The 144,179-nt window shown below is 38.5% G+C and overlaps 1 protein-coding gene across 1 annotated transcript; it reads left to right on the forward strand.

Moving 5' to 3' along the window:
* Positions 1–36,389: 36,389 nt before the first annotated feature.
* Positions 36,390–70,461, forward strand: MYLIP (myosin regulatory light chain interacting protein). The gene is made up of 7 exons (XM_053714764.1): positions 36,390–36,695; positions 40,811–41,001; positions 61,516–61,701; positions 62,684–62,881; positions 65,997–66,161; positions 66,883–67,303; positions 68,204–70,461. Exons 1-7 carry the CDS (start codon positions 36,609–36,611, stop codon positions 68,291–68,293), a joined length of 1,338 nt encoding a protein of 445 aa, XP_053570739.1. The 5' UTR covers positions 36,390–36,608; the 3' UTR covers positions 68,294–70,461.
* The last annotated feature ends 73,718 nt before the right edge of the window (positions 70,462–144,179 follow it).

The following is a 144,179-nucleotide window of genomic DNA, read 5'->3' on the forward strand; positions in this document are numbered from 1 at the left end:
CTGGTACCTACACAGCACTCATCACCAATTCTAATATGAGATTTTATATCCATAATATACGCCGTCACATAGCTTTATTTATAGATCAACAGCATCCTCTCACAACCCTTGCTTTTAGCATATAACCTAAACTGACATATATAACGGACCTTTCACACCTATTAAGGTTAAGTTACAGTTCTTTTGAATTAAACCCCTTACAGTGTTTAAAGGGGCACTGAACCCAAATATTTTCTTTCATGATTCAGATACAGCATGCAATTTTAAGCAACTTTCTAATTTATTCCTATTATCAATTTTTCTTCGTTCTTTTTTTTCTTCTTTTGCTATCTTTATTTGAAAAAGAAGGCATCTAAGCTATTTTTTTTGTTCAGTACGCTGCACAGTACTTGTTTATTGGTGGGTGAATTTATCCACCAATCACCAAAAATAGGCCGGCATCTAAACTTACATTCTTGCTTTTCAAATAAAGATACCTAGATAATGAAGAAAATTTGATAATAGGAGTAAATTAGAAAGTTGCTTAAAATTGCATGCTCTATCTGAATCACGAAATAAATTTTTTTTGGGTTCAGTGTCCCTTTAAGGGAAATAATAATTTACATGTGTGAGATTAACCTATTGTAATCCGAAACCAACCTGGTCACTCATAAACAACATGAATGTTATTTGCACAGAGGCGTGATGGGTATACTGGGCTTGTTTGCTCCTTTATTATATTGACACGTTTTAGATTTTAAAAGTATTTCATTATTTCCAATTATTGATTGATAAACTACTGTTTTCCGGTTTGGTGACATAATCATTTGAATCAAGAAGAAAATTACGGGTTTGCATTGAAGGAAGTGGCCACAATTTTTCTCAATTTCTAAAGCAGGATTTAAACAGTTCTTACACTGTAAACCACAAAATTGCTCAAATTGCAAAAATATAGCTGCAAAAATGACAGGCTTTGAAACAGCATTGCACCTTTGTGACTAGAATTAAAATAATGTAGTTGCAAAATCTGGCAAACCGCACTGTCATGGACAAGTTTTATTTTTGCAGTTACAAAGTAGCAACCCCATTTAAAAGCCCAATCACAAAATAGTGGTTCCTTTTTAAAATCACGGTCACAAGGAGGCAAACCCATTTGAAAGCCCTGTCTAAAAGGCACAAGCCTGTTTATGAAGATGACTATACTGAAACTAGTAATCATAACAATGAGAGTGTGAATTAGAAACAAAAATGAACAGAATGTGATTGCTACACGCCATTGCTAGATGTTGGGGTCCTAATTTCCGTTGTCTCATATTTCCTGAAGATCCTCTTAAAGGGACACTGAAGTCAAAATTAAACTTTCATGATTCAGATAGAGCATGCACTTTTTTTATTTTAAATTTTATTTTTATTGAGGCAATGAAATAAGTAAGGTTACATTCACAGTTGCAAGGACAATATCTCAATCAATATTATATGACAATAATTCCTGCAATCAAACATAGGTACACTTAGCTATTTTGGGAACATGGTATTGCCCTTAATAATGCCTCTTTTCTTATAATAAATTAACATAACATGCAAGCGTCAACAGTGTAACTTAGGGCCACTTATGGGCCCTGCAATCTGGTACTTATTAGGAGACAGAAACTCTCTGGATCAAGGGTTCGCAGTATAGGTCTAGCAGAGAAGAAAGAAAGTTTTGAATAGTTGTCAACATCTTAAGACAATCACTGAGGTATTTGTTAGGTTCTGAAGGGGGGAACATCTGGAGGTCAACTCATGAATACTGTGAAGGGGTATTTCCCCGAGAACCATGGTCAAGATGAGGGGGAAGGGTAAGGTAAGAAAAGGGAGAAGGGAGAGAGAGAAAAGAGAAAAAAAAAAAAAAAAAAAAAAGGGGGGGGGGAGAGGGGGGAGAACGGAGGATCACTGAAAAGTGGAGGAGTAGCCAGGCCGCCAATGCCAGGGTTAAAGTTGTCCCACTATCTGGTCATCTCCCAGAGTGTCGGCATTGCCAGGTCTCCTAAACTCTTCCCATGTCAACCATATAGAGCAATAGAAGTCGTAGCGACCTTCAACCCTTAACGCGTATTCTTCCATGTTTTGGATGTAGTCCAAAGACTCAAGGACTGGGGTAAGTGTCACCGGGGTTTGTTTCATCCATTGCCTAGCTTCAGGGCTTTTCCCAGGTTTGGGTATAGTTATGATTGATGCCTCTAGAAATTCCCGGGGGAAGCTACCGGCATCCATGGCCTCACCAAACACTCGAGCAAGAAGAGGACACAATGGGATAATTAATTTTTTATAGAACATGGCATCAAAGCCATCCGGCCCAGGAGATTTATGTGCCTTAAGACTTTTGATCGTCTTCTCGATCTCCTCCACCGTGATAGGGGCAGTGAGAAGATCTCTCATATCGTCCGGAACCTGCGGCAGTTGGAGTTCACATAGAAACTTAGGGATAGCGTGTGCCGGCCTATACTGGGAATAGGGATCAGCAGAGATCTGGTATAAACCGCTGTAATAGTCTGCAAAGACATCTCCAATATCACTAGGAGAGTAAAATTTTTTGTTATCTCTTTTGATGTAAGCTATCTTGTTCAATAAGGTTTTCTGTTGAAGTTTGTGGGCCAGGAGCCGGTCCGCCCTGTCTCCTTTGTGGTAATATCTCTGCTTCAGGAGATAAAGTCCTCTCTGGACCCTCTCCAATTCATAATTTTCAATATGTTTTTTGAGACTCTGAACCTTCCTGACCAAGGAGTCTGTTCTGGTTTTTCTGAGTTGTGTCCTAGAGGTAGTATAGTCATGATACAGTTGGGCCAGGCTGGCTCCTCTGTGTCGTCTAATCTCTGAGGACTTCTGCATGAAGAGCCCGCGGAGATAAGCCTTAAGCGTCGCCCACAGGGTTAGCGCAGATGTGGTTCCCGTATCATTTATTTTCAAAAACTCCTCTATTTCCCGTATCCAAAGCGGGATTTGTGGGTCCGCGAGGAGGCGTTCTGATAGACGCCAAGAGTGGCCAACCTCCCCAGAGGGAGAGAAAGTGATATCTACAACTACTGCATCATGATCTGACCAAACGCAAGGTACAATCCTAGCTGCCGCAACTGTCTGTAATGTCCATGAGTGACAAAAAAAATAATCAAGCCGAGAAAAAGACTGGAAGGAGGTCGAATAACAAGTGTAGTCATCGACATCAGGATGCAGGGCCCTCCAGACATCGTGGTATGAGTGTTGTGAGACAACATTCCTGAAGAGGTGAGAATAATGTTCTTCTCCTCGGTGCGGGGGTCCCTTTCTTTGGGATTTTCTATCCCTTCGCGGATCCCACACCAGGTTACAATCACCCCCCACAATAGCATGGCCCTGTTTAAGTCGGCTTACTTTACCCAACAGGTTGCCAAGGAAGCGAGTCTGGTTGACATTGGGGGAATACAGAGCGACTAACGTGACCAGATTATTATCCAAGCGGCATACACATATTATGTAACGGCCAGATGGGTCCGTTTCAAGGTATATAGCCTCGTAGGAGACATGTCTACCAATTAGGACAGTGACTCCCCTGGCTTTTTTATGAAACGTGGAGGATAAGCGAATCGGGAAATCCCTGGGGTGGAACATGGCGGCCCGAGACTCCGTCCAGTGAGTCTCCTGTATATATACAACGTCCAGACGTTGGGTTTTCAAAAACTTGAGGAGTAAACTTCTTTTAGTGGGGGAGTTCATACCTCTAACGTTCAGCGTGCCCACATTCATTTTGAGCGGGAAAAAAGAGAAAAAAAAAAAAAAAGGGGGGGGAAATAAGGGTGAAAGGCAAAAGGTATGGGAGATAAGGAAGGGTACGCGCTGGATTCTACCAGGTTCTCGGGGTTGGGCAGAGACTACTACACTCTGCCAAATAGGGAGTGCGGAGGATAAAATAAATAATCCCTAACCGCACCAAAAATACAGCCCCCGTAAGGGGGAGGGGGGAAAAGGTAGTGTTAGAGGAGAGAGCTTGGAGGCTCCCCTCCACTACCGGTGTGTGTTATATGTCACTTAATCGTCTTGCATAGGAACCTATGGCCAGGTAGTCTTAAGGGCGTGGTGGAAAAAGGAAAAGAAGAGTAGGAAAATGCTAGGGAGAGGAAAGATAGAGAGAAGGTATCAGAGAGTCCAGTCAGGTTAGGAAAGTGCAATGTGCTTATGCTATATATCGGAGTACAAGTCAATGTATGGGGTGGAGAGTCTAAAGGGTGCTAAAAGTCTACATCAGGGGTCAGATAAGTCACAAAGTATGGGTAGGTACGAGTAAGCATATGGTAGCTGTCCTTTTAGAAGGTCAGTGAGGGGGGGCAGGGTATAGGGAGGGGGATAAGAAGTGGGGGAGGTGGAAAGATAGAAAGAGATGGGAGAGGAAGACATAGCCATCAAAACACCTTTATGTAGAACATTAATCTGAAATCATCAATGAAGTACTATGCAAGATCAACAGTGTAAGTCAAACTAGTGTAGACCTAAGATACAGCTGCTTTAGTAAGATGAGTGAGTACAGAGAAAAAGGAATTGCAGAGGGAAAGGTGGTGGATATGAGAAGAGGTAGTAAGAGAAATACCAACAGTAGAAGACACCAATTTGTAAAACATCATCAGTGGAGCATTATATAAAATAACAGTGCAAATTAAACCCATAGAGATTTTAAATACAATCTGTGTTCAGCTTTCAGCAATGTCTATAAAACAAATCCCTACCTCGTCACTCCCATAGGGACAGTCCTCTCTCAGATCCAGAGGAAGTGATAATAGATTAAGCAGTATCATTGGCGAGTATGGAAAAGTTGAGTGATAGAAGGCTAAGGGAAAGTGAGGAGGGAAGGGAGGGCGGAAAGAGGTGGAAGGAGAGGGGTAGGATAGGCGGGTAGTAGGCCATCAGCAATCCGAGGAAGGGAGAGAAGGGAGAAAGAGGGGAATATGGTAGTAAGAGGGTATTAGAGCTGAGGAAGTTAGTGAGGGAGCAGGGTATAGGGAGGGGGCAAGAAATAGGAGAGGTGGAAAGAGAGAAAGAGATGGAAGAGGAAGACATAACTATCAAAACATCTTTATGTAGAACATTAATCTGAAATCATCAATGAAGCACTATGCACGATCAACAGTGTAAGTCAAACTAATATAGATCTCAAATACAGCTGCTTTTGGCAATTAATAATGTCAATATACCATACCAGTTTCCCAGTATTTCCCCTCAGGGCAGTGGTTTCCCATGTCTAAAGGAAGCGGTAGTAGGTTGGACAAACAACCTTGGCGAAGTGTGAGTTGAGAGAAAAGGATTCAGGCAAGGGAGGAGAGAAGGCGAAAAGGAAAGAGGAGATGGCCTAGTCGGATTAGAGAGGTAGGAAGGGCAGAGGGGTAAGTAGTGGATGAATGCGGTTGGTTGGGGGTACCAACAGTCCAGGCGGAAAGGAAGGACATTTAGGGAAAAGTGGGACTAGGATAGTAAGGGAGGTAATAGAGTCAGGAGGGTTGTGATTAGAGCAGGGTATGGGGAAAGAGGGATAAGGGAGAGATGATAGAGAGGAGGAGAGACAGGGGAAAGTGACACAACCATCTGAGGTACCTTTATGTAAACATTGATTTGGCATCATAGCTGAGACATCAAATACAACAAACATTGCAACTTTAACTTATATGAACAGTAAACATTTAAACTTGAGCTAGATGATCTTTCACATGTACTTTACTAGTTCCCTAGCCACCTCCAGGTCTCGGTAGCATTAACAGTTCTCTTGAAGGAATGAACTAACACATGTGTTCCATAACTCAGTCTACTGGAGGTGAGGGAACAAGTCAAGCAGAGCTCTAGTAACTTGGGATGGGGAAAGGAAGGGAGTAGGGAGTAATATACAAGAGCGTCAATCCCCTGTACATTACCAATTCTTCAGCACCACTATGGCGCCAGTAGATGACTCAATCCTTTCGGGATTTAGGTAATAATGGGGAATCTTCACAACACCCCCTTAGGGGTAGATAGGCAATCATGGGGTTACTTCTGATGGTGTAGGAAGGTAGGGATCATCGGCCAGGATCTTGTCGGGGTGCCTCTTGTCTTTCCGGGTTCCATGCTTGGGCTCCCACTCTCAGTAGGGGTCCTGCTCTCTGTGGTCGTGGAGGGTCCTCAATTCCATTTACAGGAGGTAAGTTCCAGACTCTTAGCAGGTCCTGCGCCTGACGTGGAGTAAGAGCAGTGTGCTGGGAACCATCTTTAGTGATAATTAATTTAGTAGGGAATCCCCATCTGTATCGAATTTGGTGGGCCCTCAGCGTTCTAGTGGTTTCGTTGAAACTTCTTCTTTGTTGAAGCGTGAATGAGGACAGATCGGGGTATAGTGAGATGTCCTTAAACTGATCCGGGAGCTGGGGTTGCCTCAGGGTGACTTTCAAGAGTCTGTCCTTGAAGGAGAAATAGTGCAACCTAGCTATGGTATCTCTGGGTTTATCCATAGGGAGGTTTTGCGGCCTAGCAGCCCTGTGTATTCTGTCAATTCTTGCATCTTTTTCCCCTGATGGACCTATGATAGATCTAAATAGTGCTTGAGCAAATTTTTCTAGCTCCTGGGGCCCTACAGACTCCGGAATTCCCCTGATTCTAACATTGTTCCGCCTGGAACGGTCCTCCAGGTCCGCTAATTTCGCCTCTAAAGAGGACACCTGATCCGCTAGATTTTGTGTATAACTGACCCAGTTTGTGTGGTCCACTAACAGGTCTTCCTGTTTGCGTTCTATTATGTCTGTTCGTTCATTAACTGTAACAATGTCTTTTCTGAGGTCGTCAAAGGACCTTTCCAATTTGTCAAATCTTTTCGTGAATGACTGAGTCTGTTGCTCTAGTAGTAGTTTCATGGAATCCATGGTGATCATTTCAGATTGCCTGAGAGAGGGTGGTGAGCTCCTCACACTAGCTCTCCCCTCTGATAAAGGAGGTGAGACAGATCTATCATCATCTGATATGTCTGGTAGTGGGTCCCTGATAGGTTGGAAATGGTCCCGAACTGTATGTTTTGAAGGGTTTAGTCCTTTTGTCTTCTTCTTGGCTTGCTGTGACATTGTATACCAGATGTTGTAACAGATAGTGGCGGAATGTCAATAGGTAGTTGCAGGGAAAGAGTAAAACCTGGCGGGTTCAGTTGGGATACACCGGTAGGGAGGGGCGCCACAGGATTTAGCAAACCATGGCTAAGTTGCTTATGCCAGGTAGTTAAGAGAAATAATTATTATAGAAGCTGCTGTATTGTAGAGGTCTGGTGGTTTCTGTGGGCAGGGGGCTTTGATAGAGTGTGGCTCTACTCAGGGGAACTGCCACCACTGGGCACAGCCGGGAAAAGGATGCAGGTTATGACCCGCTCTGGGGAGCAGAGCGGGAAAGGTGGAGGAGAGTCACTATAGAGCAGTGGCAATCTGGGATGTATAGAGGGATCTTGGTTTTTAGATTGTGGTAAGCCAGGAAGTTCAAAGTGCTTTGGGATGTTGTATTAAGTCTCTGAGTCCACGGGCTATTGTGGGTATAAATAGAGGACTTCTATGTCTGAGTGGAGGGGGTGACCACAGGGAGTGCAACAATTTTGGAAGATAGTGCCTCAGTATCTGCCGTTGCTTGAATAGGGAACTCCGCTGCAGGGTGCGCGTGGTAACACAAGGCACACAGTGGTGTTTCTGATTTAGAGTAAGAGGCAAGTGGCTTCCACTGTTATCAGGGTGTTGCTGCCACTCAGGCTAATAGCAATAAATAGGCTGGGAGTGCTTGAGAAAATTCTATCCTGCTTCTCTTAGTAAACCTCTCAGTTTTGAGTGGATAAGTACCTCCAGGTAGAGTAGCTGGGTATAGTATCTAGGGCAGCAGGAGTTAAGTTTTAGGCCCAAAGCGTCTTCTTGTAAGAAATGCAGCCAAGTTTCAGATGGGGCTTAACACTTTGGTTGTGAATCAAGCGCTGCAAAAGTTAAGGCGGCAGTAGAGCCGGGTGCTCATAAGTAAGGGTTTGTGTTATTCTCCGTAGCTGTGATCTAAGCTATGGCTGCGGCAGGTTTAGCAGGGCAGTCCGGTGGGTACCTCCAATGTACAGGGAGGTTGTAATGGTCTCAAAGTGTGGATGTCACGTGGGTGAGCATTCCGGAGCGGAGCCCCGACCCTCCGGAACACAGTGTGCTAAAGTCACTCACCCTTCCTGGTCTTCTTATTCTGTCACTGTGGCCTCCAACCCTCCCAGCAGCGTCTCAGCAGAAGAGCCTCCACTTATGTCTCAGACTGCAGCACCGCTTCCACTTCACAAGTCGGCTGTCTCCGTCTTCCCCGCAGCTTTCTGGTGACGTCACTCCGTAATGGCGACTTTCGCGCCTTTCTGCTTCTAAGTCCCCACAGATGTGTAGGTAGTATGGGACCAATAACCACACACCGCCAGGTATGTATGGAAACCGAGTGCCTTCCTCAGCAATCGGAACACCTTGGATGGGGTGTGCTAGTCCTTGTGATGCGGTAGTTTCCCGGGCGACAGGTACTTCTCCTGGGGTCTCTGATGTAGAATGTCAGCTAGCGTCTTTGGTTCCTATCAGATATTTTCCCGCAACAACCAACAGCAGGCTAGTCTCATCAGCTAGTTAGTACTTTAGGTAGTCTGAGAGACAAGTAGTAAAATAATAAAAAAGGGTTTAAATCTAAGGTTTATTGTAAGAATGCAGGAGCTCAATGAAAACACGTCTGCTCTGGTCTCAGGCTAGCTCCGCCCCCCAGAGCATGCACTTTTAAACAACTTTGTGCACAGTCTTTTTATATTTACACTTTTTGAGTCATCAGATACATATATACTTATATACATTTGTCATTGGCTGATTGCTGTCACATGATACAGTGGAAATAGACATAACTTTGAAAGTTGTCAAAAAACAATCTACTACTCATTTGAAGTTCAGACTAAATGCTTTTGCATTGTCCTTTTATTATGCATTTATTGATTATGCAAATCTACTGTATTTACTGGTCTTTAACTGTATGGGCTATCATGTATTAAATACATATTCATATGGAAATTTACATATACATATGTGTGCCCTGCTCGATGCAGATGGTCAATAGCAATGAATTTAGACCATGAGGCCCATTTATCAAGCTCCGTATGGAGCTTGTGGGCCCGTGTTTCTGGCGAGTCTTTAGACTCGCCAGAAACAGCAGTTATGAAGCAGCGGTCTAAAGACCGCTGCTCCATAAACCTGTCCACCTGCTCTGAGCAGGCGGACAGGAATCGCCACAATTCAACCCAATCGAGTATGATCGGGTTGATTGACACCTCCCTGCTGGCGGACCATTGGCCGCGAGTCTGCAGGGGGCGGTGTTGCACCAGCAGCTCTTGTGAGCTGCTGGTGCAATGCTGAATATGGAGAGCGTATTGCTCTACGCATTCAGCGAGGTCTTGCGGACCTGATCCGCACTGTCGGATCAGGTCCGCAAGACCTTTGATACATAGGCCCCCATATATGCAAATACACTTCTAAAATGTTGTCTGTGGCCAGTTCAGAGTGCCTTGCACATGTACAGCATAATATAATTATTCTAAATTGTCTTGTATATTTGCAAACACAGCTATGTCAAAAAGGCCAGTTCAGGACTTTATCGTGTGCCTTTAGGTGTTAAATTTGAAAAGTGTAAAATTGTCTTGAAAACCTGTTGAAAAGTATCGAGAAAATGGATTGTAATCAACGCTTTTTGGCTCCATTCTAAAAAAGAGCTTTTCCAGCCCTGTGAAACACACAAAAACCAGCTATTGTGATGGCGTAGAAACATAAATTGCAATTTTCCGGCAAAAAACTTGCAGAAAACATATCAACCAATAGATTGGAATCAACCCCTTAGTTCTAAATATATACGTCAAAAACAGAATAATAAATGTGCATAGATGCTTGGATATCTTAAAATACTAAAACATGTTTTTATTTATTTATCCATTATCTATCAGTAAAAGTCTTTACAGATTATAAAAAGGATCATAATGCCTACAGCATACTGTTTTTTACTTCCATGTGTTTTATGAGATACATTTCTGTGGAATAAAAGATAGTTATGCATAGCACACTCTGACTTTTCACTGGCTTTAGGCAAATGTAAGGCCTCTGTGGAATGCAGCAGGCATGCCTGGAAATTTTTATTCTGTCGTTTTGTAGTTTAACAAGATGCAAGTTTTTTTCACCAAAACACAGCAACAACCATTTTTCCTGAAGAATGACTTAAGCTTACAAACAGCGTGCAGTCTCTTTTGGAAGCAAAGGGACAGCTGGAGGGCTACTATCCCACAAACAAGAGAGAAAAAAAGAATAAATACAGACCTTGGCTCCTGCACACAGCATTAAAGAGAGAGGTTAAATAACTAAAAGCTGGTGCCCCCATTCAGTACCTCAGAGACTTGTGTGCAGCATGACGTTTGGCATTTATGATTACAACTTTATGTTAAAGATTTATACTAAGCATTAACCCCTTGGCTGCTACACAAAGTATTGCAGGCCTTTCTGTTAACTAAGGAATTAAAAGGACAGTGACCTTGGAAATCTGGTGCCAAATAAGCCTGTCTGTGTTTTCAGAGAAACAGTCATTTGTTTATGGGTGTTTACTGGAAATGACAATGTTATGTGTACTTCTTTTCATCTATTTTTATAAATAAGAAGCATAAAACCTGAGGCCAGTAAAAGAAAGAAATGCTGTGTGTGCAGGGAATTTTCAAATATGTGGAGATGGAAAGTTCTGTAATGCCTGTGCAGTTTACATAAGTGGTGTAAAAGTATGGAGTGGATTGTTTAGTGCAGTTTTCTGGAGCAGTTATGGACAAATGTTGGCCCTGGGGATGTATGTGGCCCTCGGAGACTTCCAGTGTGGTCTTATCTTCTCTCTGGAGCAAGATAAAAATGTCATGTTTTAATGTGCAGAAACAAATACCTTTTTTTACATTAAAAACACCGGCACCCCTCCTTCATTTCCGTTTACCTATATTAATTAATTTTCTTTCACATACACAGGCTGGAATTAACTGCATACGGGGTCCCATTTATTATGTGCCGGACAGAAGAGGTTCACTATCATGATCCTCATCTGTGTGGCCTTGCAGCAAGCATCTGTCTCTGCTTGGGCAATGTCGCCCCTGCTAGCGAGGCCAATTGAATCAGATCAGGAAATTTCCTACACTTAACGTGGTGGAGAGGTAGAGACCCCAGCTACTTAACTAGTGTTTAACTAGTGGTTAACTATCATTACAGACTAAAACACTGGGGCCCCAAAGCTGCTTTCAAGCTTCATAAATGGGGTCATTGGTGTCAATCTAATATGAAGGTTGTACGAAATGCACAGCCCTTCTGAGGATGTTGAGCCACAGGCCCTTTGAATGATGTTGATCGCCCATCACTTTTGAGGCTAAAGGATAATTCAGGTGTAATAAAGCTAATAATTTATATATTTAAAAATAATATGCTGCAAAAACGTACTGGCCTAGATGACCGGGCCTGCGCTCAGATTAGCGCAGAATCTGGTAGAACAAATGAATTGTAAAACAGAATTACCAGAGAATGTTTAGCGCAGACAACATCTCTTTAGCCCACCATATACTTTATATATATATATATATATATATATATATATATATATATATTTATACAGTATATATATATATATATACAGTATATAATTATTTTAAACTAAATGTATAAAAAGTGTTTTAAAATGATATGATATAACAAGGTATTGGACTGGGAAGGAAAGGCAAGTTATGGGACTGAGAAGGGCTCAAATGTGTGTATATTTGTGTGTATTTGCATGCGTGTAACTATATATGCATATGTATGTGCATGCATGTGTGCATATGTATAGTTTAAATAGTTTTGTTCTTCACTTCATCCTATATTATAAAAGGCCAGGTATGTTTGTCTGATGCAGTCATGCGCAGTAGAGACTGCAGCGCGAGACAAACATACCGTAAGGAAGGATCAGTCAAGGCCTTGAGGATCAGACAACAGAGACGTTTCATCAAGTCAGTCAACAAGATGTTGCTAAAGTTACTGAGAAGGGCCTCATCCTAAGATAATGACCTAGATTCAATAAAACTGGTTTGTGACAAATCTGTCCGAAAAAAATTGAATCCACATCACTAAATTCAGAGAGATTAGTAACCTCCCGTCATCATGATCATGAGTTGCAAGATCTATCCTGCAACTGTAAACTTCTCACAATATATAACAAGCTTCTCTGTTAAGGATACCAGCATCACACATTCAAAACCTTACAAAACAAAGAAGTGGAAAATGTGACGGACCCCGGCTACCCCGACTGGGTAGCTCTGCCAAGCGTCAAAGTGATTATAGCAGGTAGCCCACCCTAATAACCAGACAAGACCAGTATTATGGTGAAACATGAACAGACTTTATTGTGAAAAACATTCAGCTTATATACACATTTACATCTTGATAAGAGCCTTATCTGATCCCGTGCTTCCCGCCCCTCCAGACAGGCTGGTGCCTCTATAGGAGCCATAGTCACATAGAGACCCCAAAATAGCAAGGCTGCAGTTTCGGGGTGATCCTGGAGGAGCGGCAGCCTTCCTAGTGTGTCGTTAGAGAGCTCCTGGTCCCCAGATGCCACAATCCAAAAAAGCGACATGATCCGTTACTGGGTACTCAGGAACAGCCTATGGTGCGGGGTGTCCAAAACCCCCAGTTACCAAGTGAGCTATCCCTCAGCACTCACCCCAACCCCTGTCCACCAAAGGCATAACAAATCCCCAAAAGAGCGGAGCTCTGGGGCAAAGGGCCTCTGGAGCGACCTAGGTTAAAGTTCAGCAGCGACCTCTAGCAAGCCCAGCCGATGAGTGGTTCCATAAGCCTGGCAACTTATGAAGGGGCCAAGCGGGCAGAAATCAGCTCTTTCTGTGACAATGTGCAATCAGGGTAACAATAAAAGGGAAGCTGGTGGGGACACAATAATCCACAATATGGGAGGTAGCCTTGGCAGCCTGGTATACGTGACAGTGCTCCCCCCTTCAAAGTCCGGCAGACCCGGCTAGATCCTGACAGGTCGCTTGGGGCTGTCCGGTGGTGCTATTCCAATTCAGTTCGCCGGGAGTGGTCATCTGCATTGACGTTACTCCTTCCCGGCCAATACTAAATTGTAAAGTTAAAGGGCTGCAAGGCTAAGATCCACTGCAACAGACGTCTATTGTATCTGGAAAGCCGGTTAAGCCATACCAGTGGGTTGTGGTCGGTGAGTTCTGTGATGGACCTTTCGTATAGGTATGGCTGCAGTTTCTTGAGAGCCCACACCAGTGTCAAACATTCTCCACTGCCGCATAGCCTACTTCCCAAGGTAGTAATTTTATGCTGATGTAGGGGTGTTTACGGCCCTCCTCAACTACCTGCATCAGCACTGCTCCCAACCCAAACATGGAGGCATCTGTATGAACACAAACGCATTTGGATGGGTTAGGAGCGGCCAGGATAGGGGCAAAGACTAGTGCTGTCTTCAGTCGCTGGAAGGCAGCCTTGCACTCGGAGGACCACAGGACTTGCCGGGGTAAGTGTTTTCGGGTCAGGACAGTCAGGGGTTTGGCCAGGGTGCTATACTTGGGGACAAACTTACGATAATACCCTGCTGTACGAAGAAAGGCTAAAACATGGGTTTTGGTCTTAGGGGTCGGCCCGTTAGCAAATGCCTCAATCTTGGCCGGCTTAGACCTCTGCTTCCCACAGCCCACTCAGTGCCCAAGGTACTGGACCTCTGAGCGCCCTACTGTACACTTGTCTTGCATCAAAGTCAGCCCTGCAGACTTGATGCGGTCCAAAATGGAGCCTAGGTGGACTAAGTGTTCCTCCTAGGTATCACTGTAAGTCGCGATCCCTCCATGCATAATCCTAGAGACCGTCTAGGAGGCAATCTACCATCCTCTGGAACATCGCCGGAGCACTCTTCATCCTAAACAGCATGACCTTAAACTGGTACAGGCCAAATGTGGTGATGAATGCCGACTTCGGAATGGATTAAAGGTCCAGGGGAAGCTGCCAATAACCCTTGCAGAGGTCTAACATTGTTAGAAAGTTACCCTGGGCGATGCGGTCTAATAGTTCATCTATCCGGGGCATGGGATAGGCGTCCGTCGTGGTCTGGTCATTAAGCCTATGGTAATCTACACAGAAGCAGGTCATGTCGTCCTGCTTGGGCACAAGCATGACCGGGATGCACAGGGGCTGTTAGATGGCTCGATAACTAATTTTGCGGCGCATGCCTTCCCTAACCGCCTCATGGACCCAGTACGTCGGCTGCCGCAAGTGATACCTGTCACGGGGTCTCCACCCGGTGAACCGCTACTTTGGTGTACTCAGGGTCCGTGGAGAACATGTCCTGCCGTCTCTCTAGCACCTGTTTAACTTGCTCTCACTGCACCTTCCCTAGCCGCTCATCTAGCCTTATGTCTCCTACGCCTGCTGGTGCCCTACTCTGCCCGGGTCTCAGTCCTCCATGGCTGGAGTGCATATGGCAGCTACATCCTCTGGCCTCTCCTAGTAGGCCTTCAGCATGTTCTCATGAAAGGTCTGGTGGACTCCTTCATCTAAACATCTGGTGACCAGGCAGGTAGTATTACAAAGCTGCTCTATCGATCAGTAGGGTCCCTGCCAAGTAGCCTGCAGCTTGTCTGTCTTGGACAGTTTTAGGGCCAGAACCTAATGCCCCACTTCTAGGGTGTGGTTACGAGCATTCCGGTCGTACCACCGCTTCCGCCTAGCTTGGGCAATCTGAAGGTTCTCTTGCCCTCTGGTGGCAAGGTCCTTCAGTCGGTCCCTAAACACCAGGACATACCCTACAATGGAGGGTCCCTCCTCCCCAACTGATCCATTCCAGTGGGCTCTGATTAGGTCTAGGGGCCCCCTCACCCTCCAGCCATACACTAACTCAAAGTGGGAGAACCAGTTAGATTCCTGTAAGCAAACAGGAGGTGTGGCAGGTATCTCTTCTCTCGCACAACCTGTTGGCCTGGGGGTGGTATGAAGAGCTTGGCAGGGGTCTTACCCCACAAAGCCTTCATAGCTGCTGGATGAGCTCAGCAGTAAACAGAGTCCCTTGGTCCAAGATAATTTACCGGGGGAAACCCACTCTGGCAAAGATTCGGAGCAGAGCATTGGCTATGGTCTCTGCCTGGATGTTGGCCAGGGGGATTGCCTCTGGGTACCATAGTCCATCACCATCAGTATATATCTCTTTCCCGAGGAACTGGGATGGGGCAATGGGCTGACGATGTCAACAGTTATCCTGCTGAATGGTTCGTTGATGATACATAGGGGATGCAGGGAGACTTTAGAGTGGTCACCGGTCTTCCCTACTCTCTGACAAATGTTGCAGGTACTGCAGTACTGCCTAACGTTTCCAGTAATCCCGGGCCAGAAGATCTGGGTCAGGTCCTAGTAATCCCTAGATGTCCTGCCAGGGGAATGTCATGCCCAATGAGGTCGTACTAATTTTTGCGGTACCACCAAATGTTGCTTGGGCATCTGCTTGCTCCCACCACCCTTGGTAACCTGGTACAGAAGTCCTCTGTCCCACTCAAAGCGGTCCCCTCCTAACCCTCCTGGGTCGGTCCCGCCCGGGCTCGGTAGGGAGCTAATGTCAGGTCACTTAATGTCTCCTGGGCAAAGTCAGAGGGAGAAGTCCAGGAGACAGGATGGTCGGTCGGGGGTGTAGTCAGGTGGAGGTAGCTTACCTGGGTCGCAGGGTCAAGTGCAGCAGCTTGGAGCCTGGCTTGTTCGTGGGTGGTGACTGAGCAAGTATCCATAGAGCCATCCATAACGAAGGAGGATGCAAGATGCCCCAAGTCATTTCCCAACAAGACTTCCGCCGGCAAGTGGGCCATGACTCCCACTTCGACAGCACAGGAGCTGGCACCCCAAATTTAGGTGAACCCATGCTGTAGAGATTCGGAGCACCCTACCCCCAGCCACACAAACTGTAATGGATTTCCTCACCTGGTCCGAACTGGTGATCAAGTGTGGCTGGACAAGAATAATGGCGGCTCCGCTAGAATAATGGCGGCTCCACTGTCCCATAGTCCTTGGGCCTGACGGCCATTGATCCATACCAGCTGGCGATGGTGCAGCCGATTGTCAACAGCTGCCGCCTGCACCGGGTCTACCTCATGCAGAACCACAAATTCTTCTTCGGCCCAAGTGGCGGTGTCCGCTGGGCTCCCTGACTCAAAGCAGTGAGCCGCTCCTCTGAGAATCCCAGTTGGTGCTCTGGTCCAATTGGGGTGGGGCGGATTCTTTGGACAATTGGACTGTACATGGCCCAGTTGATCACACCCGTAGCACTGGATTCCTGTCTTTCGGGGCGGACTGGGCCCAGAAGAGCTGAGTGGAGCAGGGGGTGCCGGTGGGTCACTGGAGGCAGAGGAGGTACAGGAGTGGAGCGGCTGTTGGACAGGGTTCGGGTCGAACCGTGCGTCAGGCATTCAAGAATTGTTCTGCCAGGATGGCAGCTTGATCCACTCAGGTTTCTGATCCCTGACCCATTCTCGTACCTCCGGCGGGGAGTAGTCATAAAAATGTTCCATATTACCCAAAAACCAATAGTCCAGGGAGCGGGTGAACTGGTGGGTCCACTCTGTAAAGGGCTGTCCCTCTCTCCTCCTCAGGCTCTGGGACTTCAGACAGTGAGCCTCAGGGGTGATGGCATACCTAGCCAACATGCGCTCCTTCACCCGATCATAGTTCCCTTTTTCTTCTAAGGGAATCGCCTTGGTATCCAAGGCCCTCCCCGACAGCTTCCCAATCAGGAGGGTAACCCGGTTGGCATCAGCGTTGCCGTGCAGCTTGCACTGAGTCTCGAATACCTGCAGGTATCAATCGATTTCCTCCTCTCCATCTTTAAAGGCAAGGAAAGCCTCATGGGGTAACTTCTTCCGAAGGGAAGCAGGTCACAGGTCACAGGTGTGGCTCCCCCCATAGCTTTCTGGACCTCTAGCATTTTGTGGTGTGTAGTGTCCACAATAATCGTGATGATCTCCTGGGGTGGGGTGGTTCCATAGAGTACCAGCCACCATTGGATCTCCCTCTGGACCTCGGACATCTCAGTCCCCCCAGTTGAGGGCTCGCTGGCCCAGACACTGCCCCAGCTGCTGCCGGGTTCACTGGCCTGAATCGCCTTCCATAAGCTCGCCGATGATCACTGCCTTTGATTTGTTGCTGGCCACTTGTCCACGAACTTCCAGCAAGTTTTTAAGGATACTTATTTTAAGCCCAGAGAACCGCTTCTCCATCCGAAGTGGGCCTGGTGGTAGTTTGGATGTTCCAGGTAGAAGGAAGCATCCCACCACTGCCAACCAGTTGTGACGGACTCCGGTTACCCCGACTGGGTAGCTCCGCCAAGAGGGTCTTTCTTGTACCTGGAACCTGTAGCTGTAGAGCACCAAAGTGATTATAGCAAGTAGCCCACCCTAATAACCAGACAAGACCAGTATTAAGGTGAAACACAAACATACTTTATTGTGAAAAACACACAGCTTATATACACATTCCCATCTTGATATAAGCCTTATCTGATCTCGCTCTTCCCGTCCCTCCATAGGAGCCATAGTCACATAGAGGCCCCACAATAGCTAGGTCACGGTTTTGGGGTAATCCTGGGGGAACGGCGGCTATCCCAGGGTGTTGTTACAGAGCTCCTGGTCCCCAGATGCCATAGCCCAAAAAGCAAAATGATCCGTTACTAGGGACCAGAGCGGCAGCCTGGCAAAGGTACTCAGGAACAGCCTAAGGTGGGGGGTGTCCAAAACCCCCAGTTACCAAGTGAGCTCCCCCTCAGCACTCACCCTAACCCCTGTCCACCAAAGGCATAACAAATCCCCAAAAGAGCAGAGCTCTGCGGCAAAGGGCCTCTGGAGTGACCTAGGTTAAAGTTCAGCGGGGAACTCTAGCAAGCCCAGCCGGCGAGTGGTTCCATAAGCCTGGCAAGTTATAAAGGGGCCAAGCGGGCAGAGATCAGCTCTTTCTTTGATAATCTGCAATCAGTGTAACAATAAAAGGGAAGCTGGAGGGGACACAATAATCCACAATATGGCAGGAGGCAGCCTTGGCAGCCTGGTATCTGTGACAGAAAATAAAACTCCCTCTATAAAACAGTCCACACTAACATATGCACAAAAGAAAAAAAAAAAAAAAAAAAAAAAACAAGACAAACTCATCGGCTTTAAAATAGCAAGACAATCACAGGAGCAATATAGTCTTTATACATTCCACATAATTGTACAAGCTTAAAGTGAAAAATCCTGACTGTGCCCATTTAACACCCACAGCAAGCCCCTGTTGGAATCTACAAGGTTTCTGAAATGCCTCTTTTTCTATCAAGTGAGATAAATCTACCCTAATACAACTAGCATGCGAAAAATTACAATTAAATTAAAAACTATATATATTAATGGCAGGAATGCCCATTACAAAATTGCTGGAAAATATAGGTGAAGCGAGACTTAAAGTAAATGTAAATTTTAATGAATAAGTGCCAGGTTTTAAAAAATACTATTACTTTACATTGAAGCATTTTTTTTTTTAATTGTTGCATGCACCCCAAGGTGTCCAGCTCATGAGGCCATGCAACGATTGGAGGAAGCCGGATTCGTCATCGATATGCTAAGTACAGCAGGAGAGGCAGTCGGAGGATTGCCGGTCTGCTTTCATAAAGAAAAAGGTATTTTAAAAAACATAAATTATGCTTACCTGATCATTTCCTTTTCTTCTGATGGAAAGAGTCCACAGCTGCATTCATTACTTTTGGGAAATAAGACACCCCAGTCAAAGACACCCCAGCAAAAGGCTTAAATACTCCTCCCACTCTCCTCATCTCCCAGTCATTCTGCCAAGGAACAAGTAGAAGAAATATCAGAGTGAAAGGTGCCAGAAGAATAATAAGGACGCCCCAAATAAAATTACGGGTGGGAAGCTGTGGACTCTTTCTATCAGAAGAAAAGGAAATGATCAGGTAAGCATAATTTAAGTTTTTCTTCTTAAATGAAAAGAGTCCACAGCTGCATTCATTACTTTTGGGAAAACAATACCCAAGCAATAGAGGACACTGAATGCCAAGACAGGAGGGTATAATAGGCAGCCCATACTGAGGGCACCAGGCCTGAACCTCTACCCAATAAAAAACTGTGCTTCGTCCGAAGCAGAGAAAAAAGATTTAAAGGAAAAATCCCAAGGACACTGACCCTCCAAGAGACACCGTCGCCCAACAGATGGTCCCCCAACGCTCAGTAATAAATACTCCGAAAACCTGGCCAACCATGACCAGGTCAGGCAGATGGGATAAGGACATAGTCCAAATTCCCACTACTGTAGAACATCCCGACCAGCCATGAGATCCAAGATTCCAAAACAACCCAAGACTGGGTCAGGAAGCTTCAGCAACCGGAAGTCTCAGGGTGAAAGGCAGGTCCGGGTACCTAATAGTTCAGGCAAACCTTACCCTAGAACTAAACACCCCGACTGGCCAAAAGGCCAAACACAAGGGAAATGGATGCATATCCAGAGAATCCGGATAGCGAGAAGAACTTGAGAGCCCCGAGTCCAACGTTCCAAGGAGCAAGGCTAGAAGTCGTATGAAGAGACTTCTCAGAGCCTCAGGACAACCAAGGGAGACCTTGAGGTCAAAAAACCCTACTAGCGGGGCTAGACTCCCCATCACCTCCGCGTAAGCAGAGGACACAAGGAAGATAAAGGCACTAAACCCTGAGCTAAATCAAGTCCCCACAGGGAGCAACCATCTTTCGGAAACACAGATCCCAAAAAGGAGATCCAACTTACCCGGAGACAATGGACGAAGAAGCAAAGGTCTCTTAAAACTCAGACAGACAGTACATGTCCAAGAGTAGGAGCTGCATCTAGCTATACTACGAACAGCATACGCATACACCTGCAAAGTGTCAAGAGCTGCAACAGGTTGTAAACTGCAAACCTTCCGCATGCTAAACAGCTATTTTGTACAAGCTGTTGGATTGAGCCCAAAAGGACAAATCCAGAGGCCTAAAACGGAAGGCCAAACCACTCAACTGCAGTAAAGGGGTGCTAAGCCCTCCATGTCTCCACCACCTGGGGGAGCTCTAGGTTCTGATGGAATCAGATATCCCATAGAGTGACGCAGCGGAACACTTACCTGCTCGGTCATCTATGACTGAAGGCTGTAAGGACTGAAACAATCCTTCCCAGCTCACCAACCCACAGGTCCTCTCATGTGCTTAGTTGAACATGAAAAACAAAGATAACCGGAGCACTCAGCGCTTCTACCGAACTAGCCGAGCAGAACAGCGCCACGTGTCTGAACAGCCGCAAGACCAAATGAACCCGACAGGACCAGACTGCCCCAAGGGCCCTAACCAGCAAGCTGCATAAATTCTCCTTCATAGGTGAAAAAAAAAGACCAGAGATTACAAAGTAGAGGTTAGGTAGAAGTAATGTTAAAAAAGAGGTAGATCAACTACAAAGAGAGGAACTTTTACAGTACAAAAATATAAAGAGGATACAAACAAATGTGGGGAATAAAATTATTTTCAGTACCCCATATAGTTTAGAGTTTAACAAGGTTTTTAACATTATTAAATGAAATCTCCCTATCTTGGCTGGTGATCCATGCTTGGAAGGTCTAGCCTCAGGAGGTCTAAAATGTGTAGCGAAAAAAGGAAAAACTTTGGGGAATCTGGAAGCTCCCTCAGATTTAAAGAGCAAAATGATTAAAACATGGCTCCCTAATAGATTAGGTTTTTATAAATGTAGGGCCACACGCTGTAAGGCTTGTAGTTTTGTGAATGAGGGGACGCATTTTCTCTCCACCATAACAAACAAATCCAATGAAATCAGGCATAATTTGAATTGTGAATCCACACATGTAGTTTATTTGTTGACCTGAAGGGGGTGCCAAATCCAGTATGTTGGTAAAACCAAACGTTTTCTTAAGGACAGGGCCCTTGAACATGTCAGGGATATAGAGGATCCAGAGATATTTACTCCTGTTGCCAGACATTTTAAAAGTATGCATGCAGGAGATGCCTAATTACTCTCCGTGCAGGCAATTGACCATGTTCCAGCTAATAAGAGAGGAGGGGACAGGGAATATCGCCTAAACTATAGTGAATCTAAATGGATATTCTATTTGAATACTAGGCATCCATGGGGAATAAATATGGAAAGCAATGTCAATTTATTTATCTGATGTGATATGTAGTTATTTTATAGTAACTGTCCCCTGCAGTCATTTGATCTTTGTGGTATTACCACTGTTTTGTAATTACATATAGATGAAACTATCACACCTATGTCTACAGGTGAAATCATGAGATTTATATGAATATAATGATTTTTTTTGTAATTTAATAAGTAATGTAGCTAATTTTATTGGAACTGTTAGTATGAATTTATTTGCCAGTCACCTAAGCACACATTAAATGTAGTGGTTATTAACTTTTAGGTAGATAAGAGTTAACTTTTCAATTAAGTATGTCTCATGTTGATGCACAATTAACTAATTAATTAATTTTCTGTCTCTTTAAATAGAGCTCTTAGTGGAGATACCGGTAAGCAGTGAGCAAGTGTGGTAGCCCCACACGAAACATGTCTGCTCGTTTGTATCTCCACTAGAACCCTTTTATGTACCTTATGGGCTGTGAGCCCTATTTGTTTTTAACTGTCTCACTGAATAAAGGAACTTTTTTATGGAACAACACCTGCATCTATCTTTTTTGTGATCATCCATGTGATGCCCGGCTTTGTTTGCATCTCCTACCCGTTACGTGTGACGTCGTGACATTGACGTCTGAAGGCCTGAGGCTCCTGGGAAGTGAGCAGGAGGATTACGCAGAGAGGACGGACCTGTGTTCCGCCGAAGACACGCTGCCCTGAAGACAGCTCTCCTGGAGGCTGGTAAGCGCCACGGTGGATGTGTGTTGTATCATTGAAAAAAAAAAGAAACAGACATTCTTAACATAGGACTAACATGTCCAAAACAACTTCCGAAGAAGTAATAAAGAGTATTAATCCCAGACGGTTCCCTGAGGAAACAAAAACAAATAAAGACATCCCATCGGATACAAATAAAATATAAGGCAACCCAGAGGTTAACGCCCAAAAAGACACATGCCTACCCGCAGGACCAGCCAAATGGAGCCCTATCTTTCAAAAACTGGGAAAGAGCTAAAAAAAATGACAATCAGGAGATTACCTCATCCCCACATGTCTAATGAGGTGAACCATTCGAATTAGCAGATTGAAAATCCCCATATCTGGTAACGATAAGGTCATTCAATAACTGGAAAACATGTCTGAGCAATACGCAAAGGCATGCAATCCTATAACAAAAGGCACAACACTCAGGGACAGTTACACCCGCGGGGAACTGTAAAGGTCCTCCCCAAGGTGGAAGGCCGGGACAATAGGGCATGAGCACATTCTCAAATAAACGTCTGGACTCTGCAGACGAACATTTGCCAACATCATGTGGAAGCCAAAACATGCTGCAAACTCCGGGAGGGAACACGCCACCTCGCATGGAGGAATCATAAACTGGGTTACCCGCATGAGTAGAAGTATGATTTGGTAGGGCTCGCCTCTCGGAGGACAGGGCCCCCAGAGGTGGATGGCTCAGCAGTCCCTTGATTCCCCGAGCCCGAGGAACAAGGTGCTCTCATAGGTAATGGAAGACACTTTTGCTCAAGAAATATCTATCTATCTATAGACTTCAGAGGTGCTGACTGTACATAAGAATTCAGAGGACAAAAACATTTTCAGCCGAAGAGGTCAGTAAAGTTATATGTCAGGGTGTAAAGTAAAATCTGAAAGAGATAACAGTAAATGATAAAGAGCAGAATACTTAAAAGATTAAAGTACCATTTCTCTCATCAATAGTGGTTCTTGAGTATTTTAAAAGAGCGTCTTATACTGATCCCTAAATATTGAACCATTAATAAACATGCAACAAATTGTATTTGTAAAAAAAAAATGCCACCACTGATATTTGTCACTCTAGGGAACTTTGCCTTACATTGCCAGCTGTCTTCTGAAATTACCTTGTGCTATGATTCTTAAACTCTGTTCTGTGTGTGCTGAAAGCAATCCGCTAGTGAACCATTGATCACATAAAGTTTTTTTTTTTCTATCATCACTTCTTAGTGAATAGATTCACCTGGGGATAGTTTTTGGCTTTCTGCCAATTTTGAACTCTTATTTCCCTTTCACTCTATATATTAAAGGCTTTTGTTACTTTGTCAATGTTGTGCCACCTACATAAAACAAGGAATTTACATAAATGGCTGATTTTCTTTCAAGTATTATAATTAGTTTAATTTTTGGACAACAAATGTTTTTGAAATTAGTAACTAGTTAATGGAAGCTAAGTTTTGGAAATGTGTGTATTATGAATGACACTACCATGAATCCTCTAAACTGTATTACCTTTAACTCTTTAAAAGAATCACAGTATAATGGTTAGAAATCAAGATATGACAAAATAGAGATTTTAGGGAGGGGAGATCTGAGAGTTATTACTGATGTAAAGAAAGTAGAGTTCTCATATATTCTGGTTTTCCTAATAACTTTTCCTAAGTGAAGTTAAATATGGCATTTTGTAATTAAAATGGGAGGAGACATTAAAACATTCTATAAGTGCATATTTGAAATTACTTAGTGGTTTATGTCATTGGGTAATTACTCTACCTATATTGTGTAATATACATATGCGTAACTGTCTCTTGGCAAATAAATGTGTACCAGCCAAAGCAATTATTAAACTAATCAGTGAAATCTCTTTCAGCTTTACAATAAATTATCTAGAAATATGATTAATATACACATTTTTTTTCACATTAACTGTCTGGAACTATATTTAGATTTCAACTTTACATTTTTACTTTACTTTGCCTTCAACATCTATATGTGCATACGTTTCCCAATACATGATATCTCACACATCAAACGAGAACCTGTAGCAACATGGAAAAACAATAATTATAACCTCAAAACTTCAGAAACATGATAGCAAAACAGCTTATGTAAATATTAATAATTGTACAAAATTCTCAAGTTTGTTTTGTTATGGTAGTCTCCCTGGAGAGAATGAGGGGTTGGCCTTGGGCATTCTGGAGCTTTCTAGAAGTGTGGTCAGGATTCTTCACTTAAACCTTGACCCCACATGCAGAATACAGACTCTACAGTCTCACAGTGAAGTCTCACAGTTAAGTCTTAGGGGGTAGATTTATCAAGCAGCGGGTGTTGTATCGATACTTTATCGTTTCTAGTCCACCAGAAACGGAAGTTAAAAAGCAGTGTCATGTAAAAATATTTAACCTGCTTATATAGTGCTCATTCAAGTGCATAATATTTTGTGTTTAAAGGTCCATAATGGTAAAAAAAAAAAAATCACATGCTCTAATTCGTTAGATCATGTAATTGTAACACTATTGACCCTAGACTACTGTGTGTCTAACCCCTGCAAAGCAGGGCACTGCTGGTCCTGGAACCAGCAGTGATCTGTTTGTCCAAAACGGTACTTCTACTGGGTGTTTACTCACTTTGCGGGACTTAAAAACATAATAGTGTAGGATTGATAATCTTAAAATGACATGCTCTAACAAATAAGAGCAAGTAATTATTTGATTATCATGGACCTTTTATTGGTTATAGTGATTTGTATCAAAAATCTATATAAAATATAAGATGTATTTGTTATGGTAATTATCAGTATAAATGATAAGGCAGACAGGTTTCTTGCAAAATGGCACCAGCCTGACTGAGAGGAAACCAGATACTCTGGCTTGCCAGACTACATTCCTCTCAAACCTAATTGATGCCAAGAGGGATACTTATGGACAATTGCAGGGCTGCTCTCTGGGGATGGAGTCTTCAGTCCCAACTCAGTTTTGCAATATGTATTATTCATATAATTCACTACACTGGTGGTTATAGCCATACAGTGATCAAACAGGCCTTGTTAACTGAATGCCTTCTTTTTCCAGGAGTATATTCACAGATAAAAGGCAAACCTGTCTTAACTAAAACCCATAAACAGGACAAGAAACATTAAAAACATTATTTTATATTTTTTTATATTTTTTATTTAAATAGAGGATTTTCCATGCACCTGAAATATTAATTTAACTCGTATACTAATTCATTCATATTCAGTGCTTAGTTTATGCATGTAATACTGAACACGTGTTCTAAACACAAACTACAAGAAAACATACAAATTACTGGAGGGAAAAAAAGTTTATGATGATTATGGCCCTTTCACTCTAAAGGTTTTTAAATGGTCTATTGTAAGGCTACTATTTATGATCATTGGGACAGTAAAGTTATTTTTTATATATGCAGAGTATATATCAGTAGTTTAGAGCTTGGCATACCAGGTGATTTCCTGGTGGGCCGCAGCAGATGGGGCTGGCAGCTACAATTTAAGAGTGTGGTGCTTCTGGTGAGGTGATGGAACTGTATTACCTTTTCTCTTCTCTTCTGAGCACAAGGTATTTCCTTGTAAGTGTTATTTCCTAGACCATGTACCATGTTAGTAGCCCTCCTTTGAATGGTTCCTATTGTCTACACAAGTCACACTGTGACAGAGTGATGCACTGTTTTGAGTGTTTTCTCCAGATTACACTATAGATTATAATTTTCACACAGTGAAAGGGAGTCAAAATAAATTGGGTTGCAGGGTGCCTATATAACAATATTTTGTTTTGTTTTTTATTATAAATAAATATAATTGAACTCTTAACAAAAGAATATTGGAGAAAGGAGTACCCCAATAATCGCCTTGAGAGAAATGAGACATGCTCATTCTACAGACAATGGAAAATAGGGCTGGTCTTCAAATTTTTCCAGGGCTGCTGGTTACTATACTGATCCAACAATCAAAGTGACAGACTCAAATTTAAGAACTGTCTGGAATGACAGTGGATCGACTGAATAGGAGAGAATCAGACTGTTGACAGATTTGCTTATCGAAACCAAAACCAACATGATATTCAGTGCACGGTTTTATTATATAAAGTTAAAGGGATAGTAAAGTTCAAATTAAGATTTCATGATTCAGATAGGGCATGTCATTTTCAACAACTTTCTAATCTACTTTTATTTATGTTCTCTTGTTATTCTTAGTTGAAGGCTAAAACTAGGTAGGCTCATATGCTAATTTCTAAGCCCTTGAAGGCCGCCTCTTATATGAATGCATTTGATAGTTTTTCACAGCTAGAGGGTGTTAGTTAATGTGTTTCATATAGATAACGTGCTCATGCATGTGAAGTTATTAAAGAATCAGCGTGAAATGCAAGTCTGTCAAAAGATCTGAGATAACGAGGCTGTCAGCAGAAGCTTAGATACAAGGTAATCACAGAGGTAAAAAGTATATTTCTATAACAGTGTTGGTTATGCAAAACTGGGGAATGGGTAATAAAGGGATTATCTATCTTTTTAAACAATAAGATTTTTGTTGTTTACTATCCCTTTAAAGGACCATCAAAGTAAAAAAGTTACATGCTCTAATCAGTTAGACTCTAACTGATTAGAGCATGTAACTTTTTTTACTTTGATGGTTAGACTGTTAGAGTATATAATTTTATTACTATTGGCCCCAAACTACTGTATGTTTAACCCCCGCAGTGGATCAGCAGTGTTTTCCATTCAGGACCAGCAGTGCTCTGTGAGTCCCAAGCAGTATTTCTACTGTGTTTAACCCCTTTGCAGGGGGTTAAAAACACAGTAGTCTATGGTCGTTAATCTTAAAAATGACATGCTCTAACGAATTAGAGCATGTAATTTTTTGGTTATTATGGCTCATTTATTTGTTATAGTGATTCTTTTAAAAAATAAATATAAAACATATGGTGTGTTTAATGCTAATTCTAAGTAACGGATTAGAGCAGTGATGGCTAACCTTGGCACCACAGATGTTTTGAAACTACATTTCCAATTATGCTTAAAGGAACATTAAACCCAAATTTTTTCTTTCATGATTCAGATAGAGAATACCATTTTAAACAACTTTCTAATTTACTCCTATTATCTAATTTGCGTCATTCTCTTGATATTCTTTCCTGAAAAGCATATCTAGATAGGCTCAGTAGCTTCTGATTGGTGGCTGCACATAGATGCCTCCTGTGATTGGCTCTCCCGTGCGCATTGCTATTTCTTTAACAAAGCATATCTAAAGAATGAAGCAAATTAGATAATAGAAGTAAATTGGAATGTTGTTTAAAGGGCCATAATACCCAAATGTTTAAACACTTGAAAGTGATGCAGCATAGCTGTAAAAAGCTGACTAGAAAATATCCCCTGAACATCTCTATGTAAAAAAGAAAGATATTTTACCTCAAAAGTTCCTCAGTAGCCACCTCCCATTGTAAAGGATTTCTAAGCAGCATATTAGTATGTCTGTCCCGGGACAACTGAAAGGATGAGCTTCGTGCACTCTCATATTATTTCACCAATCAGGTAAAGGAAGCTTACTATGAAATCTCATGAGAGTTAAGTCAAATCTCATGAGATCACAGTAAGAGTTGATGACCTCAGCACTGCTGATGCTGATTGGCTGCTGTTCATTTCTTCATTTTTTTTAAATTTTTTACCTGCAGCTGGGAGCAGCTGAGTATAACTTTTTACACAGAACTTACTCTGGTGAGTTGAGGAAATTGTGAGGTAAAATATCTTCCTTTTTTACATAGAGAAGCTCAGGTGATATTTTCCTGTCAGCTTTTTACAGTTATACTGCATCAGTTTCAAGTGATTTAGCATATGAGTATTATGTCCCTTTAAAATTGTATTTTCTGTCTGAATTATGAAAGAAAAAATGTGGGTTTAATGTCCCTTTAACTAGACTGCAGAGTGCCTAAGCATTATGGGAAATGTAGTTTCAAAACATCTGGGGTGCCAAGGTTAGCCATTACCGGTTTATAGCATGTTATTTTTGACTATAATAACCCTATAAAATTAAGCCATCTTTTCTATGCATGCAATTTATATTGAAACATTAAGGCAGGCAGAGAATCCAATCTGTCAACAGTTAGCATTTGTATATAACTGTACAATTAATAGATTTAATTTACCTTTTTAAATTGTTTGTCTTCCCACGCCCTTCCCTTTAATGTAGTAAGCGTTTTTATTCTGTATACTGGTATGCTGGCTGTTTGTTTCTTATACTTTTGGGTAGTGCATTTATAGAACTGGTGACTGACTCCTTCATAGATACCAGTTATAAGGACATGTTACTCATAAGCTAAATGACTTAAAGGGATATGAAACCCAAAAATGGTCTTTTGTGATTCAGACAGAGCACACACTTTAAAAAGTTTCCAATGTACTTTTATTATCAAATTTGCTTAGTTCCCATGGTATGTTTTGTTGAAGAGATACCTAGGTAGGTGTCTAGAGCACTACATGGCAGGAAATAGTGCTGCCATCTAGTGATCTTGCCATATAGTGCTCCAGACATGTATATGCTCCTGAGCTTTCAACCCTGCTTTTAAACAAAAGATACCAAGAGAATGAAGAAAATTTAATAATAGAAGTAAATTAGAAAGTTGTTAAAAAATAAAAAAGCTCTATCTGAATCATGAAAGAACAATTTGGAGTTTCATGTCCATTTAAAAATGATGCAGCATATCTATAAAAAAACAGATTAGAATCTATCACACAATCATCTCTATGTAAAAAAAGGAATGTATTTTACCTCAAAAGAAATGTATTTTACCTCAAAATCTTCTCAGTAGCCACATCCAATTGTAAAAAGAAAGTCTGCCAGTACTAAATAAAAGGAGTTTTTTTCATTTTATTTTTTAAAAATATTTATTCAGCTGTGTCCAACTTTTAATAGGCCTTATACAAGTAACTTTTCATGTCTGTGGGAAGAAAAAACGTTTTTTTTTTCCTTCAGACACTGGGCTAGATTACAAAGAGTGTGTATTAGAAGTTGAAAGTAATTGTGACCGCATGATCGCAAACTAAATTTGTGCTCTTTGGGTTAGCTCGTCTGAAGGCATAAATGGTTAGGGCTAAAAAAAAAAGTTGTATTAAACACAACATAAATACATTAACATAAAGTGTTACACTCATATATACACTATATAATAAAACATGATTCATAGAAATATTTTAAAAAGTTATAAAGGTTTAAAGGTATATGGTATATGACAAGGTATTTGAATGGAAAGGGCTATAATGTATAAGCTTACATATAAATGTCTAAATATGTGTATGTTTACATATGGATATATGTTTATACATGTGTATTTTTGTTTATATGTGTACAGTATATACATAAATATATATACACATATAAACAAGTGTATACACACACACACACATATATATATATATATATATATATATATATATATATATATATATATATATATACAGTATCTCACAAAAGTGAGTACACCCCTCACATTTTTGTAAATATTTTATTATATATTTTCATGTGACAACACTGAAGAAATTACACTTTGCTACAATGTAAAGTAGTGAGTGCACAACCTGTATAACAGCCATTAATGTCTAAACCATTGGCAACAAAAGTGAGTACACCCCTAAGTGGAAATGTTCAAATTGGGTCCAAAGTGTCAATATTTTGTGTGGCCACCATTATTTTCTAGCACTGCCTTAACCCTCTTTTGCGTGGAGTTCACCAGAGCTTAACAGGTTGCCACTGGAGTCCTCTTCCTCTCCTCCATGACGACATCATGGAGCTGGTGGATGTTAGAGACCTTGCGCTCCCTCACCTTCCATTTGAGGATGCCCCACAGATGCTCAATAGGGTTTAGGTCTGGAGACATGCTTGACCAGTCCATTACCTTTACCCTCAGCTTCTTTAGCAAGGCAGTGGTCGTCTTGGAGGTGTGTTTGGGGTCGTTATCATGTTGGAATACTGCCCTGCGGCCTAGTCTCTGCTTCAGTATGTCACAGTACATGTTGGCATTCATGGTTCCCTCAATGAACTGTAGCTCCCCAGTGCCGGCAGCACTCATGCAGGCCCAGACCATCACACTCCCACCACCATGCTTGACTGTAGGCAAAACACACTTGTCCTAGTACTCCTCACCTGGTTGCCACCACACACGTTTGACACTATCTGGACCAAATTAGTTTACCTTGGTCTTATTGGACCACAGGACATGGTTCCAGTAATCCATGTCCTTAGTCTGTTTGTCTTCAGCAAACTGTTTGCGGGCTTTCTTGTGTATCATCTTTAGAAGAGTCTTCCTTCTGGGACGACAGCCATGCAGACCAATTTGATGCAGTGTGTGGCGTATGGTCTGAGCACTGACAGGTTGACCCCCCACCCCTTCAACCTCTGCAGCAATGCTGGCAGCACTCATATGTCTATTTCCCAAAGACAACCTCTGGATGTGACGCTGAGCATGTGCACTCAACTTCTTTGGTCGACCATGGCGAGGCCTGTTCTGAGTGGAACCTGTCCTGTGAAACCGCTGTATGGTCTTGCCCACGTGCTGCAGCTCAGTTTCAGGGTCTTGGCAATTTTCTTATAGCCTAAGCCATCTTTATGTAGAGCAACAATTCTTTTTTTCAGATCCTCAGAGAGTTCTTTGCCATGAGGTGCCATGTTGAACTTCCAGTGACCAGTATGAGAGAGTGTGAGAGCGATAAAACACCAAATTTAACACACTTGCTCCCCATTCACACATGAGACCTTGTAACACTAATGATTCACATGACACCGTGGAGGGAAAATGGCTAATTGGGCCCAATTTGGACATTTCCACTTAGGGGTGTACTCACTTTTGTTGCCAACGGTTTAGACTTTATTGGCTGTGTATTGAGTTATTTTGAGGGGACAGCAAATTTACACTGTTATACAGGTTGTACACTCACTACTTTACATTGTAGCAAAGGGTTATTTCTTCAGTGTTGTCACATGAAAAGATATAATAAAATATTTACAAAAATGTGAGAGGTGTACTCACTTTTGTGAGATACTGTATATATACATTGAAGCCTTTTCTACTCAAATACCTGGAAAAAAAGAAAAATAATTTTCATTTTTAATAATGTGTTTTACTGTGTATGAACTGTAAATATTTTACATTCCAATATTACATTCCTATATTTTACATTCCAATTCTTCACATAGGTGAAAATGTTCTATGCATTTTTAAATAGATATTCATATATATATATATATATATATATATATGTATATACCTTTTATATATATATATATATATATATATATATATATATATATATATATATATATATATATATATATATATAAAAAGAAGTCCTGACTGACTGACGTATCAACATCCAGCTCAGACCGTTTAACCTAGGAAGTGACATTTGGAAGGTACGTTGTTTTTATGACGTAGGCACCCACTAAGGAAAGATTTTTGTAAATTACGTCCCTAAGGATGTGAAAAAGAGGGGGTGAACTTTTTTATGAGAATACCTATATCTCAAAAACCGACAATGTTACAGACGTGAAGATTGGTATTTAAATTCTCCTTAAAAAATAAAGAAACACGTGTTTTACCATTTCCCTGAAATCCACTTAAAGGGCCATAATACCCAAATTTTTAAACACTTGAAAGTGATGCAGCATAGCTGTAAAAAGCTGACTAGAAAATATCTCCTCAACATCTCTATGTAAAAAAGAAAGATATTTTACCTCAAAAGCTCCTCAGTAGCCACCTCCCATTGTAAAGGATTTCTAAGCAGCATTTTAGTGTGTCTGTCCTGGGACAGCTGAAAGGATGAGCATCGTGAACTCTCATATTATTTCACCAATCAGGTAAAGGAAGCTTACTATGAAATCTCATGAGAGTTAAGTCAAATCTCATGAGATCACAGTAAGAGTTGATGACCTCAGCACTGCTGATGCTGATTGGCTGCTGTTCATTTCTTCATTTTTTTTTTTAATTTTTACCTGCAGCTGGGAGCAGCTGAGTATAACTTTTTACACAGAACTTACTCTGCTGAGCTGAGGAAATTGTGAGGTAAAATATCTTCCTTTTTTACATAGAGATGCTCAGGTGATTTTTTCCTGTCAGCTTTTTACAGTTATACTGCATCAGTTTCAAATGATTTAGCATGAGTATTATGTCCCTTTAAGGGGGTAAAAAGAGGGGGGGTGATTTATGAGGATACCTATATTTTAAAAAACGACAATGTTACAGACGTTAAAATTGGTATTTAGATTCTCCTTGGAAAATAAAGAAACACATGTTTTACAATTTCCCTGAAATCCACTTAAGTGGGTCAAAAGAGGGGGAGCTGATTTATGAGGATACCTATATCTCAAAATCTGACGATATTACCGACTTAAAAATTGGTATTTAGATCAAAGGGGGGGGGGGCTGATTTATGAGGATACCTTTATTTTATAAACCAATGATGTTACAGATGAGAAAAACGGTATTTAGATTTTCTTTGAAAAATATGAAACATGTGTTTTACCATTTCCCCAGAATCCACTTAAGGGGGGTCAAAAGAGGGGGGCTGATTTATGAGGATACCTATATCTCAAAAACCGACAATTTTACTGACGTAAAATTGGTATTTATATTCTCCTTGAAAAATAACAAAACACGTGTTTTACCATTTCCCCAGAATCCACTTAAGGGGGGTCAAAAGAGGGGGTGCTGATTTAAGAGGATACCTATATCTCAAAAACCGACAAAGTTACAGACGTGAAAATTGGTATTTAGATTCTCCTTGAATAATAAAGAAACATGTGTTTTACCATTTCCCCAAAATCCACTTAAGGGGGTTCAAAAGAGGGGGGGCTGATTTATGAGGAAACACGTGTTTTAACATTTTCCCAAGATCTACTTAAGGAGGGGGGCTGATTTATGAGGAAACCTATATCTGAAAAACCAAAGATGTTACAGATGTGAAACTTGGTATCTAGATTCTTCTTTAAAAATATGATTTTTGAGAATACCTATACATGATGTTGCAAGTGGTCAGGTTTTTCACTATTTTTTACAAATCACAAAATCCACGTGAGCGAAGCCGCAGGCAATAGCTAGTATATATATATATATATATATATATGTATAGATATATATTTTACAAAACATACATTGGATATACATATAAAATCATATATTTAAAAATAGAACATTTTCTTCTATGTGAAGAACATTTGAATGTAAAATATTCATAACTACATTTGGGTTAGCATTGTAGGTTTAACTCCTGTCAGGTTAGCGTGCGAGCGATAAGTGTTCTCCATTGAAGTGCGCTCTCCATTGAAGTCTATGTGGAGAAGTTAGCACGGTTGGGATATCATAAGTTCTGAAGTTAGCGCATGTTTGCTTTCACACGTATGCAAACAGTTTACTTTCAATTTGTAATATGTGTGGTAACTAGGGTTGCCAGGTGTCCGGTATCTGACCGGACAGTCCGTTTTTTTCCACCAGCTGTCAGATAAAAATTGTATAAAAAAACGGACACAACCTGAGAACTGCTTATATATATATATATATATATATATATATATATATATATATTTGTGTGTGTGTGTGTGTGTATATATATATATATATATATATATACACACACAGTGTGTGTATATATATATATATATATATATATATATATATATATGTGTGTGTGTGTGTATGTATATGTGTATATATATATATACAGGTGGCCCTCGTTTTACAATGGTTCAATTTACACCGTTTCAGAATAACAACCTTTTTTTTCCAGTCATGTGACTGCTATCGAAAAGCATTGAAAAGCAGTGCATTTATTAAAATAGCCAGTAGGTGGAGCTGTCTGCTTGTGCTGTAGCAAAGCCAAGCAAGCTGAAATTAATCAGTTTAACCAGACCTGAGCTATCGAGAAGATTTCAAAGGAACAAGATCTTCCTGTCTATAAATCAGTCCAGATTGGAAGGCATAGAAATAACTGTTTGCAGAAAATGCAAGCGAAGTCTTTGTTGTGTGATTATTTTATTTGGTTTATAATGCTGTTTAGCAAATTTTTTTGTTCATTTAACTTAGTTTAATTAAATATTCTATGTTGTGTGATTATTTTATTAGGTTTATAATGCTGTTTAGCATTTAAAGTCTTCATTTCAAATCTTTCAAAATAATGTATTAGGTGTTACTTATGACAATTTTGAGAGGGGCCTGGAACCTAACTCCCTCACTTCCCATTGACTTACATTATAAACTGGGTTTCAATTTACAATGGTTTCGATTTACAACCATTCCTTCTGGAACCTAACCCCGGCGTAAATTGAGGGCTACCTGTATATATATATATATATATATATATATATATATATATATATATATATACACACACAGTGTGTATATATATATATATATCCCACTATATTAAACAAAGTCCAAAATAATTCCAGCATGCAATAGGATTTGTAAACAGTGTAAACGATCTGCCTGGTTGACAAAGGACAGGAACAGTAAATACAGTAGATTTGCATAATCAACAAACGCATGATAAAAAAAAGACAATGCAATAGCACTTAGGGCAAGATTTATCAAAGTGAGAATAAGAAAATTCTCACATTTGTCGTCAAAAAAATCCTCAAAAATTATATCACCATATTTATGAAAGGTTATGCGCCAATAAAGTCGCAACTTTTCATATGTGCGAACAAATTGACTCATAACATTCGCAAGTCTTAAGTATATGTGAATAAGTTGTCTGGAAATGCCTAATTCTTGTATTAATCTCTATTGGCATTTTAAAATGCCCGTATATATTCGCAGTTCTCATATATTTATGAAAAGTGGTGCATGTAATATTCACTGCTTTTAATCTCGCCAATTTGTAGGTTGTAAGGAGTGAAAAATAAAGAGCAATATTGTTGTTTGTCTGGAGGGAAAATGGAAATATGTCTTTTACTTGCTTTATCTAGGGTTAGAAATTGCCCACAACAAGGCGCAGATCCTGAATAATAATAAATATATTATAAAAAAGTAAAATAATTTAAGTGCAATTGAAATAATTGTATTAAAAAGAACGAAGATGAGCTCCAAAAAACGGGCAACCTTCCTTAATGAAAGAGAGCCAAAGAAGGGGCAAAATAAAACTAACTTTAATATATATAAGAAATAACATTCTTTTAAACAATCACTTGATTAAAACAATAAACCATTTATTGGTGTCTAAAATTAAGAATGATAAATAAAGTGAAAATGACATTTTCGCAAGAAAACTAGGATCAGCCATTCGCTTGACATCGCAAAAAAGTTTTGCCACAAAAATGTCTCTGGAATTTTGATAAATACTGGCGACATTTTTGAATTCACACATTGCGAACTATTGCGAAAATAATCGCGACTTTTTAGGCGCATTTTTTCGGGGCTTGATAAATTTTGCCCTTAGTCTAATCTTCAAATGAGTTTTAGATTGACACATTTCAGTTATTTCTTTCCTCTCCCCCTGTATCATGTGACATTCATCAGCCAATCACTATTATGCATATAGGTATATTCTGGGAATTCTTGCACATGCTTACTAGCAAATTGTGACTCGAAATTTGTAAATATAGAAAGACTGCACTTTTTGAAAATTGGAGAGTTGTTTAAAATTGCTTGCTGTATCCGAATCACGTCCCTTTAAATCCTCAGACTCCTCACAGTTCACCCCACTCCATTTGACAGTAATAGGCCAAGAAAGTCTCTTGTATAAAAGTTTAGCGATATGGTGGTCTTTAAAGGAAGTCAGGGATTAAAGACCACTGTATATCTACAAATTCCCCACCCAGGCCGACCTCGGGGAATCTTTCAGCATTTATGACCACATTATGCCCCTCATCTACATTCGCGCTAACGCTGCTTTGTGTGAATAGGTCTTCACTTCTTAGAGTTTGTTTATTTAGTCTCTGGATAGTACATTTTTAATAAAGTTGTATGTGTCGTGTGTCTTTTCTCACGGGTTGCAGACAGCATGAGTAAGCAAATGGGACAGCTATACCTTTATCAACGCCGTCTTCAGCCCATCTGAGGGCAGTTTTTTTGGAAGGCTATATATTTTTTTAGTTTTAGAGATTCATGCTTTGCAATATTATTTTTTTATTTAATCATATCGTCTTTTTAGATATTAACACAAAAAAATCCAGGTATAAATAGATCTAATACAGGCTTCATCATAGCGTTGCATATTGCGTCAATGATAGAATATAACAACCTGTTTTTTATTACAAATATGACTAAATCGTGCCACCTCCTGTTTTCACAAAAACCTTTATTGCCTGTTGGACAAGCGGGGGCAGGCTGTTGACATCTGGGAGGTACTGGCGGGCTTCGTTGTTTGTTACTTTGGTAAAAGTGAGCCAATAGGGCCTCTGTGGGAGTGCATTTCCCGATTCGGAAGGAGGGATTATTAGCCTAGCAGGCAGCCACCGTCTCAGCAGACACTTTCATTCCCTAACGCAGAGGCTCCGGAAAATAGGCGCCCTTATCTACTCTGTCTCTTAATGACTAAATATCCAGGCTCTGCACTGACGGTGCTGTCAGATTGTGAGACTAATAGCCGTGACAGTTTGTCAAGCTGCTGTATACTTTAGCCACAGCGGACAGAGAGGGCAGAACACCCCGCAGTGCTGTTACCATGCTGTGCTATGTGACGAGGCCGGATGCAGTGGTTATGGAGGTGGAGGTGGATGCTAAGGCTAACGGGGAAGACTGCCTGAATCAGGTAATATTGCCTTGGACAGTAATATATCGGATACTTTGTTATTCTACGTATGTTTTATTATTAATTACTATCACTTTCAGCTCAGTTTGATTCATCTTTTTCTATTGCTTTTGCAATCTTTCTATTTTTTTATTTATATTTCCTATTTATAGTGTAGGTTCTGTTGTCGTTAATTAAAAAAAAAATAATCCTGTTTTTTCCTTTTAAACTCTATAATCACATTTTCCTTATTGCTGGGTTTTTTTTCTTTTCTTTTAGAAGCAGTGTTGGGTTAGGTGTTTTTTTTCTTAACAAGAATATAATATGTCTGATCATCATAGATCTGTTTCACATACTAGTCTGTATCTCACCTGAGTACTTGTTTTTATGGAGAGAGGTTGGCTGGATCAATTATGCTATGATCTGTTCTTACTGTGTTGTTTGGCTTTCCAGAACCTAAAGTGAAAATAACTTTTGTTAAAATGAAAGAAATTCTACCATATAAATACTTCTGACTTCGGCAACATATATATGGTTCTAGACATTCTTGTTTTTTCCCCTGTATCTTTAAAGTCTTTGCTCATGCTAGAAAAGTACGAACTATATTCTATCAGACAGACAAGATATCATGTGATCATTTCTATTTTTGTGCATTGAAATCTGGCTGGTACAGTATGTAGTGATATTCAATCTGCATTAAACGTGTGGATATGTTTGTGGTATTTTCAGATTGTGTTTACACTTTTTAATTCTATTACATATTTTTATATTTATTTTTAAAAATCCCTTTTGGTAATGAGGTTGACAGCTTGACATGCAGTTATGTTTCTGCTTTATTGATCCCTTTTTTTATTTTAAATACATTGTTTCAACTTATTCTCCATATTAAAGTGATGGTAAACTCTCCCCTTTTAAAAATCAGATCTGGAATGTAAGCGCTATTTTAGATGGGGGTTTATTCATCATGTGCAATGAAGATGCTCTATAACTTAGTTATTAATATAGATATGAAATTCAAATACCCCACGTTACACCACCCACTTCAAAAGTCAATTTTCCTGTCAGCTAAATGATTGACTTACTCTCCAATCAATGCTCTAGCTACAACAAAAGTGCCAGATGGGGAGAGCGCTGATTGGACAACAATTCAATCTGTTAGCTCACAGAAAAGTTTACTTTTGAAGTGGGCGGAGGAGCATGCAGTATTTGAATTTCATATCTATATTAATAACTAAGTTATACTGCATCTTCATTACAGCTAATGAATTAAACTTCATCTAAAATAGCACTTACATTCCAGATCTGATTTTATAAAGGGGAGAGTTTACCATCACTTTAACTATTACGGATTGCCATTTTGTTTGATGTAATGTCTTAACTACAAGATATATCAAGTTTTTATATATATTTTACATGGTTTCAGTTATCCATAGTTTACTGCAGTCTGAAAATAGACTAATTCTCATTGTCCTCTGTATCTACACTCGCCAGCTTTACTGGCATCCAGTTACCCTCGGCACCTGGGTTGTTCTTGCTGATTGGTGGATAAATTCATCCACCAATAAAAAAGTGTTGTCCAGGGTCTGAACCAAAAAAAGTGGATGCCTTTTTCAAATAAAGATAGCCAGAGAACGAAGAAAAATTGATAATAGGAGTAAATTTAGAAAGTTGCTTAAAATTGCATGCTCTATCTGAATCGCAAAAGAAAAACATTGGGTTCAGTGTCCCTTTTAGGCAAATGCCCCTGACATAAAGGAATTGTTCCCAGTTGCTGGAAGAGAAACAAAACAATTGTTCTAACCGTACATATATCACTGCAGAAACAAAATCTATTATATCAATGTTTATTTTAGTTTACAATATTAATGGACTTATGTCACATTAAAATCTTTATTTTTTGTATTTACTTATACAGTATATATTTTCTTTTGAATAGAGGACAGGGTCATTCTACATACTAAACTTTATTAGCCAGTGCACATTGATTATAGAGGCAGCAACTTCTGTAGCTCTGTTGGGGTAGAAAAACAAGCCTCCACAACCCTGACACGAAAAAGTTAGTTTACTTAGCAAAGGAAAATCTGTGGGATTTTGCATTTTTTTAATACTAATGTGTTAAAATGCCCCCTTTTGTAGGGCAAAGAAAAATATTGGGTGCAATGTTGCTTTCAATTATAAGACAGGATTGGCATTTCTGCTTCAGGGGTTTTGGATAAAGGCTGGATTGATATATGATGTCTTTTTTACACAGTTCACTAAAGATACCAAAAGTTCCTATTCTAATGCTTTTATATGGCTATAGCTTGGAAATCTTCGCTACAGTGTGCATTTGGCACAGGCTGACAAAATGTCTCAATAGGTAAACACTTGATTCATTCTCTGGGAATGAGATTTGTGGAAACGTATTCAAGATACAGTTGTTTAAAGATGCTTATTCGCTTTGTTACTATTTGTCATGGATTTGATTAGTTTCAAGAGGGTCATGTGCCACTTTACAATAAAGCCATGCTCCCCCTTGCCAATGAATCTAGATGAGCATTCTTAGACCGTGTTAATGAAGGTCAATGTGAATTCCTTGTCTTTCTATATAGGACTAGAAGTGCCAAGGTAGCGAAGGACATCAACAATGTGACAAAGCTGTCCTTTTCCCTCACTTTCATCTCAGTAGAGTAATATTAATCCATTTTAGAAAGGTGGTTGTTGTTGTTGTTGTTTCATTAAATTCAGACCAGATCTCTTTTTTCTTTAATATAAAATCTATTAAAAGCAGTTTGAAGTTTTGTACAATGTATTTAGAATTGAAGCCTCTCCAATGAATGCATATGTAGATTTTTTTTGGTTACTTGTAATATGTATTTTGTGCTGTGAAGGGAAAGTAGGGCTATTATAGAAAGCACTTCTACTGTGGATAAATACAGACCATCTTTCTAAAGATTTATCAGACCAAAAAATGCTGATAAACACTCCAATATACAATTGTATTTCTGTCCTGTAAAATTTAGTTTGTGCCTTGAAGGAAAAATTCAATTCACTATCAATCTGGAATGTGAACCCATATTTGGCAAGTCTGTGCAATGAGTTATTTAATATGGACTATAACTCTTCAGGCTTAAAGGGACATATCAGTTAGTAAAATGCTTGGCCTCTATCTCCAGCATATATATTACTGTTTAACAGTAACAAAATAAATAAAAAAAGATGGATAGGTTATGGGGTTTTGATGATGATGATTATTATTATTATTATTATTATTACCGGTATATTTATTTATTTTTTCTTCTCATCTCTCCCCTCATTTATTTATTTTAACATACTTTATATTGCCTTGCCCCAGCATAGTACCGATTTCCATGTCCAATTTTAAAGGGATGTTAAAGTATATAAAAATAAGTCATGGTTACTCTCTCACTATACACATTCCCATGCAATTCTTGAGCAGAATACATTAGCCACCAATCAGCAAGCGCTACCCAGGTGCTGAAACAAATAGATAAGCCTGCTTTTTCAAATAAAGATACTAAGATAACAAAGATATTTAAAAAAAAAAAAGATAATAGGAGTAATATAGAAAGTTGCTTAAAGTCAAGGTCAATTTCGATGAATTAGTGCCCAGTTTTTAATAATCCTATTAAAAACAAGAGCACTTTACTTCATCAAAATTGACATTTCACTCGTTTTCTTCAAAAACGTACCTTTTTAATCCTGACAGTCGCTCCAGTGATTCCCTCGGCCATCGGAAGCCTCTTCATACGTCAGAAATGACGAATCTGGCTTCCTCCAATCACGGCTCTCCCCCCCCCCCCCCCCCCCGGGGAATCATGGCCTGAGGCAACGCCGTGATTGGAGGAAGCTGAATTTGTCATATTGGACCCACGAAGAGGACTTGCGGAGGAAGTGCTGCAGCGGCTGTCAGGATTAAAAGGTAAGTTTTTGAAGAAAACGAGTGAAATGTCAATTTTGATTAATTAAAGTGCTCTTGTTTTTAATTGGATTATTAAAAAACCAGGCACTAATTCATCGAAATTGACCTTCACTTTAAAATTGCATGCCCTATCTGATAGAGATAGATCTATGTATCTATATCTCTATTTTTTCCATAAAAATCTATAGTTTTTATTTGTTTTTTATCTTTATAGGTATGCAGGCGGTTGGGAATTATAGAGGTAGATTATTTTGGTCTCCAATTCACTGGAAACAAAGGGGAAAATTTATGGTTGAATCTAAGAAACCGAATATCACAGCAGATGGATGGCCTTGCTCCTTTCAGGATGAAGCTGAGAGTTAAGTTCTTTGTGGAACCGCACCTTATCCTACAGGAGCAGACCAGGTAAGACAAAATCTATGTTTAGAAATATTTGACCTGTACGTAGTCTATTTACTGATTTTGAATATGGTTGCTGTCTTTAATTTTGAGTTACTGTAGGACAACTAGTACCGTGCCAACCGTTCAGTATGATAAAGTCAAATGTTAAATAGAATTCCAGGATTCTTGGCAGAATTGATCGCTTCATTTTCTAGATCCGTACAAAAGAAACACTACGTATTTAAGATACTACCAGATAATAATAAAAAGCTTTTTGCTCAACTTTTATTTCTTTATTAAAGACTACATTCAGTGAGACTGTTAATTTGAGAATCTATTTAATGGGATATCATTTTGCATTCTTCTCCTTCTTGGTTTTTTGTTTCCTCTTATAGCAGTTTGTCCTATAGTAACCTCATATCCTAGACTGTGTTATTACAGGTCATTCAAAACCACTAGTACAGCAGAGCAGGAAGTTTCCTCCCACTGTAACTGTCTCAGCCTTTTTTTCCAGCTCTAGGTGCCAGATTACAATGTTTTTCAGCTAGTACATATTTAAAGCTCTGCAGAAATGTTTCTCGCCTTCTGTAACGATTGGCAGACCCTCCCTGGTAGAGTAGATCTGTAAGCGCATAATTCACCCTAGTTTTGTTTGACGTGTAAGTTCTATGGAGTCTACACTTCTTTTTTTTATTTATCTCCATTTATACCACTGTTCTCATCATGGGGAAATGCTTAAGAGCAGTGAATTGTCTATATTTTGCAAGGCAGATAAATCGGTATGTGCGTATAATGTAGCACAAGTTGTAAAACCTTGTAAATCGGGGAAGTATTAAATTCCATGTGCTTTTTATTGTATAAACATGTCTTTGTTAGTAATGGGTGTGACACAATGTTAAGCTATATCATCTGTCTATTGAAATGGCTTTAAAGGGACATTGTAATGTAAAATTAGTTTCCCTTGAAAGGGACAGTATACACCAATTTTCTTGTAACTGTGTGTAATAAACGCTATTATAAAGAATATGCACAGATTGATATAAACATCCGGTATAAAAGCTTACTTAGAAGCTCCCAATTTGATGAGCTTAGGTTGGGATTTCCAGCGAAAGGAACTGAGAGCAGACCATCCCCTGCATATGAAAAAAACCATTACACACAAACCGGAGCAAGCTGGGATCTTTGGGGCTTGGTTAGGAGTCTGAAAATCAGCACAATGTTATTTAAAAAAAAAAAAAGCAAAACTATATATTTTTACAAAAACACCTCCAGATTAGCTTTATAAATGGATCATCTAAAAAAAACATTTATGCAAAGAAAAATATTTTGTGCAATGTCCCTTTAATGCATTCCTAATGACTTGTTGTTTTGCTTATTTTAGCCTTAATCCTTTCTTTTCAGGAACATAGCCATATTCATGGACGAAGCCTGCAGAAATAGCAGACATCTTAATCTTATCTCTCACTGTACACTTTAGAGCCTCCTTATCGTAACTCTGTCTATGCACAATGGCCAATACTTAGAATTTAAAAATGAAATATTTATTGCCCATCTCTTTCCCCCCTCCACTCACTGGGAACTTGATTGCATCTTGTTTACATAGTTTTTTTTTTTTTAATAGAGAATACTAAAGTTTTTCATATTTTTAATATAAGTGGGGATACAATAGGCAAAACCTGTTTTTTTTTTAAATTGCAAAATAAAGGTACATTAGCTTTTTCTAAATAATAGATACACTCCAGCATGTAAACCAGATCATTGGGAATACATTTAATTATGTATTTAATAATGCAAAGTTGTCCACAGAAATTCTATATTTTAACATTTTATGTTCTTTATAATGTGCATTATTATTATCTAATTTTAGCTTAAAGGGACAATCTACACCATAATAGTTATTGTTTAAAAAGATAGACAACGCCTTTACTACCCATTCCACAGCTTTGCACAACCAACATTGTTATATTAATATACTTTATAACATTTAAACCTCTAAATGTCGGCCTGTTTCTAAGCCACTACAGACAGCCTCTTATCACATGCTTTTTTATTAGCTTTTCACAACAGGAGACTGCTAGTTCATGTGGGCCATATAGATTACATTGTGATCATGCCCGAGGAGTTATTTGAGTTGGCACAACACAGTACTAAATGCAAGTCAATAGATAATAATAATAATTAAAAAGTCATGTGATAAGGTGGCTCAGGCTGACGGAAGATGTCCCTTTTAATTAGTAAACATCCATAATCCTGTAAACATTTTGTTTTTATTGCATAGAAAGCTTACATTTTTATATTTTACATTTATCATTCATGGAAGTTTGGCCACTAAGTTGAACCTGCGGGAATTAAATAGCTGCAGTGTATAAGCCAAATGAAAATGAGAGCTTTTCATAGAATTAACAAAAAGTATGCTGTTTAAACTTGAATATCTGATCCTACAATAAGCTTTTTGTCTGAACTGTAATAAGGATCTGACATCTCAATTTTACAGAATAAAAGGTCTGGGAGCAGCTAGTTACAAGTGTATTTATTTTAGGCAAAGCAAGGAGAATAAGGATTCTTTATATTTATGGCCAGATAGATTAGATTAGCAAAAGGGCAATATTTTAAATGAATTTGAGAATCTCAATGTAGATGATCATGTATTTACTGTTTCTTCTTCTATTAATCATTGTTAGAGCTTTATTTTTCAAATGTTTGTGTAAACCAGTGATGGCCAACTTGCTAACACATTGGAGCCAACGTTTTAGAGGCATCAATGGCCACAAATATTTTCGATAGTCCCGCTCCCCCCTACAGAGGGCTTTTGAGTTTTTGGCCACCACAAATCAAAAATGTAGTTCTACTTTTTCTTGGGGGCCACAAAACTAGTGCAGAGGGCCGCATATTGGCTACAGTATCTCTGGTGCAAACCATTCCTCTAGACTTGTACCACATGGAAGTAATGTACATGGTGTTGTTGTCCTACCAACTTGTGTTTTTAGTTAATTTGTACTTCTAAACATAGTAATCATTGTTGTATATGTATAGCATATTACTGACACGTAAAAGCTTACTACAGTGGGCATAACCATAATAGACCCAAGCTAAGCACACAATTATTTCTAAGTATGGTGGTGTTAATAAATAATAAAAACAAATAATGGTGTGGGGTTTTTTTTTGTCTGAAGTGTGTTTGTCGGATGCACAAAATAATCAATACAAAGTTATTTTATTAGTGCGTACCTAATAGAAACATATTTAATGAATACAAAAAAAGTACTGTATGTTAATGAGTTTGACAAGATACAAATTTCTGCTTTTTTTATTTTATTTTTTTATTATTACTATTTTATTTGTGAAGCACCAACATTTTATTCAGTACTAAAGTAATGAGACATGCTAAGTAACTGTGATATTCCAAATAAACAGATGCCCATTTAATAGGAACAGTCATTGCACTTCCATATAAACTTATTCTTGATTTTTGTTTTTAGAAACTTGTAGCCAAAAAAAAAAAAAATCTTGTTATGCACAATTTTCTATTGTTTCTAACTGCTCCCCCCCCCCCCCAGGCTGCACAGCATAATTTGTTTACTGAGCAGCGTTTTCCTTTTAAGTCTGTGAAGTAAGTCATAAGACTTCTTTATATACGATGACATTGTGTAACAATAGGTCAGTGACTTGGAATAACCTCTTGCTAATAGCTGCTTGCTGGGTTGTGGTGTATAGATAAGTGTTACAGAGTTCTCACTCGGGATTGGCTAGCTGCTTTTGTCGCTATGCAGAAAAGTTCTGCTTTAGTTAGCAGTGTCACACTTCCCTAGTTAAATGTAGCAGACTTTGCATGTGTCAATTGTACAACCGAAAAATAATTATAACTTGTTACTGAGAAAGGGGAAGTAGAAGACTTTATATTTAAGTTTTTATTTTGTCAAAATGTTTTATTATAAATGGCTTAATGTATCGTGTGCCCTACAGCAGTTTTGGGGAATTTCTCTGCAGCTTTAATCTCTTCCTGTAGAATAGTCTCCTCTATTTTTATAATGATAGAAAGAAAAACAAACGCACACAAAATTTACTCCACTTGCATGTCCCCTTAAAGGGACACTGAACCCAAATTTATTCTTTCATGATTCAGATAGAGCATGCAGTTTTAAGCAACTTTCTAATTTACTCCTATTAATTTTTCTTTGTTCTCTTGCTATCTTTATTTGAAAAAGAAGGCATCTAAGCTAAGGAGCCAGCCAATTTTTGGTTCAGGACCTTGGAAAGCACTTGTTTATTTGTGGATTAATTTGTCCTCCAATCGGCAAGCACAATCCAGGTTGTTCACCAAAAATGGGCCGGCATCTAAACTTACATTCTTGCTTTTCAAATAAAGATACCAAGAGAATGAAGAACATTTGATAATAGGAGTAAATTAGAAAGTTGCTTAAATTGCATGCATTGGGTATAATGTGTGTCACTACCTTACAATATGTCCATGTATGTGTGTACAAAAAGTGTTAAATATCTGACAGTGTGCCATCACATTCGGTAAACACTTGCAACTTCCACTCCTAATCAACACGCTAGGGAATAAAATAGCAGCCAATGCTACAATAATAATGTATTAGAGTAGTGGGTTGGTTAAAGTGACACTGTACCCAAAAATTTAATTTCGTGATTCAGATTGAGCATGAAATTTTATTCAAATTTCGAATTTACTCCTATTATCAAATTTTCTTTATTCTCTTGGTATCTTTATTTGAAATGCAAGAATGTAAGTTTAGATGCTGGCCCATTTTTGGTGAACAACCTGGGTTGTCCTTGTTGATTGGTGGATAAATTCATCCACCAATAAAAAAAGTGCTGTCCAGAGTACTGAAACCAAAAAAAAGCTTAGATGCCTTCTTTATCAAAAAATGATAGCAAGAGAACGAAGAAAAATTGATAATAGGAGTAAATTAGAAAGTTGCTTCAAATTGCATGCTGTTTCTGAATTACAAATGAACAAATTTGGGTTCAGTGTCCCTTTTTTAAACTGGTTGGCTTCATACATTTAAAAATCATTTTATAGATATGTTGTAACTCCACTCTGTTTCATAGAACACGTACGGTACGAACACATCCTATAATCAAACGAACACTTTAAAAAAACAAACAAAACAAAAAACAGAAAATCTCCTTTCATTATAGGGGTATATGTAATTTTCCTAATGCATGCAACAACAGATTTTTAAACTGGTACATATGAGAGCACTCTAAAACGATGTCTCTCATATCTAAGCCTTTACGTCCATATCCCCATGTGACACCATATTGTAAAGGGTACCAGATAGTCGGTATAAGAATGCAAAGTCTTAACTCATTATATACTATCTAAATAGTGATAACGGTGGGGGGAGATATATTATATTATATTATATTATATTATATTATATTATAATATATGTGTAATTAGAGCTGCAACAACTAATCAATATAATCAATTATGAAAATAGTTGCCAACGAATCTCATAATCGATTAGTTGGTCTGTGCACAACACCAACTGCTTCACTCCACTGAGTTTCTGCACATGGTATTGTGTTTTATGGTTATGCCATTAGCCTAAAGGACATCTACAGACACTTACTTTTCCCTATTTCAGGATAGTATAAGTTTACAACTACCCCTGGCTTATGTGCAACCCAGAAATAATAGGAGTCATCATTTGTATTGTTTATATTAAATCAGGTGATTTGGGGATATGCTTTGCATGATATAGTGCTGAGCTTGTTATTTATACCTAGCCCTAGATTGATGGGATTTGTTATTTGAATTGATGTGCACTTTTATCTGTTTGCACAATTATTAGCGGATTGCTCACTATTGCTTATTATATGTACTCTATAGATAAATGTGTAAGGCTTTGTACTGTTATTGATATATAGTCCTTAGAGCTTTTGACTTTTTTATTTTTATATTTTTATTCATTGTAATATGTACCAAATTCAACCTCTAAGTATATATCTGTTATTTTTAGAGCGGACTAGACCTTTTTTTCCCTAGCCTTATAGCTGGTTATTTGCCAGTGCATATAGATATTCAAGATATTTTTATGTTAGAATGAAGTCCAGGCTTACTTTTAAGTGGCCCCTTGCATTGGTGGAGAGTTAACAAATATAAATATCCCACCTTTGTGAAATTGGCAGAACCCTACTTATGCATCTCAGGCACCTTAACACCATCTGAGTACCTCTTCTCTGCTGCAGGCAAAATAGCTTGCAAAAAGGGAGCCAGCCAGGAGCATGTGGACATGTTGACATTTTTGCATTTTAATGCAAAGTTTCTGAAAGAGTGGTATTTGTGATGGTCTACCTTCTACCTCTTTTGGAACCGTTTATGGCTTAGTTTTGCTTATTTATAAAAAATTGTCTGCATTTTAAAAATTGGACAAACAGTTGTGTAAATGTAAAGCTCTAAAGTTTTAGTCTGAAGTTTCTATTTGTAACACTCAGTATGTGGATTGTATATTAAATATGGGGGGATTGTTCCGATCGGCCAATTAATAGATTATGAAAAAAATGGTTAGTTGCTGTGTATGTACACTGTGTGCAGAATTATTAGGCAAATGAGTATTTTGACCACATCATCCTCTTTATGCATGTTGTCTTACTCCAAACTGTATAGGCTCGAAAGCCTACTACCAATTAAGCATATTAGGTGATGTGCATCTCTGTAATGAGAAGGGGTGTGGTCTAATGACATCAACACCCTATATCAGGTGTGCATAATTATTAGGTAACTTCCTTTCCTTTGGCAAAATGGGTCAAAAGAAGGACTGGACAGGCTCAGAAAAGTCAAAAATAGTGAGAGATCTTGCAGAGGGATGCAGCACTCTTAAAATTGCAAAGCTTCTGAAGCGTGATCATCGAACAATCAAGCGTTTCATTCAAAATAGTCAACGGGGTCGCAAGAAGCGTGTGGAAAAACCAAGGCGCAAAATAACTGCCCATGAACTGAGAAAAGTCAAGCGTGCAGCTGCCAAGATGCCACTTGCCACCAGTTTGGCCATATTTCAGAGCTGCAACATCACTGGAGTGCCCAAAAGCACAAGGTGTGCAATACTCAGAGACATGGCCAAGGTAAGAAAGGCTGAAAGACGACCACCACTGAACAAGACACACAAGCTGAAACGTCAAGACTGGGCCAAGAAATATCTCAAGACTGATTTTTCTAAGGTTTTATGGACTGATGAAATGAGAGTGAGTCTTGATGGGCCAGATGGATGGGCCCGTGGCTGGATTGGTAAAGGGCAGAGAGCTCCAGTCCGACTCAGACGCCAGCAAGGTGGAGGTGGAGTACTGGTTTGGGCTGGTATCATCAAAGATGAGCTTGTGGGGCCTTTTCGGGTTGAGGATGGAGTCAAGCTCAACTCCCAGTCCTACTGCCAGTTTCTGGAAGACACCTTCTTCAAGCAGTGGTACAGGAAGAAGTCTGCATCCTTCAAGAAAAACATGATTTTCATGCAGGACAATGCTCCATCACACGCGTCCAAGTACTCCACAGCGTGGCTGGCAAGAAAGGGTATAAAAGAAGAAAATCTAATGACATGGCCTCCTTGTTCACCTGATCTGAACCCCATTGAGAACCTGTGGTCCATCATCAAATGTGAGATTTACAAGGAGGGAAAACAGTACACCTCTCTGAACAGTGTCTGGGAGGCTGTGGTTGCTGCTGCACGCAATGTTGATGGTGAACAGATCAAAACACTTACAGAATCCATGGATGGCAGGCTTTTGAGTGTCCTTGCAAAGAAAGGTGGCTATATTGGTCACTGATTTGTTTTTTGTTTTTGAATGTCAGAAATGTATATTTGTGAATGTTGAGATGTTATATTGGTTTCACTAGTAAAAATAAATAATTGAAATGGGTATATATTTGTTTTTTGTTAAGTTGCCTAATAATTATGCACAGTAATAGTCACCTGCACACACAGATATCCCCCTAAAATAGCTATAACTAAAAACTACTTCCAAAACTATTCAGCTTTGATATTAATGAGTATTTTGGGTTCATTGAGAACATGGTTGTTGTTCAATAATAAAATTAATCCTCAAAAATACAACTTGCCTAATAATTCTGCACTCCCTGTATGTATGTGCGTCTATCTATATCTATAAGACCATTTAAGAGGTGTCCATTCTCTTTCAAGCGAGTGAAGAGGTAACCTGTCCCTCTTTGTTGCACAATGACTAAACTCACTCAATAATTTTATCTTTATAGATAAGTTAACAGAAATAAAACTCTGAGGGCAGTCATAATAAGAATTGGAAGTTCTTATATAGAACTATGGGTCACATGACGACATTCTAGATAATACATTGCTGATGAAAGATCCATGTAGACACCTATGGTGGTACTGGCAGGAAAGGAAATAAATCCTGATTCATTTAATATTTTTGTCTCTAGATTATGCTTTTTAAAAAAGGCAAACATACGAATATTTGAGATTTTAAGGCAATTTTTATTTAATGTCTTTAACCTTGAGTAATTGCAGCAAATCCATTTTTTTTTATTTTAAATTAAATTCCTTTTGTAGGATAAGATTGCTATACCTCTGTAAATAATATAAAATGGCTTTTAATTTTTCATGTACGATGTGCTCTGGGATTCAGTAAATGTAGGAATTTTAACTCTTATTTAAAGTAAACATACCCAAGACATTACACCGCTTCACAGTGTACAAACAAACTTCAATGGCGAGCCATTTATATTTCACGTGCATGAAACTGTTGTCACCTTTGGTCAGTTTTGTAAAACTAGGTGAAAGGTGCATATAATAGCTGTAATTGAAGAACACCAGGTGCAAAGAGCCGTTATCTCCTTTTCCTATTGCAGCTGCAGCCGGTCAGTACATTTGCTCTAAGAGTACAGTGTTTACTCTGTTTTTGTATTGCAGTTTCATAAATCGCCCACATGCTCCTTCTTTGCCAATGGAAAGGTGTACCATTTGTAACTATCAACTTCCCACCCTGGTGAGGAACTGGGGTTAGCAATTGCATCCTTAAAGGGACATCAATCTTATGGCATTGCAAAAAAAAACTATTACAAATAATTGAACACTGTCATCCTGCTATTTTTTTTATTATTAAATGGAGAGTGATTCAGAAATCCATTTTACTTATTACACCATATTTTAAATATGATCGAGACACCCTAACCTTTCTGGAAGGAAAAGAAACAAGCTCCCATTTCAGATTTGTTTTATAGCAAAATCGGGCAATCAAGGGAGGTTAAATGTTGAGTATACTGTCCCTTTTTAATAGTCAAGTTACTATAAATTGCTGACTGGAAGTCCCAGAATCCCTTGTGTGGGGGGGGGGGTCTCTTGTTCATGCTTCCCGTGTGTGATATATATATATATATATATATATATATATATATATATATATATATATATATATAATATATATATACACACACAAACATTTCAAGTGCCTCAGGGGAGCTGAGCTCGTTATAAAAGTTTCCCAGGTAACCTGATTACACAATGGGGACCCACACACACACGTCCTGAAAGAACAGTCCTACTTGAAGACCAACAAATCGGGTTTGGAAGTATAGTTGTTTGCCTGGTTTTGATAGTCTTATGGCAGTAGTTCTTTTCTCCTACATTGGTGTGTCCGGTCCACGGCTTCATCCTTACTTGTGGGATATTCTCATTCCCTACAGGAAATGGCCAAGAGAGCACACAGCAAAGCTGTCCATATAGCCCCCCCTCTGGCTCCGCCCCCCAGTCATTCTCTTTGCCGCTCTGAACAAGTAGCATCTCCACGGGGATGGTAAAGAGTATGTGGTGTTAGTTGTAGTTTTATTTGTTCTATCAAGAGTTTATTTTAAAATAGTGCCAGTTTGTACTATTTACTCTACAACAGAAAGTGATGAAGATTTCTGTTAAAAGAGGAGTATGATTTTAGCACCAGTAACTAAAATCCATTGCTGTTCCCATGCAGGACTGTTGAAACCAGAGAACTTTAGTTGGGGGGAACAGTTTGCAGGCTTATCTGCTTCAGGTATCAGTCACTTTTCTAACAAGACACAGTACTGCTAGAAGACGGTCAGTTTTCCCTTAGGGGATAGGTAAGCCATTTTCTTAAGACTCAGTTACAGAATTAAGGCTTATATCTTGGGCTCTATGCTGGTTGACACTATTGTGGGCTAAATTGATTTTTATCATATTTAGATTGACATTGGAGTCTAAACTTAGTTCTTTTAGTTCTTCAAGGGGTTCCGTTTGAACCTTTGCATTCCATAGATATTGTTACTATCTTGGAAAGTTCTGTTTTTGGTTGCTATTTCTTCTGCTAGAAGAGTTTCTGAATTGTCTGCTTTGCAGTGTACTCCACCCTATCTGGTGTTTCATACGGATAAGGTAGTTTTACGTACCAAGCCTGGTTTTCTTCAAAAGGTGGTTTCCAACAGGAATATTAACCAGGAAATAGTTGTTCCTTCTCTGTGTCCGAATCCAGTTTCGAAGAAGGAACGTTTGTTACATAACATGGATGTAGTTCGTGCTTTAAAATTCTATTTAGAAGCAACAAAGGATTTCAGACAGACATCTTCTTTGTTTGTCGTCTATTCTGGTAAGAGGAGAGGTCAGAAAGCTACGGCTACCTCTTTCCTTTTGGCTAAAAAGCATCATCCTATTAGCTTATGAGACTGCCGGCCGGCAGCCTCCTGAACGAATTACAGCTCACTCTACTAGAGCTGTGGCTTCCACATGGGCCTTCAAGAATGAGGCTTCTGTTGAACAGATCTGTAAGGCAGCGACTTGGTCTTCTCTGCATACTTTTGCCAAATTTTACAAATTTGATACTTTATGCTTCTTCGGAGGCTATTTTTGGGAGAATGGTTTTGCAAGCTGTGGTGCCTTCCGTTTAGGTTACCTGACTTGTTCCCTCCCTTCATCCGTGTCCTAAAGCTTTGGTATTGGTTCCCACAAGTAAGGATGAAGCCGTGGACCGGACACACCAATGTAGGAGAAAACAGAATTTATGTTTACCTGATAAATTTCTTTCTCCTACGGTGTGTCCGGTCCACGGCCCGCCCGGGCTTTTAGTCAGGTTTAAAAATTTTATTTTCTGTACACTACAGTCACCACGGCACCTTATGGTTTCTCCTTTTTCTCCTAACAGTCGGTCGAATGACTGGGGGGCGGAGCCAGAGGGGGGGCTATATGGACAGCTTTGCTGTGTGCTCTCTTTGCCATTTCCTGTAGGGAATGAGAATATCCCACAAGTAAGGATGAAGCCGTGGACCGGACACACCGTAGGAGAAAGAAATTTATCAGGTAAACACAAATTCTGTTTTTAATTGAGGACTTGGAAACTGTTGGGTACGGCAGTGTTTTGCAGCCCTTTTTAGCAGACGGTTGAATACTTTCTTTTTTTCTTAACTGATATTCGTAAACTGCCTCATTCTATTTCTTCAGATAAGTTAAAGCTTGACCCAATGATACAATAGCTACTGATTTCAGACCCTGTCTCACTGCAGTTCATGGGCCTGATTAGTGTGTGATTAATGCTGCGTGGCTGCCTGTAGATTTCTTACTATAGAAAGACTGCATAACTTGCTTCCCAGCAGTAGGAGGAACTATTACAGAACGCTTCATTATCTCCCTGCTGCTCTCTAGGTATGCTTTGCCCAGACAAGTCTGCTGGATCTCCTGTATAAAACTGTCAGGAATGCAGAGTTCCCCTGCAGGCAAAGGGGTTGTCATGTATTCTCTGCAGAATTAGATTTGCATCTTCACCTGCCTTATTTATTAGTTGCACCAAATGGAATATTTATTTTTTTACAGCATCAAATTGTTTGACCATACGCTTTAGAAATCTGTAGCATCACATTTTTTTATTGTGTATTAATAAAAGCCTTACTTTCCTTACTGACACAGTCTATACTTGTGCTGAAAGTTGAGAGAATATAGCTCAGTAGATAAACTAGCAACTATCTGTACCTATGTTACATGAGTTAACAAATTTTAAATGAACTGCTTAGTCTGTTCTGAAGACAAAATGTGGAAAGTTTATAAAATAAATAAATATCCAACCACACTATGCACAATAATATCATTCCTGGAATGCTTCAAGCGGCATATAAATGCTAGACAGAATGATCTTATCAAATAAAAAAATGATCCTGAGAATACTATGCAGATGTAATTTTAAATGTTAGTTAAACAAAACTGTAAAGTTAGTCTCCATAAAGCAGAGGGTGCTGCCATGTTGTAACCTAGGTTTTCTTCTCTGTTGATACCAATTAGGGAATGCTATTAATGGGTCCCTGGACTACTGGAATATAGCAGTGTTGTCTGGAATCTGCACTTAAACGTCTAGCAGCAATTGGAAAGCCCATAAGTTTCAGAATTAAATTACAGGAAAGGGGCCTCAAAATAATATTGCAAAGGTGTTTTTTGTTTAATTTATTGTTTTTAGCCTACATATAACTGAACATTTTATAATAGTCTGTGTTTAAAGGGGCAGTTTACCTTTACATTTTCTCCCTTTTTATTTTCTTCCCAATGATCCATTTTACCTGCAAGAGTGTATAAAATAGTTTACTCCTTTTATATTTGCATTTAAAATAGCTGATTTTCCCTGGGGTATCCCTGCCTATACGGAAAGTTTATGTAGTTAATGGGACGGTATACTGTGAAAAAAAAAAAAAAAATCACTTTAATGTATTTTCAATGATGTTATACCTGCTGCAGAGTAAAATGTATGAGAAATTGCATTTTCAGGTTTATTTGTGTATATGAATTAGTTGGTTTTGTTCTGATTTTCACCATTTTAATAGGTTTTAAAAGATCTAATTGTTATCACTTTGTGTACACAGGCTTCCTTATCTCATTTGTCTGTAAACCAAATCTCAATGTTTAGAGAGAGAAATGGAAAATTAGCATTTTATTACTCCACTACCCTGCACCCCACTGGGAGTGTAATTTCTTCTGCTGTCTGTTAACTTAAAGGGACACTAAACCCAATTTATTTAATGAATCAAAGCATGCAACTTTCTAATTTACTCCTATTATCAATCTTTGTTCGTTCTCTTGCTATCTTTAAAGGGACAGCCTACAATAGAATTTGTATTGATTAAAAAGATAGCTAATCCCTTTATTACCCATTCCCCAGTTTTGCATAACCAACAGTTATATTAATATACTTTTTACCTCTGATTACCTTGTATCTAAGCATCTTCTGACAGCCCCCTGATCACATGACTGCGACTATTTATTATCTATTAACTTGCATTTAGTATATTGTTGTGCTATAAATCTTAAACTTTTGAGGCGTTAACACATTATCTATATGGCCCACATGAACTATCAGTCACCTGTTGTGAAAAGCAAATACAAAAACGGGATTTAGAGGTTTAAATGTTATAAAGTATATTAATATTACAATGTTGGTTGTGCAAAGGGTAGTAAAGGCATTATCTATATTTTTAAATAACTATTTTAGTGTAGATTGTCCCTTTAAAGGAACACTGAACCCAATTTTTTTTTTCTTTTGTGATTCAGATAGAGCATACACCTTTCTAATTTACTCCTATTATCAATTTGTGTTCGTTCTCTTGCTATCTTTATTTGGAAAAGAAGGCATCTAAGCTTTTTTCTTAGTTCAGCACTCTGGACAGCACTTTTTTTTTTTTATTGGTGGATGAATGTATCCACCAATCAGCAAGGACAACCCAGGTTGTTCACCAAAAATGGGCGGCATCTAAACTTACATTCTTGCATTTCAAATAAAGATACCAAGAGAATAAAGAAAATTTGATAATAGGCGTAAATTAGAAAGTTGCTTAAAATTTCATGGTCTATCTGAATCACGAAAGGAAAAATTTTGGGTTCAGTGTCCCTTTAACTAAAAAAACAGGAATGTGAAGTTTAAGAGCCGGCCCATTTTTGGTTGAAAACCTGGGTTATGCTTGATTATTGGTTTGCTAAATGTAGCCAGGGATAAGCGCTATCCAGTGTTCTGAACCTAAAATGGGCTGACTCCTACGCTTTAAATTCCTTATTTTAAAATAAAGATAGCAAGAGAATGAAGAAAAATTGATGATAGGATTAAATTAGAAAGTTGCTTAAAATTGCATGCTCTATCTGAATCGTGAAAGAAAAAAATTTGGGTTTACTATCCCTTCTTTTTTTTTATAGGGACACTCAAGTCAAAATAAACTTTGATTCAAAAGATCATGTAGTTTTAAGACATTATCCCGTTTTTCACATTCCTTTTTCTAGTCATACTTTCTGGGGAACAAAATCCTACTGAGCATTTGCACAAGCTCACAGGGTATACGTATACTAGTCTGTGATTGGCTGATGTCTGTCACATGATAGGGGGCCGGAAAATGGGAGAAAAAATTGATTTGTCAAAAAAATAAAATCTACTGCTTATTTTAAATTGAGTAGGTGTTAAATTATTTGTCTTTTTATTATACACTTGTTAATGCAGTTCTACTGCATTGAGAGGTCCTTTTTTAAAGGGATAGGAACGTCAAAATTAAACTTGCCCGATTCATATAGCATGTAATTTTAAGACACTTTTTTAAATTACTTCTATTTTCAAATGTGCTTTGTTCTCTTAGCATCCCTTGTTGAAAAAGAATACACGCATATCATACAGCAGTGGGAGCTGCTGCTAATTGGTGCCTGCACACATTTGTCTCTTGTGATTGGCTAACTAGATGTGTTCAGCTAGCTGCCAGTAGTGCAATGATGTTCCTTCAGCAATGGATAACAAGAAAATTAAGTAAATTGGAAAATTGTTTAAAATTGTATGTTCTATCTGAATCGTAAAATAACATTTTGGGGTTTACTATCCCTTTAAGCTTGTCAGTAGCCTGAACTTAAAGGGACATTCCGGTCAAAATTTAAATACACATAGATGAATTACATATTTTTTTTTATTATTTTTTTTTAAAATTTCAAATGAGCTTTATTGATACAGAAATATTCAAACATAACACGTAGTAAAGAACATTTACATTGAGATGAGATCACACATTGACACGTTATCATAAACGTTCCATGACCTATAGCTAGAATTCTTCATAAATAAACTAAAGAGTCCATTTAAATTTAAGACTGAGCGTCAAACCAATAGCCATTGACGACTAACTAATGTCCATTGTGTATGTTACCAATAATTTTAACGCTAATTCGTAATTATAACATAGAATTTTTAGAAGGAAAAAAAAAAAGGGATAAGACCATTGGGCATTTAGTACAGTATAGTTATTTAAATCTACAACTTACATATATCACACAGCTGAGAATACATGAGAGCCCGAATTGGGCATGTCTGCAATTGTAAGGAGAAGAAGCAAAGAAAATGGTGAAAGAAGTAGTAAAAAGGAGTGGGGTATGAGGGGGGGGGGGGACAGGCGAATCATCTGGAATAGAGCCAAGAATTACGGGAGTCTCAAAGTCCCCGTCCCTCCCAGGTCAGGACCATCATTTTGTGCGTACCTAGTTTACCAATTTTCAGGTAATGATATCTCTCAAGTCTCTATTCATTTATCTTGGCCTTCCTTTCCAAAATACTTAGGGTGTTTTTGTTTTTTCCAATGCAGTGGGATCAAGCTCTCTGCACCATTCAGCATCAGCAGGAGAAGCAGATACCTATCCTCCCCAATTATCTTGGGTAGTTGATGGTAAATTAGCTCGGATTGGGAGGAATAATGACCCCTAGGATCCTACTCATTTCACCCAATATCTTGTCCCAATAAGATCGAATATGTGGACAGGACCACCAAATGTGCAAAAGGGTACCCTCCTCTCCACATCCCCTCCAGCATCCCCCACTTGTGTGTGGATATATTCTTTTCAGTCTCTGGGGGGTCAAGTGCCACCTACTCAAAAATTTATAGTGCATCTCTCTTGAACTCTAGCTGATACCGACGTTTTCCTTGCCCTTTCAAATATTTTAAGCCATTCCTTATGTTCTATATTCTGACCAGGTCATCCTGCCAGGCCTGTGTGTAGGTTGGGAGGGAATAAACCCCTCCCAACACTATAAGCTTATACAGCTGTGAGATTAAATGAGTTGGGTTTTGAGACATTGTGCAGAGGGCCTCGAAGGGCATTCTGCGTCTCGTCGGGTCAGACCTCCTTTTTTGTGGGTATTGAAATAGTGCACCATTTGTGCCATTCTGAACCAAGAAGAAAAGATGTCACTGTCCCAATCAGCCAGTTCGGTCAGAGTTTTCAGCTTATTTTGATGCAATATATTGAACATTGCACAGTCTGTGAGACGATAGGCTCTGTCTGGGGCATATGGCCCCAAAACAAAACCCAGATCGGAGGAGAGTCAAAGGTAGAGATGTAAGGATCTTTTTTGATTGTTTTGTCCTACCCTGCAAAGACCTCCTCATATAATGGGTAATGCTTGATCGTAGTTGGCATGTGGTTAGGAGAAATCCAAGCCAGGGCACCAACATTTCCCCTCTTCAGGATTGTATTATCAATTTGAATCCATGCCTTATGGGGAGAGTTTTGACACCACTTCACCAATCTCTGTAGGAATATTGCCTTTTGGTATTTCCTCATATCAGGAACCTCTGCCCCCCCCCCCATCCCTAGGCAAATAAATGGTTTTCTTTCTGATTCTGGGCTTAAGCCCATTCCAAATGTAGGCCTCTATGGCTGACTGTATTTGATGGATGTAGTGTGAGGCCGAGGACAGAGGAACCGCCTGTAAGACATAAAGAACCCTTGGCAACACATTTATTTTCACCACGCCCACTCGGCCAAGCCACGAGATGGTTTTATTCTTCCTGAATTACATATTTTTAAAAGAAACATTTGCAATATACTTCCATTGGCAAAAAGGGAGGTAGAAGAGAAAAGCAATAAAATGTTAATTTTCAATTGTTCTTACTAAGTATTAAACTTCTAAATAAAACCTCAAATATATAACTAAATAAAAAATTATCTATAGCTCCAAGAAAGCTATGCCTGTCTGGAAATAATTATAAACGGCAAAGCTTTAGATTTAAAAAGACAGTAAAGTAAAAATGTGTAACTGAAATGATTCAGATAGATCATGCAGTTTTAAACAACTTTCCAAGTTACTTTTATCAAATTTTCTTTGTTCTCTTGATGACTTTTATTGAAGAGGCTAACTGGTGCACATGCATTCTATGGCACCAATGTGTGAAACCATGTAAAACAGGGCTCCTAGAATTGTACCCCTGGCTCCTAAGTATTTGTGTTATTCTCCATATATCTACTGTATATACAAATCCAACTGTCTGGCTTCTAAAAATATTAAACAGATTTGTCAAGCACTGATTATTGTAGAACATCGCTATAAACGCTTCTGAACTCACCTAGGTTTACTCGTTGACGAACAAAAACAAGTGAATTAAGCAATTATTAATAGAAGTAGATTTGGGGGGGGGGGTGTAAATTTGCAAAAAAAATATATTCTTAATAAACCAGTGATGCTTATTTTTATTTTTTAGCAGTTTGGGATAATAGAAAATAACTACTAGATGTAACTTTAATGATATTAAGCTATGTTTTCACTTTTCATTTTAGATACACTTCTTAATTTAACCAAAAGTGTTTTGGTTTTTTGGGGGTTTTTTTTTTGGCTTTTTTTAACTCAAATTTTTTTCTAATTTTTATTTATTTTGTGGTGATTCATGTAAAGTGGCTAGGTAATGAACAGTGGCGAATCATATAATGAACATTAGTAGCTACAAGAAGATCTTATTTAATGGGACAAAAGAACGTAAAACAAATGTCACCATTCAAAATATAGCTAACACATCTTTTAACCACCTACTGTACATAATTTAAGCATCTGTCAGCGTCTGTGAAGATAATAACAAAATGATCACTAGTTCTTTAGTTGGTTGACTAACTTCTTATCGTATTTTGTAATTCTATAATGACTGCTTTGTCAATACAATTATCTGCCTGTAATAGTTTTTATTTTTTCTTTCTAAATAACTATGGAATTGCATACTGTAGCACAGCCTGAATGTGTATTACACATTTTCTAGGAACAGGACAAGTTTATTTCTAGTGTGAAGGAAAGAAAAACATTACATTTCACTACATAATAAATAAAAAAAAATTAAAAAGTCAATATAACTGTCCCTTTAATGGCTACTTTAACATTTAGATGTTGATTTTCAGAAAATCTGTAATTGATATGTTTTAATTAAAGGGACAGTCTGCTCCAGAATGTTTTATTGTTTAGAAAGCTAGATGATCCCTTTATGCTTATATTATTTTTATTAAAGGGACATAATACTCCTATGCTAAATCACTTGAAACTGATGCAGTATAACTGTAAAAAGCTGACAGGAAAAGATCACCTGAGAATCTATGTAAAAAAGAAAGATATTTTACCCCACAATCTCCTCGGCTCTGCAGAGTAAGTTCTGTAAAAAGTTATACTCAGCTGCAGGTAATAAAAAATGAATAAATGAACAGCAGCCAATCGGCATCACCAGTGCTGAGGTCATGAACTCTTTTACTGTGATCTCATGAGATTTCATTGTAAACTTCCTTACACTGAATAGGGATATAAGATGAGCACGAAAGCTCGCTCCTTCTGCTGTCCTGGGACAGACATACTGATTTGCTGCTTAGAAGTCCTTTACAATGGGATGTGGCTACTGAGAAACTTTTGAGGTAAAATATATTTCTTTTTTACATAGAGATGTTCAGGTGATATTTTCTAGTCTGCTTTTTACAGCTATACTGCATCACTTTCAAGTGTTTAAACATATAAATAGTATGGCCCTTTAAGTTATGTGTGTGTCATTTTTACAATAACTGGTGAATAGAATACAAATCATTTAAGTAATTTCCAAGTATAATATAAAGTCATTGTCAGTAGGAGTCTTATTTCTAACATTGCATTCTTACCTCTTTATCTTGGAGAGAGAGAGAGAGGTTATCAGTTATATCTAGCTCCAATTCTTATAATAGCAAAATTAAATTGTATGATTGTAGACAATGTCTAGAACGTGATGCATGTCAACACACATTTAACAAAAGTAAAGAGGAGAAATAAGAACTAAGAGAGAGGAAAAGAGGGAAGGGGGAGGACGTTGTCTCTCCGGATGATCAGGTTATCTTAACAGGGGGTATATGTTTGCCGAAGTCTCATGGTTATCTTTATGTACAAAAATCATATGTTGTCTGCTATATGGAAAGTCTAATGAAGAGGGTGGGAAAGTTTCTTTATTTAGAGCTATATAATATATTGTCAATTGTTATCATGTAGCATCCAATAAAACCATGTCTACTGAAAGATGTCTGTGGTGTTAGATGATCCCTTTATTACCCATTCCCCAGTTTTTTGCATAACCAACATGGTTATATTAATCTACATTTTACCTCTGTGATTACCTTGTATCTAATCCCCTGCAGACGTTCCCCTTATTTCAGTTATTTAGCCAATCTGTGCTGACTTATAAATAACTCCACAGGAGTGAGCACATTGTTCTCTATATAGCACACATAAACTAGTGCTGTCTAGCAGTGAAAAACTGTCAAAATGCAAAATTATAAGAAGAGGTGGCCTTCAAGGGCTTAAAAATTAGCATATAGTTTAGCTTTCAACAAAATACCAAGAGAACTAAGCACATTTGATGATAAAAGTAAATTGGAAAGTTGTATGCCCTATCTGAATCAGGAAAGTTTAATTTTGACTAGACTGTCCCTTTTAACTGAATGTTACATTTTAATAAAAAGAGACAATTAAATTGTACAATCGATGTTTTGGTGAACATTTTTTTCATCATACTTAAATGTAAAAAAAAAAAAATTACCAATCCCTACAGGTGGAAGTTTGATAGCTAACATTGCATTCATACTGGGAAGAAGCGTCATCTCTTTCCCTAATGGGCTGAAGCTTTAGCTCCCAAAAGTGATTGCCTGCTATAGCAGCTGGCAAGCAAGACAATCTAAGTGCTGACAATTGTATATCTTGCACTTCATTTCAGCTTAAAACAAAAGGTCCTTAGGGTGTGACACCAGTCATTCTATTTTGAGTCATCATAAAAAAGGAGTATGAAAACACATTTTTATATATTATTTAGATTTTTTTTTTTTTTTTTAAAACTACATCTTCCAGCTATTTACTTTGTAGATTTTTTTTATATTTTGTTAATGGCTACATTAGTTACATTTGCCTTATGAAAAACAACAATAGAACTATATGACTTCCTTTTGGAACAGTAGTGATGGTTACATTTCCATTCAGGTTTTATTGTAGCCCCTCAAACCCCAAAAGGGCTGCCACATTTTGTTAATCCATATGTTGAACCATAAACCTGTTAATTATACAATGTTTAAGGTAAGTCGTGTGAGCTATAAATGGTGGTTGAGAAATAGAGAACTAATTCAGTTTTATTTTCTAATAGCTTTATTATTTAAAAACTTGATATTTCAAGTACATTTCATTTTCCAGAACTGTGTGCTATTACGTTTTTTTTTTTTTGTTTTTTTGTTATGGACCTGGTTTTGCTAAATGGGTTCTCCCCCCCCCTTTTTTTGTTTTTAGACACATGTTTTTCTTGCACGTAAAGGAGGATCTGCTGGATGGTCGTCTGCAGTGTTCTCCTCAGCAGGCAGTGGAACTAAGCGCCCTGCTGGCCCAATTGGAATTTGGAGATTATAATCAGAATACAGCTAGTTATAACTATCAAAGCCTTTGTTCGATGGATCTAGGAAATGACACATTAGAAAGGTAAGTTTGTGCTCCTTTTTCATGTGTTTTAGATTAACAAAAAAGTATTGATTGGTTCATAAAATATTGAACTATAAAAATGGGCACCCGTTTTACAATGATATTATATAAGATTAGGAATTAAAGCCACAGCTGTACTATAGTTTTCTAATACATTTTTGTTTTAAAACAAACGTAAATGTATGACTTAGACCAACCATACGTAATTTGTTCCAGTGGTCCCTTCATGCCTTTGTAGGGGGGTGGGCAACTGGGCATATGTACTTATTATACCTTTTTTAGAGTGTAGAACAAATGATCATCTTGACAATATTTGTCTGTTTTTTAAAATAATTTAAATAGAGCATTTGACATTAAATATAATGTTCCACTTTTTTTTTTTTTTTAATGATGTATTAAGTATATAGAAATTTTAATGTTTGGAGAACATTTGACTAGTGTTTATTATTTTTGTTTAAAATGTGCCATCAAGAAAACTCACATCCCTATGTGTTACAGTTCCTACACATTTTAAAATTACCTTGCACATAATGTAGTTTTGAATATTTGGCATCCTTAGTCAAGATCAGAGATTTGTAAATTCGTTTGAGCTAAGTGCAGGTGTTGTGTGCTATTACATCAGTTTTAGAATCATTCTGTATATTGGGTGTTATTTTAAGATGTGACTATTAAGTATTCTGTAGTAAAACAAAACAAACCTCCCTAAACAAGGGTGTGGTAAAAACGGAGATCATTTTAATTCTGCTCCACACACTAAATGTCATGCTGTATCATATTATATTTTAGTGTTTGTTTGCAACTAGTATGGCTGATATTTGTTTTTAAACTCATTCAAGCTCAGTGTGTAATTCTTGCTCATGTACATAATTAGTCACTATGTACCTGCAGCCTATGTCATCCTTGTACTACAAGTCACTGTATACCTGCAACCCATGTCATCCTCATACTACAAGTGCCTCTTTTTTTTTTTTTTTTTTTTTAGTGTTATTACAAAACACAAGATTTTAGAGGGACTAAGCCAAGGATCAGGGGAATATCAGGTTCTTCAGATTGTGTCGACTTTAGAAAACTATGGAGTTGAGTGGCATACTGTGCGGGATGCAGAAGCACAGAAGATTATAATTGGTATTGGACCAGAGGGGGTATCAATTTGCAAAGAAGATTTTAGTCCTATTAACAGGTAAACACCATTAATATTCCATGTACTAACAATGAGTTTATTCTACAATTAAATTTTCTGTCTTCTCCAATTTAGAGCTAGATTACAAGTGGAGCGCTAAATTATCACGCACCTGCAAAGAGGCAAATTAATCAGCCATTGAAGTGGCTGGTTATTGTCACCGTGCGCTCACGGTAGCAATTAGCTCTTATAGAACCTCTTGTTAGATCTCTGGTTATTTTTATAAATATGCCCCCAAAATACTGTCTAGTGTATTATATTAATAATAAAGATGGCAGCATAGTATTTTGGGGCTAAAGTTGGTGGGAGAGGGGTGTTGGAGAAAAAAAAAAAACACTGAAAAGTACCTTTACATTGCGGTCTATGGGAACTGTGTGTTCCCTGTATATGTGTGTGTATATATTATATTTATATTAATTATATTATATTCTACACACCCATGTTAAAATGTCATGTTACTGTGATGTAAAAAAATGAGACACAAATAAATCATTTCAGAACTTTTTTCCACCTTTTAATGTGACCTGTAAACTGTACAACTCAATTGCAAAACAAACTAAAATCTTTTAGGTGGAGGGAAGTAGAAATAAAAAAACTAAAATAATGTGGTTACATAAGTGTGCACACCCTTAAACTAATACTTTGTTGAAGCACCCTTTGATTTTATTACAGCACACAGTCTTTTTGGGTATGAGTTTTTCAGCATGGCACATCCTTGACTTGGCAAGATTTGACCACTCTTCTTTGCAAAAACAAATCTGTCATATTGTGAGGGCATCTCTTGTGCACAGCCCACTTAAGATCACCCCACAGATTTCCAATTGGATTCAGGTCTGGGCTCTGACTGGGCCATTCCAAAACTTTAATCTTCTCCTGGTGAAGCCATTCCTTTGTTGATTTGGATGTATGCTTTGGGGCGTTGTCAGCATAAAGATGAAGCTCCTCTTCATGTTCAGCTTTCTAGCAGAAGCCTGAAGGTTTTGTGCCAATATTGTCTGGTATTTGGAACTATTCATTATTCCCTCTACCTTAACCAAGGCCCATGTGTCAGCTGAAGAAAAACAGACCCAAAGCATGATGCTGCCACCACCATGCTTCACTGTGGGTATGGTGTTCTTTTGGTTATATGCAGTGTTTTTGCGCCGAACATATCTTTTGGAATTATGGCCAAAAAGTTTAATCATCATCAAACCAGAACACCTTTTGCGACATGCTTTTGGGAGACTTCAGATGTGTTTTTGCAAAATTTAGTTGGGCTTGGATGTTTGATTTCGTAAGAAAAGGCTTCCGTCTTGCCACTCTACCCCATAGCCCAGACATATGAAGAATACGGGCGATTGTTGTCACATGCACCACGCAGCCAGTACTTGCCAGATATTCCTGCAGCTCCTTTAATGGTGCTGTAGGCCTCTTGGCAGCCTCCCAGATCAGTTTTCTTCTCGTTGTTTCATCAATTTTGGAGGGACGTCCAGTTCTTGGTAATGTCACTGTTGCACCATATTTTCTCCACTTGATGATGACAGTCATCACTGTGTTCCATGGTATATCTAATGCCTTGGAAATTCCTTTGTACCGTTCTCCTGACTGATACCTTTAAACAATGAGATCCCTCTGATGCTTTGGAAGCTCTCTGCGAACCATGGCTTTTGCTGTAGGTTGCGACTAAGAAAATGTCAGGAAAGACCTACTAGAACAGCTGAACTTTATTAGGGGTTAATCAGAGGCACTTTGAATGATGGCAGGTGTGTACTGACTCCTATTTAACATGATTTTGAATGTCTTTGCCCAGTTCTAAACACAGCTACATCCCCAGTTATATTTTAGTTTTTTATTTTTACTGCCCTCCACCTAGAAGTTTCAGTTTGTTTTTCAATCAAGTTGTACAGTTTATAGGTCACATTAAAGGTGGAAAAAGTTCTGAAATGATTTATCTTTGTCTCATTTTTTTACATCACAGAAACCTGACATTTTAACAGGTGTGTGGACTTTTTATATTATATACATATGTATATGATTATATAAATATATATATTAAACACTGCTGCATGAGTTCTGATGACATGTATGAAGGCATCAGAACGAGGCTCCCATAGGAGCCTATGGAAGCGCACTCTTGTGAGCGTAATGCTTCCCAGCAATGCAAATGCGAGGTCATGTTCGCATTGCTAAAAACTTGCAATACCAGCACACATTATTGTGTTATGGTATTATACAGTGGTGCACAAATATCTATTTCATCAAATTTTATATTTAGCGCTCCACTTGTAATCTGACCCTTAGTGTATGTATATTTTGTTTTAATAAATATTTTTAATTCAATTGAAACAGTGCCATATATCAACAAAATGAATTTCATTGTTTGCTATGGAACAAATGAAGTAAGCAGTACAACTTTTTAATATTTGTATTTTAAAGAATGTTGACATTTTCAGTTCTTCACCATTAATAATTGCTGAGGAGATATGCGTATAAATTGTACATGCATACAATATTTTAACCTGGTTTACACGCACACTTTTCACTGAACCCAACAATTATGTGTCTAGTTTGTAAATCATTCTATGGGGTGTGAGCAATCAGAATCTGTATCTAAAGTAGTTATAATGTAGATCAATTACCATTTTAAGTGTCATAAATACAGTGACTTAACATTTATATACATACTGATTTGACATGGGCACAGGGATAACTTGTCTTTTTTCTATGTTTTGGTCTAGACGGAAAATAAACCTTTATTTTATTTAGAGAAAAAAATATATATATTCCTTTTATTGAGTGACATTTCGGGCACAATCTCCCCTTCCTCAGACCAACGTTATATATAATTTTTATTCCTCCCCCCCAATCCATTTTGAAGTATTGTGTAAACTGGTGTTCACTTTCTCTTTATGCCAAAGTATTAGAGACATGCATTCTTGTATCTTTAGAAACCCAAACACACACACTCCTATTCCTAAATGTTGTTAGTTATTTTACCAGCTGAAAAAGTATTTTAAATGTACTTTCCCAAAGTTTAAGTGTAGCTGGCTGAGCAACCGCTTGCACATTGTGGAATTAAATATTTTCTATTTTTCTTCTTCTTCTTTTTTTTTTCTTCTTTTCTTTTCTTTTTAAGGATTACGTATCCTATTATTCAGATGGCAACCCAGTCTGGAAAGAATGTATACTTAACAATCACCAAGGAGTCTGGAAATAGTTTAGTTCTTCTTTTTAAAGTGATCAGCACCAGGGCAGCTAGTGGGCTTTATAGAGCGATAACAGAAACTCATGCATTTTACAGGTAAGTTTTACATCTAACTGTCATAATTGCATCTGTCAAAGTCCAAATAGTCTTTGCATGAACCTGCTATGGGAAGTGCAGCTGATTATAAAAAATATCTCGCTCTAAAGACAGTGATCTTCCGAATGTGCTGTTCTGCTCTTTAACTTGTTAACATTAAAATACAGTTTGAAGTGATGGATTGAGACAGTGGTTTGCTAATATGCAACATTATTTAAAGGACCAGTCAACACATTAGATTTGCATAATCAACAAATGCAAGATAACAAGACAATACAATAGCACTTAGTCTGAACTTCAAATGAGTAGTAGATTTTTTTATAACAAATTTCAAAGTTATGTATATTTCCACTCCCCTTGTACCATGTGATAGCAATCAGCCAATCACAAATGCATATACGTATAGTCTGTGAATTCTTGCACATGCTCAGTAGGATCTGGTGACTCAAAAATTGTAAATATAAAAGACTGTGCACATTTTTTGTAATGGAAGTAAATTGGAAAGTTGTTTAAAATTACATGCACTATCTGACTCATGAAAATTTAATTTAACCTGAGTGTCCCTTTAAGTTTTATTACCATTAAAATTAGATGCTTTTGGGATTTCTTGTAATACCAGTAATTACTTACTTTCTTGCTTATTCTGTAAATAAACTCTGCAAAACCATACTTAAAGAAAGGCAATTGATAAATAACAGATTCCATTCCGTTTTTCTTTAAGATGTGACACTGTTACTAATGCTGTCATGATGCAGTACAGCCGAGATTTGAAAGGACACTTGGCATCCCTTTTCTTAAATGATAACATCAATGTTGGCAAGAAGTATGTGTTTGACATCAGGAGAACATCAAAGGAAGTATATGACCATGCAAGAAGAGCCCTATACAATGCTGGCATTGTTGATTTGGTCACAAGAAGTGATCATAGTGAACCCAGCTCCCCTCTCAAGACGTCAGAATGTGGCATCAACTGCAACAGCTGCGAGAGCCTCAGCTGTCATCAAACCAAGGCCCTGCAGGAAAAACTGCGCAAGCTGAAAGAGGCCATGCTGTGCATGGTGTGTTGTGAAGAAGAAATCAATTCTGCCTTCTGCCCGTGTGGACACATGGTGTGCTGTGAGGGATGTGCCACACAGCTTAAAGTACGTACAATGCTCATAGCTTGCTTTTAAAAGGGACTGGATAAGCAAAAACAAAATACAGTGCAGGATTTTGTGCTTATTAGTGAAAGAATGTCTGTCTAAAGATGTGCTATGCGAACTGCCACCATGATTGTTTGCAATCCTCCTATCTTATAGCCTGTAGCTGTTCAGCTCTTTTTTTTTTTTATAGAGGAACAATGTATGAATCGCTTTAAAAAAACCTAACCTGAAATAGGCATATGTAATACCGAGTGGCTTGGCAAAGGCCCCAGGTCATCACATTTTACACATTAAATCATCCAAAAACATATGACTGATATTTATTAAAATAAAGATGAATTTTGATTAGATCTAGTTTAAAAAAAAAAAAAAAGGGGAGGGCTAACTTTTTTTATTGCTTTATTAATATTATGTCTGCTAATGCTTTTACAGAATAATAGATTTTACTTGAAAATGTTTAATTGTTTAAAAAGATAGGTAATCCCTTTTATTACTCATTCTGCAGTTTTGCAAAACCAACACAGTTCTATTAATATACCTTTTTACCTCTGTGATTACATTGTATCTTAGCCTCTGCAGAGGCTATCAGTGCTGACTCCTAAATAACTCAACGGGAGTGAGCACAATGTTATATATGGCACATGAACTAGCACTGTCTAGCTGTGAAAAACTGTCAAAATGCACTAAGAGGCTAATTTCAAGGGCTTAAAAATTGTCATGAGCCTACCTAGTTTAATCTTCCAACAAAGAATACCAAGAGAAAAAAGCACATTTTGATGATAAAAGTAAATTTTAAAGTGGTTTAAAATGACATGCCCTATCTGAATCATGAAAGTTTAATTTTGATTAGATGGGTCTGTATTAAGCTAATTACTTTTTTTTTTTTTTTCCTTTTTCTAGTCATGCCCAGTATGCAGATCTCAAGTGGAGCATATCCAACACGTCTATTTACCAACACACACAAGTCTGCTAAACCTGACTGTGATTTAAGAAGACAAAAAAAAAAGTTTCTTCTGACTTTTTACAAAAAAAACAAACTGAAATGCACACGCATATAACAAACTACACTAAAAGTGCTACAGCCATTGGTTTTTGCAATGACTTTTTACTGGTGGAATAAAAATGGGAGGATTAACAACATGGATGGATTTTGACCCATGGGATTTGTATCTTCATTTGACGCGCTTTGCATGCTTCAGATCTTCTTCTTGAAGCATTTGTGTACAGGCAATATAACCCAGATTTGTTCATCTACTCTGGAAAATTTGTGACTGGTACAAATTGCTCTTCTCACGACTTTATTATTAGAAGGGTTTGATTGTAAAGGTACATTGGAGTCAAAAAGATTCAAAGCATGCAATTAACAACAGTTTACTTCTATTATGGCATACTCAGGGAGGCTTAGGAGCATGCACATGATTTGAGCACTGTGACCATATGTTATTCATATGGTTCTTAAGGCACGTGCATGCTCCTGAGCATACCTCAGTATGCTTTCTTTGGAAAGAGTCAAGAGAGAAAGTTAATTCTGATAATATAAGTAGACTGGATTTTTGTTTTTTAAACTTGTATCTGAATCATGAACTTTTTAATCTTGACTCCCACGTCCCTTTTAAAGATTGTTTTAATTTGCAATGAAAGTTAGGAATTTTAGGCCATTTTCTAGATTTATTTATCAAATCTATATGTTCTGCGCGAAACTGAGACTGTAAAAGCCAAAATAACTTCCAAATAATTAAGGCGAATCATGGTTTGAGCACAACCAGATTCCCCTTTCTTTGGTGCCAGTCCTGTAATAGTCTTAAACATTAGTTCTTTTTAGATTATATTTGTTTTAGATATTTTAGTTTAATTGCTAGTCAAGAGGCATTTTTAATGTTTTAACTTCAGAAAATAGCATACCATTTAAAAAGAATCTCTGTATTAGAATAACATTTAGTAAGTTATTTGTAATGCTACGTTCCTGAATATTAGTGCTATTGGATTTTATTATTTTTAATGGGTAAATAGCTTTAAACATTGTTTTTAAGAAAAGAGGAGAAAGAAGATATGACATAGGTCAAAGAAGAAAGCCTGAAGAAACTCCACTTTTGTTAGTGTTTTTAGCTTTTTTCGTAAAGGGAGATTGAAGTCAAATTTAAACTTTTATGACTCGGAGTGTACAATTAATAGAAATAAAGTGGAATTTTTTTTTTTTTAAATCAAATTTACCTTTTTCCCTTGGTTGAAACTGGTTTCCTTTCCATGAAAGCATACTTAAGTAGCAACAACTGTACTGTATAGCAGCTGTGCTTGTGACAATGTTATACATGTAGCGCTGAAGTCACAAAGTCACTTTTATAGAAAGGGGTCAAGTTGTGACCAAGAGAAATGTAAAATTTTAAAATTGAAGTACATTGTGTTTTGTTTTGTTTTTTTGTACTCTGTATCAGATTCATGAAAGTTTTTTTATTTTTTATTCCATGTCTCTTGCCAGTTTTTTTGCTGAAACAATCAAGTTATTCAGTATTTGTCCTTCTGTAATATGATTTATGTATTGCCATATGCAGAAGTTCATACACTAGTATTCACATGCAATGTTTTTCTGTCTCATTGTCTGTCTGTATGTTTGTCTTTCTTGGGCATTATGGTCTTCTAAAAGATTTCATTAGAAAAATGGTTTTCTGCTCTTACTCAAAGAATGCAGTTTTAGGATTGCCATAAAATATTAATTTATAAATGAATAGTCTAAGTTCAGAATAAAGTGGACTCTTCTCATAGTAAAAGCTGAAAACTCTGATATAGGATAATCTTTGAAGGCCATATTGAGTGCAATACCAGCTGAATCAATTGCTGGAAAAAAAAATGACACTGTCACTTTATGGAAAAAATATGTTCTTTATATACCTTTTTCGTATTGCCTTAATGTAGCAGTAATGTGTTCTTTATGCATTTTGTTTCTTTGCACAGACATTTTGTCAAAAACTATTTAGAAAATTGCTCTACTTTTTTATGGCACATATTGGCATATTGCCTCCGATTCCATGAGGTATTTATTTTTTCACTTTGTAAGAAATGGATTTTGCTTCCACATTATACAGAAAAGAATGCCAATGTTTGGTGTGATAAACAATTTCTGTCTTTTTATATTTGGTTTAATAAAGAATTTCTGAAAAATATGTGCTGTGTGCTTTTTACAAATTGGGTGGCTATACTTTTCCCCACCAACTTTATATTTATTTAAGGAAAATGAATAGGATAACCAAAAACTTTGTTTATATATTCAATGAATAGCAGAAAATAAAATCTGTTCTTTTTACTTGCATTGTGTTTAGAAGAAAAAGTGCTTATACCACAACTGTCATTAAAGGGAAATTTAAAAAGGATTAAAACTATAAGTGAAATACTTACCTTTCTATTACTATCTAGGTATATCGTGCACATCATAAAAGTTGTTTTGTGTTTTTGTTTCAGCAGGCCTTGCAGATTCAGAATACACCATTATTTATATTGTATGTTGGATGGCTGCAACAAGAAATGTTTAGAAAAAAATGAATATTTATGTTAAAGGTATACTAATCACCTATTGCATGCTGCATAACTACATACCTTTCTTCTGTTAAGTGTGATCAGTCCACGGGTCATCATTACTTGTGGGACACCAACTGCTCCCCCACAGGAAGTGCAAGAGGATCCACCCAGCAGAGCCGCCATACAGCTCCTCCCCTCCACGTCACCCCCAGTCATTCTCTTGCACCCAACGACTAGATAGGATGTGTGAGAGGACTATGGTGATATATTTAGTTTTTATATCTTCAATCAAAAGTTTGTTATTTTATAATAGCACCGGAGTGTGTTATTCCTTCTCTGGTAGAATTTGAAGAAGAATCTACCTGAGTTTTTCTATGATTTTAGCCGGAGTAGTTAAGATCATATTGCTGTTTCTCGGCCATCTGAGGAGAGGTAAACTTCAGATCAGGGGACAGCAGGCAGATTAATCTGCAAAGAGGTATGTAGCAGTTTATTATTTTCTGACATGGAATTGATGAGAAAATCCTGCCATACCGTTATAATGTAAACTCAGCCTTGAATGCAGTAGATGTAGCTGATATCAGGCTGTCATGTATGTATATTTTACACTTCAGTTTTCTGGGAAATGGTACTTCTCTGGCTTTTAAACTGTATACATAGACTTAACCTATTTTGCAGGGACTTGCAATAGGTTTTAAATGACAATTAATTATTGAGGTAAAACGTTTTTTTGCTGGCATGTAAAAACGTTTTTTTCTCTGAGGTACTGGGTGAAAAAATGTTTTGGGCACTTTTTTTCCACTTGGCAATAGTTTTGATTTAAATTAGAGCAGTTCACTGATCCCTCTCACTGTTATGTGTGTGGGGGAGGGGCCATTTTTGGCGCTTTTACTATGCATCAGAAAAACTCAGTCAGAGGTTCATTTTCTTCCTGCATGATCCGGTTCATCTCTACAGAGTTCAGGGATCTCAAGAGTCTTTTTTGAGGGAAGTAATCATTACAGCAGAGCTGTGCTGATTGTATTGACTGTGATATAAAAAACGTTTATTTGTGTATTTTTTCCTGCTGCCTGTTACCAGAAAGATTTACCATAAAATATGGCGTAAATACCTATATTGGTGCGAATCCAAAGGTTACTCTTGGAGTAAGGTTAGGATTCCTAGGATATTGTCTTTTCTACAAGAAGGTTTAGAAAAGGGGTTATCCGCTAGTTCCTTAAATGACAGATCTCAGCTCTGTCCATTCTGTTACACAAGCGTCTGTCAGAAGTTCCAGACGTTCAGGCTTTTTGTCAGGCTTTGGCCAGGATTAAACCTGTGTTTAAAGCTGTGGCTCCACCATGGAGTTTAAACCTTGTTCTTAACGTTTTACAGGGTGTTCCGTTTGAACCCCTTCATTCCATTGATATAAAGTTGTTATCTTGGAAAGTTCTATTTTTAATGGCTATTTCCTCGGCTCGAAGAGTCTCTGAGTTATCAGCCTTACATTGTGATTCTCCTTATTTGATTTTTCACTCGGATAAGGTAGTTCTGCGTACTAAGCCTGGGTTCTTACCTAAGGTAGTCACTAACAGGAATATCAATCAGGAGATTGTTGTTCCATCCTTGTGCCCAAATCCTTCTTCGAGGAAGGAACGTCTTTTGCACAATCTGGATGTAGTTCGTGCCCTTAAATTTTATTTACAGGCAACTAAAGATTTTCGACAAACGTCTTCCCTGTTTGTCGTTTACTCTGGTCAGAGGAGAGGTCAAAAAGCTTCTGCTACCTCTCTCTCTTTTTGGCTTCGTAGCATAATTCGTTTAGCTTATGAGACTGCTGGACAGCAGCCTCCTGAAAGAATTACAGCTCATTCCACTAGAGCTGTGGCTTCCACTTGGGCCTTTAAGAATGAGGCCTCTGTTGAACAGATTTGCAAGGCTGCAACTTGGTCTTCGCTTCATACTTTTTCCAAATTTTACAAATTTGACACTTTTGCTTCCTCTGAGGCTATTTTTGGGAGAAAGGTTCTTCAGGCAGTGGTTCCTTCTGTATAAAGAGCCTGCCTATCCCTCCCGTCATCCGTGTACTTTTGCTTTGGTATTGGTATCCCACAAGTAATGATGACACGTGGACTGATCACACTTAACAGAAGAAAACATAATTTATGCTTACCTGATAAATTCCTTTCTTCTGTAGTGTGATCAGTCCACGGCCCACCCTGTTTTTTAAGGCAGGTAAATATTTTTTAAATTATACTCCAGTCACCACTACACCCTTGGCTTCTCCTTTCTCGTTGGTCCTTGGTCGAGTGACTGGGGGTGACGTGGAGGGGAGGAGCTGTATGGCGGCTCTGCTGGGTGGATCCTCTTGCACTTCCTGTGGGGGAGCAGTTGGTGTCCCACAAGTAATGATGACCCGTGGACTGATCACACTACAGAAGAAAGGAATTTATCAGGTAAGCATAAATTATGTTTTTTATGTGTCTGAGAAGAATCTTGCAATAAATAATGCAGCTTTGTTTTGTCAGATTAGCATATTATTCTAGGTTTGTTTATGGGGTTTTATTTTTGTTTTTTTCTGATTTCCATGTCTCCCAGAGCAAAAGAACCCTTGCTAACCAATCACAAACTAATACACAAATATAACATGAACTGTTTTCACATGTGCAGTCAAGGAAAGAGATTAGGTTAGACTGCCCTCTCCTATTACCTTAAAGTGGCTTAGCACTGATTCAGATTAGTTAATTGGTAAAAAAATGTTTTTATATATAATCACTTTACGACATCGGGACGCTCCTTGCTGTCCTAAAAGCGTGGGCTTTAATGCCGTTAGGGCAGCATGGGAACATTTACCATACATGGCATTCTGCAGCTTCTGCCTTTGACATAGGTAAGGATCAGCCTGTGTGGGCATACCTAGCAACGTAGGCAATCCCCCATTATCTGATCCCGGCTTTAATATCACACAATCACGTGACTTCATTTTTACTAATGTTTACATCAGAACTATAGTACTGCCACAAAGGGGTTAACAGGTATTTAAATAAAGACTTATTCATTTTTAATCTTTATCTAATAACTAAATATAAGAAGTTATTGTGTGTGTGTATATAGTGTATATATAAACTATCTTGTGTGCTCACTGCTATTGAAAATAATATTTTAACTATCATGTTTGTTGATGCAAAACTGATAATCCACCTTAAAAAAAAACCCCACAAAAACAAACAAGTACGGAGAATGTGATGTAAGAGAAGGGTAAACAAAAACTGACAGAAAAATGAGTTTAAAGCATTAACCCAAGCCTCCCTGGGAGAAAATTGAACAAGTACAATTTCAGATGTATTTTAAAGCAAGCTGAAGCAAAATAGATAATATATATTGTAATAATGTTTCATTTTCAATAATTAAACATTGAATGCCTTATTAAAATGCCAAGTTTAATGGTCCTTTTAAGATTTTAGTAAATCTAAAAAAAAAAAAAAGCCAGGTGACCATTTTTGCTACTGTGATCACCTTATTAAATGGGAAGGACTTTATTGTGGTCTATATATATATATATATATATATATATATATATATATATATATATATATATATATATATATATATATATATATATATATATATATATATATATATATATATAAATTTTAAATTGTTTACCTAAATATACCCTCCCCAATAAAATTCCATGTGGTGACTTCTTTAAAGTTATTTCTTCTACAAGATACGACAAGTCCACGGATTGCATCCTTACTTGTGGGATATTAACCTCCTGCTAACAGGAAGTGGCAAAGAGCACCACAGCAGAGCTGTATATATAGCTCCTCCCTTCCCTCCACCCCCAGTCATTCTCTTTGCCTGTGTTAGTAATAGGAAGAGCTAAAGTGAGGTGTTAGTTTTAGTTTCTTCAATCAAGAAGTTTTTTTATTTTAAATGGTACCGGTGAGTACTATTTTCCTCAGGGAGATATGGAAGAAGATTTCTGCCCTGAGGTTGATGATCTTAGCAGATGTAACTAAGATCCATGTTGGTTCCCACAGAGCTTCTGAAGGTAATGCAAGAGAAATCTTCAGTGTGGAGAACGGTTTCATGCTACAAGCATTGAGGCATGTTCAGTCTTATTTCTGAGGAGACTTGGTATATCAGAACTGGCTGACATTTTTTCCCTGCAAGGGAAGGGGTAAGAAGACCTGTACACAAAGGGTATTACTGAAAATCCTGTGTTTATTTCTTTCATTGACATAGTACTGGGCTGAAGCAATATAAAAAGGGACACTGGTAAAGGCAGCTTAACTTTTTTTTATTTGGTTTGATTACAAATATAAAGTATGGCTGCAGCATTACTGTGATGTTTTTAAGGGACCACATGGCTTTCTTTGATAACCGCTTCCCATGCGGTGATACAGATTAATATGTTTGACGTCCATGATGGACGGGGCCTATTTTCGCGCGCTCAGATGCGCAGTTTACTCTGACTGAGAAGGCAACAGGCATTAGCTCCGGTTGGGCCTCAACTTGTGTTCTGTTCACCGGATCGTTGTCGAGTCATTTTGCAGTACCCTGGGGGCAGGTAGGCGCGACTGCAGAGCTGTGGCGAGGTGCAGGGGTCTTTTTTTCAAACAAAATATATTTTTTTTAGAGGTTAAATTTGCCCTTTGCTCTTAGGGTGCAATAATTTTTGGCCACATTGAATATGTGTATTTAATTGTATTGCGTTATTTAAAGTTTTAAGCAGTTTAAGACAAATTGTGCGCTTTTTTTATTTCTTAAAAGCGCAGTACACATTTTTTTTAAATATTGTTGTAATCAATAAAGTGTTTAACGACTATTGTGGTTATTGCTAGTCTGTTCAACATGTCTGACATTGAGGATACTAATTGCTCTATGTGTTTAGAAGCCATTGTGGAACCCCCGCTTACTTTGTGTACCTCTTGTACTGTAAGGGCCTTACAATGTAAAAAGCATATTTTAGGTAAAGAAAGTGTGCCAAAGGATGATTCTCAGTCTGAAGAGAATCAGGATATGCAATCCAATTCTCCCCAAGTGTCACAACCTTTAACGCCCACACAAGCGACGCCAAGTACCTCTAGTGCGTCTAATTCTTTTACTCTGCAGGAGATGGCTGCAGTTATGTCAACTACCCTTACGGAGGTATTATCTAAATTACCAGTGTTACAGGGTAAACGCAGTAGGTCAGGTATTAATGTGAATACTGAAACCTCTGATTCTTTATTGGCTATTTCCGACGTACCCTCACAGGGCTCTGAGTTGGGGGTCAGGGAATTGCTGTCTGAGGGAGAACTTTCAGACTCAGGAAATATGTTACCTCAGACAGATTCGGACGTCCTGTCCTTTAAATTTAAGCTTGAACACCTCCGCTTGTTACTTCGGGAGGTTTTAGCGTCTCTGGATGATTGTGACCCTATTGTGATACCACCAGAGAAATTGTGTAAGATGGACAAATATCTAGAAGAACCTACTTACACTGATGTTTTTCCGGTTCCTAAAAGAATTACGGAAATTATAAAAAAGGAATGGGATAGACCAGGTATACCGTTCTCTCCTCCTAATTTTAAGAAAATGTTTCCCATATCAGACACCATTCGGGACTCTTGGCAGTCGGTCCCTAAGGTGGAGGGAGCTATATGTACCCTGGCTAAGCGTACAACTATTCCTATTGAGGACAGTTGTGCTTTCAAAGACCCTATGGATATGAAGTTAGAGGGTTTTCTAAAGAAATTATTTATTCATCAGGGTTTTCTTTTACAACCTACAATTTGCATTATTCCAGTTACCACTGCAGCAGCTTTTTGGTTTGATGCTCTAGAAGAGTCTCTGAAGGTTGAGACCCCATTAGAAGACATTTTGGATAGAATTAAGGCTCTCCAGCTAGCTAATTCTTTTATTACAGATGCCGCTTTTCAAATTACTAAATTAGCGGCGCAAAATGCAGGATTTGCCATTTTAGCGCGTAGAGCGTTATGGCTCAAATCGTGGTCTGCTGATGTGTAATCTAAATCTATGCTTTTAGCTATTCCTTTCAAGGGTAAGACCCTATTCGGGCCTGAATTGAAGGAAATCATTTCTGACATTACTGGAGGTAAAGGCCACGCCCTACCTCAGGATAAGTCTGTTAAGATGAGGGGTAAACAAAATAATTTTCGTTCCTTTCGAAATTTTAAAGGTGTACCCTCTGCTTCCTCTTCCTCCTCAAAGCAGGAAGGGAATTTTGCTCAATCCAAGTCCGTCTGGAGACGCAACCAGGCTTGGAATGAAGCTAAACAATCCAAGAAGCCTGCTGCTGCTACAAAGACAGCATGAAGGGGCGGCCCCCGATCCGGGACCGGATCTAGTAGGGGGCAGACTTTCCTTCTTTGCCCAGGCTTAGGCAAGAGATGTTCAGGACCCCTGGGCATTGGAAATTGTGACCCACGGATATCAACTGGAATTCAAGGATTTTCTCCCAAGAGGGAGATTTCTTCTTTCACGATTGTCTGTAGACCAGATAAAATGAGAGGCGTTCTTACGCTGTGTAAAAGACCTCTCTACCATGGGAGTAATTTGTCCCGTTCCAGAACAGGAACAGGGACAGGGGTTTTACTGAAATCTTTTTGTGGTTCACAAAAAAGAGGGAACTTTCAGACCCATTTTAGATCTCAAGTGTCTAAACAAGTTTCTCAGAGTCCCATCGTTCAACATGGAGACTATACGAACAATCTTACCAATGATCCAGGAGGGTCAATATATGACTACCGTGGACTTGAAGGATGCATACCTTCATATCCCTATTCACAAGGATCATTATCAGTTCCTAAGATTTGCCTTCCTGGACAAACATTTTCAGTTTGTGGCTCTTCCCTTCGGGTTGGCCACAGCACCCAGGAGCTTCACAAAGGTTCTAGGGTCCCTTCTGGCGGGTTCTCAAACCGCGAGGCATAGCAGTGGCGCCTTATCTAGACGATATTTTGATTCAAGCGTCAACTTACCATTTGACAAAATCTCACACGGACACAGGGTTGTCCTTTCTGAGAACTCAAGGTTGGAAGGTGAACATAGAAAAGAGTTCACTAGTTCCACGGACAAGGGTTCCCTTCTTGGGAACTCTGATAGACTCGGTAGACATGAAGATATTTCTGACGGAGGTCAGAAAATCAAAGATTCTAAATACTTGCCGAGCACTTCAGTCCATTCCTCGGCCATCAGTGGCTCCGTGTATGGAGGTAATTGGATTAATGGTAGCGGCAATGGACATCATTCCGTTTGCTCGCTTTCATCTCAGACCACTGCAGCTGTGCATGCTCGGACAGTGGAATGGGGACTATGCAAATTTATCTCCTCAGATAAATCTGGATCAAGAGACCAGAGACTCTCTTCTTTGGTGGTTGTCGCCGGATCATCTGTCCCAGGGGACGTGTTTCCACAGACCCTCATGGGTGATAGTGACAACGGACGCCAGTCTACTGGGCTGGGGTGCAGTCTGGAATTCCCTGAAGGCTCAGGGGGTTTGAACTCAGATGGAATCTCTACTTCCAATCAATATTCTGGAACTGAGAGCAATATTCAATGCGCTTCAGGCGTGGCCTCAGTTGGCTTCGGCCAAATTCATCAGATTCCAGTCGGACAATATCACGACTGTGGCTTATATCAATCATCAGGGGGGAACAAGGAGTACCTTAGCGATGATAGAAGTATCCAAGATAATCCGATGGGCGGAGGCCCACTCTTGTTATCTATCAGCAATCTACATCCCAGGAGTAGAGAACTGGGAAGCAGATTTTCTAAGTCGTCAGACTTTTCATCCGGGGGAGTGGGAACTCCATCCGTAGGTGTTTGCCTCATTGATTCATTGGGGTAGACCGGAATTGGATCTGATGGCATCTCGTCAGAATGCCAAGCTTCCATGTTACGGATCCAGGTCGAGGGATCCTCGGGCCGAACTTATAGATGCCTTGGCAGTGCCTTGGTCGTTCAGCCTAGCTTATGTGTTTCCACCGTTTCCTCTCCTTCCACGCGTGATTGCTTGGATCAAACAGGAGAGAGCTTCTGTGATCCTGATAGCGCCTGCGTGGCCACGCAGGACTTGGTATGCGGATCTAGTGGACATGTCCTCTTTGCCACCGTGGAAACTTCCTTTGAGACAGGACCTTCTCATTCAAGAACCTTTCCAACATCCAAATCTAAATTCTCTGCAGCTGACTGCTTGGAGATTGAACGCTTGATTTTATTTAAGCTGGGATTCTCTGATTCGGTCATCGATACTTTGATACAGGCACGTAAGCCTGTCACTAGAAAAATCTATCATAAGATATGGCGTAAATATCTTTATTGGTGTGAATCCAAGGGTTACTCATGGAGTAAAGTTAGGATTCCCAGGATTCTGTCTTTTCTACAAGAAGGATTGGAGAAAGGGTTATCAGCAAGTTCCTTAAAGGGACAGATTTCTGCTTTGTCAATTTTGCTTCACAAACTTTTGGCAGATGTGCCAGATGTTCAGTCTTTTTGTCAGGCTCTAACTAGAATTAAGCCTGTATTTAGACCAATTACTCCTCCCTGGAGTTTGAATTTAGTTCTTAGAGTTCTTCAAGGGGTTCCATTTGAACCCATGCATTCCATAGATATTAAATTATTATCTTGGAAAGTTTTGTTTTTAGTTGCTATTTCTTCTGCTCGTAGAGTTTCTGAGCTTTCAACATTAAAATGTGATTCGCCTTATCTTATATTCCATTCTGATAAGGTGGTTTTGCGTACCAAACCTGGATTTCTTCCTAAGGTTGTTTCGAATAAGAATATTAATCAGGAAATTGTTGTTCCTTCCTTGTGTCCTAATCCTTCTTCTAAGAAGGAGCATCTGTTACATAACCTGGATGTGGTCCGTGCCTTGAAGTTTTACTTACAGGCAACTAAGGATTTCCGTCAATCATCTTCATTATTCATTGTTTATTCTGGAAAGCGTAGGGGTCAGAAAGCTACGGCTACTTCTTTCTTTTTGGCTGAGGAGTATCATTCGCCTGGCATATGAAACTGCTGGACCGCAGCCTCCTGAAAGAATTACGGCTCATTCTACTAGGGCTGTGGCTTCCACATGGGCCTTTAAAAACGATGCTTCTGTTGAACAGATTTGTAAGGCTGTGACTTGGTCGTCTCTTCATACTTTTTCCAAATTTGATACTTTTGCTTCATCTGAGGCTGTTTTTGGGAGAAAGGTTCTTCAAGCAGTGGTGCCTTCCGTTTAGGTCTCTGTCTTGTCCCTCCTGTTTCATCCGTGTCCTGTAGCTTTGGTATTGTATCCCACAAGTAAGGATGAAATCCGTGGACTTGTCTTATCTTGTAGAAGAAAAGGAAATTTATGCTTACCTGATAAATTGATTTCTTCTACGATACGACGAGTCCACGGCCCTCCCTGTCATTTTTAAGACAGATTATATTTTATTTTTTACAACTTCAGTCACCTCTGCACCTTTAGCTTTTCCTTTCTCTTCCTAAACCTTTGGTCGAATGACTGGGGGTGGAGGGAAGGGAGGAGCTATATATATATATATATATACAGCTCTGCTGTGGTGCTCTTTGCCACTTCCTGTTAGCAGGAGGTTAATATCCCACAAGTAAGGATGAAATACGTGGACTTGTCGTATCGTAGAAGAAATCAATTTATCAGGTAAGCATAAATTTCCTTTTTTCAGCAGCTTGGATCTTCTCAAGACCACCAGACCAGAGGAGGGTGTTCTCTTTGAAATGTGTCTGTAGTTGCTAAGGGAGTGAGGGGTTTGAATAACCTCACACCTTCCAGTTACCTTCCAGTTACATTGCAGTTACACTAACACTGCCCTCTTGTGATGTCATAACACGTTTTTGATATGTTACCTATTGAATCTGTGGCCTGTACTGCCGGTTATTCTGTAAAACTGGTTTGGTTTGGTGATGACCACATGTTGTACACACTTGGCCACGATGCACATGATGGCAACTGGTCATCATTCGCAAAAATGTGGTTTAACTTGATATTGTTATTGTACTGTTTAATGTGTTTTTAACTCTCTTGTCAAACTGCTTATTTTATCTGGTGAAATTTGGTGTAAAAGGAAAATGCAACACACAGGATAATTTTGATCCAAATTAGTTGCTTAAAGGGACATTCTAATGTAAAAATAAAAGTATCTATATCATTAGTTCAGTGTGCGGCTGGTGATGGTACAAAAAGGATCATTGTTGCAGGTCCGAAAATGGATGAAGGTGGCTGCCGCCAGGGTGAAGATGGACCACCGCCGCCCGGATAAGTCTTTGGTGAGTACCATTTTTTGTTTTGTTGTTTTGTTTTTTTCTGGACAGTCAAAGAGCTAAATGCCATTTGGGAGTAAGGTTAGTGATTTTAAATGTTAGTGGGTTACTTTGCGGTGGGGGGTGGCAATTTTGGGTTAAATAGTGTAGATTACTTTGGGATGTGGGGGGGTGGCAGTTTAGTGGTTAATATTGTAGGTTACTTTGTGATGTGGGGGTGGCGGTTTAAGGGTTAATAGTGTAGAGGGGACTTTGCTGTGGGCTATGTGGCGGTTTAGGGGTTATTAGAGTAGGAGTCTTATGTTTTTCACACTTTTCGCTGTCCATTAAAGTCAATGGGAGAGTATGTTAACCCGATTGCATTATTCTAAGTTGGGTTAACGCTCAAGCGATAACCATTTACTTTCATGTTGTAATACGAGCACTACCTGACTCACGCAAAGAGGAGAAGTCAAGCAGTGTTAACACTAAATCACCTTTAATAATCTTATACAAATTACACTTAGAATATATAATTCAATAAAGTATAGACAGTACCTCTCAGCCAAGGTATCACAGTCTCGGGTTCGTTCATCATTCAAGTAGTCCCTATACATTTTTCTAACTCATATTTGACATTGTAAATCCAACGGAAATCCCGCTGTCTTCTTTTAGCAATGAAACAAATATATAACGCACCTCACTACAATTGGCTGTTGCCTTAATGCCAGGTATAGGGAACGCTCAGTGTTGGTAACGCTGTGTGTGTTGAGTAATCAAGTGGGCATGGACTTGCAAGTTTTATAGTGAGAGAGAGGCTCTGACAAAATGGAAATTAATCCTGCAAAACATGCAACATCTTCAAATGGCTTACACACCTAGTCAAAATTGTACACCTAAGCACCCCTATTCTGTATGCTTGCTCTAGATGAGTTAAATGCATACTACTAATATTTTGTTTTTACAGTAGAATATCCTGGTGTAAAGGTACATGAAACCTACATTTTTTTCTCTCATGATTCAAATTTTTAAACAATATGTTCATGAACCTTTTTGTATAGTAAGTTTTAATAAAATCACTTGTTCATTAAATTTAATTTAAAAACATGTTTTGTATTTTAGGTCCCCAGGATTTAGTGGTTGGCTCCCTAGATGGGTGGGTGGTTTTATTATTATTATTTTATGCTGGGGAGTTAAATGAGGATATTAAATATGACTTATTATATAATGCTGCATTTTTATTATGATTATAGTGTGTAGCATTATATATGATCTATTTATGATTTTTTTTATTTGACTTTCAGGAATGGGAGGAAGTTGAGTGGAATGACATGTGAAATGCTTTACGATTCCTATATTTGTTTCAAGCTAAGCACAATGAGATTTGATAAATAACTATTTGATAAATTAATATTTTTATGTCTTTGAATGTCTTTCTCACAAGCATGAGCTCTTTTTTTTTTTTACGTTCTTAGGCCAATCAGAAGCTATACCACCTGCTTCTATACTCAGTAGTAGTAGTAAGACACATGTGAAACCCATCACTGATTAGGAAGTAGTGAGTGGGAGTGAGCAGTGTTATTGTTTATACGGGAGGACAGTACATCTTCTGATCAGCTGGTACTGCCTGTTTCTAATTAAATCCACTTAACTCCTATGCACATTGCCTGAATTCTTAGAATATTTATTTCAGAGGTGATCTTTAAACAAAGATTTTCTTTATAGTTGTCATATATGGCGCTAGAAGTTGTCCTCATGTTAATGCCCATAGTCACAAGTATTAGTCCATGGAAGGTCAGACCACTTTATATTTCTTCAAATAGTTTTACCTTTAAGAGTTGCTCAAATGATCCAGTTAAGCAAACCATGGCGGAATCTTTTACAGAAAGTTTGTCCACGTGTGGTTATACAAAATATAGTATCTAGTTCAAAATGTCTAAATCATCCAATTTCAAATTGGGAAGTGATTATATATGATTCCAAAACGCTTCATACCCTTTGCGACTGGTTGAGGTTACCCTTTGAGTGTGTGATGCAAACAGTGTACATCCCGGGACTCAATTCCCCATATGCACAATATTATTGGCAGGATGACAGAGACAAAACTCCTCTGGAACACTTACGGTCACACTGTTCACTGCTGTGCTTAAATCGGCTTCTATTTGCTATGCACATACCTCCGTGGGTGCCCAATTGTGCCTCTGTCTTTCTTGGCTGTGCGGAACATGTGGAGTTGGCTCAAGTACTCTCCTTTTATACGTCCATAGCCCTTCTCAGATGCTGAGCATTCGTACAACCCTTGGTCCGTTTAAGCCACCCGACATTTAGGCCTCCAGAATCCTCGTCCACTTGTCTCTGACATTCTGACATCAAAATAGGGGTGTGTGTATCCAAAGCCCAATCCGTGGATAGCTAGCATTACACCGACGAGTCTTTAACAGCCTACTTCCTCTGGCAGTACATAATTATTAGTCTCTTCCTCTGATTCCTAATGCCTTTTAAGAAGTATGACGCGAGTGTGTCATTTCCGGGTGTTAGCGCCAATTTTTTTTCTCTGTTTGTGCGTCATACTTGGCACCAAATATTTTCATTATTTTAAACCCCATTCCTATATGCCTCTTTTCTCTATAAGAGGGCTATGCTGTTTGCATTTTTTTCCCATTCCTGAAATCTGCCATATAAGGAAATTGATAATTTTGCTTTATATGTTGTTTTCTCCTGTTAAGTGTAGTCAGTCCACGGGTCATCATTACTTATGGGATATTAACTCCTCCCCAACAGGAAGTGCAAGAGGATCACCCAAGCAGAGCTGCTATATAGCTCCTCCCCTCTACGTCACACCCAGTCATTCTCTTGCACCCAACTAATAGATAGGATGTGAGAGAGGACTGTGGTGATTATACTTAGTTTTTATATCTTCAATCAAAAGTTTGTTATTTTAAACAGCACCGGAGTGTGTTGTTTCTTCTCAGGCAGAATTTGAAGAAGAATCTACCTGAGTTTTGTATGATCTTAGCGGACGTAACTAAGATTCATTTTGCTGTTCTCGGCCATTCTGAGGAGTGAGGTAAACTTCAGATCAGGGGACAGCGGGCAGGTTCACCTGCAAAGAGGTATGTTGCAGTATATTATTTTCTAAGGAATGGAATTGACTGTGAAAATACTGCCAATACCGATATAATGTAAGTACAGCCTTAAATGCAGTAGTAGCAACTGGTATCAGGCTGATATGTTTGTATGTTTACACTTCAGTATTCTGGGGAATGGCAACTTCACTGGGAAAATACTGTATGCATATAACTTTTAGCCTAACTTGCAGTGTGAACGACTAGCAGCAGGCTTTTTAATGACATTTCATATAATTAGATTTTAAACGTTTTGCTGGCATGTTAAATCGTTTAATTATCTGAGGTACTTGGTGAAAAATTATTTTTGGGCATCATTTTCCACATGGCTGTCGTTTATTTTAAATTAAAAACAGTTTCACTGAGCTTCCCTCACTGTTGTGTGTGAGTGGGAGGGGCCTATTTTGGCGCTTTTGCTACGCATCAGAAATTCAGTCACAAGTCTGTTTTCTCTCCCTGCATGATCCGGAACGTCTCTACAGAGCTCAGGGGTCTTCAAAACTTATTTTGAGGGAGGTAATCACTCACAGCAGACCTGTGAGATTGTGCTTTGACTGTGATAAAAAACGCTTATATTTTAAATGTTATACGTTTTTTTCTGACATTAAGGGTTAGTCATCCATTGCTAATGAGTGCAATCCTTTGCTAATTTTATGATTTTACCGGAAAAAAATTGGTTTTATAACTAATCCGGTTCATTGTTATTCAACTGTCATAGTTTTTTTCTGTGCTTCTTAAAGGCACAGTACGTTTTACATATTACTTGTAAATTTAGTTGAAAGGTATTTCCAAGCTTGCTAGTCTAATTGCTAGTTTGTTAAACATGTCTGACTCAGAGGAATATCTCTGTGCTATATGTGTGAAAGCCAAGGTGGAGCCCAATAGAAATTTATGTACTAATTGCATTGATGCTACTTTAAATAAAAGTCAATCTGTACATGTTGAACATCATTCACCAGACAACGAGGGGGAAGTTATGCCGACTAACTTGCCTCACGTGTCAGTACCTGCATCTCCCGCTCGGGAGGTGCGTGATATTGTAACGCCAAGTACATCAGGGCGGCCATTACAAATCACTCTACAGGACATGGCTAATGTTATGACTGAAGTTTTGTCTAAATTACCAGAACTTAGGGGTAAGCGAGATCACTCTGGGGTGAGAACAGAGTGCGCTGATAATACTAGGGCCATGTCAGATACTGCGTCACAATTTGCAGAACATGAGGACGGAGAGCTTCATTCTGCGGGTGACAGATCTGATCCAAATAGACTGGATTCAGACATTTCAAATTTTAAGTTTAAACTAGAAAACCTCAGTGTACTGCTAGGGGAGGTATTAGCGGCTCTGAATGATTGTAATACCGTTGCAATCCCAGAGAAATTATGTAGGCTGGATAGATACTACGCGGGTACCCGGCGTGTACTGACGTCTTTCCTATACCTAAGAGGCTTACAGAGATTATTACCAAGGAGTGGGATAGGCCCGGTGTGCCCTTTCCCCCCCTCCTATATTTAGAAAAATGTTTCCAATAGACGCCACCACACGGGACTTATGGCAGACGGTCCCTAAGGTGGAGGGAGCAGTTTCTACTCTGGCTAAGCGTACCACTATCCCGGTGGAGGATAGCTGTGCCTTTTCAGATCCAATGGATAAAAAGTTAGAGGGTTACCTTAAGAAAATGTTTGTTCAACAAGGTTTTATATTGCAACCCCTTGCATGTATTGCGCCTGTCACGGCTGCGGCCGCATTTTGGTTCGAGTGTCTGGAAGAGACCCTTGACTCAGCGCCAATAGATGAGATTTCAAACAAGCTTAAAACCCTTAAGCTAGCTAATTCTTTTATTTCTGATGCCGTAGTACATTTAACTAAACTTACGGCTAAGAATTCCGGATTCGCCATTCAGGCACGCAGAGCACTGTGGCTAAAATCCTGGTCAGCTGATGTTACTTCTAAATCTAAATTACTTAACATACCTTTCAAGGGGCAGACTTTATTCGGGCCCGGTTTGAAAGAAATTATCGCTGATATTACAGGAGGTAAAGGCCATGCCCTGCCTCAAGACAGAGCCAAACCTAGGGCTAGACAGTCTAATTTTCGTGCCTTTCGTAACTTCAAGGCAGGAGCAGCATCAACTTCCTCGGCTCCAAAACAGGAAGGAGCTGTTGCTCGCTACAGACAAGGCTGGAAACCTAACCAGACATGGAACAAGGGCAAGCAGACCAGAAAACCTGCTGCTGCCCCTAAGACAGCATGAATTGAGGGCCCCCGATCCGGGAACGGATCTAGTGGGGGGCAGACTTTCTCTCTTCGCCCAGGCTTGGGCAAGAGATGTCCAGGATCCCTGGGCGTTAGAGATCATATCTCAGGGATATCTTCTGGACTTCAAAGCCTCTCCCCCAAGAGGGAGATTTCATCTTTCAAGGTTGTCAACAAACCAGATAAAGAAAGAGGCGTTTCTACGCTGTGTACAAGATCTTTTACTAATGGGAGTGATCCATCCGGTTCCGCGGTCGGAACACGGACAAGGGTTTTACTCAAATCTGTTTGTGGTTCCCAAGAAAGAAGGAACCTTCAGACCAATCTTGGATTTAAAGATCCTAAACAAATTCCTAAGAGTTCCATCGTTCAAAATGGAAACTATTCGGACAATCTTACCCATGATCCAAAAGGGTCAGTACATGACCACAGTGGATTTAAAGGATGCCTACCTTCACATACCGATTCACAAAGATCATTACCGGTATCTAAGGTTTGCCTTCCTAGACAGGCATTACCAGTTTGTAGCTCTTCCATTCGGGTTGGCTACGGCTCCAAGAATCTTCACAAAGGTTCTGTGCTCTCTTCTGGCGGTACTAAGACCGCGAGGCATAGCGGTGGCTCCGTACCTAGACGACATTCTGATACAAGCGTCAAGCTTTCAAACTGCCAAGTCTCATACAGAGTTAGTTCTGGCATTTCTAAGGTCGCATGGGTGGAAGGTGAACGTAGAGAAGAGTTCTCTCTTACCACTCACAAGAGTTCCCTTCTTGGGGACTCTTATAGATTCTGTAGAAATGAAGATTTACCTGACAGAAGACAGGTTAACAAAGCTTCAAAATGTTTGCCGTGTCCTTCATTCCATTCAACACCCGTCAGTGGCTCAATGCATGGAGGTAATCGGCTTAATGGTAGCGGCAATGGACATAGTTCCTTTTGCACGCCTGCATCTCAGACCGCTGCAATTGTGCATGCTAAGTCAGTGGAATGGGGATTACTCAGATTTGTCCCCTACTCTGAATCTGGATCAAGAGACCAGAAATTCTCTTCTATGGTGGCTTTCTCGGCCACATCTGTCCAGGGGAAAGCCCTTCAGCAGGCCAGACTGGACAATTGTAACAACAGATGCCAGCCTACTAGGTTGGGGCGCTGTCTGGAATTCCCTGAAGGCTCAGGGATCATGGACTCAGGAGGAGAGTCTCCTTCCAATAAACATTCTGGAATTGAGAGCAGTTCTCAATGCCCTTCTGGCTTGGCCTCAGTTAACAACTCGGAGGTTCATCAGGTTTCAGTCGGACAACATCACGACTGTAGCTTACATCAACCATCAAGGAGGGACAAGGAGTTCCCTAGCGATGATGGAAGTCTCAAAGATAATTCGCTGGGCAGAGTCTCACTCTTGCCACCTGTCAGCGATCCACATTCCAGGAGTGGAGAACTGGGAGGCGGATTTCCTAAGTCGCCAGACTTTTCATCCGGGGGAGTGGGAGCTTCATCCGGAGGTCTTTGCCCAAATACTTCGACGTTGGGGCAAACCAGATATGGATCTCATGGCGTCTCGCCAGAACGCCAAGCTTCCTTGCTACGGGTCCAGGTCCAGGGACCCGGGAGCGGTCCTGATAGATGCTTTGACAGCACCTTGGACCTTCGGGATGGCTTATGTGTTTCCACCCTTCCCGATGCTTCCTCGTTTGATTGCCAGGATCAAACAGGAGAAAGCATCGGTGATTCTAATAGCGCCTGCGTGGCCACGCAGGACCTGGTATGCAGATCTAGTGGACATGTCATCCTGTCCACCTTGGTCTCTGCCTCTGAGACAGGACCTTCTAATTCAGGGTCCTTTCAAACATCAAAATCTAATTTCTCTGAAGCTGACTGCATGGAAATTGAACGCTTGATTTTATCAAAGCGTGGATTTTCGGAGTCAGTAATCGATACTTTAATACAGGCTAGGAAACCTGTTACCAGGAAGATTTACCATAAGATTTGGCGTAAATACTTACACTGGTGCGAATCCAAGAGTTACTCATGGAGTAAGGTTAGGATTCCTAGGATATTGTCTTTTCTACAAGAGGGTTTAGAAAAGGGTTTATCTGCAAGTTCTTTAAAGGGACAGATCTCAGCTCTGTCCATCCTTTTACACAAACGTCTGTCAGAAGTTCCAGACGTTCAGGCCTTTTGTCAGGCTTTGGCTAGGATTAAGCCTGTGTTTAAGACTGTAGCTCCACCGTGGAGCTTAAACTTAGTTCTTAACGTTTTACAGGGTGTTCCGTTTGAACCCCTTCATTCCATTGATATCAAGTTGTTATCTTGGAAAGTTCTGTTTCTAATGGCTATTTCCTCGGCTCGTAGAGTCTCTGAGTTATCAGCCTTACATTGTGATTCTCCTTATCTGATTTTTCATTCAGATAAGGTAGTTCTGCGTACTAAACCTGGGTTCTTACCTAAGGTAGTTACTAACAAGAATATCAATCAAGAGATTGTTGTTCCATCATTGTGCCCTAACCCTTCTTCAAAGAAGGAACGACTTCTGCACAATCTGGACGTAGTCCGTGCCCTGAAATTTTATTTACAGGCAACTAAAGATTTTCGCCAAACTTCTTCCCTGTTTGTCGTTTATTCTGGTCAGAGGAGAGGTCAAAAAGCATCTGCTACCTCTCTATCCTTTTGGCTTTGTAGCATAATATGTTTAGCCTATGAGACTGCTGGACAGCAACCTCCTGAAAGGATTACAGCTCATTCTACTAGAGCTGTGGCTTCCACTTGGGCCTTTAAGAATGAGGCCTCTGTTGAACAGATTTGCAAGGCTGCAACTTGGTCTTCTCTTCATACTTTTTCCAAATTTTACAAATTTGACACTTTTGCTTCTTCGGAGGCTGTTTTTGGGAGAAAGGTTCTTCAGGCAGTGGTTCCTTCCGTATAAAGATCCTGCCTGTCCCTCCCGTCATCCGTGTACTTTAGCTTTGGTATTGGTATCCCATAAGTAATGATGACCCGTGGACTGACTACACTTAACAGGAGAAAACATAATTTATGCTTACCTGATAAATTCCTTTCTCCTGTAGTGTAGTCAGTCCACGGCCCGCCCTGTTTTTTATGGCAGGTCTAAATTTAAATTATACTCCAGTCACCACTGCACCCTATAGTTTCTCCTTTCTCGTTTGGTTCTCGGTCGAATGACTGGGTGTGACGTAGAGGGGAGGAGCTATATAGCAGCTCTGCTTGGGTGATCCTCTTGCACTTCCTGTTGGGGAGGAGTTAATATCCCATAAGTAATGATGACCCGTGGACTGACTACACTACAGGAGAAAGGAATTTATCAGGTAAGCATAAATTATGTTTTTTCTCTTACATTTTGTCAGGGTGCCAGGAATCAGATTAAGACAAGAAGTGCAAAAATAATCACACCTTTATTAATAGCAAAAAATAATTAAAAGTCCACAAGTCCAATAACAAGCCAGGAATCAAAACCAGAATTGGTAGTCAGATGAGCCGAGTCAGGAACCAAAGGGAGTAGTCAGACGAGCTGGAATCAGGAACAAGGAGAACAGCAGAGTCGGGAACACGCCAGGGATCAGGAACCAGGAGGGACATCAAACAGCCAGGTAATACACAGGAGCTCTCACAAACATGTCTGAGACAACGCAAGGGCAAAGCATACTGAACAGAGGCCCTTTAAATAAGTGGTGACATCACAATTCTGAGACTGCATCCTGTCTCACACGGATGATGTAGACCAGTCTGGCCATAAAAGGAAGTGCAGGAAATGAGCAGCATCACACAGTATGCACCAGAGTCAGGAAGAGAGGTGAGTAAAATGACTGCCAGCAGCACATGGCAAACAGATCAGGGAAAAAACCCTGACAGTACCCTCCCTTCAATGACCCCTTCCCCGCGCGAGGACAAAAGGCTTATTGGGGAAACGGGCATGGAAGGCGCGGAGGAGGGCGGGAGCATGAACATCAGAGGAGGGAACCCATGAATGCTCCTCCGGACCGTAGCCCCTCCAGTGAACCAAATACTGTATGCCGCCCCTGGACATACGAGAGTCAATAATGCTGCTGACCTCATACTCCTTATGGTTGTCAACAAAGATAGGGCGAGGACGAGGCAACACATTGGTAAACCGATTACAAACCAATAGTTTCAAGAGGGAGACATGAAAAACATTGGAGATGCGCATTGCAGTAGGAAGGTCAAGAGCGTAGGCCACAGGATTGACCTGTCGGAGTATTCGAAAAGGACCAACATAACGGGGACCCGGTTTATTGGAAGGCACACGAAGGTTCAAGTTGCGGGGAGGACAGCCAAACTCTCTCACCAACCTGGTAGGAAGGCACAGGCAGACGCCTATGATCAGCCTGGAACTTTTGGCGCTGCATAGAATGATGAAGGCAATCCTGAATCTGCACCCATGTGGAACGGAGTTCCCGGAGATGCTCCTCCAAAGCCGGAATACCCTGAGGCATGAATGAATCGGGCAACAAGGATGGTTGAAACCCATAATTCGCCATGAACAGGGATAACTTGGTGGAAGCATTAATAGCACTATTACGAGCAAACTCTGCCCAAATTTAACAGTTCAGACCAATTATTGTGGTGATCTGAGACATAGCAACGGAGGAACTGTTCCAGAGCTTGATTAAACCGTTCTGCAGCCCCATTGGATTGAGGGTGATATGCTGAGAAGAAGGAAAGCTGGATGCCCATTTGAGCACAAAAGGAACGCCAAAATCTGGAGACAAACTGGCCACCCCGGTCTGACACTATCTCCTTGGGTAGCCCATGTAAACGGAAGACCTCCCGGGCAAAAATTGAAGCAAGCTCCTGAGCGGTAGGCAACTTCTTCAAGGGAATGCAATGTGACATTTTAGAAAAACAGTCAACCACCATAAGGATAACAGTATTGCCATTGGAAACAGGGAGCTCGACAATGAAGTCCATGGAGAGATGTGTCCAAGGACGCTCACCATTAGCAATAGTTTGAAGAAGACCCTCAGGAAGATGTTGGAGTCTTATTCTGTGCACAAACTGAGCAGGAGGCAACATACGCAGCAACATCAGAACGAAGACCTGGCCACCAGAATTGTCGAGTGACAGACCAAATCATTTGGTTCTTGCCTGGGTGACCTGCGGCTTTAGGTTAGTGGTAAGTGTGCAAAAGTTTAGTTCGAAGATTCTCAGGAACAAAACACTTACCACTAGGTTTCTCAGGAGGTGCATTGGTTTGTGCAGCCAAGATCTCCTCCCCCAAGGGAGAAGTCAATTTAGTACGTATGGTAGCCAAAATATGGTCAGGAGGTATAACTGGAGTAGGTACAGACTCCTCCTTGGACAAAGGTGAAAATTGTCGAGAGAGGGCATCAGCCCTAACATTCTTACTACCAGGCAGGTAGGAGACCACATAATTAAACAGAGACAAAAATAGCGCCCATATGGCCTGTCGAGGCGACAAACGTTTTGCTTCAGATAGATAAGTTAAATTCTTGTGGTCAGTAAGAATGAGCACTGGCACGCTAGTACCCTCGAGAGGATGCCTCCATTCCTTGAGTGCCAAAATTATGGCCAGTAATTTCCTGTCGCCAATTTCATAATTGCACTCCGCTGGAGACAATTTCTTAGAGAAGAAACCACAAGGATGCAAGGAACCATCAGGCGTAGGACGTTGAGACAAGAGGGCACCTACTCCAGTCTCAGACGCATCGACTGGAGCGGCAGCAAAGGCAGTCTTAAGACTATCAAAGGCCTTAATGGCAGTAGGTGACCAATGGAGTGGATCATTCTCTTTACGGGTCATGTCTGTGATAGGTTTGACCAAGGAAGAAAAGTTTTTAATAAACTTTCTATAGTAATTGGCGAACCCCAAAAAACGTTGAATAGACCAAAGACCAACTGGACGAGGCCACTGCAGAACTGCAGATAACTTGTCAGGATCCATGGAGAACCCTGCAACGGAGATAACATAACCTAGGAAGGTTACTTGAGTCTGATGGAACTCACATTTCTTGAGTTTACAAAACAGTCCGTTCCCAAGTAGTCTCTGAAGAACCTGTGTAACATCAGAATGATGAGCCTCAAGTGTGGGTGAGTGTATGAGGATGTCGTCTAAGTACACCACAACACACTGTTGCAACATATCTCGTAGGACATCATTAATAAATTCCTGGAAAACAGCAGGAGCATTACATAGGCCAAAGGGCATTACAAGATACTCATAATGCCCACTCGTGGTGTTAAATGCTGTTTTCATTTGTGGTCCTCCTTCATCCTAACGAGATTGTACGCTCCTCTCAAATCAAGTTTAGTAAAGACTGTAGCTCCCTTGAGGCGGTCAAAGAGTTCCGTAATGAGCGGAATAGGGTAAGCATTCCTAAATGGTAAGACGATTAAGACCCCTATAATCGATGCATGGTCTTAACTCGCCACCCATTTTCTTCACAAAGAAGAAGCCAGCCCCTGCAGGAGAGCAGGATTTGCGGATGATCCCCCGCAACAGAGCATCGGCAACATACTCCTCCATAGCATAATTCTCTGCAACAGACAGACGAGGAGGAATGGCTCCGGGCTGCAGGTCTATGGCACAATCGTAAGACCGGTGAGGAGGCAACGTACCAGCACGCACCTTGTCAAAAACGTATAGGAACTCTCGGTACTCCTCTGGCAATTGAGATACCGAAGACGTGCACAAGACTTTAACTGGTTTCCGAAGACAAGTGGAAATACATTATGGAGACCATGACAAAATTTTGGACCTGCGCCAGTCAAGACTAGGATTGTGCTTTTGGAGCCAGGGATAACCCAGAATAACCGGAAAATGTGGAGAGTTTATCACCTCGAACTGGAGGGTTTCAAAATGGAGAGCCCCAACAGCCATGGACAACGGAGCAGTTTCGTGAGTAACGAGTGCGGGCTGAAGGGGCCTGCCATCAATGGCCTTAATAGCAAGCGGAATCAAAACAGGAATGGAGTGCTTTGATACAAAAGCACTGTCAATTAAATAGCCTGCAGCACTGGAGTCAACAAGAGCCTTGGTGACTATGGAGGAGTCCACCCAGGAAAGGACAACCGTGACCAAAGGTTTCTCCTTTAGTGGTTCCGGGGATGAGGATAAACCACTCAAGGTCTGCTCCTGACAGGACCTTAGGTGTGAGCGTTTCCCGGCCGTGTAGGACAAGACTTCAAAAGGTGACCCTGTAACCCACAATAGAGGCAGAGCACTTCCCTCCTCCTAAAGGCCCTCTCTGCCGTGGAGAGACGCATGAATCCCAACTGCATCGGCTCAGCAGTACCTGGTGACTCGGGACCAGGAGGCATGGGAGGAGAGGGAGGCATGGGTGGGAACGAACACGTAGGAGACAACGGAACAGGATGCTTCCGCAAGCGCTCCTTGAAAGAGGGCCTTTCACTTAGTCTGATGTCAATTAGGATAAAAAAAGACACCAATGCCTCGATCTTCTGGTAAATCTCTGGCAGAAACTTCGTCTTTAATCGCATCAGAGAGCCCATGAAAGAAGGCGGCAACAGGGGCTTCATTATTCCAACCTACCTCTGTGGCAAGCGTACAGAACTCAATGGCATACTGAGCAACAGATCTTGTACCTTGCTGAATTCACATGAGTCGTTTAGCAGCAGAGGAGGATCGAGCCGGAACATCAAATACCCTTCGAAAGGAGGCCACAAATTCAGGGTAATTTGAAATCACAGGTTTATTAGTCTCCCACAAGGGATTAGCCCAGGCAAGTGCTGTGTCAGAGAGTAACGAGATGAGAAATCCCACCTTAGCTCTGTCAGAGGGAAACGCCTGAGGTAACATCTCAAAGTAAATGCCCACCTGGTTCTAAAACCCTCTGCACTGATTAGGACCGCCTCCATATCGCTGAGGTAGCGGTGCAGAACCTGGTAGGACTAGGTGCAGCAGCGGAAACAGGAGCAGCCATAACTTGCGGGAAACTTTGGTCCAAATGTGCAGTGTGAGTCAGCAGGGTTTGCATGGCTAGTGCAAATTGATTCAAGCGGTGATCCTGTTCATCCATCCTAGAAATGATGGCAGGTAAAGGTGGATTATTGGGACTATCAGGATTCATGGCCCTTGCGTAATGTCAGGGTGCCAGGAATCAGATTGAGACAAGAAGTGCAAAAATAATCACACCCTTATTAATAGCAAAAAATAATAAAAAGTCCACAAGTCAAATAACAAGCCAGGAATCAAAACCAGAACTGGTAGTCATACGAGCTGAGTCAGGAGCCTAAGCGAGTAGTCAGACAAGCTGGAATCAGGAACAAGGAGAACAGCAGAGTCAGGAACAAGCCAGGGATCAGGAACCAGGAGGGACGTCAGACAGCCAGGTAATACACAGGAGCTCTGACAAACAGGTCTGAGACAACGCAAGGGCAAAGCATACTGAACTGAGGCCCTTTAAATAATGTGATGACATCACAATTCTGAGACTGCATCCTGTCTCACACGGATGATGTACACCAGTCTGGCCATAAAAGGAAGTGCAAGAAATAATCAGCATCACACAGTATGCACCAGAGTAAGGAAGAGAGGTGAGTAAATTGGCTGCCAGCAGCACATGGCAAACAGATCAGGGAAAAAACCCTGACATATTTGCAAGATGTCTCAATCTGATCCTGTCTCAGAAATCACTGTTGGAACCCTGCTGACTGATAACAGTGCTACCAAAGCTAAGTACATTTGTTGTAATCTTGTGGAGATTATATCTCCAGCTGTGGTTTGTAATAAGTTGTCATGATAAACTTTTACATGCAGAGAATGTGTCCATCAGTAATAGTACATTGCCTGTTGCTGTTCCTATAACATCTAATGTACAAAATATATACCTGTGAATTTATAAGAATTTATTGCTGATTCTATTCAGAAGGCTTTGTCTGCCATTCCGCCTTCTAATAAATGTAAAGGTCTTTTGATGAAATTTCAAATGACCGACAACATACTGAATTATCCTCTGATGAGGATCGATCTGATTCAGAAGATCTTTCCTCAGATATTGACACTGACAAATCTACTTATTTATTTAAAATGGAGTACATTCGTTCTTTGTTAAAGAAGTGTTGATTATATTGGATATTGAGGAGACTAGTCCTCTTGATATTAAAACTGGTAAACGTTTAAATTCTGTTTATAAACCTCCTGTGGTTATTCCAGAGGTTTTTCAAGTTCCTGATGCTATTTCTGTTATGATTTCTAAGGAATGGAATAGGCCTGGTACTTCTTTTATTCCTTCTTTAAAGGTTTAAAAAAAAAAAAAAAAAAAAAAGAATTGTATCCTTTGCCAGCATTTACATTGGAGTTTTGGGAAAAGATCCCCAAAGTTGATGGGGCTATCTCTACTCTTGCTTTTAGTACTACTATTCATATGGAAGATAGTACTTCTTTTTTAAGATCCTTTAGATAGGAAACTTGAATCTTATCTAAAAAAAGCATATTTATATATAATCTTCTTAGGCCTGCATTTTCTTTGGCTGATGTTTGCAGCTGCATCAACTTTTTGGTTGGAAATTAGCACAACAAGAATTGGATTATGATTTGTCTAGCATTGTTTGCTTGCTTCAACATGCTAATCAGTTTATTTGTGATGCCATTTTTTTCATCAAAATTGATGTTAAATCTATGTCTTTAGCTATTTTAGCTAGAAGAGCTTTGTGGCTTAAATCTTGGAATACTGACATGACTTCTAAGTCCAGATTGCTATCTCTTTCTTTCCAAGGTAATAAGTTATTTGGTTCTCAGTTGAATTTGATTATCTGAACTGTCACTGGGGGAAGGGAGTTTTTTTGCCTTAGGATAAGACTTAAGGGTAAATCTAAAGCTTCTAACCGTTTCCGTTCCTTTCGACTTAATAAGGAACAGAAACCTATTCCTTCCCCCAAGGAATCTGTTTCATATTGGAAATTTTCTTCAAATTTGATTAAATCCAAGCCTTTTAAAGAACCAAAGCCAGCCCCTAAGTCCATATGTAGGTGCGGCCCTCATTCCAGCTCAGCTGGTAGGGGGCAGATTAAGATTTCTCAGGGACCGAATAGGATTCAGAGTAAGACCTCTTGTGAGAAGATATTTTCTCTCACGCATTCCAGCAAATCCAGTAAAGGCTCAGGCTTCCCTGGTGTGTTTCAGACCTGGAGTTTCAGGGGTAATCACGCCAGTTCCGTTTCAGGAACAGGGTTTGGGGGTTTTATTCAAATCTATTCATTGTCCTAAAGAAAGAAAATTCATTTAGGCCAGTTCTGGATCTGACATTTTTTTGAATCATTATGTAAGAGTACCAACTTTCAAAATGGTGATTATAAGGACTATTCTGCCTTTTGTTCAGTAAGGGCATTATATGTCCACCATAGACTTACAGGGGTTCATATCTTCATATTCTGATTCATCCAGTTCATTTTCAGTTTCTGAGATTCTCTTTTCTAGACCAGCTTTACCAATTTGTCGCTCTTCCTTTTGGCCTAGCGAGCGCTCTAAGAATATTTTCTAAGGTTCTTGGTGCCCTTCTCTCTGTAATCAGAGAGCGGGATATTGCAGTGTTTCCTTATTTAAACGATTTCTTGGTATTAGCTCAGTCTTTATATTCTGCAGAATCTTACACAAATCAACTAGTGTTGTTTCTTCGAAAACATGGTTGGAGGATCAATTTACTAAAAAGTTCTTTGATTCCTCAGACAAGGGTAACCTTTTTAGGTTTCCAGATAGATTCAGTGTCCATGACTCTTACTCTAACAGACAAGAGACGTTTTGAATTGGTTACAGCCTGTCGGAACCTTCAGTCTCAGTCATTCCCTTCAGTAGCTATGTGCATGGAAGTTTTAGGTCTCATGACTGAAGCATCGGACGCGATCCCCTTTGCTCGTTTTCATATGAGACCTCTCCAGCTTTGTGTGCTGAACCAATGGTGCAGGGTTTTTTCAAGGATATCACAAATTATATCCTTAAATCCCAATGTTAGACTATCTCTGACTTGGTGATTAAATCACCATCGTATAGTTCTAGGGGCCTCTCTTGTTCATCCAACTTGGACTGTGATCACAACAAATGTGAGTCTTTCAGGTTGGGGAGCTATTTGGGGATCTCTGCCAGCACAAGGGGTTTGGAAATCTCAATAGGCGAAATTACCCATAAATATTTTGGAACTCTGTGCGATTTTCAGGGCTTCTTCAGATTTGGTCTCTGTTGAAGAGAGAACCGTTCATTTGTTTTCAGACAGACAATATCACAACTGTGGCATTTGTCAATCATCATGATGGGACTCATAGTCCTTAAACTATGAAAAAAGTATCCCGGATACTTGCTTGGGCGGATTCCAGTTTCTGTCTAATTTCTGTGGTTCATATCCCAGGTATAGACAATTGGGAAGCGGATTATTTTAGCTGTATGATTTTACATCCGGGGAAGTAGTCCCTCCATCCAGATGTGTATTCTCAGGTTGTTCAGATGTGGAGTCTTTCAGAAATAGATCTGATGGCTTCTCATCTAAACAAGGAACTTCCTAGGTACCTGTTCAGGTCCAGGGGATCCTCAGGTGGAAGCAGTAGATGCATTGACACTTCCTTGGTGTTATCAACCTGCTTATATTTTTCTCGCCTTTAATTTTTCTTCCAAAAGTGATCTTCAAAATCATCATGGAGCAATTGTTTGTGCTGCTGGTGGCTCCAGCATGGCCTCACAGGTTTTGGTATGTGGATCTTGTTCAGATATCCAGTTGCCAACCTTGGCCACTTCCATTAAGGCCGGACTTTCTGTTTCAAGGTTCGTTTTTCCATCAGGATTTCAAATCTTTAAATCTGAAGGTATGGAAATTGAACGCATAGTGCTTTGTCATAGTGGTTTCTCTGACTTTGTGATTAATATTATGTTGCAGGTTCGTAAATCTGTTTCTAGAAAGATTTATTATTGAGTTTGGAAGACTTACATTTCATGGTGTTTCTCTCATAAATTCTTTTAGAATTCCTAGAATTTTACAGTTTCTTCAGGATAGTTTGTATAAGGGTTTGTCTGCAAGTTTCTTGAAGGGACAAATCTCTGCTCTTTCTGTTTTATTTCACAGGAAGATTGCTAAGCTTCCTGGTATTCACTGTTTTGTTCAGGCTTTTGGTTAATATCAAGCCTGTCATTAAATCAATCTCTCCTTCTTGGAGTTTTAATTTGGTTTTAAAGGCTTTACAGGCTCCTCCATTTGAGCCTATGCATTCTTTGGTCATTTAAATACTTTCTTGGAAAGTGTTGTTCTTTTGGCCATCTCTTCTGTTAGAAGCGTTTCTGAATAATTTGCTCTCTCTTGTGAATCTCCTTTCTGATTTTTCATCAGGATAAGGCAGTTTTGAGGACTTCATTTAAATTCTTCTCTAAGGTTGTGAATTCTAACAACATTAATAGAGAAATTGTTGTCCTTTCCTTGTATCCTGATCCTAAGAATTGTTTGGAGAGATCCTTACATTCTTTGGATGTGGGCGAGAGCTCTGAAATATTATGTTGAAGCTACTAAAGATTTCAGGAAGACTTCTAGTCTATTTGTTATCCTTTCTGGTTCCAGAAAAGGTCAGAAGGCTTCTGCCGTTTCTTTGGCATTGTGGTTAAGCTTTTGACTCATCACGCTTATTTGGAGTCGGGTCAGGCCCCGCCTCAGAGAATTACAGCTCATTCTACTAGGTCAGTCTCCACTTTGTGGGCTTTTAAGAATGAAGCTTCAGTTGATCAGATTTGCAAAGCAGCAACTTGGTCTTCTTTGCATACATTTACTAAATTCTACAATTTTGATGTATTTGCTTCTTCGAAAGCAGTTTTTGGTAGAAAAGTTCTTCAGGCAGCTGTTTCAGTTTGATTCTTCTGCTTATGATTTAAGTTTTTTTCTTTCATTTATGAGAATAAACTAATATTTGGGTTGTGGATTATTATTTTTTTATTATTGTATCCCTCCCTCTCTAGTGACTCTTGCGTGGAGTTCCACCTCTTGGGTATTGCTATCCCATACGTCACTAGCTCATGGACTCTTGCCAATTACATGAAAGAAAACATAATTTATGTAAGAACTTACCTGATTAAATTCATTTCTTTCATATTGGCAAGAGTCCATGAGCTAGTGACGTATGGGATAGCAATACCCAAGTGGTCACTAGCTCATGGACTCTTGCCAATTACATGAAAGAAAACATAATTTATGTAAGAACTTACCTGATAAATTAATTTCTTTCATATTGGCAAGAGTCCATGAGGCCCACCCATTTTTATGGTGGTTATGATTTTTTTGTATAAAGCACAATTATTTCCAAATTCCTTTGTTGATGCTTTTTACTCCTTTCTTTTTCACCCCACTACTTGGCTATTCGTTAAAACTGAATTGTGGGTGTGGTGAGGGGGTGTATTTATAGGCATTTTGAGGTTTGGGAAACTTTGCCCCCTCCTGGTAGGATTGTATACCAGAGAACATATGACAGGCGCTGAATATATTTCAATCCACAATAGAATGCTGGCCAACAACCTAACAATGACAATGATATTTCCCAATATATCGAGTTACTGTAAAAAGGCAATATATGGAGGGCTTATAATAATATGTATACACACAATATAGATATGCATTTAAACTCCCTCCTGGTAGGTTCAGATAATAAAAAATATGAAAAGTATAAAAAGGATACAAATATTAGTGTGTCTTCACAACACTCAGAGTGACTCATCTGGCATCTAAAATATATACATATTTTGACCCTTAATGGATATTTAATAAAAAAAGATCATAGGTGCACCATCATACACTTTACATAAAATATATAGACATAAGAATGTTCTAATCCTAAAAAATTATAACAATTCAATATAAGAAATAAAAATTAACAATTGAATATAAAATCTAGTAGTATACAATAAAAAATCATAGATAAAATTCATATAAAGTTCAAAACATTTTCATACAGTATATAGAAAATAATAAATCCCAGGTGTTCGCTGGTCCCAATAGGGGAATCTACGTACTCTATAATACCTCAATCCTTATGAGGTAAGAGCCGCACAGAATAGGTAGAGTCTGCAACTGACACCAGGTGTTTCCACTTTATATATCAACAGGATCTCAGGCTTGTGTATCAACTTTGTAACCTCAATACATATGAGGTAATTTATGCACATGAAATTGTAAGTACAGATGCCCCTTCTAAAATTATCTGGAAACCAAATTTTCACACAAGTCGATATAAATGTCTCCTGTCACTACAGCGTGACTTATTGAAATCCTGACACGTTTCAAAGGCTCCCTCAATACCAGCCTTCTTCTTCAGAGGATAGTTACATGTCAACGCCGTTAATCCAAACGTAAACCTAAAAACGGGGTGGCGGCACGCCCCCAATTCGTATATCTAGCGCCTATTGGTTCTCAGTATCTAGGTTATACGGACTAAACAATTCATTGAGCCTATTGGCCCAGATTTCCTCACATGGTTCTTCATTCATCCCATTGGATAACGAACCTGTTTACGTCTGCTATACAATCTTTACTACCAAATTACAAATATTACCTTATACTAACAATTACTTACCAAACAATCAAATTTAAAAAGAGAACTTGTATTTTTTTACCGATGTCTCAGCCCATATAGTTATGGTCTTTAATCACTTCAATAAACATTTTGAAGTAACTATACTAGGCTGAGACAACGATAAAAATTATCTTATTTCATGATTTAAGGAGTAAGGTTAACCCCTCAGATATATCTATGTATTTTTGCGAACAAAACAAATATTATCCTTCTCTCAATATATGTATTGGCTATTACTATAATCGCACATATACATATATATATACTAACAATTAATTTCAATAATTCATAAAGTTTCACAAGACAATTAATACAATATAATCCCATACTTGCCTCATTTCTATGTGTAAACTATAGATCACTATCTAATAATCTACTATAGTCATATTTTGTATATAGTTATAAAAGGATAAAAAGAGAATATTACTATGGTTAATTAAAAATCCATACAAGAATAAATTAAAACATTAAAATTAATTATGAATAATATACTAATAGAAATATATAAAAAAAATGTATTAAAAATATAAAAGAGGGGGGCGGAGCCAGCCAAGTAAGAACATGGCTGCTTTTGTGTGATGCTCCGGAGCCACTAGTCTCGGTAGAGGGTCTGAGGGGGGAGCCATCCTGGCCATTGAACAATGTAAAGGCATGGAAAATTGTGATTTAACTAAGAAGCAGTCCTAATTGTGCAGAAGAGCGCAAACAGAGCTTAAAACAAGGCTATAGGGATAAAGCTGCGGGCCAGCAATGACACTCCTCACACTCTAGTAGTGGAAAATGCAGCTACACACGATAGCCCTGACTATAGAACACGACCCTAGAATGCTTACGGAACCCACAGCAAGACGCAACAGCATCTGAAAACGCTGGGAACACCTAAAAGCAAATATAAACTGTGTATCTGATAGTCTATATAACAAAGTGGGACCCGAAAAGTTTATTCACCTGGGGGGCGGGCCTGCTGAGAAGAATTGCAGCCACAAATTTTCTGCAATTTCAGAATTGTCATATATCTTAATAAATGTCACAACGTCCTGTACACACTGCATAAATAAATAAATATCTAGACGGCTGACTGAAGCCCCACGTGCATTTGGGGATTGGGCCTTGCACACCAGGTCCACAACCCCACAGGTACTCTGCAAATACATTGCAAGAGGTGTGGGGAGGAATATCTTTTTAAAGAGACTGCATATATTATCTAATACGTTCACCAGAACCCTGATTGACAAGCCTGTACTCGGTTAAGACATTACCTTTAATAACGCCAACATGGAGGCTAGGAACAAACCTAAAGGGGATAAAACAGCTAAGTCAGTAACCGCACAAGGGAACACATTTAATGCCTTTTTCAAACCCCTTGAAGGGCCAAGCATTGGAAATTTAGATCCAGTAACAACAGACAATATGGATAATACAGAATACACTACATCTACCAAAGAGGATCAAGCTACAAATATCACCAAAGCAGACCTCAGCTCTCTGCCTACCAAAGACGACCACAAGTTTTTCATTGCCCAAATGAATAACACTATAAAAGAGGGTTTGGCATAAGTTAAAAGAGAAGTAAATGCACTGGGTCACAGAGTTATCCATTTGGAGGAGCAGATCGAGGAGACATCTAAGACCTCTGACAACATGGCTATTGCTTGACTGGGGATGGAGAGGGAAAGGAAGTGGGTTAATAATTCTTTAATTCAAGGACTAAATCACCTTATACAATACTTATGGTCCCAGAATTCCAGAACCTTATGCAATAATATACATGAAAATGTACAAATATGTGTGCAGAGAGATTTGCAACACAAAGAGAAAGACTGCTTGTTGCTGGATTATATAATAATTCGACCCACTACAGATTAAGATCAGACAAATAAAGGATAGTAAATATATGGATCAAATCATCCAAACATGCTCATTTATACTAAATAACTTTATTGGTGAAAAATATTTAAAAGTCCGACTGGACTCATACACATGCACACACACACATACAATTAAAACTAGCTGGAACTCAGGTATTATAGTTAGTATATCAAATAGCACTCTAAGACTCAAAATTTATTTTTCACCAATAAAGTTATTTAGTATAAATGAGCATGTTTGGATGATTTCATCCATATATTTACTTATCCTTTATTTGTCTGACCTTAACCTGTAGTGGGGTCGAATTATTATATAATCCAGCAACCTGCAGTCTTTCTCTTTGTGTTGCAAATCTCTCTGCACACATATTTGTACATTAACATGGCTATTGCATTGGAACAACAGAACTCCATGATATTGCAATTGCAAGCACAGGTAGATCTTGACAATAGGGGCCGTCGTCAAAATCTCCGTATCAGAGGGATGCCCGAACAAATTCATTCTGCACAAATCCCATCCTACCTACAAAACCTATTCAAATATCTTCTGGAACTGAAAGCAGATGACAATATTCCAATAGATAGAGCCCACTGTGCATTAAGGGCCAAGCCCCCCATCAGCCCCCCCCCTCCAGAGGACATTGTCTTGTGTTGCCACAAATTTTTGGAGAGCATACTTCAGGCTGTACTGAAAAAAATCTCCTATCATGTTTGGAGAAGATTCCATACAAATATATGCTGACCTCAGCGCACTTACGTTGGCAAAATGTAGAGAAGCTAGATATTTAACCCTACACCTCTCAGAGCTGGAAATCCCATACAGATGGGGTTTCCCATTCGCTATAAAAGTAATGAAAGGGGACAAAACCTTTATATACAAAGATTCAGTAGACCTGGAAACCTTTTGTACAAAGCTGGGAATTCCTCAGCTGTCCTCTCCCACTACTAAAAGACAGTAATAAAGAAGACAGAGCCCACCCAAATCTTCCACCTAGGCCGCAGCCCCCTGAATGGTCTACTATTCAAAAAAAAAGAGTAACGCAATTCTTCCACACAGCGCCAGAAAGGTGGAAAAGTGGACCAAACCTGAGAGTTCCTACTGGAAAGCAAAGCTAGACACTTTTCACCGTCTAACAACCAGAATGGACATATGATCCCATCATTTCCAACCGGTTTTGGGTTACACTCCATAAGTATTTCATGAGACTGACTAAAAACTTAAATATACTGGCCTTTAGCTACATTAAAACTCATTTAGTTCCCCCCCTCTGACACGACCAACTCCCGAAACAAGGTCGGTACCTACACGGACCAGAGGTTCATTACCCCATCACTGGTAGCCCCGGAGCAACCAGCTATTTTGGTGTTTTAGGGATATATAACGTTTTTAAATATCCCGACTAATACTAACCAGATGCTATCTATAAGATTTTTTAAGATCAAGGTTTTGATCATGTTATGTTATGTTGTTAACTTTGTTCTTTTTTTTGTCAGCACAGTATTCACCATGAAAGCATTGTTGCACTTGCCTCATCTTCTGTCACTCTCTCTGTCCTCATGCCTCTCTGTGGACTACTTTGTGGGAACTTGTAAAAATATCACTTGACCACCGACAGCAGGTAAGAGATCTGTTACATATGCACTGGGATACAGCTACACAGACGCGTCATGACTGAGCCAACACTCACCATAATATCACAAAACACGAAGGGCCTCAACTCACCCACCAAGCGTTCAGTTGCCCTTCGTTTTGCTAAACACAAAGATTCAATTATCTTTATACAAGAGTCCCATTTTTTAAAGGCTGCCGAACCAAAATTTTCATCTAAAACATAAACCCCTGTTTTTTTTTTAATTCCCTCTCTACCAGGAAAAAAAATGGGGTGGGCATCCTTTTTCATAAAAATATCCAATTTACATTGTCAAACAAAGTTATGGAGGATGAGGGTAGAATTTTAATCCTGATAGGCTCCCTTTTTAACAGTCCAGTAACTCTGGTGAACGTATACGCCCCCAATACCAATAACTCCAAATTCTATTGCCAGTTATTAACAATGGTGGCGGATAATAGGAAGGGACCCCTGATAATGGGTGGGGACCTAAATATAACTCTTGACCCCAAACTAGACACATCCGCAGGTAACCCCCAATCGCAAACGAGGGCACCAAACGCGATATATGACGCCCTCGCACAGCTGAGGCTAATAGCCATTTGGCGAGTACAACACAATACTCAAAGAAACTACACTTTTTATTCCCATCCGTGGACAGTATACACGAGAATAGATTACTTGCTAATAGACAGAAACCACCTCTCCTTAGTTAAAGACTCTGACATCCAACCTACTTCCTGGTCTGACCACTCCCTAATAAGTGTTGACCTGAGATGGCCCAACCACCCCATTACTCCGTTAATATGGAGAATGGAGAATTCCCTACTACCCGTCCACATTGGAATCTCTCACAAAAACACTAACGGCTAGATTACGAGTTTTGCGTTATGTGTGAAAAAGCCCCCTAAACACTGCTTTTTTCCCTACCACTGGTATTACGAGTTTCCGTAACGCAACAAAAAACCCCATCTCCGCTCAAATCATTAACGTAAACGCAGACCCAGTAGTTAATCATATACCGCTTACAAAAACATCCACAAATCACTTCAAAAACATTACACAAAGTACACTTACACTCATACAAACACTACACAATATTTATTTTTTAGATTTTACATTTTCATGTCAAACGGATCAAAGTTACGAGATCTCGGGTGTTTGGAAAAAAAAGCCATACAAATCCATTTTCCATTGACTTACAGTATACAGACGGGAACATACACTCATATAGCTACATCTAACTACAAATATTATCACATACATACACTAATCGATACATACAAACAATATACAGCACATTACCTACACAAATCAGATTTTTATTAGGAAATAAACACAATTTAGCTACTTTTTCACACAAGAACATGATGTCACTCACTTTACGCTCAAAACAAGTGTTGGATTTTATTTCTCAACAAATTTTTCTCCTCCATTGACTTCTATGGGAAAGACGTGCTCATGCACGCGACAGGCAGATTTACCTAACGCACGCAAAATGCGTAGACTTGAAAACTCGTAATACCAGCGTTTTTTACCAATTGTGAAACTAACTCATTCTTTGTTGCGTTAGTTCCTCTATGACAAATAGCTCAAGAAATTACTATTTCCCTATGGAGTTATGGCTTTTACTTGTGTGAACATCACTACAACATCACATTCTTAAAGGAAATTACATTACATCAACTACAAATCACCATCAACAATACGAAATCGGTTTAAAAAATTACATCTTATTTAAATGGACAGAAAAATAATTTTTGCATTTCATTATTCACAAACAGTAGGCAATTGTAAACACGTCTCATTTACCACTGTTATAGCATTTCATTTATTCAACTCATATGCTTGGATGAACAGCATATCTACATATGCAAAAAAAACATGATCATTAATGGATGCACATACATGTCTTTTGTCATTGACTCATACATGTGCATTGATATTCTGGGGGAATAACACATATAAACAATGAACACATTTACATCGTACAACTACATTGGAAGGTTGATTAACATTAGATTCTCTCTATGAATCATGAAACATAAAATATGGATTTACTGTCCCTTTAACATCACGATTTACTCAGAATATACCATTAGGAATTACGTACAATAAGAACAGGTCATTAGAACAGATTACAGCTGTCACTTTTTTGGAAGGAACAACAATGCTATACTGCTTTATATAAGTCAGCATATGTGGGAGAGAATCACAATACATACATAGATGTACATAACACACATCACACAACAACAAAGCACACATTTATCTTTTAATCAGCACACAAGAAGAATGTTTTAAAATACAACACAATGAAGATTTGCTAACTAGACAGGCCGGTTGCTAATATGATGACGTCATTATAAGCTTCAACCATACAGATTACAAAATTAGGACTGTACCGCCCCTTTCAGAAGTTTTGCACTCAATACTACATATACGTAAATGACAGTTTGGAAGATCTTCATTGTTATAGCGATTTTAATGGGACGTGTACAATATTGACATCTGGCCAATCACTTATATATACAATATTATAGATGTCACCCGTTACTTTATTGTTTAGAAACAATATTGCAGCAACATTGATCGATCAGATTCTATGCCATTATACACAAGTATGCACTTTCATTCATGTTAGCATGGACGTGTGCTTTTTACTATAAAATCGCATTTAATAAGTATTTATTACGCATATGAACAAACAATTACGAAGGTGCACTGTATATGTTAAATTTTACACTTTCACATTACGATTCATTGGGGGGAAACAAAATTTAAGCAAACACCTAAAAAAAACGCCCACTTTGAAAGCATTTGCACCGCTCACATGCAATCAAGTGTATACAATCAGCAATCTTTACGAACTCGCTACCATTGGACTAATTGCACTATAAATCCCCCAAACAACATGGCCAAAGCGTCCCTTGTGGTCGACATTGTATCAAATCGCTTTTGTGTTTTTGCATACCTTGTTACTCCTTGTGTGTTTGCTCTGCAGTTTGGCTCTGTGCTGCTTAGCTTGGCAAATATGGATAACCCTCAGTTAGTTGCTGCTGGTGCTGTTGCACGAGTGGTGTTCAATAGAATCAGGCGGGTTCGGCGTCTCCAAGAGAGACGTAGGGCTCGTTTGTTTAGAGGTCCTCCTGTTCACAGGGTGAGGCCCACCTTGGATAACATGAGCGACTTTGAGGTTTATGACAAGTATAGGCTCAATCGCTAACAGCTCATTAGCCTTTACGATGTTCTTAAACCTCATATGGAGCCACGTAGACGTATGCGAACTGCAATCCCTGGTATGACCAAGATGCTAAGTTGCATACACGTCCTGGCCTCCGGGAGTTTTCAATCTGGAGAGGGGTACATGCATGGGCTGTCTCAGGGTACCTTCTCTGTGGTTTTTGACAACTTTTTGGATGCCATGGTACAAGTCAGTAAGTGTTACATAGGATTCCCTCAAAATGATGCTGATTGGAGGCGCCTGAAGAGGGAATTCTTTGCAATAGCTCGAATGCCCAATGTCTTGGGAGCCATAGATTGCACCCACATTGCGCTGCGTGCTCCAGAAGATGACTTGCCCTTCTGAAATCGCAAACACTTCCATAGTCTCAACGTGCAGTTTGTTTGCGACGCACAGATGCGGATTATGCAGGTGTGTGCGAATTTCGGCGTGGCTTGTAGACATGTAGCATGTCTTAGCTGAAATGGTCAGATAGAGAATGCGCTTTAACCATGTAATTGTCTTTTTCCGCAAATGTCTAGTTTTAGCTCCAAACAGATATGTAGCATGTCTTAGTTTAAATGGGCAGCTCTAGGATGCAATTTAACCATTTCTATCTCTTTTAGCAAATGTCTGGTTTATGCGAAATACACATATGTAGCATGTCATAGCTTAAATGTGCAGATAGAGAATGCGCTTTAACCATTTAATTGTCTTTTTCTGCAAATGTCTAGTTTTAGCTCCAAACAGATATGTAGCATGTCTTAGTTTAAATGGGCAGCTCTAGGATGTAATTTAACCATTTCTTTCTCTTTTAGCAAATGTCTGGTTTATGCGAAATACGCATATGTAGCATGTCCTAGCTTAAATGTGCAGATAGAGAATGCGCTTTAACCATGTAATCTCTTTCTGCAAATGTCTAGTTTTAGCTCCAAACAGATATGTAGCATGTCTTAGTTTAAATGGGCAGCTCTAGGATGCAATTTAACCATTTCTTTTTCTTGTAGCAAATGTCTGGTTTATGCAAAATACGCATATGTAGCATGTCTTAGCTTAAATGGGCAGATAGAGATTGCGCTTTAACCATGTAATTGTCTCTTTTCGCAAATGTCTAGTTTTAGCTCCAAACAGATATGTAGCATGTCTTAGTTTAAATTGGCAGCTCTAGGATGCAATTTAACCATTTCTTTTTCTTGTAGCAAATGTCTGGTTTATGCAAAATACGCATATGTAGCATGTCTTAGCTTAAATGGGCAGATAGAGAATGTGCTTTAACCATTCAATTGTCTGTTTCCACAAATGTCTAGTTTTAGCTCCAAACAGATATGTAGCATGTCTTAGTTTAAATGGGTAGCTCTAGGATGCAATTTAACCTTTTCTTTTTCTTGTAGCAAATGTCTGGTTTATGCGAAATACGCATATGTAGCATGTCCTAGCTTATATGGGCAGATAGAGAATGCGCTTTAACCATGTAATTGTTTTTCAGAAAATGTTTATTTTAGGGGATTTTCGTGTACACAAATGAATTGTATTTTAATATAATAATTTTAATGATATTTGTAATAATTGTCAGTTTGTTATGTTCATTATTTATAGGTGATTCGGGTTACATGAGCTGGCCTTGGCTCATTACGCCGTTACGTAACCCCATGGACGAGGCCCAGGAGCGCTACAATCGGGCGAACAAGGGGACTAGGGCTGTAGTGGAGAGGATGTTTGGGCTCCTCAAAATGAGACTAAGATGCCTGGACCGGTCTGGAGGAGCCCTCCAATACAGCCCTAGTAAGGTGGCGAAGATCGTTATAGCCTGCAGCGTCCTGCATAACATTGCTCAGCGGGCTGGGATGCTGCAGGCTGTCCAGGCGCCCCGAGACCTCCTCCAAGATGAGGAGGACGACCCTGTTCTAGAGGAGCCATTCCAGGACGAGGGGCTCAATGTCATAGCAAACATCATCAACCGCCACTTCAGACGGTAAATACTAGAAGTTATATATGAGCATTGCGAATGTGTGAATTTTAGGGAAATGAGAAGTAGAGAATTGTGCAAACATGTTAGGATTGTTCATCAAATGATTTTAAAATAATATAATTTAATATTATTATTATTATTATTATTATAGGAAATTTATACATCAGATGATTCTGGCATTGGGTCCTGTAATGACTTTGCCACCTGGTTTTCAAAGACAGCATCAGATCGTAAGTATAAACAATGTATGGACTGTGGCTGGTGGGAATTTTGCACAATCAGCCATCATATGGCATACATTTTAAAATGTAGTATTTAGTTTACACATTACTAGATTTTTGGATACTCTGAAAGGGATCCTCTAGCAATACTATATGCTTCCAAGTCATATTCAATGTCATACATCAGAGGTTAGGTCTGCACAATGTATGACTCATCTTCACACTTGATTGATAGAACATAACACAAGATGCTACACACGCTTAGTAAGCTAGTGATATGAATAGTTTCAGAAATGGGGGGGGGGATGCAGAACTAAGTCACACACTTCTATTCATTATTTGATTTTAACTTTTTCTACATTAGGGAGATGACTTCATCTAAAGACTGAAAGTGAAGAATTCAAGACTGAAAGTGAAGAATTCAAGACTGAAAGTGAAGAATACCAATGTGATCATGTCTGTGGCATTGTCTTTCAAATGTGCTGACCTTGAAAACCACACAAAGACACGTTCACATGGTAAGTGGCAACAATTCTATGGAACAAGACTGTGGATGCATCCCATTGGAGGCACTTAGATATTATTATTTTTAGATGATATTTCACAATCCTCTATTTTGAAAATGATGATTAAGACACCTAATGAAGATAAACTGATATTCTGAAGATAATTGCCTTTCAAAGACCATAAATCCAGGTTAGTTTGCACAATGCATGCTATTTAAGAATCATAGGAGGAAGAATGTTCAAAGAATTAGGAATATATACATGTCCTATATTAGAATATGTTTATAGATACATTTTTTAAGATACATTACCCCTACTTTGTGCTAGAGAGGACTCAGATTCAGGATACATTTTATAGTTGATATAGAGGTATATTATTTGAAGGGACATTAAATAATACATTCAATTATGTTCTTCATACAATCCAATATAAAAATATTTAAAAAAAATTGATATGCATTATTTTGTCTAATTTTAAATGCTAATGTGTAATTCAGCTATTGATTAGATAATATAATGGGATTAATTTCAAATTATGGATAGATATAGATTTCAAGTTTGAACCTGTTTTTAATATCAAGACAAAAAATACATGTTAGAGCATAGACACAAGATGATTTTACAATTATTAGATTTCATGAATATGTTAAGACATGTGTTCATTAAATAACCTAAATGACTAATGTTTTTAATATTTCTTTTCTTTCTATTTCAGAGTTTCATCTGTGATGAATTTCCTTTTTTTTTTGACAATAAATTTATTTTCATACTATATATTTTTCTATATTTTTATTAAAATACATATTCTTTGAGACATATCTCTATCACAGTAAGATAAGAACAAATATATCCATCTAATATTCTGACATGTAAATCAAATATTAGTCCCATGACTGTTAAAGTCATCTATTTTACAAGCACATGCCTGATATCAAATAGACTAATTTTGTTTAATGTATTGAATGAAAAATATCAACACAGCTTATTCAGATAATGTTGAAGTCAAGTATCTTCCAAAATTTAAGTTGGAGTTAAATACATCTATCTCTGCTTTTATTGTGTGATTCATTGATGTTAAAATCATAAAATGTTTATGACGAGGATATGTAGTCTAAATTATACAGAACAACTTTGTTCATTTCACTTTTAAGAAATTATAGTGTTTAACTTACATTAAAGTGACAGTGTAGTTGAATGTTAGATTTACATTCTAATCTCTATAATCTTTCTTAGGTATCCAAAAACATTCTTACACTAAATATTGGTTATTCGGCTTTAATTATTTTTAAGGTAATATGATAGAAATTATCTTTAAATAAAAAGTAAGTTAATTTCACGATTATACCAAGCTAGTTATTGTATGCCATATTGATTAATTTTTAGCTCTTGTGGAGTTATTTGAAGGGTCAGTTAACTATAGATATATCAAAAAATAATTTCTCAAAATTATACTCTTTACCTGTTGGCTAGATATCACATACCTATATTTCCATTCCCTTTAGTTTAGTTTATTTCTACAATGTTAACTCCACATATTCCTAATGGTTTTGTCCTTAAAGGGTCATTCATTTTTTTTTAAATAATTCAGAAAAATAATACAAATATTTTAAAACAACATTAAAATTTACTTCTAATATCTAATTAGATTCAGTCTTTAGATATCCTTTGTTAAAGAAATAGCAATGCACATGGGTTAGACATTGACACAAGGTATCTATGTGCAGCCACCAATCAGCAGCAACAGAGCCTATCTAGATATGATTTTCAGGAAAGAATATCAAGCTATAAAAGCTAATGAGATAATAGACCTAAATTTGATGTTGTTTTAACATTGTATTATCCATTTAAATCAGGAAAGAACATATAGCTTAATGTCCCTTTAAGGTAAAGCTGTATAAATACAGCCATTGGAAGATATTTCATTCACAGTGGGCCAAACAATACAGAAGGTAATACAAATATGCTTTATTCTCATGTTATCCTAAGTTTGAGAAATAGAGCTGCATAGGATTCTGATCCGAAAAAAATTACTGGGAAATATCTACTTATTTGTGGGTGGCCAACAATGCATATTTACAATGTTTAGACAGATGTATGTAGATCAAGTTCAAGATTGAATATTAGCTCATTAAAGGGACGGTAATTCAAAAGCGTTTCTTTCAGGATTCCTAAATAAAATATAATTTTAAACATTAAAATTGTATTATATATTCAATTTTAATTCATTATTTTGATATTATTTAATTTACGACCATATCTAGATATGCTCAGTAGCTGAAGATTGGTTGATGCACAGAGATGCCTTGTGTGATTGGCTCAACCATGTGCATTGCAATTTCTTCTGTAAAGGATATCTAAAGCATAATCTAAATCGATCGAGTTACAATTTAAATGATAAATGTTTTCTCTCTCCGGATCCTTTTAAGCAAATATTTGGGTGTAATGTTCCTTTAAAATTAAAGACGCCGTTGCCCAATAACATATGTGAGCAGTTCAGACAATACAAGCTTGAGGTTTATTTACTAATAATGAACAAACGTGTATTTTAACATTTATAAACATATTATCCAAATTCCGTCCATTATAAATAGAAATTACGCATTTATGAAATATAGCATGGGAAACGTATCTTGCAACACGATATTCGCATCTTTAAAAATTCTATTCTAATGTCACGCACTAGCACACAATCAATGTGCATTATAAATACATTTAATAAAGCAATGTCAATACTTCACAATAAGTCACGAAATTTATTTAATAAACAATAAATACATACAATGTTTACTTTTTATTATTAAAAATAATTTCTATTAAATAACCTGATCGATATTAAACATAGAAATGTGTAAAACATTTACTAATGTGACCGGATTATATTTAATAAAAATCAAATGTAAACTTAATATATTAATATTTAACGGATCAAGTATATTAAATCTGCGTCACACATATCCACATAACAGTCCAATTAATTACAAATAAGTCTACATGTAAAAGGTAGTAACAGCACCCCCAGGTGGTATGTGTATGGAAGTTACTAAGATATGAAACATTAAGGAACGGCCACTCAGAGTTCATCACACAAACATAACTTGAGTCAGTATGGTCTCCCAGACATGATAACACATTTTCAAGATTTTATCCAATCAGATGTACAGATACCATGTCCCATGGTGCATCTCATGTTTACTTCACCATATAAAAGTCCATTACACGTTGCCATTTTTGTCAGTTCTCTAATGCCTGCTGGCTGTTAAATATATATATATATCAATATATAATATATATATTTTTTGGGACTAGCAGGCATATGACGTCTCCCAGGTTCACCAAGCCGGAGAGTGCAGCACTGGTCAACGCCGTCCAGGACTTCTATCCGGAGCTGTTTGGGAACAAGAAGAAGTCGACAAAGCAAAGTATTAATAAGGCCCTCTGGGAGTCTATCACCAATGATGTTAATTTGGTGTGTGGCTTCCAGAGGACCACGGATCAAATCATGCAGAGGTTCGGGGATATGAGGTTGCATCTAAGTAAGAAAGTCGACCTCATAAGGGAGTGGGTAAAAGCCCGTCGGGGGGATGGAAAGAAAGTTCAACTCCCACGGAAACTGTACCTACTAACTTATGAGGTGACTTTATGCAACCTCCTCAATCTCCGGGTCCCCCGCAGATTTAGATCCTCTCCCTCCTCGGCTTCTTCCTCTTCCCTCCCAGCTGCTGGATCTGAAAGTCCTGACCCGGAGGCCAGTGTAGCTGCTTCTCCGTCCAGTGGCCTGGGAGATGAAAGTCAAGAGGCTGAACCAGGTAAATATCAAACTTCATATTATATATTAATATTTGAGTATATATTTAATCAATGTGTATATAGTCATATATTCAACCTATATAAATCTCACAACACACGCTAGATATGTTTAGATATCTGAATTTAGAATCGTCACACATGAAATAGGAATGATGTTTCTTGCGCTCTCCAGAATATGCGTCACAGAGCTAAAATGAAATTGCGCATCCGGGAAATCCCTATCATCCGCCATTTCATACATTGAGTATAGAATCATACCACAGTTCTAAATATTAATTGTTGTCATTCAATATAAACAAATATATGATTTGAATCTAGTAATACACCCAATTGGAAATATATTTGAAGTCTTTACAAATGATACTCATCACACTACTATATCCAAATCAATTCAGAATCACGGATGCGCAATTCCGCTTTGAATCATTGCACAATGATCCGAAAGATAGAATTGCGCACACACGTGAACATGTGTTTGCTGTAACAGTGGCATTGCTTGAGACATGTTGGTCAAATCACGGATGTGCAATTCCGCTATGAATCATTGTGCAATGATCCCGAAAGATAGAATTGCGCACACACGTGAACATGTGTTTGCTGTAACAGTGGCATTGCTTGAGACATGTTGGTCAAATCACGGATACGCAATTCCGCTTTGAATCATTGCGCAATGATCCCGAAAGATAGAATTGTGCACACACGTGAACATGTGTTTGCTGTAACAGTGGCATAACTTTAGACTTGTTGTTAAAATGTATATGTTAATTAGTATATATGTGAAGAATACAGTATCCTTATTTACAATATTCTACATTATAAAAGCTATACTAGCAAGATCAAAATAAAAATTGAACAATCTCTATCAATTGATGAAAATGCAAGAAGACACAAAATGACTTAAAGCGACAGTCAACAACATAAAAGATAGAAAATAAGAATACATAATCTCTTTACCCATTAATTTAGTAAACAATGAACTCACGTGAATACAAATATAATTTTAGTTTGTCAATTAGAATATAAAAATCTGATTGTTCGTGTCCATGGCCTGATTTGTATTAATGATATCCAATCCTGATTGAATATTTTACAGATATGGATGTTGTTATGGACCCTCGAACCCGTGTTCGTCACAGCATGGTATGTCTCATTTTAATTTACCTTTCTCTTACAAACTTGGACATAACATTACATAATCCATTCACATTGATCTATATTTATAGGGATACTCTAATTCTCTTTTCTTGTTATTTTCAAAGAAGAATCACGAATCAGAGTTGGGATTCCATTGTAATCCAAATCTCAATTTATGAGTATTTGAAGATATTCCTTTGATTCTTGATCTCTTCATTTTAATGTAATCTTAGGGTCATGCCCGTTTTATATTCTGCTCCTGGGTAGTGTTTTACATTTTTAGTCTACATTTAGACAACATCAACACATTTTGACATATAAATACTATAAGAAAAAAGTATGTTCTAGCCGGAACAGACACATAACCTATCCTAAGATAGAATATAATTAATACCCTGGGCTGTACTGTCAAAGTGACTCTCCCCCAGTTGACAGGATTCCTTCTCCACAATATAAACCAATCAATATTTATATGCAATTCACATTTATTAAGCCAAAATGAGGTATCAAGATACCCTCAAAATAAGCTATAACAATCAAAGAGTATCAGCAAATTAGTTACCCTACAATTTGATCATTAGTAAGACACACATATATACAAATTACACATCCACCAATGGCCATTGGGTATTCGTTGGTATAGATATTAGTCCCACACAAAAATGTGTATGATCATAAATCCTCCTTATGTTGATGAAAAAGCATAAGCATAGACTTAGACAGCAAAGCAGGCAGATAGTTAATTAGTCCCAGGTTAGTATAGCATAGTTATGCATAGCAGCACATTTTTCAGGGTGTAGTATAGTTTAGCAGGCTTAGGCAGCAAAGTCAAACACTGTGTGTTGATATCTTTGTCAGCATACGCTCATTTGTTACAGGCATACATTGCTGCAATTCCATTCATGTTCCTTAACCTCTTCAACCTTTTAAAGCCCCTAGGGTGCTACCTTTAGAGAGTTGTACCCTCATTCAAGGATCCCAATCACAGGGCATGCGGTGTAGGTCTCAGGAAAACAACAGCGATATTACCACTCAGCTGCACTTGCCACTTACTTTACGTGCCGCAACTTGCCTTATTTCCAGATCTTCTTCTCATGCTTTGATGCTTTGATGCTGTTTGAATGATAGTAGTATGCTTACGTGTGATATCCAAATCAGGATTATCCCCAAACCAGTTTGCCAGAGGCGGATAGAAACAGTCCGGTCAGCCTAACCCGGCTGTTTGAACAAACAATGTGATCACGCAACACGTGTTTCGCCGCAGGGCGATTCTGTATGGCTTTCTCAAGTGTGCTTTTCACGAATCAGAGTTGGGATTCCATTGTAATCCAAATCTCAATTTATGAGTATTTGAAGATATTCATTTGATTCTTGATCTCTTCATTTTAATGTAATCTTAAGGTCATGCCTGTTTTATATTCTGCTCCTGGGTAGTGTTTTACATTTTTAGTCTACATTTAGACAACATCAACACATTTTGACATATGTGCAGATTAGAGAAATATACTTCTCATATGCTTTAATAATTTATTCTTATCATTAAAGGTACATGGAAACCAACATTTAACTTTTATGATTTAGACACATGTGATTTTCCAAAAAATTATCATTTTCTTCTATTATCTACCTTGCTTCAGTCTATTGTTATCCTTAGTTGAAAATCATTTCTTTCATGTAATTAGCAAGAGTCCATGAGCTAGTGACGTATGGGATATACATTCCTACCAGGAGGGGCAAAGTTTCCCAAACCTCAAAATGCCTATAAATACACCCCTCACCACACCCACAAATCAGTTTTACAAACTTTGCCTCCTATGGAGGTGGTGAAGTAAGTTTGTGCTAGATTCTACGTTGATATGCGCTCCGCAGCAGGTTGGAGCCCGGTTTTCCTCTCAGCGTGCAGTGAATGTCAGAGGGATGTGAGGAGAGTATTGCCTATTTGAATGCAATGATCTCCTTCTACGGGATCTATTTCATAGGTTCTCTGTTATCGGTCGTAGAGATTCATCTCTTACCTCCCTTTTCAGATCGACGATATACTCTTATATATACCATTACCTCTGCTGATTTTCGTTTCAGTACTGGTTTGGCTTTCTACAAACATGTAGATGAGTGTCCTGGGGTAAGTAAGTCTTATTTTCTGTGACACTCTAAGCTATGGTTGGGCACTTTTTTTATAAAGTTCTAAATATATGTATTCAAACATTTATTTGCCTTGACTCAGGATGTTCAACATTCCTTATTTTCAGACAGTCAGTTTCATATTTGGGATAATGCATTTGAATCAATCATTTTTTCTTACCTTAAAAATTTGACTTTTTTCCTGTGGGCTGTTAGGCTCGCGGGGGCTGAAAATGCTTCATTTTATTGCGTCATTCTTGGCGCGGACTTTTTTGGCGCAAAAAATCTTTTCTGTTTCCGGCGTCATACGTGTCGCCGGAAGTTGCGTCATTTTTTTGACGTTCTTTTGCACCAAAAATGTCGGCGTTCCGGATGTGGCATCATTTTTGGCGCCAAATAATGTGGGCGTCTTATTGGCGCTAAAAAATATGGGCGTCGCTTTTGTCTCCACATTATTTAAGTCTCATTTTTCATTGCTTCTGGTTGCTAGAAGCTTGTTCCTTGGCATTTTTTCCCATTCCTGAAACTGTCATTTAAGGATTTTGATCAATTTTGCTTTATATGTTGTTTTTTCTCTTACATATTGCAAGATGTCTCACGTTGCATCTGAGTCAGAAGATACTTCAGGAAAATCGCTGTCTAGTGCTGGAACTACCAAAGCTAAGTGTATCTGCTGTAAACTTTCGGTAGCTGTTCCTCCAGCTGTTGTTTGTACTAATTGTCATGACAAACTTGTTAATGCAGATAATATTTCCTTTAGTAATGTACCATTACCTGTTGCAGTTCCATCAACATCTAATGTTCAGAGTGTTCCTGATAACATAAGAGATTTTGTTTCTGAATCCATTAAGAAGGCTATGTCTGTTATTCCTCCTTCTAGTAAACATAAAAAATCTTTTAAAACTTCTCTTTATACAGATGAATTTTTAAATGAACATCATCATTCTGATTCTAATGACTCTTCTGGTTCAGAGGATTCTGTCTCAGAGGTTGATGCTGATAAATTTTCATATTTATTTAAAATGGAATTTATTCGTTCTTTGCTTAAAGAAGTACTAATTGCTTTAGAAATTGAGGATTCTGGTCCTCTTGATACTAAATCTAAACGTTTAGATAAGGTCTTTAAATCTCCTGTGGTTATTCCAGAAGTTTTTCCTGTTCCTGGTGCTATTTCTGAAGTAATTTCCAGAGAATGGAATAATTTGGGTAATTCATTTACTCCTTCTAAACGTTTTAAGCAATTATATCCTGTGCCGTCTGATAAATTAGAATTTTGGGACAAAATCCCTAAGGTTGATGGGGCTATTTCTACCCTTGCTAAACGTACTACTATTCCTACGTCAGATGGTACTTCGTTTAAGGATCCTTTAGATAGGAAAATTGAATTTTTTCTAAGAAAAGCTTATCTGTGTTCACGTAATCTTCTTAGACCTGCTATATCATTGGCTGATGTTGCTGCAGCTTCAACTTTTTGGTTGGAAACTTTAGCGCAACAAGTAACAGATCATGATTCTCATAATATTATTATACTTCTGCAACATGCTAATAATTTTATCTGTGATGCCATTTTTGATATTATCAGAGTTGATGTCAGGTTTATGTCTCTAGCTATTTTAGCTAGAAGAGCTTTATGGCTTAAAACTTGGAATGCTGATATGTCTTCTAAATCGACTCTACTTTCCATTTCTTTCCAGGGTAACAAATTATTTGGTTCTCAGTTGGATTCTATTATCTCAACTGTTACTGGTGGGAAAGGAGCTTTTTTACCACAGGATAAAAAATCTAAAGGTAAAAACAGGGCTAATAATCGTTTTCGTTCCTTTCGTTTCAACAAAGAACAAAAGCCTGATCCTTCTTCCTCAGGATCAGTTTCAGTTTGGAAACCATCTCCAGTCTGGAATAAATCCAAGCCTTCTAGAAAAGCAAAGCCAGCTTCTAAGTCCACATGAAGGTGCGGCCCTCATTCCAGCTCAGCTGGTAGGGGGCAGGTTACGTTTTTTCAAAGAAATTTGGATCAATTTTATTCACAATCTTTGGATTCAGAACATTGTTTCAGAAGGGTACAGAATTGGTTTCAAGATAAGACCTCCTGCAAAGAGATTTTTTCTTTCCCGTGTCCCAGTAAATCCAGTGAAAGCTCAAGCATTTCTGAAATGTGTTTCAGATCTAGAGTTGGCTGGAGTAATTATGCCAGTTCCAGTTCTGGAACAGGGGCTGGGGTTTTTATTCGAATCTCTTCATTGTACCAAAGAAGGAGAATTCCTTCAGACCAGTTCTGGATCTAAACATATTGAATCGCTATGTACGGATACCAACATTCAAAATGGTAACTGTAAGGACTATCTTGCCTTTTGTTCAGCAAGGGCATTATATGTCCACGATAGATTTACAGGATGCATATCTACATATTCCGATTCATCCAGGTCACTATCAGTTCCTGAGATTCTCTTTCCTGGACAAGCATTACCAGTTTGTGGCTCTGCCGTTTGGCCTAGCTACAGCCCCAAGAATTTTTACAAAGGTTCTCGGTGCCCTTCTGTCTGTAATCAGAGAACAGGGTATTGTGGTATTTCCTTATTTGGACGATATCTTGGTACTTGCTCAGTCTTTACATTTAGCAGAATCTCATACGAATCAACTTGTGTTGTTTCTTCAAGATCATGGTTGGAGGATCAATTCACTAAAAAGTTCATTGATTCCTCAGACAAGGGTAACCTTTCTGGGTTTCCAGATAGATTCAGTGTCCATGACTCTGTCTTTAACAGACAAGAGACGTCTAAAATTGATTTTAGCTTGTCGAAACCTTCAGTCACAATCATTCCCTTCGGTAGCCTTATGCATGGAAATTCTAGGTCTTATGACTGCTGCATCGGACGCGATCCCCTTTGCTCGTTTTCACATGCGACCTCTTCAGCTCTGTATGCTGAATCAATGGTGCAGGGATTACACAAAGATATCTCAATTAATATCTTTAAAACCGATTATACGACACTCTTTGACGTGGTGGACAGATCACCATCGTTTAATTCAGGGGGCTTCTTTTGTTCTTCCGACCTGGACTGTAATTTCAACAGATGCAAGTCTTACAGGTTGGGGAGCTGTGTGGGGATCTCTGACGGCACAAGGAGTTTGGGAATCTCAGGAGGTGAGATTACCGATCAATATTTTGGAACTCCGTGCAATTTTCAGAGCTCTTCAGTCTTGGCCTCTTCTGAAGAGAGAATCGTTCATTTGTTTTCAGACAGACAATGTCACAACTGTGGCATACATCAATCATCAAGGAGGGACTCACAGTCCTCTGGCTATGAAAGAAGTATCTCGAATTCTGGTTTGGGCGGAATCCAGCTCCTGTCTAATCTCTGCGGTTCATATCCCAGGTATAGACAATTGGGAAGCGGATTATCTCAGTCACCAAACGTTGCATCCGGGCGAATGGTCTCTTCACCCAGAGATATTTCTTCAGATTGTTCAAATGTGGGAACTTCCAGAAATAGATCTGATGGCGTCTCATCTAAACAAGAAACTTCCCAGGTATCTGTCCAGATCCCGGGATCCTCAGGCGGAGGCAGTGGATGCATTATCACTTCCTTGGAAGTATCATCCTGCCTATATCTTTCCGCCTCTAGTTCTTCTTCCAAGAGTAATCTCCAAGATTCTGAAGGAATGCTCGTTTGTTCTGCTGGTAGCTCCGGCATGGCCTCACAGGTTTTGGTATGCGGATCTTGTCCGGATGGCCTCTTGCCAACCGTGGACTCTTCCGTTAAGACCAGACCTTCTGTCGCAAGGTCCTTTTTTCCATCAGGATCTCAAATCCTTAAATTTAAAGGTATGGAGATTGAACGCTTGATTCTTGGTCAAAGAGGTTTCTCTGACTCTGTGATTAATACTATGTTACAGGCTCGTAAATCTGTATCTAGAGAGATATATTATAGAGTCTGGAAGACTTATATTTCTTGGTGTCTTTCTCATCATTTTTCTTGGCATTCTTTTAGAATTCCGAGAATTTTACAGTTTCTTCAGGATGGTTTAGATAAAGGTTTGTCCGCAAGTTCCTTGAAAGGACAAATCTCTGCTCTTTCTGTTCTTTTTCACAGAAAGATTGCTAATCTTCCTGATATTCATTGTTTTGTACAAGCTTTGGTTCGTATAAAACCTGTCATTAAGTCAATTTCTCCTCCTTGGAGTTTGAATTTGGTTCTGGGGGCTCTTCAAGCTCCTCCTTTTGAACCCATGCATTCATTGGACATTAAATTACTTTCTTGGAAAGTTTTGTTCCTTTTGGCGATCTCTTCTGCCAGAAGAGTCTCTGAAATATCTGCTCTTTCTTGTGAGTCTCCTTTTCTGATTTTTCATCAGGATAAGGCGGTGTTGCGAACTTCTTTTGAATTTTTACCTAAGGTTGTGAATTCCAACAACATTAGTAGAGAAATTGTGGTTCCTTCATTATGTCCTAATCCTAAGAATTCTAAGGAGAAATCGTTGCATTCTTTGGATGTTGTTAGAGCTTTGAAATATTATGTTTAAGCTACTAAGTCTTTTCGAAAGACTTCTAGTCTATTTGTTATCTTTTCCGGTTCTAGAAAAGGCCAGAAAGCTTCTGCCATTTCTTTGGCATCTTGGTTGAAATCTTTAATTCATCATGCCTATGTTGAGTCGGGTAAAACTCCGCCTCAAAGGATTACAGCTCATTCTACTAGGTCAGTTTCTACTTCCTGGGCGTTTAGGAATGAAGCTTCGGTTGATCAGATTTGCAAAGCAGCAACTTGGTCCTCTTTGCATACTTTTACTAAATTCTACCATTTTGATGTGTTTTCTTCTTCTGAAGCAGTTTTTGGTAGAAAAGTACTTCAGGCAGCGGTTTCGGTTTGAATCTTCTGCTTATGTTTTTCATTAAACTTTATTTTGGGTGTGGATTATTTTCAGCAGGAATTGGCTGTCTTTATTTTATCCCTCCCTCTCTAGTGACTCTTGCGTGGAAAGATCCACATCTTGGGTAGTCATTATCCCATACGTCACTAGCTCATGGACTCTTGCTAATTACATGAAAGAAAACATAATTTATGTAAGAACTTACCTGATAAATTCATTTCTTTCATATTAGCAAGAGTCCATGAGGCCCACCCTTTTTTGTGGTGGTTATGATTTTTTTGTATAAAGCACAATTATTCCAATTCCTTATTTTATATGCTTTCGCACTTTTTTCTTATCACCCCACTTCTTGGCTATTCGTTAAACTGATTTGTGGGTGTGGTGAGGGGTGTATTTATAGGCATTTTGAGGTTTGGGAAACTTTGCCCCTCCTGGTAGGAATGTATATCCCATACGTCACTAGCTCATGGACTCTTGCTAATATGAAAGAAATGAATTTATCAGGTAAGTTCTTACCAGAGGCGTAACTAGAATCCACAGGGCCCAGGTGCAAGAATCTAAGAAGGGCCCCCCTAACCCCCCCCCCCCCCCCCCCAAAAAAAAAATGTAAATTTGACACTTTTTTTTTATTATTATTATTACAGACTGTGACACTGGCACCAATTCGCTAAGACAATAAGCAAAGTGATATTACTGTGACACTGGCACCAATTATCTCAGACAATAAGCACTGTGATATTACTGTGACACTGGCACCAATTAGCTCAGACAATAAGCATTGTAATATTACTGTGACACTGGCACAAATTATCTCAGACAGACAATAAGCACTGTGATATTACTGTGACACTGGCACCAATTAGCTCAGACAATAAGCATTGTGATATTACTGTGACACTGGCACCAATTAGCTCAGACAATAAGCACTGTGATATTAATGGGACACTGGCACCAATTAGCTCAGACAATAAGCACTGTGATATTACAGTGACAGTAACATCACAGTGCTTATTGTCTGAGCTAATTGGTGCCAGTATCACAGTAATATCACAGTGCTTATTGTCTGAGCTAATTGGTGCCAGTGTCAAAGTAATATCACAGTGCTTATTGTCTGAGATACTTGGTGCCAGTGTCACAGTAATATCACAGTGCTTATTGTCTGAGATAATTAGTGACAGCCCAGCGTCACAGGATATAGTGCTTGAAATCACAAAAATGTACTGTGCTATCATCTATGATATAACACTTACAGAATGCAAACACACCATGATTTTCTTTCTAAATGATCTTCTGTCAACACCAATGACAAATAGATTATGCTAATAAATATACTTCAAAAGTATAAAAATAATTATATGATCTATATTAAAATGTTAATAAATTAATGTATAGAAAGTATACATGTAACATTACTTTTAAGGAAAAGAAGTACAGATCTGTATATGACATCGATAGATAACTGCATAAGAGGTGCAGACAGTGGGACCAAGAGGCACGTGATGCTATAAAGGCACGAGCCGCAGAAGCACACGCTGCTAGTTACAGCCATCATTATCTGCTTGTGGAGCAACTGGTACTGTGCGTCTTATATGCAGGATCTCATATATTGTAAAGTCCTAGTGCTGCTAATACCCCAAAACTCAGACCCCTGATCACATTACATCTCCATTCCATTTGCACCCCTCTGAGTCAGCACATCAAGGCCACTACTGGTCACATTTTATTTAAAAACATCACAAGTGTTTGCTCAATTCTGAATCTGCAGGTGCGTAATAGTCCAGCAATGTATTTGCAACTCCTCTAACTCTTTTCTAAGTCCAAATTATACACCAACACTTTTATAAACACTCCACAAATAAAGTGAATTTATGAGCCAGATAATACAAAATAATACACCCCAATCCCATTTTCACCATTTCCCTTAAAGGTACAGCATACCCTACATTTTGTCCCCTTAAATTTGTTCCCAATGATCAATTTTACCTGCTGGAGTGTATTAGATTGTTTACGAATAACTAATTTACCTTTTTTGGGCATTTGAAATCAGTGATTTTGCCTTTGGTATCTTTGCTTATTCGGAAAGTTTTTACACTTAATATTAGGCTTATAGAAAAGCTGTGAAAATGTAGCTAGGAGAAGAAATTACACTCCCAGTAGGAGGTAGGAGAGATAAGTAACAAAATATTAATGTTTAATTGTTCCCTCAAAGGTTACAGATAGAGAGAATATAAAGAAGCATGTGTGTACAAAAAGGAATAAAATAAGGCTATATGATTTCCCTGCAAGCTCAACCCATTTTGATAGGTTGTGATTTCAAAGAGAAAACAGCTATAAATAAACCTAAAGAAGCATTCTATTTCTAATATATTATGCAGCTGGTTTAACAAGTCATAATTTGGAAACACATTAAGGGAAAAACAAATTTCAGTACACTGTCCCTTTAACCACAATCAGAGCGAATGCACCTCTTGTAAAAATCCCACCCGGTGTCTCTTGAGCTGTATCCCCTGAATAAGCACTCCAGAGATGTACACACTGATTTAGCCTCCCTCCACCCCAAGCTCTGTTCCCAATCCAGAATAATTCAGCAAGCAATATCCTTTACCTCCAACCTCATCATTGGTTATGTATATATCAGATAGTTGATATGCACTTAAGTATCAAGATACATAATAGTTGGCGTAATATTTTCACATTTAATAGTCACTTGTGCCTTGTGGACAAGGTATTTTAGTGAATTAAGATCAATATAAATATTTATGGTTTAGAGATATGTGGGACTTTATCTGGCAGATGCCAAGACATTTTTTGCAGATTTTTTCTTTATTTGTTTTCTTGCAGTTTTCACAGTTCACACATGTGATTATAATCACCAAAGTTACATTAAACTATATATATATATATATATATATATATATATATACATACACACACACATATATATATATATATATATATTGCTGTTAATTACATAGTATATATATATATATATATATATATATATATATATATACACACATATATATATATATATATATATATATATATATATATATATTGCTGTTAATTACATAGTAGCTGAGATTAAACATTAATGGTAAAGTATTTTATAACTCAGCTAATGAAAATCACATATGGAAATACAATTAGAGCTCTTCTAACATTTAAAGTGCAGGGCAACAAAGCCAAATGACATCTCAACTCAGTATATTTGATTGTTAAGAGTAGCTAGATATGACATCAATGGGCTAAAAATGCAAATACAATTAGAGTGAGGTACATTAGCTGAGAGGTACTAACAATTTTAGAAGCTTGTAATTAAAATATGTAGGAGACGAGTGCTATAGATATATGTGTATACTGTATATTTCTATAAATTATAATATGGTCATGAGTCTCACGCACCCCCCCCCCTAGGCCCCGGGCCCCTTCAGTCTGTCTGACAGTGACTCTGAGCTGAGTGAGGTCACTGTGAGTGACAGACCGTGACAGACCGTGACAGACCGTGCCCCCCCCTCCCCTCCCCTCAGTCTGAGCAGCAGCTTTAAGCCTAAAGTTACCTTACCTCGTCGGATTCCACAGTCCACTCCGTTCTTCTCCCACTGGACCCAGTCACCCAGACGTTCCACAGAGGGCAGAGCCTGACAGACCTCACCACAACACTCCAGAGCTCGGTCGACTCCTCCTGCTACTAACTGCCTGCAGCCTGCACCGCACGTGCAGTCACAACAAGACAAACAATTGTTGAGATACACATGCGCGCACTGCAGCTAGTCAGTCAGGAGGCAGAAGCAGTGCGCGCCAAAATGGAAAGTTCCGGCAAGCAGCCGGCCCGGCAACAGACAGCACCCAGTCAGATCAAATAAAGTGCTGACAATTGTGCTGCGCCTGGCTGCCCTAGTGCCCCCTGGGCATTACAAATCAATGTGATGGTGAATAAGTTTTGGGGGGAAAAAATAATAATTAAAAAAAAAAAATTAATAATAAAAAAACAAAAAAACAACCACCTGGCTTGTTGGGCCCCCCTGTTTGGGAGACCTGCTGGGCCCGGTCGCAATGGCGACCTATGCATCACCGTTAGTTACGCCCCTGGTTCTTACATAAATTATGTTATCTAGGTAAGCTCAGGATCAGCAATGCATTACTGGGAGTAACCTGCTGATAGTTTGATGCACAAAATTGCCTATTTTCATATGTTCAACACATGTCTTCAGATAACAGTAGTGCATAGTTGCTCCTTAATAAAACTTTCAAAGACAAACTAGAAAAATAAAATTATATTTTAAAGTTTTTAAAAATCACAGGCTGGATTTGAATCATGCAAATTAATACAATTACACATTTGGAGTTTCATGTCCCTTTAAGAGCAAAGGATAATTAAAGAATCCAGATGATATCCTTACATTACTTATTTAATTGTAATTGCATGCTCCATCACATTCATTACATCAACATATGGACTAGACCAGTGTTTTTCAACCAGTGTGCCGTGGCACACTAGTGTGCCGTGAGAGATCCTCAGGTGTGCCACGGCAGACTGACAACAGTATGACATATTTTTTAAACTTTGCTTGTTTTTTACTCCCAGTGCAGGGGTAGTTTGTAGGAGGCATGGCATAATAGCACAATACATACAGTATGTGTGTGTTTGTGTGTATGTGTATATATATATATATATATGCTGTATTAGGCTACAATGTGTGATTTCTTTTAAATTTTGGGATGGTGGCGTGCCACAGGATTTTTTAATGTAAAAAAGTGTGCCACAGCAAAAAAAAAGGTTAAAAATCACTGGACTAGACAATTCATTAGCAGCGACATTGTCAAATAAATATATTTTAATATTTAATATTAAAGTGACACTGAACACTAAATGTCTCTTTTGTGATTCAGATAGAGCATTCAATATTAATAAACTTTCTCATTTACTCCTATAATCAAATTTTATTCATTCTCTTGGTATCTTTATTTGAAATGCAAGAATGTAAGTTTAGCTGCCGGTCCATTTTTGGGAACAACCTGGGTTGTTCTTGCTGATTTGTGGATACATTCACCGACCAATAAACAAGTGATTTTCATGGTTCATAAACAAAATATTGATTAGCTGCCTTATTTTTCAAAGAAAGAAAGCAAGAGAACGCAGACATATTGATAATAGGAGTACATTTTAAATATGCTTAAAAATGCATGCTCTATCTGAATCACAAAATTAAAGATTTGGGTTTAGTGTCCCTTTAAAGCGACATTAAACACTAAATACATGATAGATAGAATGATGCATTCAAAGAAAAGATTAGTCCATGACTAACATGTAGATGTATTTTTTAAAGTTTCAGTTTTAGTTGTTTAAAAAGTGACAACATAAGTGTAAAGTTTTAGTGTCTATAAAACACTGGGAGCTGCCATGTTGTAACTTATGTTACCTTCTCTGCTGTGGCCAATTAGGGACCGTTATAAATAGGTCACTAGAGTGTGCAGCCAATGGTTGTGCTGGATTTAACAGTATTCTGCACTTCCATTTCTAACAGGAACTGAAAAGCTCACAATTTCAGAATGGAATTACAGGCAAAGATGACAAAATAAATAATGAAAGTATATTGCAGAGTTGTTTTATATATACAATTTATCATTTTATATTACCATTTCAAAGTGTTTAATGTCCCTTTAATAATAAATAGCTTCATTAATCCTTACACTGTTTCGATGAAACAATACTGATATCTATATCACATATTCCCTCTTGGACTTCCTTTATATATATATAAGCATACTCTAACAGCACCATGATGACATATTTTTACAAATATCTTCTGTTTTGCATTGTGATAAATATGTGTTGTGTCCTAAAACAGATTACTGTACATTGCACAAATGGATCTATGTGCCACATGGCTTAGGTTCGATTTGTCACCAGTTGTTATTCCAAGTGTTGTGTGTGTGTATTATTTTCAAAACATGGATCAATACTTATATTTATATATGCCATAGAATCATATGTCAAGAATTGGCTGTCTAATATAGTAAGAAATCAAACATATGTGAAAGACATCATTTTCTTTACAATCACCTTGATTAACTCATAAATGTATGGTTCATATTAGTGCTCTATTCTTCACATTTCTAAGTATATTATTTGTTAGATTCTCGACCATGTGATTTAGTGATGTCCAAACTGTGTTCACTAATATATTTTAATATCATTAATAGATGTAGTTGTTGTGGCGAACATAGAGGGATCCAACAGCAATGGTGACCTGCCTTTGCGGGATTCTGGTACGTCCATTGACTTATTCATATGTCATTGAAGGTGTATTTATAATAAATAGCTAGCATATGTTTATTTTTAGTATAAATTTCGACAAAAATCATCAAGTGATACACACATGAGAAATCTTAAATGTTCCATGTACTCAGCTTTTAAGAATATTCAAAAAATACAGACACTAAAATTGAATTATTACTCATCGAGAATAACAAATCGAATGTCATTTGTATGCTCCATCAAAATGATGTAATTCCTAACTTTGGATCAGTATCTTTTTAATGCAACATTGATGTGTGTCCTTGAGCAACAGTAACATATGTTAGAATATCGGATTTTAACGTCTACACAACATGTTATGTTTTACAGAGATTGATCTAACATGTGATATGGAGGAGGAAGTGGCTCCCTTGGAGTCTGATGGTATGTCAAATATATCTAACATGTATCAAACATGTTTTATTGTTTAAAAATCATTCTCTTGAAGAAAAAGAAAGTCTACAGCTTTGGCACTTTAAAATATATTAGTCCATTTTTTTTTCAAATACACTACTGCCCCCCTTTCTATATCATGCAGCATCAACATATGTTTGTATTTTTCTTAAATTTATGTATAATTTGACATTAATGACATCATGATGTCACATGCATGTTCCATGCAAAACCACAATAATCAGCTTCTGATTGTCCAGACAGTCATTGCTATTAATCTGAGTGCCTAGATGCAGACCATATCCTTATGTCATCATTGTTTATAAATTGTCAACCACTTCTAAGTATACATAAAACATAATCATGTTTATCCTTGTTTTAATTTCATGATGTATGAGATGTAAATATATTTAAAATATATTTATGTGTAGACTGTCCATTTCAATCCAACAAACATTAATATTCCACAAAATTAAAGCATGCATTGATGAATGTGTCTATTAATATTGGAATGACATACATTTAATCCTAATGTAAAAGAGAGATTCACAACATTAATCTTAAATTTGAATCAGATAGAGAAGATTATTTTATTAATCGATAATATGACTGGTAGTATCTACTGTGTATATATTCTGAAGAGTAATTGATTGAAGCATCAAGCTTAAAATGAGACCATTAAGGATTACAAAGGCAATCACCAAAATATATATGTAAATCAGTGTTTACATGGTTTAAAACGCTAGGTGGAGTGGCCATTTCAATTTCAGAATATTACACACTCCCATATTATTCAATAGTTGAATATTCTGAGATCAATCCACGGGACATGTGTCTAAAAGAACTCAATTAAATTTAAATATCAAATGCATACATGCATACCGAAATATTCAACAAAAGATAAATATATTATCAATTCATAAATATTAGCACATATACAGGGAGTGCAGAATTATTAGGCAAATTAGTATTTTGACCACATCATCCTCTTTATGCATGTTGTCTTACTCCAAGCTGTATAGGCTCGAAAGCCTACTACCAATTAAGCATATTAGGTGATGTGCATCTCTGTAATGAGAAGGGGTGTGGTCTAATGACATCAACACCCTATATCAGGTGTGCATAATTATTAGGCAACTTCCTTTCCTTTGGCAAAATGGGTCAAAAGAAGGACTTGACAGGCTCAGAAAAGTCAAAAATAGTGAGATATCTTGCAGAGGGATGCAGCACTCTTAAAATTGCAAAGCTTCTGAAGCGTGATCATCGAACAATCAAGCGTTTCATTCAAAATAGTCAACAGGGTCGCAAGAAGCGTGTTGAAAAACCAAGGCGCAAAATAACTGCCCATGAACTGAGAAAAGTCAAGCGTGCAGCTGCCAAGATGCCACTTGCCACCAGTTTGGCCATATTTCAGAGCTGCAACATCACTGGAGTGCCAAAAAGCACAAGGTGTGCAATACTCAGAGACATGGCCAAGGTAAGAAAGGCTGAAAGACGACCACCACTGAACAAGACACACAAGCTGAAACGTCAAGACTGGGCCAAGAAATATCTCAAGACTGATTTTTCTAAGGTTTTATGGACTGATGAAATGAGTGAGTCTTGATGGGCCAGATGGATGGGCCCGTGGCTGGATTGGTAAAGGGCAGAGAGCTCCAGTCCGACTCAGACGCCAGCAAGGTGGAGGTGGAGTACTGGTTTTGGCTGGTATCATCAAAGATGAGCTTGTGGGGCCTTTTCGGGTTGAGGATGGAGTCAAGCTCAACTCCCAGTCCTACTGCCAGTTTCTGGAAGACACCTTCTTCAAGCAGTGGTACAGGAAGAAGTCTGTATCCTTCAAGAAAAACATGATTTTCATGCAGGACAATGCTCCATCGCACGCGTCCAAGTACTCCACAGCATGGCTGGCAAGAAAGGGTATAAAAGAAGAAAATCTAATGACATGGCCTCCTTGTTCATCTGATCTGAACCCCATTGAGAACCTGTGGTCCATCATCAAATGTGAGATTTACAAGGAGGGAAAACAGTACACCTCTCTGAACAGTGTCTGGGAGGCTGTGGTTGCTGCTGCACACAATGTTGATGGTGAACAGATCAAAACACTGACAGAATCCATGGATGGCAGGCTTTTGAGTGTCCTTGCAAAGAAAGGTGGCTATATTGGTCACTGATTTGTTTTTGTTTTGTTTTTGAATGTCAGAAATGTATATTTGTGAATGTTGAGATGTTATATTGGTTTCACTGGTAAAAATAAATAATTGAAATGGGTATATATTTGTTTTTTGTTAAGTTGCCTAATAATTATGCACAGTAATAGTCACCTGCACACACAGATATCCCCCTAAAATAGCTATAACTAAAAACAAACTAAAAACTACTTCCAAAACTATTCAGCTTTGATATTAATGAGTTTTTTGGGTTCATTGAGAACATGGTTGTTGTTCAATAATAAAATGAATCCTCAAAAATACAACTTGCCTAATAATTCTGCACTCCCTGTAATGTTGCCTTTGATAAATATGATTTGTAATCTATTTCTGAAATGTTACATTAAAAATAACAGTGAACATTCTGAGTTTAAAGGATATATTAAATCTTCTAAGTAATTATATTTTATTCCAATCAATCAATAAGTCAGAAGCCCCTCCCCAGTCAGTAGCCCCTCCCCAGCCCAAACCACTTCCGGCCCTTCCCATTCCTCCCATCCTGTCCCTCTCAAAAAACGCCCCTTTGCCCCCCTCGCCCCTCTCCCCGTATTGCTGCCCATACAGCTACCCCACTTGCCCAGCCCCCAACTCACCAGGCCCCTGACTCCCCAGCTGTACTAGCTATCCCAGAGTGGCAGCCCAATCTCATCACTCCCCCCTCCCCTCCCGCTCCAGACTTTTACCCCAGTCCCCACCTTCATTGTCCTAGCTGTCGGATTGTCCTTCCCAGCCACAGATGTAAGTATCATTACAAATCCACATTATAACATACTTTCTTAAAGGGACATTATAGTGATATAATTAGACATAAATTGATATTTTAAATCAAAAATGTTTTAAATAACCTTTTCTTTATTTGATTAATCTAAATGTTTCAGATCTTCAGTTTTGTGAAATCAACATCCACATTTTCGAATATAGAAATGATATTGCTTAGATGTTGTATATCTATTCTGTATAAATGACAATATTTTGTATTTGTTATCACTGCCCTTTCACAGTGGGGGGTAGTTATCAAGCCGTCTACTTTTCTGGCTTCGCCGGCACAATACACCCGCCTAAGCTCGCCTACCTTCGCCGCCGCGGACCTGAAAAAATACGCCTAAGTTATCAAATAAAGCTGTCAAAAAGCCACGGGGCGATGAGCAGCGGACTGTGACAGTTATCACTCATCCGATCTTGCTGCTCTTCGGCTTTTTCCCAGCTTTATTGCTAGCCTGTCACTAAGCACTCACACTAAACTACACTGTTCTATCCCTATACCGGCGCCCCCGGAGCCCCCCGCAACTCAATAAAGTTACTAACCCCTAAACCACCGCTCCTAGACCCCGCCGCAACTCTTATAAATGTATTAACCCCTAAACCGCCGCTCCTAGACCCTGCCGCAACTCTTATAAATGTATTAACCCCTAAACCGCCGCTCCCGGACACCGCTGCCACCTACAGTATACCTAGTAACCCCTATCCTGCCCCCCCTACACCGTCGCCCTCTATTATAAAGTTATTAACCCCTATCCTGCTGATCCCGCACCTCTCCGCAACTAAATAAATAGTTTAACCCCTAAACCGCCGCTCCCTGAACACGCCGCAACCTATATTAAACCTATTAACCCCTATCCTGCCCCCCCTACACCGTCGTCACCTATAATAAATTTATTAACCCCTAATATGCCTCCCCTACACCGTCGCCCCCTATAATAAATTTATTAACCCCTATCCTGCCCCCCACTACGCCGCCGCCACTGTAATAAAATTATTAACCCCTAAACCTAAGTCTAACCCTAACCCTAATGCCCCCTAACTTAAATATTAATTAAATAAATCTAAATAATATTTCTATTATTAACTAAGTTAATCCTATTTAAAACTAAATACTTACCTATAAAATAAACCCTAATATAGCTACAATATAAATAATAATTATATTCTAGCTATCTTAGGATTTATTTTTATTTTACAGGTACCTTTCAATTTATTTTAACTAGGTACAATAGCTATTAAATAGTAATTAACTATTTAATAGCTTACCTAGCTAAAATAAACTGAAATTTACCTGTAAAATAAATCCTAACCTAAGTTACAATTACACCTAACACTACACTATACTTTAATAAATTATTCCTATTTAAAAATAAATACTTACCTGTAAAATAAACCCTAAGATAGCTACAATATAATTAATAATTATATTGTAGCTATCTTAGGATTTATATTTATTTTACAGGTAACTTTGTATTTATTTTAGCTAGTTAGAATAGTTATTAAATAGTTATTAACTATTTAATAACTACCTAGCTAAAAGAAATACAAAATTACCTGTAAAATAAATCCTAACCTAAGTTACAATTAAATCTAATACTACACTATCATTAAATTAATTAAATAAACTACCTACAAATAACTACAATTAAATACAATTACATAAACTAACTAAAGTACAAAAAATAAAAAAAGCTAAGTTACAAAAAATAAAAAAATAAGTTACAAACATGTTAAAAATATTACAACAATTTTAAGCTACTTACACCTAATCTAAGCCCCCTAATAAAATAACAAACCCCCCCAAAATAAAAAAATGCCCTACCCTATTCTAAATTAAATAAAGTTCAAAGCTCTTTTACCTTAGCAGCCCTTAAAAGGGCCATTTGTGGGGGCATGCCCCAAAGAAAACAGCTCTTTTGCCTGTAAAAGAAAAATACAACCCCCCCAACATTAAAACCCACCACCCACATACCCCTAATCTAACCCAAACCTCCCTTACAAAAACCTAACACTAATCCCCTGAAGATCATCCTACCTTTAGTCGTCTTCACTCAGCCGAGCCACCGATGGAACCGAAGTGGACATCCGGAGCGGAAGAAGTTAATCCTCCAAGCGGCGCTGAAGAAATCTTCCATCCGATGAAGTCATCATCCAGGCGGCGCTGAAGAAAAGCCTTTGATCCGGCCAATGTCATCTTCAAAGAGGCGCTGAAGAGGTCTTCTATCCGGGCGAAGTCATCTTCCAAGCCGGGTCTTGAATCTTCCTTCCGCCGACGCGGAACCTCCTTCTTCACCGACGGACTACGACGAATGAAGGCTCCTTTAAGGGACGTCATCCAAGATGGCGTCCCCTCAATTCCGATTGGCTGATAGGATTCTATCAGCCAATCGGAATTAAGGTAGGAAAAATCTGATTGGCTGATGGAATCAGCCAATCAGATTGAGCTTGCATTCTATTGGCTGTTCCGATCAGCCAATAGAATGCGAGGATGATCTTCAGGGGATTAGTGTTAGGTTTTTGTAAGGGGGGTTTGGGTTAGATTAGGGGTATGTGGGTGGTGGGTTTTAATGTTGGGGGGGGGGTTGTATTTTTCTTTTACAGGCAAAAGAGCTGTTTTCTTTGGGGCATGCCCCCACAAATGGCCCTTTTAAGGGCTGGTAAGGTAAAAGAGCTTTGAACTTTATTTAATTTAGAATAGGGTAGGGCATTTTTTTATTTTGGGGTGGTTTGTTATTTTATTAGGGGGCTTAGATTAGGTGTAAGTAGCTTAAAATTGTTGTAATATTTTTAACATGTTTGTAACTTATTTTTTTATTTTTTGTAACTTAGCTTTTTTTATTTTTTGTACTTTAGTTAGTTTATGTAATTGTATTTAATTGTAGTTATTTGTAGGTAGTTTATTTAATTAATTTAATGATAGTGTAGTATTAGGTTTAATTGTAACTTAGGTTAGGATTTATTTTACAGGTAATTTTGTATTTCTTTTAGCTAGGTAGTTATTAAATAGTTAATAACTATTTAATAACTATTCTAACTAGCTAAAATAAATACAAAGTTACCTGTAAAATAAATATAAATCCTAAGATAGCTACAATATAATTATTAATTATATTGTAGCTATCTTAGGGTTTATTTTACAGGTAAGTATTTATTTTTAAATAGGAATAATTTATTAAAGTATAGTGTAGTGTTAGGTGTAATTGTAACTTAGGTTAGGATTTATTTTACAGGTAAATTTCAGTTTATTTTAGCTAGGTAAGCTATTAAATAGTTAATAACTATTTAATAGCTATTGTACCTAGTTAAAATAAATTGAAAGGTACCTGTAAAATAAAAATAAATCCTAAGATAGCTAGAATATAATTATTATTTATATTGTAGCTATATTAGGGTTTATTTTATAGGTAAGTATTTAGTTTTAAATAGGATTCATTTAGTTAATAAGAGTTAATTTATTTAGATTTATTTAATTAATATTTAAGTTAGGGGGGCGTTAGGGTTAGACTTAGGTTTAGGGGTTAATAATTTTATTACAATGGCGGCGGCGTAGTGGGGGGCAGAATAGGGGTTAATACATTTAATATAGGTTGCGGCGGGTTCAGGGAGCGGCGGTTTAGGGGTTAATACATTTATTATAGTTGCGGTGGGCTCCGGGAGCGGCGGTTTAGGGGTTAATATGTATAGAGTAGCTTGCGGTGGGCTCCGGGAGCGGCGGTTTAGGGGGTAATAACTTTATTTAGTTGCGGCGGTGTAGGGGGGACAGATTAGTGGTGTTTAGACTCGGGGTACATGTTAGGGTGTTAGGTGTAGACAGCTCCCATAGGAATGAATGGGATGTCTGTCAGCAGCGAACTTGTACTTTCGCTATGGTCAGACTCCCATTGATTCCTATGGGATCCGCCGCCTCCAGGGGTGGCAGTTTGAAAACCAGGTACGCTGGGCCGTAAAAGTGCCGAGCGTACCTGCTAGTTTTTTGATAACTAGCAAAAGTAGTGAGAATGTGCCGCACTTGTGTGCAGAACATCTGGAGTGACGTAAGAATCGATCTGTGTCGGACTGAGTCCGGCGGATCGAAGCTTACGTCACAAAATTCTACTTTTGCCGGTCTCGAGCCTTTGATAACTAAGGCGTATCAGCCTCGCCACAAATACGCTGCGGAATTCCAGCGTATTTGAGGTTGACGGCTTGATAACTAGGCACCAGTGTGTCATAAACCAAAGAAATATATTTTTCAAAATTGAAAGGGTTTTGATTTGTGTTAAGATCTTAAAGGGACAGTATACAGGGAGTGCAGAATTATTAGGAAAATGAGTATTTTGACCACATCATCCTCTTTATGCATGTTGTCTTACTCCAAGCTGTATAGGCTCGAAAGCCTACTACCAATTAAGCATATTAGGTGATGTGCATCTCTGTAATGAGAAGGGGTGTGGTCTAATGACATCAACACCCTATATCAGGTGTGCATAATTATTAGGCAACTTCCTTTCCTTTGGCAAAATGGGTCAAAAGAAGGACTTGACAGGCTCAGAAAAGTCAAAAATAGTGAGATATCTTGCAGAGGGATGCAGCACTCTTAAAATTGCAAAGCTTCTGAAGCGTGATCATCGAACAATCAAGCGTTTCATTCAAAATAGTCAACAGGGTCGCAAGAAGCGTGTGGAAAAACCAAGGCGCAAAATAACTGCCCATGAACTGAGAAAAGTCAAGCGTGCAGCTGCCAAGATGCCACTTGCCACCAGTTTGGCCATATTTCAGAGCTGCAACATCACTGGAGTGCCCAAAAGCACAAGGTGTGCAATACTCAGAGACATGGCCAAGGTAAGAAAGGCTGAAAGACAACCACCACTGAACAAGACACACAAGCTGAAACGTCAAGACTGGGCCAAGAAATATCTCAAGACTGATTTTTCTAAGGTTTTATGGACTGATGAAATGAGTGAGTCTTGATGGGCCAGATGGATGGGCCCGTGGCTAGATTGGTAAAGGGCAGAGAGCTCCAGTCTGACTCAGACACCAGCAAGGTGGAGGTGGAGTACTGGTTTGGGCTGGTATCATCAAAGATGAGCTTGTGGGGCCTTTTCGGGTTGAGGATGGAGTCAAGCTCAACTCCCAGTCCTACTGCCAGTTTCTGGAAGACACCTTCTTCAAGCAGTGGTACAGGAAGAAGTCTGCATCCTTCAAGAAAAACATGATTTTCATGCAGGACAATGCTCCATCACACGCGTCCAAGTACTCCACAGCGTGGCTGGCAAGAAAGGGTATAAAAGAAGAAAATCTAATGACATGGCCTCCTTGTTCACCTGATCTGAACCCCATTGAGAACCTGTGGTCCATTATCAAATGTGAGATTTACAAGGAGGGAAAACAGTACACCTCTCTGAACAGTGTCTGGGAGGCTGTGGTTGCTGCTGCACGCAATGTTGATGGTGAACAGATCAAAACACTGACAGAATCCATGGATGGCAGGCTTTTGAGTGTCCTTGCAAAGAAAGGTGGCTATATTGGTAACTGATTTGTTTTTGTTTTGTTTTTGAATGTCAGAAATGTATATTTGTGAATGTTGAGATGTTATATTGGTTTCACTGGTAAAAATAAATAATTGAAATGGGTATATATTTGTTTTTTGTTAAGTTGCCTAATAATTATGCACAGTAATAGTCGCCTGCACACACAGATATCCCCCTAAAATAGCTATAACTAAAAACAAACTAAAAACTACTTCCAAAACTATTCAGCTTTGATTTTAATGAGTTTTTTGGGTTCATTGAGAACATGGTTGTTGTTCAATAATAAAATTAATCCTCAAAAATACAACTTGCCTAATAATTCTGCACTCCCTGTACTATAAAATAGTTTTTTCCTTAATGTGTTTACAATTAGTTTTTGTACCAGCTGCAGAGTAGAAAATTTATGCGATTTGCTTGTTAAGGCTTCTTTGTGTATATGAATGATTTGATTTTGTGTTTTTAAGCCACAAACTAATAAAATGGTTTGAACTTGTAGGTATTATCAGATCTCATTAATTTCTCCCATTTAGAAAATATACATGCTTCTTTATCTCATATCACTCCATATACCAATCATCAATACTTGGATAGAACAATTGAAAATTAACTTTTTCTTAATTTATCTCTTCTATTACCCACTGGGAGTGTAATTTCTTCTGCTTGCTGTGTTTACACAGCTTGCTATCGAGGCCAAAATATTTAAGGATAGGTGTGGATACCACAGGCTAAATAAACTATTTCACATGCCAATGTAAGGACAATGGAAATACTTATAAAGAATTTAATACACACCAGCAGGTAAAGTGGAGCATTGTCAAACAATTAAAGGGGAGAACATTTTTGAGTAAACTGTCCCTTTAATGGTTTTGTGAAGAACATATTTAATGTGTAAATATTCTATATAGAATATTTAATTATAATAATGATTTGTCCTTTTTATTATTACAATGTCTCTTTGCTCTCTTTTTATTATGTGCTTGAATGAACACTAATTTTCATACTTTATTTTTGTTTAGGTTGTGACTCAGCATTGTTAACGCTAGAGGCTCTAGCACGTATAGAGCAGACCATGCTGAGGAACAGTGTCTTGCTGGAAAGGATGCATGACACCATGCATAGCCAGATGCAGATGCAGCGCTTGACTCTAGAGCACATTCTGCGTCTAGAGTTAATGCATGGATCCGCAGCTGGTAATGCACAGGACGATGAGGGTGATGCAGATGCCCAATAAGTGGAGGATCCGGAGATGCTCCGAGGGCGCAGATACAAATCTTCCGTCCACATGTTAGTTTGTTTGGTTTTATTGTTGCCATTTGGCCTTTTTGTTTTTTTTGTTGTGCCTGTTGCACTCTTTCACCTTGTCAAATGGCTCCAATGGGTCTGTGTTGGCCCTTGTCAACTCCCTCCAAGGACTGTGATACACTATGGCACCTTGTCAGATGGCTCCAATGGGGCTGTGTTGGCCCTTGTCAACTCCCTCCAAGGACTGTGATACACTATGGCACCTTGTCAGATGGCTCCAATGGGTCTGTGTTGGCCCTTGTCAACTCCCTCCAAGGACTGTGATACACTATGGCACCTTGTCAGATGGCTCCAATGGGGCTGTGTTGGCCCTTGTCAACTCCCTCCAAGGACTTTGATACACTATGGCACCTTGTCAGTTGGCTCCAATGGGGCTGTGTTAGCCCTTGTCAACTCCTTCCAAGGACTGTGATACACTATGGCACCTTGTCAGATGGCTCCAATAGGGCTGTGTTGGCCCTTGTCAACTCCCTCCAAGGACTGTGATACACTATGACACCTTGTCAGATGACACCAATGGGGCTATGTTGGCCCTTATCAACTCCCTCCAAGGACTGTGATACACTATGGCACCTTGTCAGATGGCTCCAAGGGGGCTGTGTTGGCCCTTGTCAACTCCCTCCATGGACTGTGATACACTATGTGACCTTGTCAGATGGCTTCAATGGAGCTGTGTTGGCCCTTGTCAACTCCCTCCAAGGACTGTGATACACTATGGCACCTTGTCATATGGTTCCAATGGGGCTGTGTTGGCCCTTATCAACTCCCTCCAAGGACTGTGATACACTATGGCACCTTGTCAGATGGCTCCAATGGGGCTGATTTATCAATATGAATTTTTGTAACGTTAGATTATTTATTTATGTTTTATGACATAATCATAATAATAAAATAAATGTCATTAATATATTATTTGTTCTCTTTATTCATGTCATTTCTTAAAATCTATATTTTATGTGCTTAATCCTTAAAGGGACATGAAACCAAAAAATGGTCTTTCATGATTCAGATATATAATACAATTGTCAATAAATTTAATATTTACATTTCTTATTTAATTGGCTTCATTTTCTTGATATACTTTGCATAAAGGTTTATCTTTGCAAGATCATGATTAGCAGAGAACTGAGGTTCTAAATGTAGATTGTTGGTTGTATATATATATATATATATATATATATATATATATATATATATATATATATATATATATATATATATATATATATATATATATTGGTTGTTTTTGGCACATCCATGTGTTCATTTTTAAACTATTCGTGAATTGATGCACCTTTAACAAATGATCCCAGGATTATTAAACTGATATAATCAATGTAAATTATGAATTTGATGGATATAGTATCCTCTCTGTGAATCCTGAACTTTAATTGTTTGTATTTCATGTCCCTTTAAGGAATGGATATTCATTTCTAATGTATTTTTGTTCTTTTTACATCGACATAGACTTATAATATTTCTTAAAAAGACTATTTTTTTAATGTTGCCAGCACGTTTTCCAATTTCACTTATATCTTATTGTAGTAGTCTAACAAAAGCAATCACTGTGTGTAATGCGCATATTTTAGCAGATTAATATCTTTCTCTTATTATTGTTTTTGTTTAATGATCCAACGATATATTGCTATAGGTAGGCTGACCATATTTCAACTTGAATAAGTGACACATCTGATAAATACGTGTCATTATTCTTATTCCAAATACATCTTTAAACATATCTGAAAACATTCCTGACATGTATTTCTCATGTGTCCCTTTTTAAAGCGTAAAGATGGAACACCATAGCTATAGGTAACATATTATGTATAACCAATCCCTATTTTCATAATGTATCTCGTAGCATTACTTCTGATTTAAAAGGACATGAAACACAATCTATTTTCTCATTTATGTATAACATACGATGTTTAAATAATTTTCTTTCCATAAATTGTCAAATTTGCTTCAGTCTCTTTGTATCATTAGTTTAAGGAGCAGCAGGGCACCACTGTTTTCTCAATAAACACATAGGTGAACCAATGACAATCGGTATATATATGTAGCCACCAATCAGCAGTTAGAACATCATATTTTTCTGCTCTTGAAATAACCTCTAAACACGTCATCAAAACATTAAAATTAAATTTGAAAATGAAGTTCAAATTGCAATGTCGTACATAATCGTGTAACATAAAATGCTTGCTAAATAGTTAATAATACTCTGATTCTAATGAAATATATCTTTATTGCCAACAATGGATTCTATATCATATATCACAGTATTACGTTTTCTAGCATGACATTCATAGCTAACAATATAGCACATACTAGTTTTTAAAATATAAATACGTTTCTTATTGACATGCAAAGCTGTAAAATTATTCCTTGGATTGGATGCCGTTTTTACGCAATCTTGGATGCGCCTTTGATTGGCTGACAGTGTTACGTGATCTCGGATGCGCCATTTTGCTTAAGAAGTCACATGCCACGCTGAAAAATGAGTCCTTGTATTGGCTTACGTTTTTACGTGATCTCGGATGCGCCATGTTGCTTAACACGTCACATACCAAGGTGTTAAATCCGTCTGATTGGATTACGTAGTCCCGCAATATTTGATTTTGCACGTAACCCATGTTTGTGAATGAGAAGACAAGTTTAAAACCATGACGAGTATGGATTATGTCAATCATGTCCATTGTTGAACCATAGCTGATAAAGAACGCAAAAATCTCTTTTGATGGCTGGCTCGTTGAATAAACGAATGAAGGCAATATGTTTTCCTGCATAATATATTTTGAGGCAAGTGCAAATCCATGAATATACTCCATCTTGTTTAATATGTTTGTCAACAATATTTTCCTTTTTATAAATAATTACTGTGTTGTGTTGAATTTTCTACATATCTAATTCCTAAAGATGCGCTTTTGTATTTGAATCAAGTAATCAATATGCATTAACCTTTATCATATGCTAAATATATGAGATGTCTACTTATTCTAGATGTTATGTCCTGATCTTTTTTATTAATGTAAATGCTCAGTATTGTGTCATGTATGACTCCCACATTGTTAATCTCCAAATATATTACTGTGAGCATATATTTCTATTTTTTTTTTTTTTTTTTAAGTTTTTATTATATACACATTGTTACAAAAACAAAAATAACATATACAGCAATATAAAACAAAAAACAATTACCCATCTCTTGTCCAGGGACGCAGCCCTGCAAGAGTCGATTATACATAGGAATCCTGATATATATTATACCTCTGATATTTTATCATTCTTCCAAACAATATCAACTAATCAATTGTTGTCTTACAGTCATAATCTGATCCAACAAATACATCTGTAACCTATATATCTCTAGGTGGTAAACATGACATTAATTACTTTCATTACTGTCTTATCTGTGAAAGCCCTATTAGGGAAAGAAAGAAAAAAAAAACCCATAAGAACCAAAAACCCCCGCCTCTCTCACTCCTCCCCCCCACGTGTCCCCATCCACCACACCCCCCAGAACCTAATGAATGTCTCTACGGTCGCACCAGACCCCATTGTTGCGGCAAAACATTTTTTAATATGAGTAAGATGAACTCATACCAGTTTTGTACTGGTAAGATAAATTGAATTTGTGCCGTTAGTGGCCATTCCCTGATTATATTTAGCCATTTAGAGAAAAAAGCTATGAGTCTATTTTCAGTACATGGTTTAATGTTAAGTAACTCAATGGTCATCTGTGTATTCATGTTATTCATAAATTCTTTTAAACTTGGAGATTCAGTAGATTTCCATTTTTTAAGTATTATATTACACACTACCATAATAGCTAAGTTTATGAGAAGTTTATCTGCTTTGAATTCATCTTCATCATATAGCAGAAGAGCGTTGACTGAGGAAAGAGAGATTCTAACCCGTAAGAATTTATTAAGCCAGAAATTTACTTTCCCCCAGAATTGTACAATCTTCGGGCAGAACCAAAGACAATGTATAATATCAGCTTTCTCGGCTCTGCATTTATAACATTTACATTGTGATGCTATATTTGCCCATTTGTTTATTCTGTCAGGTGTTAAATAATAATTATTCAGTAATTTACACTGTGACTCCCTCCAGCTACAAACTGCCGTAGCAGCTTCCATGTTAGTGAGACATTTTTTAACCTCTTGTATCTGTATCTGAGGAAAAAAACTTGTTCACATGAGTTTTAATATTTTCAAGCTGCATTGCCCCAGATTTAGACATTAGCATATTATACCATACTGAAATTAATCTTTTCCCACCTTTATACAGTCCTGACTCTATCTTCTGACAGTCCCAATCTGTACCATATAATTGACATTGTTGGTGGAAATAGCTCCTACTCTGTAAGTATGCGTAAAAATGTTTTGACGGTAACTGGAACTTGTTCGCAATTTCTGCAAATGATTGTATATTTACTGTGCCCTCTTGCTTAAGCTGAGACCATTTAACTAACCCTTTCTCTTTCCATACTTTAAATACCGGGTCATATATGCCCGGAGTAAAATCAGGCGTAACCACTATAGGACAATAATGGGAAATATGGAATTGTTTATTTAAAAGAGTACAATATTTCTGCCAAGCTATTCTGATGTTATTAATAGTCTCTAATTCAGAGACATTACTGGGAATTAATTTCTTATCCATATGTAAAACTGCCTTAAGGTCAAATGGGGCTATTATTTCTGATTCCAACTTATAGTATGTTACATAGCCCCCTCAACCAGCCAGTCTACAGCAAATTTAACCATTGCCACCAGATTATACAATTTGAGGCATGGGAGCTCGAAACCCCCTTCTTTCCTGCGCTGCAACAATTTATTAATTGCCAGGCGAGGTTTACCATTGTTCCATAGAAATTGTGTTACTATTTTATTATATTTATGTAAATCTGCCTTTACTATAAATAATGGTAAATTCTGTAGTAGAAACAAGATTTTAGGGAAAATTATTGTTTTAATTACCAATATCTTTGCCGACAATGATAATTTATACATACTCCATTTCGCTAGTTCCTGTGGCAATTTCTAAAGTATATTTTCATAGTTAATTTTATACCAGTCATTCAGGTTTTTACAAATATACAGTCCTAAGTATTTTAACTGCTGTATCTCTTGAAATCCGTGCTTAGTATAGCTCTTATTATTTTTTTGTATACAAAGTATTTCTGATTTTTTTCATGTTCATTTTATAACCAGAGAATTTGCTATAAGCGCCTATTATATTTAAACATTTTGGTATACTTTCATTATACGCGTATAATGAAATTTTCAGGTTGTGGTTACCAATTCTGACACCTGCTATTTCTTATCTTAATAAAATTGCCAAAGAGTTCAAGCGAAATGTTGAATAAAAGTGGCGATAATGGGCAACC

The sequence above is a fragment of the Bombina bombina genome, chromosome 5, assembly GCF_027579735.1.
Source record: "Bombina bombina isolate aBomBom1 chromosome 5, aBomBom1.pri, whole genome shotgun sequence".
NCBI lineage: Eukaryota > Metazoa > Chordata > Amphibia > Anura > Bombinatoridae > Bombina > Bombina bombina.

Bases quoted from the DNA above. Each gene is read 5' to 3' on its own strand.
- MYLIP (XM_053714764.1), top strand. From the start codon at position 36,609: ATGCTGTGCTATGTGACGAGGCCGGATGCAGTGGTTATGGAGGTGGAG. The intron at 41,002-61,515 runs GTAAGACAAAAT...TTTTGTTTTTAG, and splicing joins ATCCTACAGGAGCAGACCAG to ACACATGTTTTTCTTGCACG. The intron at 62,882-65,996 runs GTAAACACCATT...TTTCTTTTTAAG, and splicing joins GATTTTAGTCCTATTAACAG to GATTACGTATCCTATTATTC.